This window comes from Lithobates pipiens, unplaced genomic scaffold, assembly GCF_037356315.1.
Source record: "Lithobates pipiens isolate NorthernLeopardFrog02 unplaced genomic scaffold, aLitPip1_a1.2 Scaffold_8, whole genome shotgun sequence".
Taxonomy (NCBI): Eukaryota; Metazoa; Chordata; class Amphibia; order Anura; family Ranidae; genus Lithobates; species Lithobates pipiens.
Window position 1 is genome coordinate 263,082,976 of NW_027507903.1, and position 144,179 is coordinate 263,227,154.

Below are 144,179 nucleotides of genomic sequence, written 5' to 3' on the forward strand. Positions count from 1 at the left end.
GTATCCTTGTTTTTTCTCTGTTGCAGATTGTACACTAGGGAGTTGACCAGAGCGCACCATTTTATATATATATATATATATATATATATATATATATATATATATATATATATATATATATTTGTAATCGGAGTCTTCAAGTGGGAAATGCAATATTACTTAAGAAACAAGGCCTGAGGTGTGCCATGGCCTGGATGGTCAGTATGCCTGAAAAGAGGGCATACCCTGAATGTAAGAATAAGAAAAATACTATGAGTATGAGTATGAGTGAATAACCTGGGGGAAACGGGTGGGTGGGCACCTAGAAAACCCCAACCCTGGCCCTGACAGAGGAGGAGGGTTATATAGTCTCCGACTCCTCCCACAAATACAGGCTGGCCTACGGCCAGCCTTCCCACTTGTAATCGGAGTCTTCAAGTGGGAAATGCAATATTACTTAAGAAACAAGGCCTAAGGTGTGCCATGGCCTGGATGGTCAGTATGCCTGAAAAGAGGGCAAAAAGACACAAGTTTAGGTGGGAAAGGGAAGGTAGAGATCCCATCCATAAAATGACGTATGCCCAAACGCCAACCGTAAGTAACCGTTAAGTATCCGCCGTGAGAGTAGAACCCACCGACTCCAGACCTGGAGATGAGAAGGAACCTCCTTAGAGCCTGCAAGCTACGCAAACCCAATTGAACGTCCCGTGAAGGATAGGATGAGCCTGATGCCCAAGATGACCCGGACATGAGAATGAACTGCTATGAATGAGAGGATACGTGGGGAAAAGAGAGCAAGGGCTGACCCGAAGAACCCCTACAACAAACACCAGAAGAAGCACCGTGAAAACACCCCTTCCCATAACTGGTAAGAGGAAGTGAGAGGGTGAGTGGCAAAAATACCAGTGATAGGAGAGGAAACCTGGCTGCCCGATGGATGTGATGGAGTAGGTGCCATGGCAATGAGCATCATCAACATGGCGACACCAAGACAAACTGGTCCCACCGGATGCGAGCAGGTCATGCTACTGCCCGAGACCTCCCAACCGAGACCGAATCCTGAACCGAAGAAGGAGAACCCAGGGGAATAAGTCCCATAGCATGATCCAGCCATGCCCGAAGTGACTAAAGCACCCCCCTCCCCACCTGGAACAAACCGGGGAGGAGCAAAGATGACTGGACTGACGTCCCTGAGCAGTACTCCAGGCAACCTCCTAGACAAGAGATCAGAGCTGAGAGGGAATCCAGAATGGTAATGATATCGCCCAACCTACCACCTAAGGACCATGGCTTGGACACACCCTGAGAGTATGAATCCCAAGGCGGTAACCAGGGCCTCTATGCAACAGGATGTCAACTAAGAAAATTGACGTCTGCTTCCAACCCGAGGGTGCGCCCAGTGGCGAAATGACATCTGTAAGTGAGTGCAGGCATGGTTGATATTGGTATGGATTGCCAAGACGACCCAACCTGAAAACGCAACTAGAAGGAAAGACAGACAACCAGACATGAGAACAACAACACCCCTCTGCCTACCTAAGAATGAGAACATGGCAGAAAAGTCAAGACCACGGCGCATGAATGAACCCCCCCCCCCGTGTGTGAGTTGTGAATAGTGCGTTAACCCGAGTAACCTGCAGCGCAGAGACAGGTAATTAACAGAAACTCAGGCCTAGAGTACCCACAGACCGTGGTGGGTAGACGTACAGGTGTGGTGAATGAACATGCATCGTATGACGTATGGTATACAGGCGAGAAGATTGTGGTCAACAATCATTAATAACGAAACCTCAGCCCGTATGGATCTGTAGACGTGACAGATCCCGATGTGCGAGCCCTAGCTAACTGACCCCGGTACAAACATGAACACAGATACGATGAGACATGACAATCAATGCAGACAAACCTAACCAGAATATGTCATAAGTGAACAACGCCCTTCTGAGAACTCTGAAGCCAAACAGAGGTTGAAACACCATGACAGAAACGCTATGACAGAAATACTGACAGAAAAATGTCACGACAATGCCATGACAGAAATGCTAAAAGTTAACCTGGGTAGAACGATGACTGAAATCCCGGGGCAGAACGCTATGACAGACATGCTGGCAGAACGCTATGACAGAACTCCAGGGGCAGAACACTGACAGATAACCTGGGGCGGAACGCTATGACAGACATGCCAGGGCAGAATGCTATGACAGGAACCCAGGGGCAAACCACTATGACCGCCATGCTGGACAGAGCGCTATGACGGAAATACTGGACCGAACGCTATGACGGAAATACTGGACCGAACGCTATGACGGAAAAGCTGGACTAAATGCTGTGACCGAACCTGGACAGAACGCTATGACAGGAAAGCTAGAAAGAATGCTATGACCGAGAATGCTGGACCAATCGCTATGACAGCATTGCTGGGCTGAACGTTATGACAGAAAATGCTGGGCCGAACGTAATGACAGAAAATGCTGGGCCGAACGTAATGACAGAAAATGCTGGGCCGAACGTAATGACAGAAAATGCTGGGCCGAACGTAATGACAGAAAATGCTGGACCGAACGTAATGACAGAAAATGCTGGGCCGAACGTAATGACAGAAAATGCTGGGCCGAACGTTGACAGATAATGCTGAACAGAACGCTGTGACAGAAAAACTGGACTAATGCTATAACCAAAACCTGGACAGAACGCTATGACAGGAAAGCTAGATCGAATGCTATGACAGAAATGCTGGACCGAACGCTGTGACAGAAATGCCGGACCGAACGCTGTGACAGAAATGCTGGACTGCACGCTGTGACAGAAATGCTGGCCCGAATGCTGTGACAGAAATGCTGGCCCGAACGCTGTGACAGAAATGCTGGCCCGAACGCTGTGACAGAAATACTGGACAGAACGCTATGACAGAAAATGCTGAACAGAACGCTGTGACAGAAAACTGGACTGAATGCTGACCGAAACCTGGACAGAACGCTGTGACAGAAATGCTGGACAGAACGCTATGACAGGAAAGCTAGATGGAACGCTATGACAGAAAATGCTGAACAGAACGCTGTGACAAAAAACTGGACTGAATGCTATGACCGAAACCTGGACAGAACGCTGTGACAGAAATGCTGGACAGAACGCTATGACAGGAAAGCTAGATAGAACGCTATGACAGAAAATGCTGGGCCGAATGTTGTGACAGAAAATGCTGGGCAGAACGCTGTGACAGAAAATGCTGGGCAGAACGCTGTGACAGAAAATGCTGGGCAGAACGCTGTGACAGAAAATGCTGGGCAGAACGCTGTGACAGAAAAGCTGGACAGAACGTTGTGACAGAAATGCTGGATAGAACGTTGTGACAGAAATGCTGGGCCGAACGCTGTGACAGAAAATCGCAGGCCGAACGCTGTGACAGAAAATTGCAGGCAGAACGCTGACAGAAAATCGCAGGCAGAACGCTGTGACAGAAATACGCTGGCAGAACGCTGTGACAGAAATACGCTGGCAGAACGCTGTGACAGAAATACGCTGGCAGAACGCTGTGACAGAAATACGCTGGCAGAACGCCATGACAGAAATACGCTGGCAGAACGCCATGACAGAAATACGCTGGCAGAACGCCATGACAGAAATACGCTGGCAGAACGCTATGACGGAAAACGCTGGCAGAACGCTATGACGGAAAACGCTGGCAGAACGCTATGACGGAAAAGAAAGCAATGACTAAAGCAGCGTCAATTAAAACATAATGCAGCTACTGGTATTTACCACACGCTTGTTGATAAAAATAATTGAAGGTTTAAAATCACTTCAGTCAGAGCCTGCACACAGTGCTAAAACTTACTACAGGAAAAACGCCTATGTGAGGGGGGGGGGGGGGGAGAGCCAGCGCAGCCGAATACCTCCCCCTCCCCCCCCCCCCAGGAGCACCGGCGGGCACCCTGCATATGTGAGGGGGGAAGGGGAGCGGTCGATTACCTCCCCCTCCCCCCCACGGGGAAAACCGGTGGGAAGGGCGGACTGCACGCAGGAGAGCTGAGGGAGGGGAGAATGTGGGCGAAGGACAGCTGATCACCTCCCCCCCCCCCCCCCCCGCAGGAACACCGAGCCGACTGCCTGCCGGAGAGCTGAGGGAGGGGAGAGTGAAGGACGGCCGAATGAGTGTATGGGGGGGAGGGGGGGGGGGCGGCCGACCACCTCCCCCTCCCCCCCGCCAGGAGAATCATCGGAACAGAGCATATGTGAGGGAGGGGGAGGCGGCGCAGTCGACCATCCTCCCCCCCCACGAGAAGAAACGGCGGGTGCTCCGTACCCGCGAGGGGAGAGGGGGAGGCCGACTCTCTCCACCTCCCCTTACCAGGCGTGTGGCTCCCCCGTGAAAAGATGCCTGGAGAGCAGAGCTGGCGGGTGGCTCCCTCGTGGAGCAGGTGAACATCCCCCCAACGAGAGGCGGAACATAACAGAAGGACGCCCCTCTTCCCCCGGCATGAGCACCAGGAGAAGGAGGCGGGCGGCACGTCAGCCAGAGCTGTGAGTGGCAAAGGGAGGAAGTAGGACGGACGGATGGATGAACCGTCCCGTCCTCCCCCGTACCCGAATGCCGGGAGAAGCAACCCCCCTCCCTGCTGGAACACGGCCGAACCAAAAAAGAGGGGGGGGGGGGGCGACGGCAGGGCGGCCACCACAAGCCAGTGGACCCAGGGACGAGGGAGAGAGGCGGCCGACCGCCGCTCTGCAAAGACAAGCTCACCCCCCCTCTCCCCACACTGGAAGAGGCCAGGGGAACGCACCCCCCTCTCCACCAGCATGACTGTAGAGAAGTGAGCGGTGGAGGATAGCTGGACAGCCCTTCCCCCATGAGCTGCCTCCACCTAGAAAACCCCAACCCTGGCCCTGACAGAGGAGGAGGGTTATATAGTCTCCGACTCCTCCCACAAATACAGGCTGGCCTACGGCCAGCCTTCCCACATATATATATATATATATATATATATAAATATATATATATATATATATTCATTTTTGGTGACAGAACACTGACATGGTTGCAGCTTAGTCATTTGGGTATTCCCTTTATATGTATGGCAACTCCACTTATTTATTAATATCAGCGCTAAGGTTCCCTGTATTAATATTCAATTCCAAGGATGCCTATGCTGTGTGTGAGAAAGATCTTTAAAGCAGAGTTCCACCCAAAAATGGAACTTCCACTTTAAGCACTCCTTGCCCCCTTATATGCCACATTTGGCATGCAATTTTTTTTTGGGGGGGGAGTGGGGGCTTCATTAGGAGGGGGTCTTCCTGTCCCACTTCCTTCTTCCACCCAGGGACCACCTAGGCGACTCTTCCTTTCACCTTAGGCGGCCCCTCCCTCCAGGCGATCTCCTGGGACATGTGACAGGTTCCAGGAGATCGCCTGTCCACTCAGGGAATGCAGCGCGACTCTTGCATGTGCCCTGCGTCCCCGGCCGTGAAGCCAAAAGCTGTCACAGCTGGGTGCCCAGAGTGGCAATGGAGGTGTCTGCGGAGAGGAGGGGGAGAGGAGCAGCGCTCCGTTCGGCCGCATCGCTGGCTTGTGGAACAGGTAAGTGTATGTTTATTAAAAGTCAGCAACTACACTTTTTGTAGCTGCTGACTTTTAATAAACATAAAAAGCCTGGAACTCCCCATTAAATTGCTGACTTTGTGCAAAGAAAAAAATGGATTTTTTTTCCATACTTTCCAAAAACTTGTGTCATGAAGTCTCAGCATGCCTCTTAAAAAGTACCTTTGGGTCGTTATGCTCCAAAATGGTGTCCCCACTGTCCTGGTGCTGCTACCTATCACAAAATAGGTAGTCAGGAAATTAGATGTGTCATTTATGCCCCTCCTGGGATTTTGCCCGCTTTATATGGCTATTCTGTGAAAAAGTCACTATGCCTTTCAGAAAATACATTTGGATGTTTGCTTTCCAAAATGTGGTAAGTTTGTGGGTTTTTCTCCTGTTCTGGCACTTCAAATACTCAAGAAATTTGATAGGTACTCTGGAAAATTAGATGTGTCATTTATTCTCCCTAAATGCCCTAGGCTGTGAAAAGCCTCATACATGGGGCCCATACTACCCATACAGGAGGAGTAGCATAATGTGTTTTGGGTTGTAATTGTAAGTATGCCTATGTTGTGTGTGAGAAATAACTACATTTACAACTCTGAGAAATAAAAAACACATTTTATTTAAAGCGTTTGTTACCCCCACATTTAATATTACTGATATGTACCATGTCATTGTATGAAAATTCAGTTCTCTTTGAATTGCTTCCTTTGTGTGAAATCATTGGTGTTCCTGCCAGTCCCTCTGCTTTCCTATCCTGACCACACTAAACAGGAGAACACACCATGGTCAGTTCTCTAGCTATGCTGGGAACTCTTCCAATGATCAGATTTGTCCTGACATGCCTCCATCGCACAGTCGTTCACTGGGAAGATCAGTGTGGGCTTCTCCTCCCCCCATCTTTAATGCAGCTGAGAACAAAGGGAATGTACTCACTTATAAAAAAGAGAAAAAGTATATTTATAATGCTTTTTTTATATCTATGGAAAATTGTTTTGCCCTGTATTTCTATTTTAAATCTAATGGGTTGTTTTGCAAGGTGATCGTTTACAATCACTTTCATTTCTTAATTTGCCCCTAAATATGAGAAAAAATACAACTTAAAAAAACTTACCATGCAACTTACTAAATACTTTGGACTGTCTATTTTCCAAAAGGGGTAATTTGGCGGGTATTTGTAGTGTCCTAACATTTTAGAACATCAAGAAATTAAATAGGCAATTGATATGTAGACAGGTGCAGTCTATTTTCTCCACTGCAGGTGGTGCTCATCTGCAGCGGCAATGTAGGGGGAGGAGAATGTTGAGAGGAACCTTGTGCCTCTATGATCTTATCGGTCACGGAGAGGCAGCATTTGATTAGATACTGCTGGCCTCCCATGTGACTTTGGAGGCACATGGGTCAGGCAGAGTCTATTTAAGATCCTGGGTTTTGCGCGCATTTCACGTGTGGATAGAGTAGAGACAGGTCACCCATTTGTAAGGGACAGTGCTTAGCAGCAGGGAGAGGTTCGGACACCTACTGTTAACTTGTCAATGCACATTCTGTGAGTGCGCCCAGTCGCGTTTTCTTCCTGCTGGGCTAGTTGTGCTTTTCTGAACTCCAAAAATACAGATCTGTTTCTGCAACTGGATTCTGACCACACTGCACCTCCCCACAAATGCATCTTGATTGATCAGTTTTTAAATACATATAACATCGTTTTTAGACTCTATAACTTTCATATAGGCTAAATGCAATACATTGATTTGTTTTTTGTTTTTTTTCCACCAATAAAAGTTGCAGAATTAATTTTGGCCCAAATTTATGATTAAAAAAAAAAAATTATTTTCAAAATCTTATAATAGAAACTATTATAAATGTTTTTTCTTTAAAAAGTGTTGTTTTTTTCCCTGTAATATTGTAAAAACGATAAAAAACAAAACAAAATATCATCAAAAGAATGCTCTGTCTCAAGTAATGTTACAAAAGTCATTTAGGTACAGTGTTGCATGACATATTTGTTCTAACACGTTTGCATCTGCTGAATATATAAACCGATCCTTATCAAGTCCAATAATGTTTCTATGGGTAGTTATAACATCTAATTGCACCTCTGTGTTATGTGTAGACCAGAACATAAAAATATATATATATATATAAAATAATATCTTCATTTAAAATAATAGCACAACCTCTTAGTAAGAGGAAAACATGTAAACTTGACCTTTCAAAGGGTCTGCTTCCAGTCATTTTTAACAAACCCAAGAGTTCAACTAGCCTCTGGTAGGTTAAGAGCATAAAAAAACAACATATTCTTTTTTCAAAGTTGTGATATTTCTATACTTTTTGTTGCCATAGGACCTTAACTTCTAAACATAGCATAAACATAGCATAAAACTGATACTTAAAATAAGTATATATTTTAGCTTAGGGCACAGTTACATCTACCTGTCGCAGTAACACACAGTAAAATGCATGTTTTATCATGCTTTACTGTTACATAAACATGCAAACCACGATGAAGTGCATTGCAGCATCTCAATGCACCATTATGATAGCGAGCAAACGCACTCACATGTTGTGCATTGTGGTGCCCTATATCAAAAAAAAAAAAAAAAAAAAGAAGGATCATGGACTTGGGATTAAACTTTTATTTATACTATCCAAAAAAAAAATTAATTTTTCCAAGCATTTCTATTTAAACTGGACTCCAGACAAACAGACAAATACACAAATAAAATACATACCATACTGTATATAAGCTGTTTTGCTTATATTAATGTAGCAATATATTCAATAATACATCCTTGAAGGTATTTTTCTAAACACAAGCAAACTAAGTTCACAAATTTAGTTTGGAGTCAGCCTCTTGCTGTCTCTGTACAGCAGACCTCAAACTGGGAGAGGAAAAAGCAGCACGAGGATCCAGTCAGTTGTGCCACGGTGCAAGGAGCATGTTTATAGGATAGAGAAGAGTGATGGAAATATTAACTTATTAGTTAGATGATTTTTAATTCACTGTCCACTCACAGGCTGGCGGAAGGGTAAGATCTGTTCGTTTTACCTAACTGCGGCAGGAACAAATCAAGGATCCTCCTCTGCCAGACAGGGCTGTTCTGTGTGGCAGAGCTGTGTTACTGTTATAGAAACATGCAAACCACGATGAAGTGCACTGCAGCATCCCAATGCATCATTATGATAGCAAGCAATGCACCTCATGCTATTGAAAAAAAAAAAGGATCCAAAGAAAAAATAACTTGTTTTTTTAAGCATTCCTATTAAAACTGGACTCCAGACAAACACACAAATAAAATGCATACATATAAGCTGTTTTGCTTACAAAATAGTTTGTATTTCAGTTAATCCAGCCCTAAGATTTACACAGCTCAGCCACACAGAACAGCCCTATCTGGCAGAGGAGGAGCCCTGATTTGTTTTTGCCGCAGTTAGGTAATACCAACAGATCTTGCCTTTCCACCCACCTGTGAGTGGACAGTGAATTGAAAATAATCCAACTAATACGTTCAACTTTCCATCACTTTGCTCTATCCTATAAGGCTACTTTCACACTGGGGGGGGGGGGGGGCCTTAGTGGTAAAGTTTTAGTTTTAGATGCGCTTAGCCAATGTTATAGTGGCACTTTTTGGCCACTGGCCAAGTGCTTTTTACCCCCAAGGAAAGGGTTAAAAGCACCTGAAAAGCATTGCTGCCGAATTACTTTGCAGGCGCTTCGGGCAGCGCTGCCCGTTGATTTCAATGGCAGGGGCAGTTTAGAAGCAGTGTATACAGCGCTCCTGCGCCACCCCAAAGGAGCTGCTTGCAGGACTTTTTTCCCATCCTGCAAGCGCACTGCCCCAGTGTGAAAACACTCTGGCTTTCACACTGGGCAGGCATGAGAGGTGCTTTTCAGGCGATTTACAGTGCCTGAAAAGCTCCCCAGTGTCAAAGAGGTCTAAACATGCTCATTGCAACGTGGCACAACTGACTGGCTCCTTGTGCTGTTTTTCCCTCTCCCAGTTTGAGGCCTGCTGTATAGGGACAGCAAGAGGCTGATTCCAAAATAAATTTGTGAACTTAAGCCTCATACACACAGTCGGATTTTCTGCAGACAAAACCTCAGACTTTTGTCCGAAGGGCGCTGGTCAGGAACTTGTCTTGCATACAAATGGCAAGGAATTGTTGGCCAACAAACACGAACATAGTGATGTACTAGACGTACTACAAGACGATAGAGGAAGTTCAAATGTCATGTGCAACCCTTTGGGCTTCTTCTGCTAATTTTGTGTTAGTGGAAGTTTGGTGAGTGTTGATTTGTGGTTTCATTTTGCGCTTTTCATTTAGCGCTTTTCAGCTAATTTCTGGAGTTATTGCTTAGACCCAAGTCCAGTCCAGGAAGAGAAGGAGGAGGATTTCTTGGACCAAAAATCGGTTGCTTTAATAATCATGACAATTATGTCATATGCCTTTGCTGTGGGAGCTCCAGGAGAATAATCCGGATGATTTTCGGCATCATCTCCGGATGATGGACCCCTGCTTTCACCAACTCTTGGCATTGCTGACCCCCTATATTAAGAAGCAGGGCACATGCATGAGGCTTTTGTTTTATTTTTTGGTTGAATAATGATTTGATTTGGTATATTTTCTGTATTTTTGGATGCATAGAATGCACTTTTTGGTTAAGTTCTTTTGGCAGATAATATGTCTAATTCTTTGTTTTCTTTTTTTAATGCACAATGAAAATAAATGTGTAGAATAATACTTGGCTACGTATTTTGCTTAAAATTACTATTTGGGAGTAGGCAGTTATATTTTAAAAAATACAATGTAACATTAACAAGGGACACCAACTTGTATCTTTGATATAAAAAAAAAACTACAGGATAATGGTGTTGTGGTAACATGACCAAGAAAATAAAAAAAACATAATAATGTTATTCTTGATATCACTAGAAAAAAAAAGCCTTTTAAAATACGTTCAGCAGAACTCTGTCAGTATCACCAGCAAAGCAGTTTCATTATTATCCCATTAAAGAAAAAGAGAATGTGTGCTGCATTTTCGGGATTTCAGAATTTACAGCATCACAAATGTGAATTCTCCATTATGAACGCTAGTTTTAAAGGACCTACCATTTCTGGCTCGTCCTTTCTTCCGAGCATGCGTGTTTGTACTTTGGAGGTTTGTCCGACGGACTTGCGTACACACGCTCTGAAAACCTGACAACAGACCGTTGTCCTCTGAAAATTTCTAAACCTACCATCCAACATTTGTCCACAGAAAGTTGGCCAACAATTGTCCGACGGAATGTACAAACGGTCGGATTTTCTGCCAACAGCCTGTCGTCACACAATTTCTGTCGGAAAATCCGATCGTGTGTACGAGGCTTTAGTTTGCTCGTGTTTAGAAAAATACATTCAAGGGTGAATTATTGAATATATCGCTACATTAATATGTGCCTATTAAATCTGCCCGAGGAAAAAAAAAAGGAAAGAAATTGCATGCTGCTGTAGTGACTACTTTATTTTGAATTCCATGATATTTTTGTTCAACTTTCTAGCTGGGAGCACCAGAAGTGCTGCACACAAAATGACACCTTGGTACTTATAAATTTCAGATGAGAACATTGCAGAGAAAGTACAGTCACCATTTGCATTCACAGCCTAATGACTCCTTGACTCTGCAGCTGGGCAGATTTCCAAAGGTGTAACAGGAACACTAGTTCAAAAGCAGTTGAAGTTGCTTAACTTCCTCCTATTCTGCTTAGTTAACTTTGTAACAGGGACAGTGATTTACATTAACTTCACTCAGCAAGATACAGCAGTGCGCTCTAATTCTGCTCACCTCATTATGGACCTCGATGGGAAGCAACTTTTGAAGTGGACGAGTCGCATAACTAGGTAATGAAATTCAAGCTACTTTTAATGAGAGAAAAGTACCATTAGATATACAGTGAAAAAACAAATCAGTGACTGTTCTGCTTCAGTGTCAGACGCTCTGCTCGTGTATTGAACTGAAGGTGTTATTCATCAGTTAAACAAATTTAGAATAGTATTGCAATTGTTAGACCAAGTACAAAATATTTCACTGGTAGCAATATATATTTATTATGCAAAAATGTATTATCTTCTAACACAGTGTTTAAAAACATAAATTGCAGCAAAAATTTACATTAATAGCTATTAGATACATACTAGTTACTGCACTGTGCACTAAATATTCAAGGACATCCCTGCCAGAAAATAAAATGGCTTATCATTTAATATGTACATAGAAAAGGGGCCTCTTTACCATAACTTTATATCTATTTTAATAGAGCGTTTTAATATACCAGCAAAACTATGCCTGCTTGCTTAACAGCAGAAATGTTGGAGTCGTCCTACAGTCCTGTGAGGACTCGTTCACACCACACATCGGGGTTTATTTACTAAAGGCAAATCCACTTTGCACTACAAGTGCACTTGGAAGTGAAGTCACTGTAGATCTGAGGGGGACATGCAAGGAAAATAAAAAACAGTATTCTTGCTTGTACATGATTGGATGATAAAATCAGCAGTGAACTGATAAAAAAAAGTCCAATAAATGAAAAATAGTCCAGTGAGAATTTAATAAATACCTAAATGAATAAAAAGTTAAAATTCATAAGAATTCATGAAAAAATAGAAAATATTAAGTTAATAGTAACAATAAAAATAACATTTACAAAAAATATGTATTAGTGATAATAATAAAGAAAATAGCCGTAATAATAAAAAAGAATAAATAAAAAAAACAGCAGAAATGTTGGAGTTGTCCTACAGTCCTGTGAGGGCACGTTCACACCACACATCGGGGTTTATTTACTAAAGGCAAATCCACGTTGCACTACAAGTGCACTTGGAAGTGAAGTTGCTGTAGATCTGAGGGGGACATGCAAGGAAAATAAAAAACAATATTTTTGATTGTACATGATTGGATAATAAAATCAGCAAAGCTTCCCCTCATTTCAGATCTTCCCCTCAGATCTAAAGCGACTGCACTTCCAAGTGCACTTGTAGTGCAAAGTGGATTTGCCTTTAGTAAATCAACCCCATTGTGTGTTACTGTGTGCTTAACACATGTGTGTTGGAGTGTGGTGTGATGTGCAGTGAGTATGTAGCAATAGATCAAAAAGAAAAATAAATACCGCGCTAAACCTATATCACACTAGTACAACTAAAAATCGCTGAAGCTCAGTTTTACAAGATACACATAAACACAATAAGATAACAAAAGGAAAAAGCCACGCACATACATAAATACTATAAATAAATTAAATATAAACACCTATGAGTGATTAGTTAATTGATTGCAATAATAGTGAGAAAAATTGATCTACCCCTCTAATAAATCAAACATAACAATTTTTAAAAAGAATTATAAATAACAAGTGTTAATAATGAAATTCGAAAAATCCCAGTGAAGTGATCAAAAAAGTCCAATAAATGAAAAATAGTCCCGTGAGAACTTAAATACCTAAATTAATAAAAAGTAAAAATTCATAAGAAATTCATGAGAAAATAGAAAATATTAAGTTAATAGTAACAATAAAAATTAAATGTAAAAAAATATGTATTAGTGATAATAATAAAAAAAATAGCGGTAATAATGAGTGTAATAATAAAAATAAATAAATAAAACTGCAGAAATGTTGGAATTGTCCTACAGTCCTGTGAGGGCTCGTTCACACCACACATCTGCGTTTATTTAAGAAAGGCAGCTCCACTTAGCACTACAAGTGCACTTGGAAGTGCAGTGGCTGTAGATCTGAGGGGGACATGCAAGGAAAATAAAAAACAGTATTTTTGATTGTACATGATTGGATGATAAAATCAGCAAAGCTTCCCCTCATTTCAGATCTTCCCCTCAGATCTACAGCGACTGCACTTCCAAGTTCACTTGTAGTGCAAGGTAGATTTGCCTTTAGTAGTGCAGTGAGTATGTAGCAATGCATTGTTAAAATGCATTGAAGCGCTATCTTTCTTCTTTTTAACCACTTGCCGACCGCCGCACGACGATGTACGTCGACAGAATGGCACGGGCAGGCATAAGGGCTTACATGTACGTCCTTGCCTGCCCGCCGGTCGGGGGCCCGATCGGGCCCCCGCCCGGTGCCTGCGGCAGTCGGTATTCGTTCGGGAGCGATCCCGGACGAGGGGACGGCCATTCATTCATGGCCACCCCCTCGCGATCGCTCCCGACGAATGAAAATGTCCCGTGACATCATTTCCTCTCCTGTAATGTAAACACAGGAGAGGAAGTGATGTATTCTCTCCTCCGTGTCGGTATTTTTCGTTCCGGCACCGAGGAGAGAGCATCGGTGAGTTGCACAAGCACTACACTACACAGTAGAACATGCCAGGCACACTCACACCCCCCCTTTACCCCCCGATCACCCCCCCAATTACCCCTGCCCCCCCAGTCACAGTGACACCAATTGCTTTTTTTTTTTTTTTTTGCATTGGTGTCATTTGTGACTGTAATAACTGTTAGGGCAGTTAGGGTTAGCCCCCTTTAGTTCTAATGTGCCCCCCTAACCCCCCCAATAAAGGTTTAACCCCGTGCTCACCCCCCGTCGCCAGTGTCACTAAGGCTGGGTTCACATTGCAGCGGTTTATGAGAACGAATGTGATTCGCACCGCACTGCAGTGCAAATCACATCCGATCTCTGTGCGATTCGAGTTCAGCCATACAGATAGTATGGCTGAATTCGTGTCGCACCCGCCGCACCCGCCGCAAATTCGCACGGGACCCTTTTTTTGGCCCGCAGCAGAATCGGATCGCATGGGTGTTCACACCATGCGATCCGAGTTTGCAGATCGCACTGCGATATGCGAACTGATCTGGGGGTGTCATTAACATTTCACTGACACTCCCAGCAGTTCGCATAGGGCAGTGTGAACTGCCGCCGGGAGGCATGCGATGCGGGAACCCGCCGCGGATTCATGGCGTTCCCGCATCGCTCCAGTGTGAACCCAGCCTAATAAGCGATAGTTTTTCTGATCGCTGTATTAGTGTCACAGGTGACGCTAGTTAGGCAGGTAGGTATTTAGGTTCGCCGCAGCTTTTTATAGCACCAGGGACCCCCATATACTACCGCATAAAGCCCCCTGATTGCCCCCTAGTTAACCCTTTCACCAGTGATCACCATATAACTGTTACAGGTGACGCTGGTTGGTTAGTTATTTTTTTATAGTTTCAGGGCACCCGCCATTTATTACCTAATAAAGGTTTAACCCCCTGATCACCCGGCGGGTGTCATTTGTGACTGTAATAACTGTTAGGGCAGTTAGGGTTAGCCCCCTTTAGTTCTAAGGTACCCCCCTAACCCCCCCAATAAAGGTTTAAACCCGTGATCACCCCCCGTCGCCAGTGTCACTAAGGCTGGGTTCACATTGCAGCGGTTTATGAGAACGGATGTGATTCGCACCGCACTGCAGTGCAAATCACATCCGATCTCTGTGCGATTCGAGTTCAGCCATACAGATAGTATGGCTGAATTCCTGTCGCACCCGCCGCACCAGCCGCAAACTCACACGGGACCCTTTTTTTGGTCCGCAGCAGAATTGGATCGCATGGGTGTTCACACCATGCGATCCGAGTTTGCAGATCGCACTGCGATATGCGAACTGATCTGGGGGTGTCATTAACATTTCACTGACACTCCCAGCAGTTCGCATAGGGCAGTGTGAACTGCCGCCGGGAGGCATGCGATGCGGGAACCCGCTGCGGATTCGTGGCGTTCCCGCATCGCTCCAGTGTGAACCCAGCCTAATAAGCGATCGTTTTTCTGATCACTGTATTAGTGTCACAGGTGACGCTAGTTAGGCAGGTAGGTATTTAGGTTCGCCGCAGCTTTTTATAGCGCCAGGGACCCCCATATACTACCGCATAAAGCCCCCTGATTGCCCCCTAGTTAACCCTTTCACCAGTGATCACCATATAACTGTTACAGGTGACGCTGGTTGGTTAGTTATTTTTTTTATAGTTTCAGGGCACCCGCCATTTATTACCTAGTCTCACTAGTGTACCCCTAAATTTAGGGGTGTCTACTTTCCAAAATTGGGTCATTTGGGGGGGGGTTTGTGCCATCTTGGCATTTTATGGCCTTCAAAACTGTAACGCCCTTAGAAAGCCTGAAGGCGGTGCTTGGTTTTCGGGGCCCCGTACGCGGCTAGGCTCCCAAAAAGTCCCACATATGTGGTATCCCCGTACTCAGGAGAAGCAGCAGGATTTATTTTGGGGTGTCATTTCACATATGCCCATGGCATGCGTGAGCAATATATCATTTAGTGACAACTTTGTGAAAAAAAAAAAAAAAGTTTGTAATTTTCCCGCAACTTGTGGCAAAATATAAAATATTCCATGGACTCAACATGCCTCTCAGCAAATAGCTTGGGGTGTCTACTTTCTAAAATGGGGTCATTTGTGGGGGTTTTGTGCCATCTTGGCATTTTATGGCCTTCAAAACTGTATTAGGTAGTGAGGAGTGAAGTCAAATATTTACGCCCTTAGAAAACCTGAAGGCGGTTCTTGGTTTTCGGGGCCCCGTACGTGGCTAGGCTCCCAAAAAGTCCCACATATGTGGTATCCCCGTACTCAGGAGAAGCAGCAGAATTTATTTTGGGGTGTCATTTCACATATGCCCATAGCATGTGTGAGCAATATATCATTTAGTGACAACTTTGTGAAAAAAAAATAAAAAAAAATTAAAGTTTGTAATTTTCCCGCAACTTGTGGCAAAATATAAAATATTCCATGGACTCAAAATGCCTCTCAGCAAATAGCTTGGGGTGTCTACTTTCTAAAATGGGGTCATTTGTGGGGGTTTTGTGCCATCTTGGCATTTTATGGCCTTCAAAACTGTAATAGGTAGTGAGAAGTGAAATCAAAAATTTACGCCCTTAGAAAGCCTGAAGGCGGTGCTTGGTTTTCGGGGCCCCGTACGCGGCTAGGCTCCCAAAAAGTCCCACATATGTGGTATCCCCGTACTCAGGAGAAGCAGCAGAATTTATTTTGGGGTGTCATTTCACATATGCCCATAGCATGTGTGAGCAATATATCATTTAGTGACAACTTTATGTAAAAAAAAAATAATAATTATTTTTTGTCATTATTCAATCGCTTGAGGCAAAAAAATAAAATATTCAATGGGCTCAACATGCCACTTATCAATTTCCTTAGGGTGTCTACTTTCCAAAATGGGGTCATTTGGGGGGGGTTTGTACTGCCCTGCCATTTTAGCACCTCAAGAAATGAGATAGGCAGTCGTAAACTAAAAGCTGCGTAAATTCCAGAAAACGTACCTTAGTTTGTAGATGTGACAACTTTTGCCCAAACCAATAAATATACAATTATTGACTTTTTTTTTTACCAAAGACATGTGGCTGAATACATTTTGGCCTAAATGTATGACTAAAATTGAGTTTATTGGATTTTTCTAATAACAAAAAGTAGAAAATATCATTTTTTTTCAAAATTTGTGGTCTTTTTACGTTTATATCGCAAAAAATAAAAATCGCAGAGGCAATCAAATACCATCAAAAGAAGGCTCTATTTGTGGGAAGAAAGGGACGCAAATTTTGTTTGGGTACAACATTGCATGACCGCGCAATTACCAGTTAAAGCAGCGCAGTACCAAATTGTAAAAAGACCTCTGGTCATTTACCAGCAAAATGGTCCGGTCTGAAGGTGGTTAAAAAAAATGCTTTTATGCTATGCATTTGTTTTTTGTTTTTTTATTCATTAAATTTTTTTTAGTATATTTAATATTAAATTTTCCAGATCAAGAAAATAAACAGAATTTATTAAATGTTTCCATCTAAAGCCCCATACACACTAAGATTTTCTGCTTATTTTGTCTTCAGATTAACCAAAACCATGTAGTGCAAGGGCCTGCCTGATTGCATACACATTGAAACTCCTAAGGTTTGACCTCATATTACATGGTTTTGGTAAATCTGAAGGAAACAAAAAAACAGCAGAAAATCTGATAGTGTGTATGGGGCTTGAATCCTAACATTGTAATTCTGCAATGAAAAACAAGACAATATTAAGAAATAAATTATGAACAAGAAAAAAAAAATGTGTGGGGGATGGGAATGACATACTTCTATGTAATTGTATGTGTTGCAGTGCATTGTGCTGCATTAATTAGCCCTAGAAAGAGCAACTAGTCCTATTTTTTTTTTTAGCACACACTGAATCCATATGATATGCATCAAATTGCTTTGTTCTTAGGTAATGTTGCCCAACACAACACATTGCTGCTTGTGTGAACAAAACCTAATAGTATCTTTCTCCATTGTCTGAAATGGACAGGAAACTGGCTTATGCCCTGTACACATGACCAGTTTTCCCGTCGGAATAAACTCTGAAGGTTTTTTCCGTCAGAATAAACTCTGAAGGGGGCGTAGCCGGAAGCCGAGGTGGACGGACGCACTGGAAGAGAGCTCCGTGCATTCCCGTTCTCATCCATCTCCATCCGCACCCAGGATCGACTGCCGAGGCTCCAAACCGGCTCATCCTGAGTGGGGAAGCCGCCCGGATCGTTTTGCGGGCGGAATTTACACCTTTCGGCGCTCTCGCCGTTCGCGGCCTAGTGCGCGGCCGGCGCCACGGTGAGAGTCCCGCCGCCGCCATCTTGCGGCCTACCTCCTCCGTCGGGCCTTGCGGGCTACGGGCTCCACCACACAGGCAGACACATCTGCCCACCGCTAGAACGTCGCACACACCGGAGGGTGAACCCGGACGGCGAGAGTATCCACAGCAGCATTCCCGGAGGTATCGAGGAGGAGCAGCAGCTCTACAGCCTCCTGAGGAGCTCCGGCGGCCATCTTGCTACACCCAGGGCCTAAGGTGAGGAGAAGCCCTGGGAGTTCATTAGTGTGGTTACCCTTGCTGGCTTGACTCTGCACACTGTGCCCGCTGACAGGGCAATAGTCTTCTGCCTCCCCCCCTACCACTACTCTCAGCTAAACACAGAGGCTCTGGCCTTCTCTGGCGGCCATATTGGGACTCCCGGGACATTGACATTTTCAGTGGGCACTGCTCCTCAGTTCTTTCCCCGGATCCCTCCACCTCACCAGCACAATTTACCCCCCTGGAATCCTCTTTCTCATCCAGGAGCCCCACGTTGCCCTTTCTACCTGTGTGGTCCCTATACCTCATGTGCTTCATTCTCTGCTGTGGGGGCCACACATATGGTCCCATGAGATGAGCACCATGTAACTATTAAATGACGCCCTAAGCCGTCTTCCTACTCCCCCTACGACGCATAACTAGCAACTTTACAAAGGGGGACAGCACGACTGTCTGACTTCTAGTCCAAACGCCTCATGGTGAAATACGGGCCAAAACATCCCACTCAGTCTCAATCTCCAGACCTGCGACCCTCGCATACACTTGATCGCTTTCTGAGCAAACCTACATCCCCTCCCCCGACCTCGACGGCCACCCTGTCCACGCAAACGCCTTCTCAAGGGGTGACACGGAACGCTTCTCAGCTTACCACAGCTGCCTCACCAGAATCAATGGCTGCCCCTGTCACGGTCGAAGTCCTTGATGACAAACTCAAGGCCCTGCTGCAAGACCTGACCAGCAACGTCTCTAAAGAAATGGGGAAGCTTGCACACGAACTACGGGGAGAGATAGCTCAAATTGGTGAACGCACCGATGTCTTGGAAACGAAGTTTGATGATATGATCCAATATGTCCACGTATTGGAAGAAGACAACGCCGGCCTGAAACAATCAATCGCTCAGCTTCAATCCCAGCAAGAGGACTTAGAGAATAGGGAACGCCGTCAAAATTTACGTATCAGGGGCGTGCCGGAGACCGTTGGCGAGGGAGAGATTAGACCATATCTTCTCAGCTTGTTCAATGTGGTGGCCCCTCGGATTCCGGATATTGACTGGAGACTGGATAGGGCGCACAGATCCCTGGCCCCCAAACCCCCAGCGGGCGCTAACCCCAGAGACATCATAGTACGTTTTCATTACTATGACAGTAAGGAGGCTTTAACAGTGGCTACCCGCAACAAATCCCGCCTGGAGTTTAAGGGGGCGAAGATACAGATTTTCAGCGACTTATCTCCGATCACACTTGCCAAACGCAGAAGCTTCCGACCGGTGACTACGCACCTACAGAATCTTCAAATCCCATACCGATGGGGTTTTCCCTTTCGCCTGTCTGCATCAAAAGACGGAATTCAATACTCCATGAGAGACTTACAGGAAAGTGAAGCATTTCTCCGCAGCCTTGGTCTACCACCGATTCCAGATGAAGACCCCACTCCTCTTCCCGTGACACCCAAACCCACGTCCATTCCAGGACGACTCTGGACCCCCGCTCGGCAGAGGTCGCAGAAGAACTTCTCTACCCCTCAACGCTCACCATTTGCCAGACATCCTCCTTGAGATGGACCCATTTCCCAACCCTGGTTGGGATTGTCTTCGGCCCCTAAGTCACCATGTTTCCCCTGTTATGGGGTTGGCCATGCCCGTAATTATGGGTCTTTCATTGCTCCTTTGGACTAGAGTCAAGCTAAGTTAAATTGTTCTGTTTATTTTTTTTTATTTTTTGGCTATTTTTGGGCGCTGTCGGAAGGTGGCGAGGGGAGCCACTCCCAATGAGATGGAACCCCTTGTGTGCCTCCGTTTGTTCCGCGGCCTTGGCCGTGGACTCCTGGGTGGTTTTTGCCCCCCAGGCTCTTTTTCTCCGTTTTTTCCTTTCTTTTTTTTTGTTATGGGCTTTTTTTTTGGCCTATTGGATGTTTTTGACCTACACTGCTTAAGGTATTATGTAGCTTTTTTCCTTATAGTCAATGTTGTATGCACACGTCTGCTTTTATCCCACAGGATACACCATGGTTTATACTGCCTAGTTAACTTTTACGGGTATTTTTGGTTAATACATGTTTGTTCTGCTTACATTGCATTAATGCTAATTCATGAAGATGGCTTTAAGGGTTCTTACTTATAATGTTAAAGGCTTGAACTCTATTCATAAACGCTGGTTGGCTCTGAAAGAGTTCAAATCTTCGGCTGCAGACATAGTCCTGGTCCAGGAGACCCATTTCCGCCCCGGGGGTTCTCTTAAATTTGCTGCTAAACACTTTCCAAATTCCTTTCTGGCTTCTGATCCCTCTGGCAAAGCAGGGGTTGCAATCCTGATTAGGAAATCTTGCCCGATCAGGGTGAAATCTGCATTTATAGACCCCCATGGTAGATATATCCTCCTGGACTGCGAGTATCTCTCACGCTCTCTCACTGTGATTAATGTGTATGCTCCTAACTCGGGCCAAATCCAATTTCTTTCTGACTTACTGGACAGCTTAGGTAAATACGCTCAACCCTTCATGATCATGGGGGGGGACTTCAACATGGTCATGTCTCCTAGGAGAGACAGACAGACGCTTTTTCCTTCCATTCCCTCATCTAGAGTGGAACGTCAGTCCACCACATTTCGTAAACTAATCAGAACCCATAACCTGTTGGACATATGGAGAATCAAGCACCCCACTAGCAGACAATTTTCATTTTTCTCCCCCCCACATAAGATGTACTCCAGACTTGACCACCTTTTTATATCAGCGCCCCTACTGACATCGGCGGTGGCATCAGAACTGAACCCCATAACATGGTCAGATCATGCCTCGGTTCAGCTTGACCTGGTTCTTGCCTACTCCATGCCGAGAACCTGCCATTGGAGACTCAATGACTTTCTCCTCCGCAATCCCATTGTCGAGGCTCAACTATCCCAAAATTTATCGGAATTTTTTCAACTGAACGACGGCTCAGTGGCAGGGGTGTCTACCCTATGGGAAGCCCACAAGGCATTTTTTAGAGGTGCATGTATCTCTGCCGGCGCCCGCTTAAAGCGGGACTCGGCAGCCCTGAGGCAAGACACCCTCTTACAGCTCCGTAAGGCTGAAGATCTGCTCCTGGCTTCCCCTACGGTGACTCGTCTGCGCACGGTCACAACCCTCCGTGAGCGTTTGAAATCGCTAGATATGCAAAAATGTTCTAAGGCCCTAATTTGGGCAAAGCAGAAATTTTATGAGTTCGCTAACAAACCCCACAGGATGCTAGTAAACAAGCTTAAACCGCGTCCCTTTCAATCTTATCCTGACCTCCTCCTTCAGGCTGACGGCTCCCCGACCCATTGTCCTTTGACGATGTCCAAAGTTTTTGGCTCGTTTTACGACAAATTGTACAACTGTTTAGCTTCTGACCCTAAATACTCCTTCACTCAAGAGGCTTTTGATTCTTTTTGCTCCCCTTTAAAGTTGCCTAAAATATCACCGTCACAGCTAGCCGCCCTTAATGCAGATATCTCGATAGAAGAGTTAGCAGCAGTAGTAAAAGAACTGCCCTTGCATAAGTCCCCTGGGCCTGACGGTCTTCCGTATCAATATTATAAAACTTTCCTTCCCATCCTCGGCCCTCACTTATTAAAGCTTTACTCCTCCTTACAAAAAGGGGTCACTCCACACTCGCAATTCCTACACGCCTATATCGCAGTCCTTCCGAAACCGGGCAAACCCCCATCCCTACCAGATAATTACAGGCCCATTGCCCTACTGAACTCAGATTATAAAATCTTTACAAAAATTTTAGCCAATAGACTTTCTTCCATAATCCCTGCCCTTGTTCACAATGACCAAGTGGGTTTTGTTTTAGGTAGACGAGCGGGCGATAACACCAGACGCACCATTGATCTAATTGACATGCTTGATAAAACCGCTCGCTCTGCTCTTATTCTCAGCCTAGACGCCCAAAAGGCTTTTGATAGGCTTGGATGGCCTTACATGTTTGCCACACTTGCACGTTACGGTTTTTCAGGCTCCTTTGTATCGGCTCTTCAAACCCTCTATTCACATCCCACCTCACAAGTTCAATTGGCATCCTTCAAATCCCCAACGTTTTCACATAGCAATGGTACTAGACAGGGCTGCCCCCTTTCCCCCTTGTTATTTATATTATGCCTTGAACCTCTAGCAGCACGCATTCGGGAGGACTCAGACATCAGGGGAGTCTCTTTACGACGGAAAGAATACAAGCTGTCCTTGTTTGCTGACGACATATTGCTTACTTTAACTACACCTCACACCTCACTCCCCTGCCTCCATGCCCTCCTAGAAACGTTCGGTAATATATCGGGATATAAAGTTAATACAGCTAAAACTGAAGCGCTTCCCATTCATATCCCTCCCCCACTTCTCGCTGCCTTACGCAACACCTTTCCCTACCAGTGGCGTTCTGACTCGCTCAAATATTTAGGCATTCATTTAACAGCATCCTATCACACACTATACCAGGCTAACTTTCTCTCTTTGATTTCAGAAACACACGGTCTACTCCGTAAGTGGATGGAATGTCCCCTATCCCTTTTAGGTAGGATAAACGTCCTTAAAATGGCAATACTCCCTAAATTTCTGTATCTTTTCGAAACTCTACCGGTGGCCCTTCCCATGCCCCAACTCCGCAGTATCCAGAGGGCCTTTACTAAATTCATATGGGGCGACAAAGCACATAGAATTGCCCATACGGTTGTCTTTGCACCGCGCTCACACGGGGGTCTGGGAGCACCAGATATTATACGATATTACTACGCGACCCACTTATCTACGACGGTCTCCTGGTCCTCCTATTTTGCGACGAGTCGTTGGGCGGAGATAGAAATGAGTATCACTGTCCCGGTCCATCCCTGTTCTATGCTCTGGTCTGACCTATCCTCCTCTATATCACAACTTAGACGTATTTGCCTTGCTCCTATGCTATTCACTTTGGATATTTGGAACAAATGCCACAAGAAGTTCTCTCTTTCCTCTCCCTGTCCACCCCTTTTAAATGTTACTCACAACCCAGACATACCTGACAGTCTGTCCACAATGGCTATGACCCCGTGGACTCAAGCAGGCATTTTCCAACTTCGCCACTTAGTTCACCCAGTGTCCCGCAAACTTTTATCTTTTCCAGACTTACAAGACAAATTTGACATTCCACAGCGGTCCTTTTTCACTTACCTTCAATTTAAGCACTACTTTTGCTCTGTATCTCCTGCCATGAGCCTGGAAAAACCTAATGCCTTTGAAATGTTATGCACCCAGGGTTCGCATTAGAAGGGCCTCATCTCCGCTATTTACAGGATTCTTCATGACTCACTACCCCCCACTTTAGACTCACACCTTTATATGCGGAAGTGGGCCAAAATCATACCCGCTACTATTTCTCTCTCTCAATGGCAGGAGATCTGGACTTCCATCTCCAAAGTTTCGAGATGTGTTGAGCAGAAGGAAACTGCTTATAAAGTATTAATGTTTTGGTATAGGACCCCTGAAGTTTTACATAAGTATGATCCCTCACTGTCTCGTTTATGCTGGAGGTGCCTACAGGATATTGGCACACACCTTCATATCTTTTGGGATTGTCCACGTATCACGTCTTTTTGGTCTGTGGTCCAATCCATTCTCCAATCAGTATTGAAAAGAGATATCCCACTGAATCCGATACATTACCTGTTAGGCTTTCCGATCCTAGATCTTCCTAAATATGCTAAGAAACTAATGGCGTTCATACTCCTAGCTGCCAAGAGAGTGATACCGGCTCATTGGCTATCTCCCATACCTCCCACACAAGCCCATGTAGTCTCGTCCATTGCTCACATACGTAGGATGGAACATTTGACGGCAATGGCTCATGATTCCTTGCCCAAATTTTCCAAGACATGGGACCCATGGGATGCCTCCGTATTCAACCCAGAATCTTTTATTGCCCCCTCTGCCAGTCCTTCCTTAAGTGACCATAGGGAGATTTGATATCCTGTTTACTGTATTATACCGTATCAGACCGAGAACACCCTTACGTCTGATTTCCAATGTCTTAGTTTGCTCTATCCTTCTTTTTCAGTTATGCCATCACCATTGTTTACAGCTTCATGGTGTATCCTATCACTTACCTCGTTTGTAATCTACAATATGATGCCCCTATTATGTTTACCCAATGTTATTGACTGCTGTACCGTTTGTATGACATTTTTGTACTGTTTACAAAAAATTTTTCAATAAATATACATTTAAAAAAAAGAATAAACTCTGAAGGTTTTTCCGTCTGAAAAATTTAGAAACATGCTCTCCATCTGAATTTTCGATGGAAAAAGTCAGATGGGGCATATACATGGTGGGATTATATGATGAAAATCTCTCATCAAACTTTTTCTGTCGGAAATTCCAACCATGTAGGTGGCATTAGAGGTTGATTAACAGCACAGTCTTGCATTGCTTAGGTCTTTTGTTCAATTTATAGTGGATACTCTGGCAGTATAGATTTATGTGGCATTCACCTATTCCACATTGTTGCTAAATTATTATTATTATCCTTATGAATCCTTTAAATAGTGTGCACTGCTATATAGGGGCACTAAAGTATTCATATCAACCACAAAACACTGTATTATTTATAAAATAATAAGGTCTTTTTTGGCTGATATGAATACTTTAGTGCCCTTATATAGCAGTGCACACCATTTAAAGGAATCATAAGGATAATAATTATTTATAAAATGGACTTAAAGTGGTTGTAAGGCTTTTTTTTTGGTATTAAAATAACAAAATTGTTATACTTACCTGTTCTGTGCAATGCTTTTGCACAGAGCAGCCCCGATCCTCTTTTTCTGGGGTCCCCCCCTGCTGGCGCTCCTGGCTCCTCCTCTTCATCAGGTGCCCCCTATGGAAAGCCGCTTTTCATAGGAACACCCATGTGGGCTCGCTCCTGAGTCCCACTGCTGCGTATATTGACACAGACAGCAGGACTCAGCTCCACCCCCGCTTCCGTGTAACAGGATTTGATTGACAGCAGCGGGAGCCAATGGCTTCGCTGCTATCAATCTGTCCAATGAGGAGCGAGACAGCGGCCAGAGCCGCTGCATTCGTGCACATCACTGGATCGGATCAGGCTCAGGTAAGAAAAAGGGAGGTTTGGTAGGCAGCTGCAGCACAGAAGGTTTTTCACCTTTAATACATAGAATGCGTTAAAGGTGAACAACCTTAAGCCCTTGTACACACAGTCGGGCATTCCGACAACCAAATCCATTGGATTTTGTCAGACGGATTTTTTCCGAAACTGGTGTTGCATACACACGGTCGGACAAAGTTGTCAGAAAATCCGATCGTTCTGAACGTGATGATGTTATTTCGTTATGACGGGACTACATTCAGGCTAGTAGCCAATAGCTTTGGTCTAGGAATTTGATCAGAATTCTCTACATGGTCGGATTATCCGACAACACGGTCTGATCGCACATTTTCCATCGGAATGTCCGACCGTGTGTACAAGGGCTAAGGCTTTCCAACCACTTCAAAGTAAAAAAAATTAAAAATATTTAAGATCCCTTACTCCCTAGTGATGTTGCCACTAAATAAAAGTAGGGAACATATTAATCATTAATTTGCTTGTCAGTTCTGTAGGATCTTGCTAAAGGAGATAATGTAAATATGTTTTCTGTAGTCTAGCTGCTATTTTTAAATGAAAGTGAACCTGTACTATATACACTAAAGTATTTACATATTCTGATCAAAGGACTACACAAATAGGCCCTCGTTCACCTTTTTAGCTATTGCCATTGTGGAAAAATGTGCCATTAAAGTCCACAACAGAGGCACTCCCATTATAGTTTTTACCTTTTTACCTTCTTTTGCACCAGATTCTTCACAGACTGCCAACCCGCTAATGAAAACACACAGCATGTGTTTCTAAGCTGTAAGAAACTGACTTTAGAGTCTTTATTGTGATCTTTGAAAACTATGTCACACTACAATTAGCAAAAAGAGGTCAGGCATGGCTTGTTTTAAAGCTTTATTTCTGTGTTTTAAAAATGTGTAAATACTTGTATGTCTGTTCTGAGAAAACATGCACAGAATGCTATACTGTAAGAGCAAATATATAGAAACTAGGGCAGTGGTGGATGATACACATCTATAAGAAATAATGACCAGTAACAGGGACATAGTGATGCAAACCAATTGAAAGTATACCTAGGGATAAGAAATGATCGTAGACAGTACTACTGAGAAGTGGATGGTACATATGAATAAGAAACTATGAACGACAGCCGTAAACAGTCATGATCCTATTAGGCCATTAAATAGTACATACAGATACACAATGAGAGACAGCAGGTACATGATGCTACTGAACTGTACATCTAATTAGGAGGTGATGAGAGCGGGCAGGGACAATATAGTACAGTGCTGAAAGAGACATAGGGCATGATCTACTAAAAGTAAACTGGTTGTTCTGGGCAAGGACATGTGCCCCAGAGCTTAGTGATTGGAACTAAATTTCACCTTGCTAATTTTTGCTTGCACATACCGGTAATTGGATGATGCAAGTCAGCAGAGCTTAATCACATTTACTAAGCTCTGTGGAAGATTTTCTTGCAAAGTGCCACTTCCCCTGAAAAGTGAACAGCCTTTTTGCCTTTAGCAAATCAACCATGTAGTGCTGTGACCAATGGGTGATATATATATATATATACAGTATCTCGCAAACGTGAGTACACCCCTCAGATTTTTGTAAATATTTTAATATCTCTTTTTATGTGACAACACTGAAGAAATGACACTTTGCTACTGTACAATGTAAAGTAGTGAGTGTACAGCTTGTATAACAGTGTAAATTAGCTGTTCCCTCAAATTAACTCAACACACAGCCATTAATGTCCAAACTGCTGGCAACAAAAGTGAATACACCCCTAAGTGAAAATGTCTAAATTGGGCCCAAAGTGTCAACATTTTGTGTGGCCACCATTATTTTACAGCACTGCCTTAACCCTCTTGGGCATGAAGTTCACCAGAGCTTCAATGGTTGCCATTGGAGTCCTCTTCCACTCCTTCATGACGACATCAAGAAGCTGGTGGATGTTAGAGACCTTGTACTCCTCCACCTTCTGTTTGAGGATGTCCCACAGATGGTCAATAGAGTTTAGGTCTGGAGATATGCTTAGCCAGTCCATCACCTTTACCCTCAGCTTCTTTAGCAAGGCAGTGGTTGTCTTGGAGGTGTTTTTGGGGTCGTTATCATGTTGGAATACTGCCCTGTGTCCCAGTCTCCGAAGGGAGGGGATCATGCTCGGCTTCAGTATGTCACAGTAGATGTTGTCATTCATGGTTCCCTCAATGAACTGTAGCTCCCCAGTGCTGGCAGCACTCATGCAGCCCCAGACCATGACACTCCCACCACAATGCTTGACTGTAGGCAAGACACACTTGTCTTTGTACTCCTCACCTGGTTGCCGCCACACTCTTGACACCATCTGAACCAAATAAGTTTATCTTGGTCTCATAAGACCGCAGGACATGGTTCCAGTAATCCATGTCCATGTCCTAAACTGTTTGTGGGCTTTCTTGTGAATCGTCTTTAGAAGAGGCTTCCTTCTGGGATGACAGTCATGCAGATCAATTTGATGCAGTTTTCGGCGTATGATTTGAGCACTGAGAGGCTGACCCCCCACCCCTTCAATTTCTGCAACAATGCTGGCATCACTCATGCATCTATTTCTGAAAGACAACCTCTGGATATGATGCTGGGCATGTGCACTCAACTTCTTTGGTCGACCATGGTGGGGCCTGTTCTGAGTGGACCCTGTCCTGTTAAACTGGTGTATGGTCACCATGCTGCAGTTCAGTTTCAGGGTCTTGGCAATCTTTCTATAGCCTAAGCCATCTTCATGTAGAGCAACAATTATTTTTTTCAGATCCTCAGAGAGTTCTTTGCCATGAGGTGCCTTGTTGAACTTCCAGTGACCAATATGAGAGAGTGAGAGCGAAAACACCAAATTTAACATACCTGCTCCCTATTCACACCTGAGACATTGTAACTCTAACAAGTCGCATGACACCTGGGAGGGAAATGGCTAATTGGGCCCAATAAGGTGTACACATTTTATTTTGAGGGGACAGCAAATATACACTGTTATACAAGTTGTACATTCACTACTTTACATTGTAGCAAAGTTTAATTTCTTAAGTGTTGTCACAGAAAAGATATAATAAAATATGTACAAAATGTGAGGGGTGTACTCACTTTTGTGAGATATGGGTATATAGGAGATAATGAGAGACAGCAACAATAGGGATATGGTGCAAAACTGGAAGAGACAGTGCATCTGAGCAGTGGATGAGTAGGAAGTAAGGAGACACAGCAGTGTTGCTGTGCAGTGAATAGTGCATATGATGAAAAAAGTCATGGAATACACCAACGACAGGGGCATGGTACCGCAAAGAGTTCATGCATGAGATTAGACTGTGACAAAAATCAGTCGTGAATGGTAAATGTAAATGTGAGATTATGAGAGATAATCATAAACATATCATGGTACCACTGAGCAGTAGATGTTACATTTAAAGGAAGCGATGAGAGACAGCAAAGATATGGGGATGGATCTGCTGAGCAATGGGTGTTATACACTACATATACAGAAATCAATTTATAAAAGCAGTGGGAGAGAGATTGTTCCAGTAAGTGGCGAATGTTATGAATAGCCAAGAGTGGTGTGGTTACCAGGGATGTATTGAACCTCCTATGAATGGATTATACAATGACAGAAATGTTAACCCCAAAACTGATTTTATTAAGACATTACTTTTGTCTATAACTAAAAGTAAGGTGACAGCCTTCATAAATATATCAAATGCAGACTTTTTAGAAAAATGTGTCCTTTTGTTAAAATATGAATTGAAAGATTTAACATGTATTGTGTGTAAAATATTTAAAGTATATAGAGGCATTAAGACACGCAACATGATACATGTCCCTGTGTCTCAAACTTGTCCAACCAGTATGGACAGCATTCTCTATAAGAAGAAAGGACTATTCTACAATATAAAGAATGTAAAATAAATATGCTGCTCACGATAACAAAAGCTTCTAGAACACAGAAAAGTTGTTTCAAGTATTACTACAATCACACATTAAAAGTTACATTTACAGTCTAACTACTGATAAGTGGGTAAAGTATTGATTGTGTAAACCTAAAGGGTGTGAAAATTTCATACAGAATAAATGACAAAAAAAATCTCTGCAACAGTTGAAAAAGAAAATCAGTATGCTACTTACCAGCAAGTTTATGTAATTTACATTGTTCTGAGTCTCCTGCTATTCACTGCAACAAGAATCCAGAGTGTATCTGTACATATTGTAGAAATGCCTCCATGGCCTCTTCCACATTGTACTGCCATATGAGCATTAGACATTCCTGGCAGAAGAAACATAAGGATGGGTTATATGTCACTTTCACATATTTGTGAGTACAAACCCAAGCAAAAAGCATAGCATTTGTGTGTATTTGGGAGTATTTGTGCACACAAAAATACTGATTGGCAACTCAGTTTAATGTTTTTTTTTTTTGTTTGTTTTTTCACTGATGAATATGGAACACATGTTTACACAACCCTGTGTTCAGGTACATTGAAAACATTGGGCTGCATTTAGATTAGTAAAAAAAAAACGCATGCCTGTTTTCAAACAGTAGTGGGCAAGAGGCCTTACCCAGGCTCCTGTTAAGTGCCAACTTTATTCATGTACAAAAATAGTTATTGAAAAGTGAACACAGTTCAATCTTCTAAAACAATACAACAATGAGTCAATTTGAAACATATAGTACATATCACCCAAAGCTAGCAATCCTAATTATAACCCCCAAAAAATGAGTTTAATTGTTGATTGGTAGCTAATATTTACATCCCAACATGTTTCGGATAATCAAAAAAAAACGTATCATTCCTTCTTCAGGGGAGTTTATAAGGTTGGGTGAATTATGCATTTATCTGAAATATATATATATATATATATATATATATATATATATATATATATATATATATATATATATATATAGCGTATAGTAACGACATTGACATAACATCACAAGAAAGACCTCAAAACACAGTCTATAACTTATTTATGCTGTTACATAAAGTACAAAATACTTGTATCTATATTTCAGATAAATGAATAATTCACCCAACCTTAAAAACACTATATATATATATATATATATATATATATATATATATATATATATATATATATATATCTTTGTTATTACATAAGAAATGTGTCTTTATGTTGCATGCCTTTGCTTTATGTTGCTAGAAGTGTTGCCTACTCGGTCACTGATTGGTGACTCAGAAAGACTTCTTAGTATTAAGGTGTACCTGCTTGGAGAAGCAAGGGGTTGATTTACTAAAACTGGAGAGTGCAAAATCTGCTGCAGCTGTGCATGTTAGCCAGTCAGCTTCTAACCTCAGCTTGTTCAGTTAAGCTTTGACAATAAAACCTGGAAACTGATTGGTTTCTATGCAGAACTGCACCAGATTTTGCACTCTTCAGCTTTAGTAAATCAACTCTACTGTGATTATTGCTACAAGATATAGTCGCTGGCAATAATCACAATGTAAAAATACTACATGCTACCAAATCACTCGATGGATCGCCTTGGGCACAATCAGTCTGCCCAAAGATGGTCATATCTGGCTGTGATTCCAAATATGTGTTTGTTAACAAGCAAGCAGAACAAAACTCTGGATAGCCGCACACTGGAAAAAGACTTTAAGTCCCGTCTTTTATTGAAACAACGTGGGTCACATCAAATCAAAGTCAAATAATCCACAGCAAGAAAATAACAGGGTACAGGGAAATTCTGATGCTTTTCGCACTGTGATCAGTGCTATGAGTAAGCACTGATCACGGTGCAAAACATGTCAGCATTTCCCTGTACCCTGTTATTTTTTTACTGTGGATTATTTGATTGTGATTTGATGTGACCCACGTTGTTTCAATAAAAGACATAACTTCAAGTATTTTCCAGTGTGCGGCTATCCAGAGTTTTGTTCTGCTTGCTTGCTCATGGTGTGTGTAACGGCCAGCACCTGGGGCTCATCAACAGGAGACAGAGCTTCAGCCCTGGAGGGTTACTTCGGAGTGGTGGTTTTTTTTTTCTATGTGTTTGTTAACCCTAACAATGAACCTATTTACTCAATTTTGTATCTATTTAAAAAATTTTTTTTTAAAACATTGAAAGCTTTTTGTTATCCGTTCAATAAGTGGAAAAGAAAACTCTTTTGGTGATCTCATGGAGTCCTCCTAGTTATTATCTTACACTACAGAACAATTAGCATGGGCGGGGGTTAATTTAACAACAACTTGTCAGGGCTAACACTAAGCAATTTTCATTTTACACAAATGAGGAGGAAATTAGAGGGTGAGTGCTTTTTTGGCAGATTAACAGTATTTTCCCTACTTGCAGCATCTTCCAAAGAAAAAAACACGGGAAATGTGTATGAATTACAGAGGTGTACTGCATGTGTATGCGTTTTTATACATTAAAGCTAAACTCCAGGCCTAAAGGCCCGTACACACGGTCGGACTTTTTGACAACAAACATGCAAATTAGCTGTTTTGGAGCAACATCCGACTGTGTGTACGCTCCATCGGACAAACTTTTTCCGTTTTCATCGGACTTTTGTTGGCTGTGCGAACGGACAAACTTTCTGGCAACAAAAGTCCGATGGAGCAAAGTCCGACCGTGTGTATGCAAAAGCATCGGACTTTTGTACAAGGTACAAACACGCATGCTCAGCACCAATGCAAACGATCGAACTACAATACAGAAGTTGACCAAAGGTGGCGCTGGAGTCATTGAACGTCCTCTTTTGAAGCGGCGTCAGTACGTTGTGACGTCATTACGTTCGTGTTTGTTGTCAAAAAGTCCGACCGTGTGTATGCAATACAAACTTGTGGACCACGCCCTTTGTACAAAAGTCCACGGAAAAGTTTGTACAAAGTCCGATCGTGTGTATGGGGCTTTAGACTAATTGCATACTTACATTGGTTCAGCTTGGACCAATATACATATGTTAATGTATAATACCGGTGATACTACTGAATGTTGACAATCACAGTGATTGCTGAGATCTTCTGGGTCCTGTGAGCACTGATCACAGTAAGTTGGTTGTTCAGCACTGCCGCAATCACAGAGCACCTTTTATTTATTTTTTCAGTGAATACAATTAATTATTTGGTTGGACAAGGTGGAAAGGATGGGTGATCCTGTCATAATCTCCTTCCCCTCCAATTAGAGTATATCTTGTTTTCAGTGAAAAAAATTAAAATTAATGTTGGTAGTGTCAAGTGAGCAACCTCCTTTAGTTGGTATGCAGTGGGGCAGGGGCTCAGCACGGGACCCAAAAGTTCTCTACCTTCACTGTAAAATTAGCAGTTACTACAGTGTCAATACTACTACTTATTAACTTCCACAGTGGCCCCTCAGGTATGAGATATAGATACTTACATTGGTTCAAATGGGACTAGTGTGATTATGCAATAAAAATAAGACCCAGAGTGCTGCTTTAAGCTTTTCACATTAACATTAACATTAACATTAACATACATCTAAAAATCACTTTAGAAAGGTTACAAAGTTATCCTTTAACTCTTTTACTGCTAGGTCCATATGGCATATGGACCTACAGCACTGGCCAGGTCCGTACACCATAAGGACTCCATTTTTCCTTCTGCTATAAGCTCATGGTTCAGACTATGCTGTACAATCCTATAACTCTGATCAGTGGATTACAATTCGCTCATCAGTGTTATTTAGCTCAAATGTGACCCCCCCCCCATGCTACCACTTCCCTGTCCCCAGCCTCTCCACCTTCCACGGCTCCCTTTCATCCAAAAACTCTCCCATCACTCTCCTTTTCTATTCTCTTCATCTACCCTTCCCCCAAGCACTGATTTCCTCCCCCTACATTGATCTGACCCGGCCCAGCAAACCCGATCTCCTGCAGCTACCCTCAGAGGCCGACTTCCCTCCTCTGCTGCTCCTGCCAGCTTCATGTGTTGCATGGGCTTAGAGTGTATCAAAAAATGTAGCCCAGTCACTCTGATCACCCCCCACACCTCCGATCTTCTGCTCCTAGACGACATCCCTTCTGCCCCCTGCAGCTGCTTCCCGACACTCAGCGGACAGGCTGGAGAGCATGGGGAGGGGGCACAGTGCAGGTGTAGGTGCGGGTGTGAGGTTGGGACTGAGGTGGCTTGGTAAACATGTGTTAAACAGCCCCCTCCCTGTACTACAGTGGACACAGGCAGTGATCATTACCGATCACTCCTGTGTCCACTGATAACTGAGCATAGTAAACCGAGTGTTACTATATGTCAGTTTATGAATGAAGTGACTCCTTATTCGTTCATGTAATGTACAGCTTAGACTGCAGAGAAAAGGACTTTCTTCAGTCCCTTTCTCCGTCTCAAAAAGATATTGGGGTCTAATATCTCACCAAAGACCCCCCTCCAAAAAAAAGTACAAAATATAAAAATAAAAAATTGTAAAAAAAAGACAAAAGCTTAATAAATATATAGTAAGGCCCCTTTCACATTTCTGCCAAGCAGATGCGCCTGCTCAGTGGGGGATCTGTCTGCTGAGCAGGCGGATGAAAGGTCTATGTAATGCATAGCGGACATGGACTCGGGCTTGTTCTCTATGGGGTGGTCAGATGGGAATGGACGGCCTGTCCGTTTCCCTCTAATTCTCATCCGATTCGAACTACTAGATAGATGGATGGGGAACAGTTTCCCATCCGTCTGCTTTTGGTGGACTGGATTGGAGCAAATGCAGGTGGGTGTAAATGGACACGTGTTCATTTACATCAGCCTCTCCATAGAGAACAATAAGTGGTCTGATCAGGTCCACCTGAAAGTTGGACAGGCGGACCCGATTGGTCTGCTCATGTGAAAGGGGCCGAAGGCCTTCTTCACATAGGGCATACACAGCTTACACCCCTGCAAGACCAAGTTTACCTGTACAGGCATGCGCAGGTGTTCCATGAATCTCTGTGCAGGCCTTCGTATTGATATCATTTGGGATGTGGCATCTGCACAAACAGAGCCATTGATCCCAATTTTACATCCATGTTGGTCTGGATGTCCCTAAACTCACGCTGTCTGCATTCGGGGTCGTGCACCCACACCCACATGAATGTCAGATTGAGAGCAGCAACTATGCCTGTGCAGACGTTGCATCCTCCCAATTGGCATAAATGAGACTGACTGTATGGAAAACCTGTGCATCCCTGTGTGGGTAAACATGGTCCTCCACAAGCGTACACTTTAGTACGCCACACGTGAATGATGCTTTAGTAGCAATTTAGCAGGGATTTTGTAAGTTATGTTGTGTTTATGTTCACCAATAATGATTTTAGTGTATTTTTTATGAAAATAGCAATTTGATGAACATTTGCGCAATTATTGCGGGGCCCAAAAAATCAGTAGCAAATTCTGAAAGCTGTAAGTGAAAAAAGGTAACCTCCTGATTTTTGTTAGTAAATTGTTTTTATTTACTGTTTTACGCACCTTCAATCTTCACCATTTCACAAAAAGGTGCAATTTAAAATGTACAAATATTTGTTATTTATTAACTCAATACGGTTTTACCATTTATATTTGGATCAAATCTAGCAGGGATTTTGTAAATTTTGCTGTGTTTTTATCTGTTAATAATGATTTTAGTGCATTTTTAGCAAAAAATACTGTTTTGGTAAACATTTGCACAAATATTGCAGAGCCGTAAAAATCAATAGCACCTTCCTTTTATTCTACTGGTGCTATGCTTTTAGAAAATGTATAGTTTGGGGGGTATTTTACAAACTCTGAAAGATGTAAGTAAAAAATTAAAACTTTGAGATGTTTAGAGACATTTGGTTAGTTTTGTGTATGTTCAATTTTCACAAATTTGCAAAAAGTTGCAATTTAAAATTTACAAATATTTGTTATTTATTAACTTAATATAGGGTAAACTTTTATATTTAGTAGGAATTTAGCAGGAATTTTGCAAAATGTGCTGTGTTTGTATCTGCTAATAATGTTTCTAGTGTATTTTTAGCAAAAATATTGTTTGATAAACATTTGCGAAAATATCATTGTGCCCTAAAAATCAGTAGAACCTTATTTCTATTCTATGGGTCATATACTTTCAGAAAAATATATCGTTTTCAAGGTCTTTTACATACTCCAAAAGCTGTATGGGAAAAATAAAGAAGCAATGGAAAAATTGCAAAAATGGTCTGGCCAGCTAAGTTGTGGAGTGCAGGGCCTGGCAGCAAAAAAGGTTAACCAATGCTATTGAACCATATTTGCATCTATACTGGCCCCTTAACATAAATTCATAGCAGATTTTTAAAAATAACTCCAACCCTTCTGTGCTAAACATTGAGTACCCTTGCTTGGTTATTCAAACACAAGGACCTGTTTGTGACCACATCTGTTCCTCTTTATAGCATATCACAGCAGGCTTCAACCAAGAAAAAAGAGCTTTGCTCTCATAATACAATATAAGCACCCCTTATAGCTGTGTTGTCAATCAATGTGATTTACTGTAAGGGTGAGAACAGACAAATTTGTTCATGTTATCAGGGTTCGGACTATATATTGATTTTTTTGTTAATGGAAGAAACAAAGGAATACCTTATAATTGGCTCTATTCATGGATTTCATCACCTGCTTGCTTTTAAACAATATTTTGCTTTTCCATTGTAACAGAGTTGTTCTTGAAGATAAATCAGTTTTTTTTTCCCTTTGACCTGTTTAAATTTAATTCAAAATAAAACTCTGGCATTATATTTTCTAAGGCAAGCAATATACATTAGACCACTAGAGAATCCGTTTCTTTTCCAAATGTTGCAGCTGGCCTGTGAACTTCTTCTTCTTTAAATAGCGAGGTCTTTACAAGAAACAATTTCTGGGTAAAAAAGGAATAACTGATTTTCTTTATCACGGTGTCAGGGAAAATGACATCAGCGGTTTGTGATGCCTGTTTAAAATGTAACACTACCAAAGTGATAGCTAGTAAGAAAATGATATGCCTTTCATACAGAGCTGAACATGCTTCGTGATCCTGGCAACAAAGGAAAAAGCATTATGAAAGTATGAGGAAGTACAATAATAAATGAAGAAAGTAAATAAACTTAAATTCCTTCGCACACTTTTCTCCCAAGTTAAAATACACAAAATAAAAATGATTTATTCATAGTTTTCATTAGATGCAGTTAGAAAAATTGGTTCCTGCCTTAAGCAAATTTATTCAGTTTCTTTTCTTCTATTCTTCTATGGATCGAATATTTTCCTGCGCAATAAATTGATTTAATGAAAAGGCAAAGTGTCCAATGGTATAAAACGATTCTCAATGCATTAACATATTGTTAAAAACTCCAGACTTTTATATTTCAGTTTAGGTTAAAGTGGAGCTAGGCTAAAATAAAAAAATTACATGTATGATGCAATCTGTCAATAACATTAAAGTGGTTGTAAAGACAGAAGTTTTTTGTTATCTTAATGCATTCTAATTGAGACTTTAGTATTACCTTAAAGCAGAGCTTCAGCTCCTCCCCCCCTCCAAAAATGTAAAGTCAGTAGCAGTAGCAAGGTCTCTTGAAAGTGGGGATGGGTACCTGTCAGAAACAGGTACCTGCTCCCCCCTGAAACCTATTTAGGGACCTATGGGAAAGAGAAACTGTATTCTTAAACCAACCAGAGGAATTAAAGATATATCTCACTTTATTGATGACATGTTTCTGATCTGGGAAGGTGACATGACTAGCCTTGAACACTTCATGAATCTTTTAAATGCCAACACTATCACGATGTGGCATGTCAACCAAATACATTTCTTGATCTGGAGTTGTTAACAAGGGAAAATAGGCTGCACACAAAGACTCGTCTTCAAACCCACTGACAAGTATGAATATATTCCAGTAAAGAGTTGCCATCACCCCCCGTGGTTAGAAAATATCCCCAGAGGACAGTTTCTCTATTTGAGAAGAAACTGTACAGAGATACAAACCTTCAAGGAGCAGGCACAGAAAATTGGCAAATGATTCATGGATAAAGGCTATGCAGAAGCTAATATTTAGGGACAAATCTGCAGTATAGCAGAAATAGATCATAATGTACTCATTAAAGTTCAGGGACCAGGAGAAAGACCTCACTGGAGCAATTGTTCTAGATTACAGTAAAAAGATAGCACAAATTATATCTAGACATTGGTCCATTCTGTGCAAAAATAAAGAATTACACAAAATCCTTCCAGAAAAACCTAAATGTATGTATAAAAGAGCTTCAACCCTCAGAAATTGGATTGTGAAATACATTACTGACCAAACTAAAAGTCATATCCCTACCTTTCTGGACCATAAAGGATTTTTATGGTTGTTGGAAATGCCAAGGATGTACTAAGACATTAGGCAATATGAGAAGGAGGAAGTATTTCCAATCGACAGTGACACAGAAAGAATATACTATAAGAGATATGATAAATTGTAATACAGAGGGGGTTGTGTACTGTATTCAATGTCCGTGTAAATGACAGTACATAGGCAGGATGAAACACAAAGTAGTTAAAAGAATCAATGAACATATTCAAAACATAATGATATGATTCAAGAGCCACCATCTCTCGAGATACTTCAAAGATTTCCATAACAAAGGCCCTATAGACTTAGCTTCTGGGGGATAGAAAAATATCACAAACACTGGAGGAGGTCGGATAAAATCAAGACCCTCAGTCAACGTGAGTCCTGGTGGATTTTTTTAATGAAATCTCTTACCCCCAAAGGACTCAATGTTTACATTGACCTGCATGTATTATCACTTCATATGTAGAATCCCTTCTGAGCAGTTTAGCATTGTGATTTTCTATTATTACTTTAGTCTTGAAAATTTATATTCACAAGATGGCGTTTAGGTACACATAGATACATATTCGCTGGAATAGGCACATTATGCATATAGGTTTTTTGCACATACGATTATTTATGTTAATTTTAGGGGATTGCAATATATTTCTGTTCATTTCAGGGGATTGTAATATAAGTTGGAAACACAAGATGGCATAGTCATACATAATGTAATTGACACTTGCTGTTCCAGGCACCTTAATGATACTTGGATGGGTTTTTATTGGAAAATATTTATTGAAATTTTTACACTACAAAGTAAAAACAATTACAAAGGGGAAAATATAGAGTTGAGGAGCTCTGAATCACAGTAATTAACCAATACATGGGATAAACAGGGGTAAATAATGGATAGGAGGGGGAGAAGGAAGGAGGGAGAGGGACAGGAGAGGGAGTATATTTACATATTAACCACTTTCAGACCGGACCAATTTGCTGGTCAAAGACCAGACCACTTTTTGCGATTCGGCACTGCGTCGCTTTAACTGACAATTGCGCGGTCGTGCGACGTGGCTCCCAAACAAAATTGACGTCCTTTTTTTCCCACAAATAGAGCTTTCTTTTGGTGGTATTTGATCACCCCTGCGGTTTTTATTTTTTGCGCTATAAACAAAAATAGAGCGACAATTTTGAAAAAAAACGCATTATTTTTTACTTTTTGTTATAATAAATATCCCCCAAAAATATATAAAAAAACATTTTTTTCCCTCAGTTTAGGCCGATACGTATTCTTCTACATATTTTTGGTAAAAAAAATCGCAATAAGGGATTATTGATTGGTTTGCGCAAAAGTTATAGCGTTTACAAAATAGGGATAGTTTTATAGCATTTTTATTAATAATTTTTTTTTTTTTTTTTTTTACTAGTAATGGCGGCGATCTGCGATTTTTATTGTGACTGCGACATTGTCGGGGACCCATCGGACATTTTTGACACATTTTTGGGACCATTGTCATTTATACAGTAATCACTGCTATATAAATGCAGTGATTCCTGTGTAAATGACACTGGCAGTGAAAGGGTTAACCAGTGGGTGGCAGTGTAGGGGTTAAGTGTTCCTAGTGGTGTGTTACTAACTGTGGGGGGGTTGGGCTTTCATTTAGTGTACACTGATCTCTGCTCCAATCACATGGAGCAGAGATCAGCGTCACTAGTTGCTAGGCAGAATGGAAAAATGTTGTTTATACAGCATTTCCTCCATTCGGCCGCTCCGTGAGACGATCGCGGGGATGCCCGCGGCGATCGAGTCCGCGGGTCCCGCGACCGGACTCACGGGGGTCCCGACCAGCGCGAGAGCGCGCCGCCGGCGGCGCGCTCCCGATGGCAGGGCGGCATCGAATATTGGACGTACATGTACGCCAATATGCCTGCCCGTGCCATTCTGTCGACGTACATCGTCGTGCGCTGGTCGGGAAGTGGTTAACAGTACAACAGTAAAATATTTTGTATCAAGGAATTCACGATAACAACATAACGAACTATGAAACCCTCAGGAGTGGAAGCAATGTTCAATGTAATAAGGTGAGTACTGCCATAAGTGATATAATACTAATATTGTTAGACAGGGTTGCCCATTAGGGGCAATAGGGTTGAGGCCAGTTACTAATCCTAGAGCGATAGGAAGGGTGTAAAGCATCAGGGAGTTGGAAGGATTGGACAGATCAGATATTTTGCGTTTGCCTAAGGTATTAACAATGGATGTATGATAGATGATAGTTCTTCCATAGTGAACATAGACACCATATATTTCCACTACCTGTCAAGAAAATGAGTAGTAGAACGAAAGTTTAAGACAATGGTGTCCAGTCTTTCAATATGGAAAAGCGACAGTAATGCTCGTTTCACAGCCCATATGGAAAGTGGACATAGTTTCATCCAGTGGCACATGATTGTTCTGCGAGCCACTAATAGACATATATGAGACCATTGTGTGGGAATGGATGTTCCTGTTGATGAGGAAGCGGAGGCTGGAGAATCGCATCCAAATAAGCAAAAGAATGGCTCTTTGAGTAGCCATATCTTGCTAACATTAAAGATATAGACAAGCACAGAGTCCCAGTATGTAGATATTGCAGAGTATTCCCATAGACGGTGCAGCAGTGTAGATCTGGGTAAAGAGCACCAAGGGCATTGAGCTTGGGTAGGTTCTGCAATGGTGGCACAAAATGCATAGTATGCTCTATGGATGATTTTAAAGGGGGTTTCCCGCCAGGTCTCTGAGATAGTGAGTTTGTGAATGTGGCAATAACTTTGTAGGATTCTTTCTGGAAGCTCAGTATCATTGAAGATGGAGGACCACTTCTGGAATGGAGTAAGATGATATTTATTTGATTGATGCATAATAAGGTGGGTGTAAAGACTGGAAATAGAGTAATCATCTTTCTGGAGCACTACATCAATAAAGCATTTTTGAAGGGGTTCTGTTTGAGGTCCATGACAAGTTCGTAGGTAGCTGAGCAATTGATGGTGGTGAAAACCATGGGATGGTGGCAACGAGAATTCCTGTGAGAGATTTGATTTCACCGGTTTGCCACAATATAAGGGAGTAACAGTAATGAGGCCATATGTGCGCCAATAGTGGAAGGCTGTGCAGATAGTGGAAGGGAGGAACACAGGGTTACCTCAGAAGGACGCATGATGGAATTAAAGTCTCCTCGGACCAGGTGGAGAGCCTCGGGAGCGTTCAAGATCCAAGACACCATTTCCTGAAAGAAGAGATTATCAGGGGAGTTGGGAGTATATATGTTTGTGATAGCAATGTCACTAGAGGCTAATGATAAATGTAGTGTCATTTTGAGGCCAGTCGAGACAGCTCAGATATCTCGGATAGCGTGTCTCAGATTTTTATGTAGCAGGACAGCCACCCCAGCTTTGTGGCATACTGCCAGAGACCCATAGACATCACCAACGCATAATTTACAAAGGTGTGGTAAATCATCTGATCTCTTGAAGGATCACCACATCAGCCCAGAGATTCTTTAGATGTCTAAGAACTTGCATACGCATGTTAGGGGTGCAAAGTCCCTTGACATTCTAGGAGATAATCTATAGATATTCCCTATCACTTTGAGGGGCCATTTCTATTGAACAAGAGATTGAAAAAATGTGAACATGTAATAAGGCCTCCAGTCAGTCATCTTTCCATCAAAGTAAGGGGCATCAGTACATTGGAAATCCTCTGAGGGTAGAGTTGCATAACAGCTAAATAACTCAAACAAATAAAAAGATAAAGGAATCAAAAATAACAAAGTCAAGTGGAAAAATCCACCTGGTGCACACTACTGACTTCTTTTTTTTTCCACATGGGGACCATTTCCCATGCAGTGCTCCCACTAACAGCTTGCTCCTCTCTCGGGATGAAAATGATGCCTCGTCAATGGAGGGGGGTGTGGAATAAACCCCACAGGGGGAGAGAGGGGGATGAAGAAATAGGGGGGATGGGTACAAGAGGGAAGGGGACACTATGACAGCAGGCAAGAGTAGATAGTAGAGGAGTATCTGAATAGAACTTCAGAGTTTTAATCCATTGAGGGTGCAAGAGTTCGCCTGAAAATAAAGGTGTATAGAAAGCTATACATAAACCAATTTCTGTAAATAAAATACATAATTAACTATAACAAATGTAGTGCTTATATTGTATATAACAGGCTAAGAGGTGTAAAGGGAGTAGAGATTAAAGTTACCAGTTCCCAACAGGACTCTAGAAGCTGTATAGTATTAAGGATAATTCAGCGATTTTCTGAGCCTTTAGCTTGGTTGGCAAAATTACTACATTTGTACTGCAGCTTCTCAGGACTATGTTGACTCCTAGATGAGGCCCGGGAGGCTTTAACAGCAGTTGAGGGAGAGTCGTCAGCAGGATTATTGTGTTGTGTGCCCACGTCAGAAGGATTATTGATGTAGTACTTAATGTGAGCTGGATATAAGAAGGCGAGATGTTCCCCTGTAGGAGATTGGATGTGAAGAACAGCCAGGTAGGTAAGGGTGAACTTGATATGATTGCTGTACAAGGTCGAGCAGATTGCAAGAATGCTTTACGTTGTTTAACCACTTAAGGACCGCCGTATTGCCATTATACGTCATCAGAATGGCACAGGCAGGCACAAGCACGTAGATGTGCGTGCCTGCCTTCCAGCGGGTGAGGGGTCCGATCGGACCCCCTCCCGCTGAATACGGCGGTCCGTTTCCCTCCAGCAGCGATCCGTGATGAGGGGATGGCCGTTGGTTTCTGGCCACCCCCTCTGGATCGCCAATGACGAACTTCCTCCCACTGTGTATTGTTTACACAGGAAGGAGGAAGTGATGTCATTCTCCTCAGGGCGGTCTTTTTGACCGGACTACGAGGAGAAGACTAATAGTAAGTGTGCACCAACACTACACTGACATGTAGGTACACACAGGTACACAAACCCCCCCCGATCCCCCCCGATCGCCCCCCCCCCCGTCACAGTGTCACTGATTGCATTGATCATTTCTTTACTGATCAATGCATTCAGTGTCAGTTGTAAAAGTAAAAACTGTCAGGGCAGTTAGTGTTAGGTCCAGGGTAGCCCCCTATCACCCCCCAATAAAGATTTAACCCCCTGATTGCCCCTAGAGTTAACCCTTTCACCCCCTTTTGCCAGTGTCACTAAGCGATAATTTTTCTGATCGCTGCATCAGTGTCGCTAGTGTCGCTAGGTAGCTAGTTATTTTTTTAGGTTCACCGCCAGGTTTTTATAGTGCTAGGTACCCCGATATACTACCCAATAATGGTTTTAACATCCTGATTGCCGCTAGTTAACCCTTTCACCCCCTTTTGCCACTGTCACTAAGCGATCATTTTTCTGATCGCTGCATTAGTGTCGCTACTGTCGCTAGGTAGCTAGTTATTTTTTTAGGTTCACCGCCAGGTTTTTATATCGCTAGGTACCCCGATATACTACCCAATAATGGTTTTAACATCCTGATTGCCCCTAGTTAACCCTTTCACCCCCTTTTGCCAGTGTCACTAAGCGATCATTTTTCTGATCGCTGCATCAGTGTCGCTACTGTCGCTAGGTAGCTAGTTATTTTTTTAGGTTCACCGCCAGGTTTTTATAGCGCTAGGTACCCCGATATACTACCCAATAATGGTTTTAACATCCTGATTGCCCCTAGTTAACCCTTTCACCCCCTTTTGCCAGTGTCACTAAGCGATCATTTTTCTGATCGCTGCATCAGTGTCGCTACTGTCGCTAGGTAGCTAGTTATTTTTTTAGGTTCACCGCCAGGTTTTTATAGCGCTAGGTACCCCGATATACTACCCAATAATGGTTTTAACATCCTGATTGCCCCTAGAGTTAACCCTTTCACCCCCTTTTGCCAGTGTCACTAAGCGATAATTTTTCTGATCGCTGCATCAGTGTCGCTAGTGTCGCTAGGTAGCTAGTTATTTTTTTAGGTTCACCGCCAGGTTTTTATAGTGCTAGGTACCCCGATATACTACCCAATAATGGTTTTAACATCCTGATTGCCCCTAGTTAACCCTTTCACCCCCTTTTGCCACTGTCACTAAGCGATCATTTTTCTGATCGCTGCATTAGTGTCGCTACTGTCGCTAGGTAGCTAGTTATTTTTTTAGGTTCACCGCCAGGTTTTTATATCGCTAGGTACCCCGATATACTACCCAATAATGGCTTTAACATCCTGATTGCCCCTAGTTAACCCTTTCACCCCCTTTTGCCAGTGTCACTAAGCGATCATTTTTCTGATCGCTGCATCAGTGTCGCTACTGTTGCTAGGTAGCTAGTTATTTTTTTAGGTTCACCGCCAGGTTTTTATAGCGCTAGGTACCCCGATATACTACCCAATAATGGTTTTAACATCCTGATTGCCCCTAGTTAACCCTTTCACCCCCTTTTGCCAGTGTCACTAAGCGATCATTTTTCTGATCGCTGCATCAGTGTCGCTACTGTCGCTAGGTAGCTAGTTATTTTTTTAGGTTCACCGCCAGGTTTTTATAGCGCTAGGTACCCCGATATACTACCCAATAATGGTTTTAACATCCTGATTGCCCCTAGTTAACCCTTTCACCCCCTTTTGCCAGTGTCACTAAGCGATCATTTTTCTGATCGCTGCATCAGTGTCGCTACTGTCGCTAGGTAGCTAGTTATTTTTTTAGGTTCACCGCCAGGTTTTTATAGCGCTAGGTACCCCGATATACTACCCAATAATGGTTTTAACCCCCTGATTGCCCCTAGTTAACCCTTTCACCAGCGATCACAGTATAAGTGTCACTGGTGACGCTGGTTAGCCAGTTAGTTATTTAGGTTCCCCGTCAGGTTTTTATATAGCGCCAGGGACCCCCATATACTACCTAATAAAAATTTGAACCCCCTGATTGCCCCTAGTTAACCCTTTCACCACTGATCACCGTATAAGTGTTACGGTTGACTCTGGTTAGTTTGCTTTTTATAGCATCAGGGCACCCACCATTTATTACCCAATAAAGGTTTAACCCCCTGATCACCCGGCGGGTGATATCAATTAGGTTTTAGGGTCAGGGTCTGCGTCGCCCCAGGCAGCGCTAGGTTAGTGCCAGTACAGCTAACACCCACGCGCAAAGCATACACCTCCCGTAGTGGTATAGAATCTGCACAGATCAATATCTGATCTGATCAGATCTATACTAGCGTCCCCAGCAGTTCAGGGTTCCAAAAAAACGCATTGTTAGCGGGATCAGCCCAGATACCTGCTAGCACCTGCGTTTTGCCCCTCTGCCCAGCCCACCCAAGTGCAGTATCGATCGATCACTGTCACTTACAAAACACTAAACACATAACTGCAGCGATCGCAGAGTCAGGCCTGATCCCTGCGATCGCTAACAGTTTTTTTGGTAGCATTTTATATTTAAATCCGGAAGGCAGTGCTTAGTTTTTGGGGTCCCATACGTGGCTAGGCTCCCAAAAAGTCCCCCACATGTGGTATCCCCGTACTCGAGAGAAGCAGCAGAATTTATTTTGGGGTGTAATTTGACTTCTGCCCATAGCATGTGTGAGCAATATATCATTTAGTGACAACTTTGTGCAAAAAAAAAAAAAGTTTGTAATATTCCCGCAACTTGTGGCAAAATATAAAATATTCCATGGACTCAACATGCCTCTCAGTAAATAGCTTGGGGTGTCTTCTTTCCAAAATGGGGTCATTGTGAGCAATATATCATTTAGTGACAACTTTTTGTAAAAAAAAAATTTTATTTTTATTTTTTGTCATTATTCAATCCCTTGGGACAAAAAAAAAAATATTCAATGGTCTCAACATGGCCCTCAGCAAATAGCTTGGGGTGTCTACTTTCCAAAATGGGGTCATTTGGGGGGTTTTGTGCCATCTTGGCATTTTATGGCCTTCAAAACTGTGATAGGTAGTGATAGGTAGTGAGGAGTAAAATAAAAAATGTATGCCCTTAGAAATCCTGAAAGCGGTGCTTGGATTTCGGGGTCCCGTACGCGGCTAGGCTCCCAAAAAGTCCCACACATGTGGTATCCCCGTACTCAGGAGAAGCAGCAGAATGTATTTTGGGGTGTCATTTCACATATGCCCATAGCATGTGTGAGCAATATATCATTTAGTGACAACTTTGTGCAAAAAAAAAAAAAGTTTGTAATATTCCCGCAACTTGTGGCAAAATATAAAATATTCCATGGACTCAACATGCCTCTCAGTAAATAGCTTGGGGTGTCTTCTTTCCAAAATGGGGTCATTTTGGGGGGTTTTGTGCTATTTTGGCATTTTATGGCCTTCGAAACTGTGATAGGTAGTGAGGAGTTAAATCAAAAATTTGCACCCTTAGAAATCCTGAAGGTGGTGATTGGTTTTCGGGGTGCCGTGCACGACTAGACTCCCAAAAAGTCCCACACATGTGGTATCCCCATACTCGGGAGAAGTAGCGGAATATATTTTGGGGTGCAATTCCACATATAACCATGGCATGTGTGAGCAATATGTAATTTAGTGACAACTTTTTGTAAAAATATATATAGATTTTTTTTGTCATTATTCAATCCCTTAGGACAAAAAAAATAAATATTCAATGGGCTCAACATACCCATCAGCAATTTCCTTGGGGTGTCTACTTTCCAAAATGGGGTCATTTGGGGGGGGGGGGTTGTACTGCCCTGCCATTTTAGCACCTCAAGAAATGAGATAGGCAGTCATAAATTAAAAGCTGTGTAAATTCCAGAAAATGTACTCTAGTTTGTAGACGCTATAACTTTTGCGCAAACCAAAAAATATACGCTTATTGACATTTTTTTTACTAAAGAAATGTGGCTGAATAAATTTTGCCCTCAATGTATGACTAAAATTTAGTTTATTCGATTTTTCTTATAACAAAAAGAAGAAAATATCTTTTTTTTTCAAAATGTTCGCTCTTTTTCCATTTATATCGCAAAAAAAAAATCGCAGAGGCAATCAAATACCATAAAAAGAAAGCTCTATTTGTGGGAAGAAAAGGACGCAAATTTCGTTTGGGTGCAATATTGCATGACCGCGCAATTACCAGTTAAAGCAGCGCAGTGCGAAATTGGAAAAAGACCTCTGGTCCTTAAGGTGTTTATTGGTCCGGAGCTGAAGTGGTTAATCACCTCTATTGAGTAGTCAGCGAACAACAGCAGGTATGTGCCTTTCAATAGAGAGGGTGCTTGAGTGTCGGAATGTCTGTAAAATAGCATTCTTGTAAGCACAGTTGAGGTATCTGACAATGACAGGTCTAGGTTTAGCATGGTGCTCTGTGTGCTGGCCGATGCGATGAACACGTTCAATGACACATGGGATGCGAAGGCCAAGTTGCTCAGGAATGATTTTGGCACAGAGGTCTGTGAGTTGTGTGTTAGAGATTGATTCTGGCAGGCCAATATTCCGCAGGTTATTTCGCCGTGAGCAATTTTCTAAATTGCCCAGTTTGTCCCATAGATCTCTATTGGAGTGTGAGAGGCGAGCAAGAACAGCAGAGCTGGCTGTATTGTCATCCTCTAGTGAAGAGATCCACTCCTCTGTATGAGCAATCCTTTGAGCCTGGGGTTTGATTTCCAATTGCAGCTGCTCCAGTCCCCTTTTTCCCCACAATATCCACTGTGGCAGCCAAGGTGGGTGTGAACAGGGCCAGAACTGTTTGCGCTATACCAATGGGAGAGGTAGGATCACCAGCCACCCTGCCTGTGTGGGACTGCACTAGCTGAGCATTGCTGGGAACAGCCAATATCTTGGCCGCGGTCGCCGATGTATCAGCTGAGTGCTGTAGTGTGGAGGAGAGTAATCGGCTATTGGATCGCTCCACAAATTGATCCATGAGGGTTCCGCCGGTGAGCTGAGGCTGTGGGGGGGGGGGGTCTCCCAAGGTAATTGCTGGTGTATTAGCAGGCTTTTGAGAGGAGTGCAGTGGGAGTGCAGTGCAGTCTGATTACCTCCTCCTCATGTGGCGCCAGAACCGAAAGTGTGATACTTGGATGTTTTTATTAGTATGGAGTTATTTTCTGTATTTTTTTGTACTTATTCCTGATCCATATTTTATAAGTGTTTTCAATTTAGCCTCCTGTTCTTATTCAATTGGCTGCCACTAGTCCTCATTCATTCCTGCATATGGAATATCAGGTATACTATGTGGGAGGACTATAACAAAATTACGCTTGTATCTTAGTTCAAGGTAATATGCGGCCCACTACAACAAAATGGCGGCTGCATGAAGTCAAGTGCCAGTCATTATACAGTATCTGTATGAGGGCACTTTACTACACAAATATACCTTTAACACTGTCGGCTAATCCCCCTGTACTCATTCCTTGTTTCTATTCCAATGCTTAGCTATTTACACCCAAATTGCTGCCACTAGCCTCCCCCTTGTACCTACATAGAGAGACAGCTTATATGGGTAATGGGAAGCCAACAAAATGGTGACAAAATGGCGCCTGCAATCTAGTATATGGCAACATGCAGCAGGATACAACAAAATGCCAATTGCGGGCTACAACAATTCAATTGCCATTACTATATAAAGCCCTGTGATGTCACTGGGAGTTTTTTCCTTTGAAAAAGTCAAGTGGCAGGTGACAAAACGTGTTGAGGCAGGGCCTAGTGATGACAGTGCGCACTTCTAGCAAGTTTTCACCCTGTTTGTTTGTTGCTACCAAAAAACAGACAAGCGATCCTTGAGGGGGCTGCACACCTGGAATGTGCCATGTCTGTGATCTGAGTACACCAGATTCAGTGCACTAATAAATGTGAGTTTTATACTTTTAAAGAGTTTTTATTAAAGTTTCTTAAAAGATTCAGCACTATGTTAGCCATCCACCAGAGGATTTATATACCCCTTAAAGGGGAAGGCGCATGGTGCCCTGTATTAGGTCCAGAGTGAGCACATATGGGTGAAGGTGGAGGGACACTGGAGGTGTTTTGCGTTTTAGCACAGTACCCACAAATTCCCTTGTACTCTTAGGATTGCACTTGGTTTTGCCATATATATTCATCTGATACCGACTTATACGCATGACATTCTCTACTTATGGACACTGTTATCACAATGGTGCTTTATTGCATTTGATTATCACTAGTATGTTTATTTATTTATTTATTTTGTTTAATCTTTGTTTATTAAACCAACAGTAACGTTTACAAGAATGTGTGACAAAACATATGCATGTAATTATAACAATTATATTGACCAGAGACACACAGGGCTGATAACATTAATGGTATACAACAAAAAGTTTTGTATAAAGACCTGGGTCTAGGCATGAGTATTTTAGACAAATGCATATTAGGAGACCAGTATCTGGACAGGTGATAGGTTATTTGGGGGGGGGGGGGTAGGGGGAGGAGGATAGGGGAGGGGAGAAAGGGTTAAAAGAGAGATAATAGCATAGGAGAGAGAATTATAGAGGAAGAGGAGGGTTGAGATTGAGAAGCACTGGTAGGCGGTGAATCACATCAGACAGCTTAACACAAGTTATGGGTGACTGGGTGACTTGGCTTGAGCAGCAATTATGTACCCTTGCATATTTAATTAGTTAAATATTTATAGGAGGTGAGGTATGAATGGGTGGGTCCATGAGACACATACATAATGCTTTTGTAGGTAGTTGAAGTTTTGAATTCTAACCATTGGGTCCAGATTGCAGTACGGCAGCTGAGTTTGTCTCTGGCTATATAGGTAAGTTCTTCCAAAAGTCATATGTTCTCAACCACCTGTATCCAAGATTCCAGGGAAGGTGCACCAGGTTGACCCCAGATGGCTGGGATAAGCGCTTTGGCAGTGTTCAGCAGGTGAGGAGTAAGAGACCATTTGTAGGAGCCAACTGTTTCCTTGTGCAATGGAAAAGAACAGTCCATGGGTCCAAGGGTAGAGATGAGCTCGTTATTTGGTTTAAAAGACGTATTATGGAAGCCCAGTATGGTTGAATTACTGGGCACGACCACCAGATATGTGCATGAGATGCTGTGTTCCCACAGTTCCTCCAACACAGCAGGGAATTGGAGGGGAACATGCAATGTAATTTAGCTGGGGTGTAGTGCCACCTTGTTAGCAGCTTGTAGTTCATTTCGGCTGTTCTAGAGGAGATGGAAGAGACGTGAGCCAGCTGTAGGATTTTGTCTCTCTGATCGTCATCGATATAGGAATGTAAATCGGGCTCCCACTTTCTAAGAAATTCCAGATAAGCAGGATTATGCAGTTGTATGATGGCTTTATAGAATTGTGAAATACAGTGAAGGGGTGTGTCCTTACGCAAGAACATGTATTCAATTGGCGTAAGCTCCTGCAGGTTCCGTATTGGGTGGGGGAGGGAGTGAACAAATTGGTGATCTTCTCAGGATTCAGTATATCTGTTAGGGGTCTGAGGTTGTCCGAATGCATAAGATGGTGAAGGAGTAGAGGGCCTTCTGCTGACCAGGATTTAAAACCGCTGTCCATACGACCAGGGAGGAAGGAGTCCTGGTTTAGGATTGGTAGTAGAGGGGAATTATAACCCCACAATTAATGTTTATGCATAGCATCCTATACTGCAAGCGTAGAGGTAGTTAATGGTGAGGTATTGGGTGAAAGGGCTCTAGAGGAACGGGGGATCCATGGTGTAATAGACAGATCTGAATCACTTAGATCGCATTCTAGTTGAACCCAGAGTTTAGTGTTAACTGCGTACTTCCAATTGACTCTCTAAGAAAGTATAATGGCTTGATAATATGCCTTGAAGTTTGGTAGGGCAAGGCCACCCCTATTTTTGGAATGGAAAAGGGTCGTTTGGGCAGTGGAGAAGAACCCTATAGGGACACCCAGCGGCAACATCTGAAAGGTGAAGAGCACCCAAGGAAGGATATTCATCTTAAAGATATGAATCCACCCCCCCTTATGAGTGTAGGAGGGAGGACCAATGTCTCAAGTCAGACCTAATATTGTTGAGAAGAGGAATGTAATTGTTCCAAACAGGGATTGGAGATTGGGCGTGAGATGAATACTCAGGTATTTTAAGGTGTTCGATTTCCATTGGAAAGGGAACAGTAGTTTTAATCACTTGGTGGTAGAGTTAGGTGTGTTAATATTTAGAATTTCAGATTTGGATAGATTTATCTTGAAGTTAGATAGTGTTTGGAAAGTTTGGAAGGCTGACGTAATGTTTGGTAGGGAAATATGTGGTTGTTGGATAAAAAAAAAGAATATCGTTCGCATATGCTGCATGCTTGTGTATTTTTGTACCCACTATAATTCCATAAATGCTACCATTGTGCCTGATATGTGCTAGGAAAGGTTCAAGGGAAATGTCAAACAGTAGGGGGAATAAGGGGCATCCCTGACTGGTACCGTTGTGGAGTGTTAAGGTGTCACTCAGCGTGCCGTTAATTCGGATTTGGGCCATTGGGTGGGAATAAAGGGGGTAGATGCGGTGAAACATTTTAGGACCAAGGCCAAAGAATCGGAGCATTGTCTTAAGTAAGTTTCAGTCAAGCCTATCAAAAGCTTTTTCAGCATACGTAGGTAGGAGAAGGGTGGACTGGGAATGCCACCGGACATGGTGAATGCGGGAGAGGGTATGTAGAGAGTTGTCCCTGGCCTCTCTGGTTGGGATGAATCCGGTTTGATCTGTTGAGATCCAGCTAGGGAGAAGGGGTAGGAGTCTGGTGGCCATGGCTTTAGTGATTAGCTTGATGTCCAGATTCAGTAGGGATATCAGGCGATAGCTGCTACAGAGAGTAGGATCTTTACCGGGTTTGGGAATAATAGTGATGTGGGCTGACAGCGATTCTGGGCAATATCCTGAGGTTTTGGAAATGGAGTTAGCATATGATGTAAGTCTGGGTAGTAGGATGTCACTAAAGGTCCTGTAATATTTTGCAGTATTTCCATCTGTGCCGGGTGCTTTACCCGGTGGGGTATTTTTTGAACACGGCTTGAAACTCTTCCATTGTGAAGTCAGACTCCAACTGTTGAAGAGTTTCATGGGACAGTTTAGGTAAGTTAGCCTGTTTCAGGTATGTTGGGATACATGACTATTTCTCTGACGGAGGGAGGGTATCCAAAGCCCCCTTAAAATTATAGAGGTCAGTGTAAAATTCCTGAAATGCTTTGGTGATTTGGGGGGATGAGTGAACTATTTCTCCCGTGGAGGATTAGATTTTAGGGATAAAGGAAGCCACTTTCTTTGCTCGAATGGAGCGTGCTAGTTGTTTTCCTGGTTTGTCCCCCCATTCATAGAGTTTTCGGGAGAAAACTTGGAAATGTTTTTTAGTTTGGGAGTCTAGTAAGGTTTTAAGTTCTGCTCTTTTCTGCATTAGGGCTTCCAGGTGTGATTTATATAAGGACAATTTGTGTCGTCTGTCGAGGTCTGCTATTTGCCGTATCAAATCCTTAAGTTGCTGTCCCTGCTCTCTCTTCCTTCTAGCTCCCAGCTCAATACCTTTACCTCTCATTGTGGCTTAACGAGCCTCCCAGAGCAGAGATGGAGATGTGTTTGCTGACTCATTCTCTATAAAGTACTGTTTCATGGCAATGGCCAAAGTGGATGCATCAATCGGGTTAGACAGAAGAGAGTCATTAAGCTTCCAATTAGTGGAGCGTTTAAGTAAGAAGGGGATAGATATCTGAATAGAGACCGGGGCATGATCAGACAGTGAGGCCATACCTATTGATGCTGATTTCAAGAGGGGGAGGTGGAAGTGGTCTAGGAAGATGTTAATAATTTGAGAATAGGAATGGTGTGTTTTAGAGTATAGGGAATAGTCCTTGTCTTGGGGGTTGAGTATACGCCATGCATCAATTAGCTGAAGTTCGTGCAATCTCTTCTTAATAAAAGCTAGATGTTTATAGGGTATGTTGGAGTCACCTTGTGGCGTGTGTAAGATAGGGTCTAGTGCAGGGGTAGTGAATTAAACTTCACGTGGGTCCGGTCAGAAAATTCTTCTTCTAGCGGGGGTCCGAGTCTCATATTCATGCTATGAATCCACAGGATATGCTCCACATCACAGGCCCCTTATTCACAAACCCCCCATCAAAGACTGACCCCCATCAAAGACTGGCCCCATCACAGACTTATCCCATCATTCATCGGCTGACCCGCCTTTACAGACAGGCCCCCCATCACAGACTGACCCCCATCACAGACTGGCCTCCCATCAAAGACTGACAACCCATCACAGACTGGCCCCATCACAGACTGACCCCCATCAAAGACTGACAACCCATCACAGACTGGCCCCATCACAGACTGACCCCCATCACAGACTGACCCCCATTACAGACTGACCCCCATTACAGACTGACCCCCGTAATAGACTGACCCCCGTAACAGACTGGCCCCCATCACAGACTGACCCCCATCACAGACTGACCCCCATCACAGACTGGCCCCCCATCACAGACTGGCCTCCATCACAAACTGACCAACCATCGCAGACTGGCCCCCCATCAAATACTGACACCCCATCACAGACTGACACCACATCACAGACTGGCCCCCAATCACAGACTGACCCCCCAATCACAGGCTGACCCCCCAATCACAGACTGACCCCCCATCACAGACTGACCCCCCATCACAGACCGACCAACCATCACAGACTGGCTCCCCATCAAATACTGACCCCCCATCACAGACTGACCCCCCATTACATCCCAATCACAGACTTACTCCCCATCATAGACTGACCCCCCATCACAGACTGACCCCCATCACAGACTGACCCCATCACAGACTTATCCCATCATTCATCGGCTGACCCACCTTTACAGACAGGCCCCCCATCACAGACTGACCCCATCACAGACTCACCTCCCATCAAAGACTGACACCCCATCACAGACTGACCCCATCACAGACTGACCCCCCATCAAAGACTGACCCCATCACAGACTGGCCCCCATCAAAGACTGACCCCCATCAAAGACTGCCCCCCCAATCACAGACTGACCCCCCATCACAGACTGGACCCCCATCACAGACTAACCCCCATTACAGACTAACCCCCATCACAGACTGGCCCCCCATCAAAGACTGACCCCATCACAGACTGACACCACATCACAGATTGGCCCCCAATCACAGACTGACCCCCCAATCACAGACTGACCCCCATCACAGACTGACCCCCCATCACAGACCGACCAACCATCACAGACTGGCTCCCCATCAAATACTGACACCCCATCACAGACTGACCCCCCATTACATCCCAATCACAGACTTACTCCCCATCATAGACTGACCCCCCCCATCACAGACTGACCCCCATCACAGACTGACCCCATCACAGACTTATCCCATCATTCATCGGCTGACCCACCTTTACAGACAGGCCCCCTATCACAGACTGACCCCCATCACAGACTCACCTCCCATCAAAGACTGACACCCCATCACAGACTGACCCCATCACAGACTGACCCCCCATCAAAGACTGACCCCCATCACAGACTGGCCCCCATCAAAGACTGACCCCCATCAAAGACTGACCCCCATCACAGACTGACCCCCCCAATCACAGACTGACCCCCCATCACAGACTGGACCCCCATCACAGACTAACCCCCATTACAGACTAACCTCCATCACAGACTGGCCCCCCCATCAAAGACTGACCCCATCACAGACTGATCCCCATCACAGACTCACATCACAGACTGACCCCCCATCACACACTGACCCCCCATCACAGACTGGACCCCATCACAGACTAACCCCCATTACAGACTAACCCCCATCAAAGACTGACCCCCATCAAAGACTGACCCCCATCACAGACTGGCCCCCCATCAAAGACTGACCCCCATCAAAAACTGACCCCCATCACAGACTGACCCCCAATCACAGACTGACCCCCATCACAGACTCACATCACAGACTGGCCCCCAATCACAGACTGACCTCCCATTACAGGCTGACCCCCCAATCACAGACTGACCCCCATCACAGACTGACCCCCCAATCACAGACGGACCCCATCACAGACTGACCAACCATCACAGACTGACACCCCATCACAGACTGACCCCCATTACAGACCCCCATCGATAGCAGACTCCTGTCCTGCACAGCACTCTCCCCTCCCCACAGAGCCCTACCTTATTAACACAAGACAGAAAGCATGGCGGCCATGGACAATGGGTGGGACTTTTCACATTATAGGTGAGTGATTGATTGCTGAGACCTCCCCGCTCAGTAGCAACCAATCACCCGCTTTTTAACTTAAAAAGTCCCACACTTTGCAGAGCCGCTGCGCTTCTCATCTTGTGTGAATAAGACAGGCAGTGTGAGGAGGGGGGCAAGGCAGCGATCTGATACTGAAGGAACAGACCCGTGCACGCTGCACCTGCCATGCTGTGAACATAGGAGCACAAGACAGGCAGGCAAGTCGGCGGCGGGGAGAGGACACACAGGCAACTATTTGGTGAGGCTGCGTTCTGGGAAATATGGCTGCTGGGGCCGGAACCGGACCACCGTCCGCCATTTAGTGATGCCTGGTCTAGTGGCATGTTAATGTCTCCTGCGGGGATAGAGATTCCCTTTGCGAAGGTTGCCAATTTGGACAGGACTTGAGACATAAAGATGGTTTATTATAATTCAGAAGTAAATATTTACCAATGTGCACTGGGTGTTGCCTATAGAGCCCCTCAAGAACAAAAACCTACCATGGGTATCTGACATCATCTCCCCAAGCTGAAAGGGCACATTTCCATTAAACCCAGTGGCCACTCCTTTGGCTTTATTTGTGTCCGAAAGGTTATAATACCATTTTGGGAAATATGGAGAGAAAAGATTCACTGGAGTAGTATGTGTAAGGTGCGTTTCTTGAAGAAAGGCAATGGAGCCAGAGGCTAGTTTTAACTCTCTTAACACTTGATGTCATTTGGTTACGTGGTTTAGACCCCTTACATTGTAGGAGATAATGTTTAAAGTAGCCATTGAGAGTTTGGACCATGCCTCTCTAGCCTGTTGTGCCACCTGTACCAGCAGGAGTTAGGAGAGAATAGAGAAGGAGAGAACAAAGAGAGGGAAGATTAGAGAGGTGAAGAGGGGACATTTAGATAACACACTGAACATAAGACATTGCCATAATTGGGAAACAATTTAGAATCACACAGAAGATCGTGGTGTTCCCGAACGGGTCTGCTGTGGCAGGCGACCCAGGTGCCCCCAACAAGGGGGTCACCCGTAGAATTTCAGGGGCCACCCACCTCCGCTCACCCCAGAAGGAGCAGGAGGGGGACGTTGGTTTTGTAATGTAGGTATACACCCCTTATGAAAATGATGATGATTGGGGGGCCTCATCCAGGCATGGCCATAAAAATGAATACAGTTGAAACGTAAACCTTTACATATAAACCTCTAGGGTCAGATAGACTATGCAGATAATTAGTAAGAACATGAAGACATCATGGCAGACGGACATGAATAGGTGTCTGCGGTCCAAGAATAGTTGGACAACTGCATCCAGGCTTCGGCATCAATATGTTAGAAATAACACAACCAACAAGTAACAGAAGATCTCATCCATTTTTTTGAGAGGAGCCCGGGGTGCTGGTGCGCTTCTTTTTAGAAGGTGTGCTTTTCCACGCAGAGTCCATTGGGGTCGAGAAATCCAGAAGCATATCGTGCCATCCTGGGAGATCAACCGGGGATCCCAATTTCATGAGAGATGGCCGGGAGATCCTCCAGGAATCTCAAGGTGGATAAGCAGCCGTTTTTGGTGACTATGAGGCAGGCAAGGAAGCCCTATCTATATGTGGCTCCATCCCCTCTCAAGTGATCCAGGAGTGGCTTGAGGGCTCTGCGACGCTCAAATGTCTCTTTGGAGAGATCAGGGAACACTCTGAGGGAAGCGCCATCAAAATCAATGCTGGGAGTGCCTTGTAGCTTCAGCATGATGGCGTTCTTTTCCTCAAAGTAGTGTAGACGACAGACCACGTCCCTAGGTAGGCTAAGTTGCGAGGATGGAGCGCTCTGTGAACTCGGTCAAAGTATAAGGGATCAGTGACAGGCTTCCCCAGGACAGTATTTAGAATGCCACGAATCATAGGTTTGAGGTCAGAGTCTTTAGTTCCTTCAGGCAGATACGCAGGTTATTCCTGCAGTTACTGTTTTATAAATCTTCTAATTTGTAGCGTGAGGAGCGAAGAGCCAGAGTGAGTCTCTTTACAGCAGTCTGCAGCTCCTTAATGGTGGCTGCTTGCGAGTCTTGCCGTCTCTCAGTTTCCTCCACTTTCTCTAGCAGGTGGGACATATCAGAGCGCACTGCTGCTATGTCTTTTTTAATTGATTTCCTGAGATTTCCTGATTTTCTGAACATCCCATCCATCTCCCGTTTTAATCTGCTTACCAGCCTGGGTCCTCCATGAGCTCTGATCCATAGGAGGATGCCAGTGAGCTCTCTTGCAGTGATGCAGTGTGTTCTGAGCGAGAGCCACAGGACCTTGGGGCTCTAGATTGTATAGCCTATACGCCAGGTCAGTGTTTCTCCCCGGCCAGGAACCTCTTAATAGAGCCCGAGGGCGTGATTAATATTGCGGGTCCTCTCCCAATCCTTTTACACATGTTAGATTGGGATTTAGTCACTTTTGTAGGGCTAGGCTAGGATGGAGCTCTGTTCAGACACTTCCGACCAGCACCATGGGTAAACCCCGCCCCTATTACGTTTATTTTTAAAGTGCCACTGTTGTAGTGATTTCACAGTTTTATTTCTTTATATTGTGTTGTTGTCCTTATTAGAGGATACACAAAGAGTACTGAGATCATTTACTTTCACAATTATTAGGGGAACGTTGTGCCATTACTGGCACTAGTTTTACCTTTCGGGAACACTTTGGGTATTCAGCAGCAAACTCTCATGCCGCGTACACACGATCAGACTATCCGCCCGTATGTGGGCTCCGGCAGACTTTTTTTCCCCAAAAGTCCGGCAGACTTAGAAAGTAGTTTTGACTCAAAAATTGTCCAGCGGACAATCTGGCCATCTGTGTGCTAGTCCGCCGGACTTTTGAAATGAACGGACTTACCCGCACATGGAGGAAATCTGTTCATTTTGAACGCGGCTCCAGGTAGCTGGGACTAGAGAACGAAGTCAATGTCGCCGCCTTGAGCGGCAAGATTGACATGTCACTGGCCCCTTCACCTGGTATGGACTTAAAGGGGAAGCCCTACGCCAAAAAAAGTCATGGGTTCATATAAGACCCTTAGCCGAGCACACAACCTGGCTAGTCAGGAAAGGGGGTGGGGACGAGCGAACACCCCCCCTCCTGAGCCGTACCAGGCCGCATGCCCTGGCGGTGCTTTGGGCAAGGGGGGCCCTGCGGCCCCCCACCCCAAAGCACCTTGTCCCCATGTTAATGAGGACAAGGGCCTCTTCCCGACAACCCTGGCTATTGGTTGTCGGGGTCTGCAGGCGGGGGGGCTTATCGGAATCCGGGAGCCCCCTTTAATAAGTGAATGAGAATGAGTATGGGGTACAGTGTACCCCTACCCATTCAGCTGGTGAAAAGAATGTAAAAAAAAAAAACAAGGGTTTAAAATAATTTATTGCACAGCTCCGGGGGTCTTCTTCAGTCTTGGGGGTCTTCTCGCTGGACTCCTCCGCTATCTTCTGCTAGCTCTTTCACTATCGGAGGAGCCCGGCTTTCTTCTTCTGACTTCGGGGGTCTTGTCCCCCTCTTCGTTTCTTCTTTCTGGGCCTCCGCTTCATTCCTTTAGCTCTTTTACTAGCGGGGGCCCGGTCTTCTGTCGCTGCCGCCTCTTCTTCCGACTTCGGGGGTCTTGCCCCCCTCTTCGGTTCTTCTTGCCGGGCCTCCGCTCCTTCTTCCAGCTCTTTTACTAGCGATGGCCTGGTCTTCTGTCGCCGCAGTCGTCGCCGCGGCCTTCTCTTCTTCCTTGAGATGTTGACTCAACACTCTCTCTGGCCGCAATGACAGGGACGTGTTGCGTGGTGACTTATATAGGGGCAATGGGTGGGGTCACCGGGTGATGTCCCCACCCCTTATGATGTCACAGTCCCAGAGGATGCTGGGGCTGTGACATCATAATGGGCGGGGACATCGCCCATTGTCCCTATATAAGTCACCGCACACCGCGTCCCTGTCATTGTGGCCAGAGAGAGCATCAAGTCAACAGCTCAAGGAAGAAGAAGAGAAGGCGGCGAAGATGACGCCGACGGTGGCAACAGAAGACCGGGCCACCGCTAGTAAAAGAGCTGGAAGAAGGAGCGGAGGCCCGGCAAGAAGAACCGAAGAGGGGGACAAGACCCCCGAAGTCGGAAGAAGAGGCGGCGGTGACAGAAGACCGAGCCACCACTAGTAAAAGTGCTAAGGGAAGAAAGCGGAGGCCCGGCAAGAGGAACCGAAGAGGGGGACCAGACCCCCGAAGTCAGAAGAAGATCCCTGGGTGGCGATGAAGAAGAAAGCCGGGCTCTTCTGCTAGTAAAAGAGCTAGCAGAAGATAGCGGAGGAGTCTGGCGAGAAGACCCCCCAAGACGGAGCTGTGAAATAAATTATTTTAAACCATTGTGTGGTGGGGGTTTTTTTTTCCACCGGGGAATGGGTACAATGTAGTACCCCATACTCATTCACATAGGGTGGGGGGCCAGTATCTGGGGGTCCCCTTATTAAAGGGGCTCCCAGATTGCGATAAGCCCCCCGCCCACAGACCCTGACAACCAATGGCCAGGGTTGTCGGGAAGAGGCCCTTGTCCTCATCAACATGGGGACAAGGTGCTTTGGGGTGGGGGGGCCGCGGGGAGCCCCCCCTCCCCAAAGCACCCCCCATGTTGAGGGCACGAGACCTGGTACGGCTCAGGAGGGGGGTGCTCGCTCATCCCCACCACCTTTCCTGACTGGCCGGGTTGTGTGCTCGGCTAAGGGTCTTATATGGACCTTGGGGGGGAACCCCCATGCAGTTTTTTCGGTGTAGGGCTTCCCCTTTAAGTCCATATCAGGTGACGGGACCAGCGACGTGTCAATCTCGCCGCCCAAGGTGGCAACATTGACTTCCTTCGCTAGTCCCAGCTACTTGGAGCCGCGTTCAAAATGAACGGACTTTCCTCCGTGTGTGGGCAAGTCCGTTCATTTCAAAAGTACGGCAGACTCCCGATTGTGTGTGGGCAGGTCCGCTCATTCGGAAAGTCTGATCGTGTGTACGCGGCATCACACACATCATCAACCCATCATACAATTGATTATTTTGTTAAAGATTTTAGCACACATAGTAGCGCAGGGGATTAGGCACTTTTTACATATATAATAATTTGTCACAGGACAATGTAATATGTGACATCATTTGAAAAAAGATGGGAATGTGTTGTAACAAAGGAAAGATGTAGAAATGCTAACATTTAGATATTTACTCCAATTCTCTCTTTTCTTTTTGCTAAAAGAGATTTGTTCTATTAACTGAGCCAAATTTATGAAAATTGTAATTACGTTGCCTGGCCTAGAATATGTGACAAATTTCGGGATTATTGCAACCCTTCTGCCCAAAGGGATAATGTCATTAACACATAACCAACCCAGAAGCAGCATATGAACCAAAAGTTGGCACTACGAGGAATCATAAATCTGTGTACATTACAGATAAGCTCTAAGCTGACAGGTTCTTTGTAATAATAACTATCCAGCCCTCTGGAAATGGAGATGCCTATATTATTCTACACTATGTTATTGATGCTCACTTGAAATTACTTCTATTAATTACTGTTATAATGTACAATTAGATATTAATAGATCTATTACATTAGTATACTGTGCATAAGCTACACATGCTATATTTTTAATTATATGCTTATAAGGCAAAGAATCATTTTCAAAAGAGTAACCCATAACACATCATTAACTTTTTTCAGTGGCCTATATGCCCTTTCATATATATTGGAACCTTAACCTTTTCGCTGGCAGAGCCATTTTTGTGTTTTATGCACACATGTTTAAAAAATAATTTTTGGCCTGAACACAAATTCCCCAAAAATTATATATTTTCTGAAAGCAGACACCCTAGAAAATCAAATGGTGATAGTTGCAATTTTCTATGTCAAATTTTATTACCACAAGGGTCTAGGGCAGTGATGGCGAACCTTGGCATCCCAGATGTTTTGGAAATACATTTCCCATGATGCTCAATTACACTGCAGAGTGTATGAGCATCATGGGAAATGTAGTTCCAAAACATCTGGAGTGCCAAGGTTCGCCATCACTGGTCTAGGGAATGCAAAATGTCAGTTAAAAACACACTAAAGTGAATTTTAAGGAAAAGAAACGCAATAAACTACCTACATTTTTCATAAAATATAAAAAACAAGGTTATGCCGAGTAAATAGATACCCAACATGTACAACCTTAAATTTGTGTGCGCTGTGAAATGGCGAAAACTTCAGTACTCTATATTTTCTATAGGCGACACTTCAAAAGCTAACTATAGGTACCAAATTAGTGTTAAAGAGGAGGTCTTGTGTGCATTATTGCTTTCCCTCTGGCGTCTGCAGCGATATGTAACATGTATATTACAATCAAAGTTTTCATAGGTGCTCCGGCGCAAGCGTTTACGTTCCTATGTGCATATATGTGGGAGATTTTATGTGCTTGGGTGTAACTTGATTTTTTTGCAAAAAAAATAAAAACTTTTTTTACTTAACTTTTGTTTTCATTACATAGGGGACAAAAAGTCCCAAAAAAGTAAAAAAGTCCCCTATGTCATGATTTTAAGGTGAAACATTTTCATTAATGAGGCATGTAGGGTCTAAAAGACCCTGCATGTTTCCCCTGTGCTTCACTGAATGTTTTGCAATGCAGATCGCATTGCAAAACATCTTTTCCTGGATAAGCTAGCCGGGGACAACGAGAGATTGACCCGGAAGTGATGTCAGAGACGTAATTTTCCAGGTCACAACAAAAAGGGGAGGAGAGCGGACATGTGTCCACTCTTCTCCTTCCCCTCCAGCTACCAACACCCATCATCTCGCTCTCAGGTCTGCAGATGGGTAAGCAGAGCCCAGAAAGCAGAGAGCGGCTCGCAGGGGGCGCCAGTACCAGGGGCATGTTTGAGCAATCAGGCGGCAGCGCTGCTGTCCGAATGCTTTCACCTGACAGGCAAGAGTGTGGCTGTCATTCACACGCAGTCCCAGTGGCTGCAGCCACCCGGTTGTGTGCGATATTCCCTGCTGTCAGGTCCATACGACATACGGACCTGGCAGCGAAAGTGTTAAACTACATTTCCACCATTGCAGTCAAATTTAAGAAACCTCCACCATATGTTTGTTATGTGTTCACATTCACACAGCATACCTAAAAATAATTTAAAAAAATACATATTTCTTACATTTCTCGTTATTGCTTCAGAGCAAGTTTATACATCGGACTCTATAGGCAGTTTAAAATTATTAGAATGAGTGAGAGATTTTCCTAAATGTATTAAAATGCAATATACCACCTAAGTCTTGAGATCCTCAACCATTTGTTAAAGTATTACTAAACCCACAACAGTAAAATCAGTCTGTATATGCAGTAAAGCATGCTTGTTATATTCACTATGGAACCTAAGGGTTTAATTCTCTGCATTGTGTAAAAAGACTGTTTGATCCTGTCTTTTCTAATCCTCCCATTCTTACACAGTCCCCAATCCCTCTGCTGATAGTACAGAGTCTCGGGGGCACTCTGCACATGCTCAGTTTGGTGTGTAGCGCTATTTTTTTTTTTTGAATGGTGCATGAGATTGTCACATGGCCAATAAGCACTCTCCCAATAGAGGGGCAAGGGTCACACAGCCTTATAGAACAGTCAGAGGAGAATGAAAACTCCTCCTACAAGCTTTAACCAGTGCTCGGCCAGAAACTGATAGAAGTCACAAGACTGCTCTATACTGCTGATGAGAAAAGGTATTTATCTGTTGATATTTACTAAAATAATTGCATTTCCATGTTCTGTGCAGGGCTGTCTATAAGGCAGGGCAAAACGGGCAACTGCCCTGGGCCCCATCATTGTTGTGGGGCCCAAAGCAGTTGCCTCATACTTGTCAACTATCCCAGTTTAAATTCCCTTGTCTCATGAAGTTTTAGTCCCGTGCTACATCCTGATATGTCTTTGTGAAGTTCTGTTACTAATGCTGAACAGCTCTGCCATATTGCCATGTACAGATGACTCACCTGCAGTCCATGTGTTTACATGTAAATAACCTGCATTTATATGTAAACAGTGGCAGCATTAATATGTAAATAGCGGCGGACCAGCAGCATTGATATGTAATTAGAGGCAGCATTCCTATGTATATCATGCCCCCCTGAGGTCATATCCACCATCACTTCAGCTGAATGCTGCCCACTAAAGAGGTAAAGGGGCAGGCTTAAAAGTCCTGCCTACATCTGTGTTCATTAAAGCGGTTTGGTACCTAAAAATGAAACTTCATATTATTAAAATCACCAGATTGAATACTTACCTAAATGAACCCTGAAAAAAAAAATTATTCTTTACTTACCTTTTATTTCAGATGTTTCTGCTGACTTCTGGGTTGTCCTCCCGTGGGAGTAGCCGTGGTTATCGTCCTCGCAATGGTCCCTGGGAAATTTCTAAGCTATTTCCCAAGAATCCAAGGGGGACAATGAAATTGCGAAATCTCGCGAGATTTCGTTAGGACGCCGGTCACGTGACGAGGGCGTGTCCGAATTTGCCATTTTTAAAGTGGGCAGGCAGCTGTATCTGCCATTACCACTGCTATCACTGAGCATGCGCGAGATGGAGCGGAGCATGCTGGGAGCCGAGCGTCATCGATATACAGGAAGTAAATGCCTGTGGGCTTCAGACGCCCACACTTAAAATGGAAAACGCCAGACCACTTTTTTAAAAGTCATCCCGAGGAAAAGAATCGTCGCGCCGGGGGTCAAAAAAACGCCGGACGTGGATGCTAAGCGAAGGTAGCAGTCGCCCACCTGTGACACAGGTAAGAAAAAGAAAAAAAAGAGCGGAATCCCGCTTTAAGCCTAATATCAGCCTGTTCTGCAAAGGTAAGTAAATTGGAGATGGAACCCTTTTTTAAAATAACATAGTGCCGCAGCACCGTGATTTTTGGTGCTCAGTGTAAATCTTCTCATTACATTGGGTCTCGGTGTACAATTCTTTCATTCACACTAGTGGTATGTGTGAAGGCCCCCTTACATTGGCGGTCAATGTAGATCCCTTCTTACATTGGTGGTTACTGTGAATGCTCCTATTGCATTAGTGGTCAGTGTAAATCCCATTTCATTAGTGGTCAGTGTAAACCCCCATTACATTAGTGGTCAGTGTAAATCCCCATTACATTGGTGGACAGTGTAGAAACTCCTCTTTATATTGGTAATCGGTAAAAAAAATCTAAACTTGCATTTGTGGTCAAATCCTCCCTTAAGCCTCGTGCACATGATTGGATTTTCGGCAGGGAATTGTGTGATGACAGACTGTTTGCCTAAAATTCGACCATTAGTACGATCCATCAGACAATTGTTGGTCAAATTCCTATTGTGTGTACACAAGTACGTCACACAAAAGTCCAAAGTACAAACACATATGCTAATAATCAATGCTCACCAAACACGACATTAGCCGAAGGTGCCCAAATGGTGGCGCTCAAGTGCTGAAATTCCACGTAGTGCGTGACTACATTTGTGTTTGTTGGCCGCCAATTGTGTAACATTTGTATGCAAGACAAGTCCACCGCACTTTGGACAAAAGTCTGGCGCTTTGTTTGCCAACAATCTGATCCATGTGTACGAGGCTGTACACTGGTTGTTGTCAGCAACACAGCAAACACAGCACACAGCACACAGTAAATGTGAACATAAACAAACCCCAAACGACAGATAACAAAGGAACCTAACTACTAACTATATACAAAAACGATCTAAAGGACAAAGGTACAGGGAATGCAAGGTTGCAAGGAAGGGGGCTCTAAACAGGGTACTCGAATAGAAGCAATGCAGGAACAAGGCAGCGCGATACAGACTGGATCAAGCTAGGCCCAGCCAGCAAGGAAGGGACCAGAATCTTTACACACCAGGGGAAGGGAGGAGAAGCCTTAAGTAGCCCCCAGGCAGCTGAACATTAATTAGATTGATTACACCAGCCTGCTGGCTCCTGGGTGACACCTGCTGGTAGACACTGGAACTGCAGAAAACAGCCCAGAGCAGGGTAGTGCCACCAGCAGGCAAACTTAATCCTAACAGATTCCCCCCCCCCCTTAAGGAGCGGCCTCTGGATGCTCCATAGGGCCCCACCACCAGGGCCTGCAAGCTGAATGAGCACTCCACTGTCCATGTCTGAAGGCCTGGTGAGAACCCCGCTGCCGGGTCCTAATACTGGCTGGGTTTTCTGCTGGTCAGATCCCCAAGGAGGCGCAACACCAAAGGCTTATTCTTAAAAGCAGCCTGTGTCCCAATTCTGGGACACCAAAGGACACCCGACCGCCCAATGCCAGAGTCCCTGGTCCATGCAGGTACCCTGATACCAGGGCATTCCTTCATGACTGGACCTTCTCTCTTGCTAGTGGCCGGTCTGCCCAGTGCATAGGTTACCCCACTCAGGTCCCCAAATGCACCAGAGATCACAGAGATGACTCCTGGGTCAGGACAAAGCTCAAACGGAGCACTGTCCTTTCCCATGGGACCTCTACTACCGGGGCTGTAACAGAAGATGTGGCTCTCAAGTTCAAAGTGGAGATATGGACCTCCTGGTCTTGGCACAACAGGATCCTCTGGCTGCAAAAAGAACTCAGGATGAGCAAATGTAGGGATCTTGATCCACCCAGACAACCCCTTTAGGCCATATAACACTGGATTTTTAGAAGCCTCAGACACATCGTAAGTGGGAGTTTAACCCAGTCAGAGTCCAGCTTAACATCAAGTAGGGATTTGGAATAGTCCAGAGGGGCGGCAGCCCCAGAATCAGCATAGTCCAGAGGGGCGGCAGCCCCGGAATCAGCATAGTCCAGAGGGGCAGCAGCAGCCTGGGAAGCCGCCGTGGCAAGCTGGGCAACAGACGGCAGCATGGAGAAGGAATGTACACCATCGGCAAGTGGCAGCATGGAAGAGGAATGGACCCCATCAGCAGGCGACATCAGCATGGAGGAGCCATGGACCCCATCGGCAGGTGACATCAGCATGGAGGTGTGGACCCCATCGGCAGGTGACATCAGCATGGAGGAGGCGTGGACCCCATCGGCAGGCAACATCAGCATGGAGGAGGCGTGGACCCCATGAGCAGGCGACATCAGCATGAAGGAGGAGTGGACCCCATCGCCAGGTGACATCAGCATGGAGGAGGCGTGGACCCCATCAGCAGGCGACATCAGCATGGAGGAGGCATGGAACCCATTGGTAGGCGACATCAGCATGTAGGAGGTGTGGACCCCATTGGCAGGTTACATCAGCATGGAGGAGGCATGGACCCCATCAGCAGGCAACATCAGCATGGAGGAGGCATGGACCCCATCGGCAGGTGGCAACATGGAGGAGGCATGGACCCCATCGGCAGACGGCAACATGGAGGAGGCATGGACATAAGCAGCAGGTGGCAACATGGAGGAGGACTGGATCACATCAGCAGCAGTCTGCATGGAGGAGGACTGGATTGCATCAGCAGCAGTCATCTGCATGGAGGAGGACTGGATCGCATCAGCAGCAGTCGTCTGCATGGAGGAGGACTGGATCGCATCAGCAGCAGTCGTCTGCATAGAGGAGGACTGGATCGCATCAGCAGTCTGCAAGGAGGAAGACTGGATTGCATCAGCAGCAGTCGTCTGCATGGAGGAGGACTGGGTCGCATCTGCAGTCTGCATTGAGGAGGACTGGATCGCATCAGGCACTGGATCAGTGAGAACAGGATCAGCAGATAACATGGATAGTGGCACAGGTATAAGAGCAGTAGACAAGTTTTGTTTCTTTTTCTTTGGCTTAGATATTGGAGTCCTGTATGTAGTTGCCTTGTGCTGACCAGACTGAACTGCTGATAGGAAGGTAGTAACAGTACTAGGAAGTATAGAGGGAAGAATATTAGAAATGCAGGAAGGGGCCTGAGATGTTTCTATGGGTAATGGCACTGCAGGGGGAGCTTTCGATGGATTGCATACAGGGGAAGTGTGCCTACTGGTGGCAGGGTATGTGACTTATGTGACTCATCTTGCACTGGGTATTAGACATGTGCAGAGTAAAATATTTTGTTTCGGAATTTCGTTTTCGTCCGAAAAATTAATTAATTTAGTTACTCCCGAAATTCGTTTTTATTTATTTTGTTTTTCGTTTAAAAATTGCATTCGTCCGAAAATCCACATGAATTACGGTCGAATCTGTCTTTGAAGGCTTATGGTGTCTGTTGAATGTATAAAGAAGATTCGACGGAGCTAGTATATATCATACTTCGTGTGAACTTTAGAACCCTATGGGACTCCAACGTTCAAAATCTAAAGTGCTAATTTTAAAGGCTAATTTGCAAGTTACTGTCCTAAAAAGTGTTTGGGGACCCGGGTCCTGCCCCAGGGGACATGGATCAATGCTAAAAAAAGTTTTAAAAATGGCCGTTTTTTCGGGAGCAGTGATTTTAATAATGATTAAAGTGAAACAATAAAAGTGTAATATTCCTTTAAATTTTCGTAGCTGGGGGGTGTGTATAGTATGCCTGTGAAGGGGCGCATGTTTCTGGTGCTTAGAACTGTCCCTGCACAAAGTGTCATTTATGCAGGAAAGAAAGTCCTTTAAAATCACTCTCAGCTATTATGAATTGTCGGCTCCGTAATACAGAGAACACTCATTGAAAGTCATTGATAAAAAATAAATAAATAAATAAATAAAAAAGCGTGGGGGTCCCCCAAATTCAATTACCAGGCCCTTCAGGTCTGGTATGAATATTAAGGGGAACCCTGGGTCAAATTTAAATTTTTTTTTACGTGGGGTTCCCCCTAAATATCCATACCAGACCCTTCAGGTCTGGTATGGATATTAAGGGGAACTTCGCATCAAATTAAAAGAAATTGACATGGGGTCCCCCTAAAAATCCATACCAGACCCTTTATCCGAGCACGCAACCTGGCAGGCCGCCGGAAAAGACGAGAGAGCGCCCCCCCCCCCTCCCTCCTGAACCGTACCAGGCCACATGCCCTCTAAATTGGGAGGATGCTTTGGGGGTCTGTGACCCCTCAAAGCACCTTGTCCCCATGTTGATGCAGAGAAGGGCCTCATCCCCACAACCCTGACCGGTGGTTGTGGGGATCTGCGGGCGGGGGGATTATCAGAATCTGGAAGCCCCCTTTAACAAGGGGACCCCCAGATCCCGACCCCCCTGTTTGAAATGGTAAGGGGGTACAAAAGTACCCCTACCATTTCACAAAGAAAGTGTAAAAATGACCAGTTACACTTACCGGTAACGGCTTTTCTAGGAAATCTTCCAGGACGGCACACCTGAGAGATGACTGGTCCACCTGACAGGAAACACAATCAACAACAAGTTTAAAAGTTCCCACCCCTCCCTCAGACCCTCAGTTATGGTAAAGAAAAACCCACACCGGTGTCAGAGGGAACATTCTGTGAGGAATAAATATACCACACCAATAAAACAAGGGTAGGGAAGTAGGCCCGCCGTCCTGGAAAAGCCATTACCGGTAAGTGTAAAGCCGCGTACACACGGGCGGACTGTCTGGCCAACTTAGTCCGTCGAAACACATTTCAGCAGACAGTCCGCTCGTGTGTGGGCTTCAGCGGACTTTTTCAGCGTGCAGTCTGGCGGACTAAGTATTTCGGAATTTCCGTAATATTGTCCGTCGTACTTTGGTTTCAGCAGACAATCCGCTCGTGAGTAGGCTAGTTCGACGGACTAAGTATGGCGCATGCTCAGAAAGGATTTACACGGCGAAAGGTTACATTGCTGTGTATTGGACTTCCTATTTCTAGTCCCGTCGTACGTGCTGTACACGTCATCGCGCAAACTTTCGACGGACTGTTTTGCATCCGTGTGTGGTCAAGTCCGTTCATTCGAAAGTAGGACGGACTGTCCGTCGGATTGTCTGACGGACTAAGTTGGCCATACAGTCCGTCCGTGTGTACGCGGCTTAACTGGTCATTTTCTCCAGTCATCTTCCAGGACGGCACACCTGAGACGATAAGCAAGAAGTTCAGGCCTACCTTTAGGGCGGGACAACCGCTTGTAGGACCTTCCTGCCAAATGCCAAATCCTGAGGGGACAACAGCTCCACTCTGTAGTGCCTCAGAAATGTTCTATGGCTCGTCCATGTTGCTGCTCTGCAGATCTGGTCGATTGAGGCCCCTGCCCTTTCTGCCCAGGAGGTTGCCAGGGATCTGGTTGAATGCGCCTTAAGGTGGGTTGGCACTGGTTTACCTGCCTGCCTATAAGCAATAGATATGGTTTGTCTGACCCATCTAGCTATCGTTGCCTTAGAAGCTTGTAGACCCTTTCTCTTCCCTGAGAAGGTGATCAATAAGTGACTGGATCTCCTAAAGTCTTTCACTCTTTCCAAATAGACTAGGAGACAGCGCCTGACATCTAAGAAATTGAATCTTTCCTCTTCCTTATTCTTGGGATTCTGGCAAAAAGACGGGAGAATAATCTCCTGTGTTCTGTGAAATAGTGAAGCCACCTTTGGCAAATAAAGAGGATCCTGAGTGAGGATTACCCTATCCTCTAGGATACGTAAAAACGGCTCTTTAATCGAAAGGGCCTGTATATCACCCACCCTTCTGGCCATAGTGATAGCCAGAAGGAAGGCCAAAATTGGGCCACCGGCTCAAAAGGCCCCTTTGTTAGGGCATCTAATACCAGGGACAGGTCCCATGGAGGGCAACTGGCCGACCTGACTGGAACTACCCTTTCCCTGGCCAACAAAAATCTTTTTATCAGTGGTTCTTGTCCTAGCTTCCTGTCAAAAAACATGGACAGGGCTGCCACTTGGACTTTGAGGGTGCTGACTGCCAAACCTTGGTCCACCCCCTCTTGAAGAAAGTCTAGGATGGTAGGTATCATCTGGAGAGTCCCCTCCTTAGACTGCAGCCAATGGGAGAAAACTTTCCAGACCTTTGCATACATTTTTCTGGTGACGCCTTTCCTACTGAGGAGAAGAGTGTCTATCACTCTCTCCGAACAGCCCCTGTCACGGAGTATTTCCCTCTCAATAGCCATGCTGTCAGAGAGACGTCCCGGGTCGGGGTGAAAGACTGGACCCTGACTGAGCAGGTCTCGTTGCACCGCTACATGCAGTGGGGGAGCTACCGAGAGACTCTGAATGGTGGGAAACCAAACCCTCTTGGGCCACCAGGGTGCTATCAGCACCAGGTCTGTCCTTGAGTAGGTTAACTTCAGTAGAACTCTGGGAAGGAGTACCAGTGGGGGAAAGGCATAGGCCAGCCTAAATCCCACACCTGTACAAGAGCGTCTATCCCTTCTGCTTCTTGATCCTTGTAAAGGGAGAAAAATCTGCGGACCTTCGCATTCCTCCGGGAAGCGAATAAATCTATTTCTGGCTTGCCAAAATGTCTGCAAATCAGGAAGATTTCCTTGCTCAATCCCCACTCCCCTTGAAGGATGGGCTGTCTGCTTAGGAAATGTGCCTGCAGATTGAGCGAGCCTTTTATGTGAATCGCTGCCAGTGAAAGGACACTCCTTTCTGCTTCCCCAAGGATCTGCTGTGCTAACTCCCTCAGTTTGCCAGACCTTGTCCCCCCTTGGTGGTTTAGGTATGCAACCGTGACCCAGTTGTCTGAGAGGACCTGAACCTCTCTGTCCTGCAGCTGCTGTTGGAAATACTCTTTGCCTACTGCCAGGAGCTCCCTGAAATTGGAAGATTCCCTGGCTTGGCTGCGGTTCCAGGACCCTTGGGTAAATCGGTCTCTCAGATGAGCCCCCCAACCCCAAGCGCTGGCGTCTGTGGTCAAGACCAAATGGGTTTACCTGGGACCAGGGGCGACCTTTCAACAAATTGTGTGGGTCGAGCCACCACCGCAGAGAGAGAGAGACTTCCTCTGTGAGGGACACTCGCCTCTCCAATGTTTCTCTCTTTCCTCCCCATGAGGCAAGTAGGAAAGTCTGAAGTCGTCGAGAATGAAGTTGTGCCCAGGTTACTGCCGGTATGCAGGTTGTCATGAGACCCAGCAGTCTCATTATATATCTCAGAGAGGCTTCTCCTCTTTCGAGAAGGGTGACAACCGCATTCTGGACCTTCACTACCTTTTCTGTTGGTAAGAATACCTTCTGTGCCTGTGAGTCTAACAGGTAGCCTAGGTATAGTTTGAACTGAGATGGTGTCAGTGAGGACTTCTCCCGACTGACCATCCAGCCCAAGGTCTCCAGAGTCTCTAACACGATGTCTCTGTCTATCACTGCTTGCCTCTGATCCACACTGTAGATCAGCAAGTCGTCCAGGTAGGGTATTAACCTTATCCCCTGCAGGTGTAGGTATGCTACGACCTCGGCCATCACTTTTGTGAATACCCTTGGGCTTGCCGCCAGCCCAAAGGGAAGAGCTCTGAACTGCCAGTGTTGTACCTTCTGCTGTATGTGAACTGCGAAGCATAAGTACTTCTGGTGTTCGGGAGCAATGGGTACGTGAAGGTATGCGCCTTTCAGGTCCAGAGTGACCATAAAAACTCCTGCCTGAAGATGTTTTCTTACTGAGTAAATACTCTCCATCCTGAACCTCTTCTGAAGTAAGTAACGGTTTAGTCCTCTCAGATTTATTATTAACCGAAATTTGCCTGAGGGTTTTGGAACCACAAATACGTGTGAGTAAAAACCCTGGGCTAACTGACTGGCTGGTACTGGAGCAATAACCCCTTGCTCTGCCAGCTCCTTTAAATTTCTCAGTAACCCCGCTGCCTTGGCTGGGTCCCTGGGAGGAAAGGTAATCAGAAATTTCTGTGGGGGAAGACTTTGGAATTCCAGTCTGTACCCCTCTTCTAAGAGATTTAAAATATATGGACTCTGCGAAATCCTTTCCCAATGGGGAAGGAAGTTGCTGAGTCTTGCGCCCACCCTTACGGTGGCGTCATTTGCCTTCCTTCTGAGAGGGTCCGGAACTGGAGAAAAGAATTGCACTCTTATCTTTTCCTTTTCCAAGGTTCCACCTCTTCCTCTGTTCAACTTTCCCTTTATGATTAGTCTTTGAGTGGGGGCCTCGAAAAAATGTCTTACCCCTTTCCCTCTTGGGCCTCACCGGGAACTTCTTTCCCTTTTCAGTAGATCGGGACAGAACCTGATCTAGGCCTGACCCAAACAGCAGGGAACCTTCAAAGGGAATGCCGCATAAGCGAGACTTGGAAGTGAAATCTCCATCCCAGGTCTTTACCCATAGGGCCCTCCTGGCGGAGTTTAAAAGTGCTGCTGCCTTAGCTGTGGTCCTAACAGTCTCCACCGCTGCATCTGCCACATATGCTACCGCTCGACTGATTACCTCCAACGAGTCTACAATTTCTTTAGTCTCCTCACCCCGGGAGACGTGATCCATTAATTTGCCAAGCCAGGTGTCTGCATTTCTGGCTACACAGGCGGAAGCTAGAGCCGGTGCTCTTCCTCTGTTCAACTTTCTATCCATCTGATCCTGGATATTTCCAGAATCTTCGAAGGATAAATCAGACCTCTTAGACACCTGCGCTAGGGCTGCATCCAAACGAGGAGTTTTAAAAAATTTCTCCTCCTCCTCATCCTTAAAGGGCACCTTCTCTTCCAAGCTTTCAGTCTGAGGAGCTTACGTTCAGGTTCCTTCCATTCTCTGAGGACTATCTCCTTCAGAGACTGGTGGATGGGAAAGGTTCTGGCCTGCAACCTTCCTAGGCCCCTTTACACCCTGTTCTGTGCTGAAAACTGAGCAGAGGGGACCTGGATATCTTCCGAGGTGTAAATGGCCTTTAATAGACCTTCCATGTCCTCACTCGAGAACAAAAGTCCCCCAGGTTTTGCCTCCCCCTGGCTATCCTGGTCTGAATCTTCCTCCCCAGAACTATATTCTGGGACCTGACCTTCCTCCACCTCAGACAATAGGGAGACCTGGCCCTGGGAACTCTCCGTATAGGATGTGGAAAAATTCTCTTGTGAATGAGGAGTCTCTCTCCCAGAAGGACCCTCATCCTGACTCTTCACTAGAGTAGTTTGAAAAGATTGAAGGGTGGCTAACATTTCTGACTGTAAAGCCCTACATTCCTTCACGACCTCCTTGCCTGCGAGCTTAAAGATACATCTATCACAGAAAGGCTTGCTGTGGTCTTGTGCTAACTTAGAATTACAATAACCACAACGCCTGGACTTTGAAGTAGCCTTTCCTTTAGACCTACAGGCTGACCCCTGGGCAGAGCCTTCAGTCCCTGGAAATAGTAAAAAAAAAAAAAAATAGCTACTCATGTCCAAAAAGGGCCAAGGGGGGTCTGCCTCAGAGTACCCTGCTCCTAAAACACAGCTGGATCACTCACCCCCTGTGGCGACCTCAATGGCTGTCTGCTCAGACGGACCTTCCAGTTCCATGGCGATTTAGCTGCCCTGCAGGATCGCTGGATCAAGGTGTAGTCTTGAGCGTTCCCCTGTTTGCCTTGGAGATGCTGCAATGCACAAGGCGCTTCACCAGAATGTAGCCTGGGTGCTTTCCACTGCACCCTCTGCTGTTTAAATAAACCGCCGATCTGCGCCATCTTTGGGAGGTCCGTCGCCCGGAAATGACGTACGGCCCTCTTCCGGTCCTGCGCCGTGATGCTGGAACGCACGCCGGTGCGTCCAGACATCACAGTACCAACAAGGTCTCCATCCGGAAACTCGATGCCCAGAAGTGACTCGTCCGAACTTCCGGACATGCGCCGTAGTGCTGGAACGCACGCCATCCGCGTTCAGCACTCCTGGAAGGATGCAGCTCACCTCACCACCAACGAACCAAGTTCAAGGTAGGCACCAGCATAAATGGGGAGCAGCATGTTTAGGACAACTCCCCTGTCCCACGTGGCTGAGAACAAGGCTCTCTAAAGAGACCTTGAGTGAGGACTATCACCCCCAGGTATCTCTGGGGGTTACAAGGGAGTATCGCAGACCCTGTCTGCTGAGTCTCAGGGAAAGATAATCCTCTCTAGGAAAAAAACGAGGTCCCAGACCTCTCAACCAAAATAAAAAAGGAGAAACTTGGTTTCGCTGCCATCCTGTGGGAAACACGATCAAGAACTGAGGGTCTGAGGGAGGGGTGGGAACTTTTAAACTTGTTGTTGATTGTGTTTCCTGTCAGGTGGACCAGTCATCTCTCAGGTGTGCCGTCCTGGAAGATGACTGGAGAAAAATAGTTAAATAAGACAAACACACTTTTGAAAAATTCCTTTATTAAAATAAAAAAAAATAAAAAAAAGATTACAGCGGTGGGAATCTACTCTTGCTATCCAGCGACGGACGATCATCTCTCCGGGGTCCAGCGATGGCTCATCTGAATCAGCACAGCGAATCCATCCATCTTCTGTCTCCACGGAGGAGACACTGCGGGGATTCCGGCGGCCTGACATTTGTTATATGCGGAGGGCGGGGCCACTCGTCACCTGACCCCACCCCCCTCTGATGCAAGGGGAAACCTGGGGTTCCCCGTGACGTAAGGGTGACCCCACACACCTCTGATGTAACACAGGCAGGTTGACGTTACCATACCAGACCTGAAGGGCCTGGTTATTGAATTTGGGGGACCCCCACGCTTTTTTTTTATTTTATTTTTTTATTTTTTATCAATGACTTTCAATTAGTGTTTTCTGTATTACGGAGCCAACAATTCATAATAGCTGCGAGTGATTTTAAAGGACTTTTTTTCCTGCATAAATGACACTTTGTGCAGGGACAGTTCTAAGCACCAGAAACATGCGCCCCTTCACAGGCATACTATACACACCCCCCAGCTACGAAATTTAAAGGAATATTACACTTTTATTGTTTCACTTTAATCATTATTAAAGTCACTGCTCCCGAAAAAACGACCGTTTTTAAAACTTTTTTTTGCATTGATACATGTCCCCTGGGGCAGGACCCGGGTCCCCAAACACTTTTTAGGACAGTATCTTGCAGAATCTTTTCTCTCTGTCAAATCTTTTTTCTCTGTCGAATATTTTCTCTATATAATCTTGGACTAATAGAGCTAAGGTTAGGCACATTCGACCACAGGTTCTATAGACACAGATTGTTATTGTCAGAGTCACGTCAAATCTCCTATTCTATATCAAACTGTTGTAACAATGAAAACGAAAATAAAGCATTTATTTATGTCGGATCTTTCGTTTTTCGGATTCTGTGCTTTCGTTATCGTTTGTCAAAACGAAAGTGAAAATAGCTGAAATTCGGACGAAAATGCATTCGGACGAAAACGAATGCACATGTCTACTGGGTATATGATCTCTGACCAAGCTTGTAGTAAAGGTTGAACTAAAGTTAGTTTGTCTCTCCCTTGCTCACATTGCTCAATTAAACAGGAGCAATACATTCCAACACCACCAGGCTGAATACTGCTGGAGAAACAAACCTGCACAATGTTTTAGCAACCATCCCAAAAATCCAGCCTGGTACAAAGTGAATGGAGGAGTGAAAATATCATGGCCCTGAGGGGTAACCTCAAATAGTAGCTCAGAACAGACCTGAATGAAAGGTTGTACTTCACAAAGTGAAAATCTGCCTTCAACGGCTAAGGCATGTGCAGTCAAAATCCCTCCAAGCAGCTCTTCCTCTGTGAGATCCTGCCAAAGTGAATGACACAAATCCTTATTCTCTACTGCAAGTTGTACATGGCAAATAATCTGCACTCTCAGCATTGTGAAAGCAAAAGCAAAAATCCAAAGCAACTGGCTCCCAGTTCCCAAGTGTAGCTGATCTGGTCGTTGGTGGGCGTCACGATTATGTCAGGATCAGCGGTTAGGGAGACCAGAAACATACCTTCACAAGGGAACTGAGACCAAACAAAGGATATATATAGATATATATATATATATATATATATATATATATATATATATATATATATATATATATATATATATATCTATCTATATATTAAAGTGATATTTATTTATAGTGAAACACAGCAAACCATTAACACAGCAAACACAGCACACAGTAAATGTGAACATAAACAAACCCCAAAAGACAGATAACAAAGGAACCTAACTACTAACTATATACAAAAAACATCTAAAGGATAAGGGTACAGGGAATGCAAGGTTGCAAGAAAGGGGGCTCTAAACAGGGTACTCGAATAGAAGCAATGCAGGAACAAGGCAGAGCGGTACAGACCGGATGAAGCTAGGCAAAGCCAGCAAGGAAGGGACCAGGATTGTGACGCACCAGGGGAAGGGAAGAGAAGCCTTAAGTAGCCCATAGGCAGCTGAACATTAATTAGCTTGATTACACCAGCCTGCTGGCTCTGGGTGACACCTGCTGGTGGACACTGGAACTGCAGCAAATAGCCCAGAGCAGGATAGTGCCACCAGCAGGCAAACTTATTTCTAAACCCTTGTACACACGATCGGATATTCCGATGGAAAACGTCTGATCGGACCGTGTTGTCGGATAATCCGACAGTGTGTGGGCTTCATCGGACCAAGTTTTAGAGCTGGGCTATAAAATTTTCCGACAACATGATCCGATCAGACTTTGTCTGATTGGTTGTAGAGAATTCCGATCGGACAAAGTGCCCATGCATGCTCAGATCAAATTCCTAGACCAAAGCTATTGGCTACTAGCCTGAACGTAGTCCCGTCGTAACTAAATTACGTCATCACGTTACGAACTTTGTCCGACCGTGTGTATGCAACACCAGTTTTGGACAAAATTTGACGGATTTTGTTGTCGGAATGTCCGACCGTGTGTACAAGGGCTAAGAGTTGTCCATGTAGAAGCCCGCTTTAAATTGGTGGTGAGTGTATATCCCCTTTATTGGCTGTTGATGTAAAATACCCCATTATATTGGTGATCAGTGTACATTTCCCTTTACATTGGTGGTAAGTGCAGAATTGCCCTTACAATGGTGGTTAGTGAAAAATCCCTCCACCCTAACATTGGTGGTCAGTGTAGAAGTGTTACCTTACATTGGTGGTCAGTACAAATCTCCTTGACAATGGTTGTCTGTGTAAATGCTCCCTTAAATGGAGGTCATTGTATATTTCCCCTTACACTGGTGGTTGGTGTAATTGCTCGTATTACATTGGTTTCAGTGTATAAATTTCTCTTTATATTAGTGGATGGTGTAAAATCCCCTGTTACATGGTGGACAGTGCAAATTCCACCTCACATTGCTGGCCAGTGTAAATCCCCCCTCGCATTGGTGGTAATTGTAAATTCCCAATTACATTGGTGGTCAGTGTAGAATCCCCCACTATATACTTGCCCAAGATTTCCAGCTTTGCTCTACAAGATTCAGAATTTGCCACAGTATGCTGCCTCCTAACTAATCCCATCAACCCACTACTGCCACTGATACCATCAACCCCTCGGCTTTGCTACTGATCACCCCCCGCAGCATTGCTACTGATCCCAGGAGTCATAGGATTCCTAGCAGTTTTATGTCTATTGATGGACCCCCTCACCTCTCCAGTCCATGGTTTGCAGGCAGTGAGAAGATTATGTGCTATAACCTGTAGCGACCAATCAGTGAGCAGTAATGATGTGCACTAACCTCTTGCAACCAATCATTGAATGGTAAGGATATGCAGTAACCTCTAGCAACCAATTAGGGAGCAGTCATAGTGTGCAGTAAGCTCTAGCAATCTATTAGTGAGTGGTAAGGATGTCCAGTATCCTCTAGCAACCAATCAGTGAGCAGTATTGTTGAACAGTAATCTCCAGCAACCAATTAACAAGCAGAAGTCATGTCCGCTATTAAATACTCAGTGAGCCATAATGTGTGCTGTAAGCTCTAGCAGCCAATCAGTGAGTGGTAATGATACACTGTAACCTCTGGCAACCAATCTCAATTGTTACCTGATCTGATTCATTAAACTGATTTTGAGTCTAGCTGCTATTTATTGTATGGCTCAGAGGTCAGACAAGGTGGATAGCGAACTTTCATGGAGGGGGAAAGAAAATCAGTATTAACGACGACCCTAGTTCTGTGTACTGTGGAAGACCAGATATAGTGAATGCAGGGTCCTGGGTTTAGTAACATTTTATTACCGTGGTAAAGCCACCTGAGTGATTTTTTTACCTACATGTAAGCTTACAATTTAATAAGGCTTGCCTGTAGGTACAGTAATGTTGCCAGCACATGCACACTGAGCTCTCAATAGACGGTGCCATCCATTCAGGGCTGTGTGCCATGACTCCCGTGTGCATGCACCGAGCTTGGCCATTCAAACAGCCAGAGTCTAAAAAACGGGAAGAAAGACCAGGTAAAGATGGAAGCCCTGTCAGCGGTGAAGGACTTTGTTTTAAGGTAAGTCAGTCAAAATGTGCTAGTATGCGATCCATACTAGCACATTATGACATTATCCTTTAAAAAAGTTATGATATGTGAATGGGGACATGTAACAAATATAAAGTAGGTGTTATACCAATTTGCCTGCAAAAAGCTAAATACAATTTCAGTTTAAAGAAGAAGTCCAGTCTGATCTCCTTTGGCTGGGCTTCTCCTATGGGTTACAGGAGTGCAATTCGTTTTGCACTCCTGTGACCCGTTTTCAGCAGTGAGCAGTCTGTAGCCCGCTCTCTGCTGACGTCACACAGATCGGACCAGGTACCGTGTCATCACGACTCTGAGATTCTGGATCTGCCAGGTGCATGGACTGATAGCCGTCTCAGCCTATCAGCGAGCCGATGACACGGCCGTTCCCCACCTGTCCACAGCTCATCGTTCCAGTGACCGTGGAGGAGCAAAGCAGGAAAGCTGCTAATTGACAGGCAGCAGCTCTCTGCTTGGGGAGCCGAGAGAACCGAGCCATCGGCGGTGTTCAATGACCTTGTTCTCAGTGCAGAGATGCTGGAGGACACATGCAGCATCAGACCGATGCTGCATCCACCTAGGTAAGTATAAAACTGCAATAATTCCCATGCAAACGATTCCCATACTTCTCCTTTAATTACTTCACAATCCTATTTTCCATTTCACTGCTTTACTTTTAGATGGATTTGCAACAAATGATTGACTGCTGCTTTCACTGTAGAAAAATATATTTTTATCTGATTGCTATATCTATCACGTTCACCAGTTCAAAGTTTAAAAGTTTTGCTAGAGTTGAATACAAGACAAACCTTGGCATTAGTAGCTTATAAAACATTTCAGGTGACCTATTTTTCTCACACCCAGAACATGTCTGTAGTTGTCAGATTTAAATGTATACTATATTTGTTCTGAGGTTTCATTGTGCTTTTCTAGGACATGGATATAAGGACAACTACTACAAAGAACATGTAGCGCTACTCCCGCAGGAGCCACTTGGTAGATTGGGTTCTCTGTTCTTTTGCTTCAATTCTGTGATCAACCTTGGCCCCTCTGACACATCTGGTTGAAGGAAAATTACTGCAAAGCCTTATAGAAACTCCAGTATGCATACAATGCACCCAGGGGAAATTCAGAACTCAGTGTATTGTAACAAGTTGAAGTAAATGGCAATATGTACATAAATTAGTTCATTAAACAATAGGAGGAATCAGCTTCCCCTGCTGTGCGCTCATATGGTGGCCTCCATTGGACTCACTCCCCGACTCAATGGATAAAAATAAGGTGGATTTGGATTCAATCTATCACTGCAAAGCACCTTCCAAGTCCTTCCTACCTCTCCCTCTCTACTCCCCTCTTTTTTCGAGGCACACTGTATTTGCCTGTTTTCTACCATTTCTCTGAGAATTGCAGCAATTTATCAGCCTCCTGGACCAGTATTGTGCTTTTTTGATGACTTAGCTGCCTGGCTACCCTTCTTTCTCACCTCTGAAATACCTACTATCATTCTTGGTGACTTCATCATCCCTGTTAATGTTAACAGCCCAGCTACAGCTCAACTTCTCAACTTAACCTCATCTTTTGACCTAACACAATGGAGACACAGTCCTACTCAGTCCAATGGTAATACACTTGACCTTGTATTCTCCCATCTCTACACTCCTGGCAACCTCACCAACACTCCCTTTTCTCTCTGATCACAACCTCATCAGTTTCACATTATCCTTGTCTCCAACCACCTATCCCTCCAAGCAGCAAACGATTACTTGCAGAGAACTTTGCCACTTTAACCCTTCTCTTCTCTGTTCTGCTACTTACCACCTTTATGACAACATCCCACCCCTGTCCTGTCCTGACCTTTGCCATCTCTGTCTACAATAATTCACTCTCATCCTCACTAGATGGACTTGCTTCTCTAGTTACACACAGAATCAGGCCACGACCGTTACAACCCTGGAAAACCGACAACACCAGAAATATCAAAAAAACGACTGTGGCGTAAAACCAAATTCCTACAGGTCTTCAACCTATATGAATCTGCCCTCCTAAAACACAGTTAATGTCTCCATGCTGCTCAACAAACCTACTTTGTCTCTCTAATTAATACCTTGTCACTCAGTCCCCCTCAGCTCTTCTTTACGTTCAACTCTCTGCTTTGTCCCCCACCCACTCTACCCACTAATTCATTCACTGCTCAAGAGATTGGCAATCACTTCAAAGACAAGGTTGATGTAATATGTGAGGACACCGCCACTGTACATACATCTTCTCCACTCAACATACCTTGTCTAACAGCACAATAAACACTTTCATCTTTTGAACTAGCTACTGCTGTAGAGGTTAAAAAACTTTTCTTAGATGCCCACCTAACCAGTTGGTCCCCTGGATCCTGTTCCCTTGCAACTACTACCCTCCTATTCTATCCTTTGCTCCCTCACTCACATCTTTAAACTCTCCCTCTCTACTGGCACATTTCCCTCCCCTCTAAAACATGCACATATCACTCCCATACGTAAAAAGGCTTCACTGGACCCCACCAACCTGAATAACTTAAGGCCCATCTTTTTGCTCCCATTCACCTATAAACTTCTAGAACTCTAATGCCCCATACACACAGTCGGATTTTCCTATGAGAAATGTTCATGTGAGCTTGTTGTCGGAAAATCTGTGTATGCTCCATCGAACATTTGCTGTTGGAATTTCTGCACGCAAATGTTTGAGAGCAGGTTCTCAAATTTTCCGCCAACAAAACTTTGTTGTCGGAAAGTCCGATCATGTGTACACAAGTCCATACACAAAAGTTCACGCATGCTCAGCATTGGAAGCGCTTGGTCTTGTAAAACTAGCATTCGTAATGGAGATAGCACATTCGCCACACTGCACATTTTTAAATCTGTCAATGCAGAGCATTCTCTTCTTCTTTATAATGCTAGAATAATGAAGTTGCTTTGCTGCTGATATTCACAGAGTTCTGACAAACTGATTTTTTATTATTTCTCGTGATCTCATGAATAATCTTTGTTTTTGTTGTTTTTTTGTTTTTTTATCAAGATCTCTAGAATAATCTTTTTTTTAAAGTGATCTCCTTTTTTTATTTTAATTCTTCAGATCTGCAGAATGATTTTTTTTTAATAGTGATCTCCATAATATTTTCTGTCGTTTTGTGTGTCAAGTTACCACAACACCATTATTATCTTGGTCGGTTGGTGCGTGGAATGAAATGTTGAGAACGATAGCCTGGGTTTGGTGTGGTCTGGCAAAAGATGCAGGCTGTTGTAATTAAAAACCCTCTGGTCTGGGGGTGAGGGTTCTCATAGGGAATGGCTGCCTAAAATGGTCCCCTAGGGCAAATGCTTCATCTGCGACAAATACGAATGGGAGGCCCGCCACGTTGACCTCTGGTTGGTGGCAAGCCCAAGCTGCCATTCTGGAGCCATCTGAAGAACTCCATCTGGGCAAGGACTCCCTCATCCGACATCTGGCCATTCTTCCATTCTTCCACAAGTTCACATACAGGAATTCATAAGTCGCTGACACCACCACCAGCAACACTATACTACTATATTCCTTATAGTTATAATAGTACGACCCCGAGTTGGGGTGTGGGAAGATGTGGACATGTTTCCCATCTATTGCCCCACCACAGTTGGGAAAGTCCCATTGCTGGGCAAATTGGGAGGCCACAGTCTGCCATTCTTGTGGGTTTGAAGGAAACTGTGGAGTCAAAGAAAAAAAAAAGAGTACTTTTGCACATAACATTGCAGGCAGATTAGACACAAACATTCTTGGCCAACATAAGTAGAACATTTATTGAAATGAGTATTTAAAGTCAAAAGTATAAGGTACACTTATCAGATTCCTCGCAGTCTCTATTGACCCATTGTAAAAAATTTATGGTGGGGGAGATGTTTTGGACAGGTAAATATCTCCACTTCATTGAGAGCTGAATGCATAAATAATGTGTATTACTTTGGCCAGCCCTTCCTTACTTACACTATTGGCACCCCACTGGACAGGTAAGAAGTGTCATAATCCAGAAATATGAATACACACTGTCCAAATTGAATTCTGCAATTACCTATCAAGATAATAGAACAGAACTTTAAACAGTACCATTTGAAAGTATTCAGGCAGGCACTTGCACTACATACTTTGATGAATTCATCTATAAATATGAACACAAAAGAGGTAGGTATAGTGTGTATGGGTTTGGCAAAGTCAGATAGAGTATTGGTATTGGTTGACTTAGCGGTGGCTAAGTGGCTTAGTGGGGGGAGAGAGGGTTCAAAATGAGTTTTGGCCCCCAAAAAAAGCCTCTTGCACTCTGCCTGAATTTGACAACAAAAATAAAATTTGGCCAAATGTTAGGGGGTGTTTAGGGTAAGCACTACAATGGAGCAGACAAAATACATTGGCTAGATAGTGAAGGCAAATATGCATGAAGGACAAAAAAGGAGCATTAAAAGCTTACAGCATGCATGAGGACAAAGAGGACATTCACAGAATATTACAATCATTGTAATTATGGAATGATGAAAGAAATACAATACATTAGCAAACATTAAATATATAGATTGTGATGTTAAAGGATAAAACTTACCTTAATATAGTCCGTTTGCAGAACCTGAATTATGGCAGAACAAGTCTTTGGAATAATGATTCCCAGAGCCTGGGGGGATCCCAGTCATGAACTTAATATCATGGAGACTTCTACCCATTGGCAAGTACCGCAAGGTGGCGACAAGCCTCTACTCGGGAGTGATAGTTTGTCGCATGCAGGTGTCCTGCATGCGAAGCAAAGCAAACAGATGGTGAAAAATGGGCTCCATCATCCGGAGATAATTCCTGAAATCCTCAGGATTATTCTCCTGGATCTCCCACAACAAAGGCATGTGACAGAATTGGTCACTCTGGAGTAACCATTTTTTGGTCCATGAACTCCTCCTTGCCTTGTTCATGGACTGGACTGGGGTCAAAGGAAGAACTCCAACACCAAGCCCAACAATGGCATGAGCTCTCCGACAAGAACGTAACTGTAACATGGCTATAAAATAGTCGGATGGTCAAAATGAACTAACAGAACGCATTGAAAATCTGAAAGGACCTGAGAAGAACGTGCTAAAAATCATAAATGAGCGGACAAGAATGCTCTGAAAAACAGAAGCGAACTATAAATAAAACACACTGAAAGACAGGAACGAACTGACAACATGCACTAAAGAACAGATACAAACCCACAAGCACAAATTGACAAACAGAAACTAACTGAAAGCACGAGGCTGAAAAGTGCAAATCATCTCTCACCAAACTTCTACTAATACAAGATCTACACAAGATCAGCAGAAGGAGCCCAAAGGGTGGCGCGCTGGCTTTTGAACTTCCTTTTTATAGTCCCGTCGTACGTGTTGTACGTCACCGCATTCTCACGTTCAGAATTTTGGGCCATCATTTGTGTGACTGTGTGTATGCAACACAATTTTGAGCCAGCATCCTTCGGAAAAAAAATTTGTTGTCAAAATCCGACCGTGTGTACGCGGCATTAGTCTACAGCCGTCTTAGCTCCTACCTCTCTAAATATAACCTAGTTAACACCTTACAGTCTAGCTTTCGCTCACAGCATTCCACAGAAACTGCCTTACTCTAACTCACTAAGAATTTACTAACTGCTAAAACCAATGACCACTACTTCATACTCCTACTACTTGACCTCTCTGTAGCCTTTGATACTGTTGATTCTGCTTTATCCTGGTTCTAAGCCTATATATCACAGCACTCTTTCAGTATTAGATACAACTCTGTCTCCTCCTGTACATTTCTGCGTTCTGTAAGGGTACCCCAAGGCTTTGTTCTTGGACCCCTGCTCTTCTCTATCTACACCTCCTCCCTTAGTCACTTCATAACCTCCCATGGCTTCCACTATCATCTCTTCATTCAGAATCTGGTGCAGCTGTGTATCATAGCCAATCAGCTTATAACTTCAGCTTGTTCAATTAAGCTTTGGCAATAAAACCTGGAAGCTGATTGGTTTCTATGCTGAACTGCACCAGATTTTGCATTACCAATTTTAATAAATAGTCCCCAGTGTCGCAAACAATTTTTTACAGTTCTGAAGGTATTTAGGGTATTTGGGAAGTGTCACGTTAAACCCAGCCTCAAGTAGTAACTACATTATTCATATAGACCCCACCACCACCTACTGCCATGTTAAGAGGAATGCATAGTTGTTTTTCTTGACTATCGGAAGTTCTTAAATATGAAATATTACTCATAATTATTTATTTTCCTGGGTAGTGTGCTCTAAAAGCATTCCTGTAGCCAGATATCACATAACAAATGCTAGACTTACTCCTGTGATTTAATGGCATTGCTACATTCCTTTATATAACCACCTCCATCACCATCTGGAAGAAAACCAGAAGTTCCACTCAACTGTACTACACAGACTGAGTGTGTGTAGAGCAAGAGGGGGTACAGCACAATGCAATTACATCTTGTGAAATCTGCATAGCAAAATAAGGTTATCCCAGGGCTTAAAAAACGGAATCCCTGGTGGCTCTCTCTATTTGCATCAAAGCAAGCATTAATGTAATACTATGTTGGCTGTCCCGGTTGCCCCCTTTTGTGTACATTTTAAATAATCCAATATACTGTAATGCTGTTGGCCCATGGTCTACTTATTTTACCTTTTGTGTGGTTGAAACATAAAAATGCTAAGTAATCAAATTCAAACAATGTTTGCATGTTTGCTATGTGCTTGTAAATATCAGTTTTACCTACTGCTTTTTTGACAGCTCATTTATTATTTCAAGCACAATTTTATGACCTTGTCTTGACTAGCTAGAATACATAGCTCTGATTGCACAAGTAATAGTATTAGGTTTTCCTGTATGAACAAATTTGATGAAATATACTACGCTACACTCACACAATCATGTAATTCATTTTGTTATACTGAACAAAGTATGAATCAGAATCGTCTTAAAAGCAATCCCACAATTGGGTATTATGCTGTTTTTAGTAGCTAATGAGAGCAATTTGACAATTTAAAAAAAAAAAGTACTTGCAAATTGCAACTGTTTCCTGCTAAATAAGTCATTATATGGCTAAACAGTACAGCAAATCTGCTACTTCAGGCTAGATTCAACCAAAACATGGAGTGGCACTTTTGCTAAAGTACCTAGCGTACAGGAACAGTGAGTGAGTAAATATAAACCAGTCACATCAATCTTTATCTGGCTTAAGTCTACCTTCACAAACAAAAAGCGCCTGTTAAAATTCTATGGCAAAAGTCTATGGCATGTCTGTCATTATAATCTGGTAGATATACAGGAACTCCCTTTTAATTCAGAAGGGGATGATCCAATTTAATTGTGATCATACAATAGAACTATATGAGTCATGTTTTCTCTTTCTGTATATTGTGGATGTTGTGCCATGTGAAACAAGCACTGCACTGCCCAGCAGTATAGCGTCTGTGGTATGAACTTTTGTGAGTTGTGTGCTTCATTTAATTCATAGATTGCATGCATAAAATACATCCTAAGTTTCTCTTTCTTCATGATTGAATACCTCAATTCAATATGACTCAATAACTGTGGTGCAAATAAATATGTCTTTTAAAATGTCAACCTTAATGAAAAGTATATTAAACAGAAAGAAAAGAAAGACAGATATAGATAATATTTTTTAAAGCGGCGCTCCAGGCTACTTCAGAAAAAAATAAAAGTCAGCAGCTACAAATACTTTAGCTGCTGACTTTTAATATTAGGACACTTACCTGTCCATGAACCCAGCGGTGTCTTCACCCGAGCTGATTTTTCAATCGGCTCTGGGGTGCTGCCGCTGCCATCTTGCCTAAGGTTAACCAGCCTTATGGCTTCACAGCCAGTTCCCTACTGAGCATGCACGAAGTGTGCTGCGCTTTGTGAATGGCCCGGGAGTGAGGGAAGGAAGAGGGGGGCTGAATTTCCAGATGAGTTCAAAGTCAGCCGGAAGTGGGAGTGGTTACCTGTCAAAACCAGTTACCTGCTCCCCCCCCCTCGAAAAGTGCCAAATGTGGCAGCAGAAGAGGCAAATAAGCGGAGCTACCTCTTTTGGGTGGAGACCACTTTAAAGTGTACTCTGTAGTTTTCACGTTAAAGGGCTTCCATGATGGGAGACACAGCCTTGTCCAATCTTCATAGGTTCTTTTTAAATAGGTAAACGATAGACCTGGTAGCCTTACAATTTAAATTGACACAACACTACTTCTGTAAACTCAATATACAAGTGTATTTACATATGCTCTGTATAATATTTTTATCACCATTTTACTTATAGTTTGACTAATGGACACCTCTACATGGGTTCATTGTACAGTGGGATTGATTTACTAAACCTGGAGAGTACAAAATTGGGTGCAGTTCTGCATAGAAATCAATCAGCTTCCAATTTTTTTTTTGTCAAAGCTTAGAGTATTTATAAAGTCAGGATAATAAATAAATTGCATCCCCTCTCTTTTATCAAGAACTAAAGTACTGTTTGTATGCTTTTTTACAATTTGAATCCTAAATACCTTCTCTAACAGCACTGTTGTGAGGTCACATGACCTTCCTCTTTTCTCCTTCCCTGATCTAAGGAATGCAGAGGGAGGGGCCCAGATAACCCTCTAATGCCAGTTGGCCAGTAAAGGAAGGTCATGCGACCTTGCATCAGTGCTGTGAGAGAAGGTATTTAGGATTCCAAATGTAAAAAAAAACAGACACACAGTACTATAGATCTTGATAAAACAGAGGGGATACAAGTTATTTATATATGTTATTTTCAAGCCACAGGGAAGAGCAGCAGGAGGGGAGAGATGGGGAGGAGATTGCTCTCACACACGGGCTTTGAAACTGACAGGCAGGGAGGGAGGGGGAGAGGGAGAGACTCATAGCAGAGAGCAGACAGCGGGATGACAGAGGCATTTAAACTGACCACGGTATAATGGATCAGCAGCCATGACTACCATGGTCAGTACACACAGGGGAACACAGGAACAGGCAGGATCAACCAGGTATTTTACATCATACAATGGGACAAATTACACAGCACAAGCACTGTGCTGTTAAACATGCTTTAAAGGAAGAGGATCTTTTATTTAATTTTTTTAGGGCTACAAACGCTTTTTTGAACAAGCTGAAGTTATAAGCTGATCTGCTACCATGCACAGCTGCATCAGATTTTGCACTCTCCAGTTTAGTAAATCAACCCCAGTGTGACAATTGTGAAATTATTTCATCCTACGACACAGAGACTTTTTTAGCCTAAAATGGTGACTCAGCATAATATAACTTATGTTTATGTAAGTATTTCTTCTGAGTGGAATTAACTATTACAATTTTACCTTTCCAGATAATCAAATGAAAACATGGAACCTGGAACTGGGCATATTTCAGTATGGGTCGGCCAAGAAGAAAAAATTATTTATGGATTAACAAAGCATACAAGCAGCATGGATGTTGTGCAAGCTCTTCTTGAGGAACAGCGATCTGCAATGGGCAAAAGACAGGTGCCACTGGGTAATTCCAAAGAGTATTATATCATGGAAAAATGGAGAGGATTCCAATACACATTGCCACCTACCACAAAAATGTTAAAGCTTTGGAAGGCATGGGGTGCAGAGCAAGTTAATGTAAGCTTTTATCTGGTAAAATCAGAGCTCATGCAGCTTTGTTTATTATGGAATACTGCTGAATATCTAAAGCACACAAACCATCCCCATCATAGTACGGCATTTGCTATTAAATCTTTGCCATTGCATAAACAGAAGAGCATTGTAAGAAAGGCATTTAGAAAATTAGCAGAGATGAAAAAGGGCACGGATTCTCAGGAAAAAAACAGCATAAAAAAACGTATACAACTAATTGCTTCTCAGGATCTCACAATTAAAAAACAAATAGACAGAATGCGAGAGTTGGATGAACAGATTGAGGAATGCATAACATACCTACATCAGGACAAGGAAGGCAAGGGTGAACATACCGATCACTGTAGCCAGTTGAATGAAGTTGAATTTAAACAGCAGAGGTGCAAATTTTTAGAAGACACAGATAGCCTTGGAGAATTCTTATCTATTACAGATGAAGCACATTGTCCTTATATGCATACTGATACATTATCTAATGAAATTAAAGAAAAACCTCACTCTATGCCCACATGTGAAGACTTGCTTTCTGATCAGGAAAACTTAAAGGACAATTGGGAAATGTGTATGCTGCAATGTCTTAGGCAAACAGTTGGTGAAAGCCTACAGCTGGAGGTAAAATTACATTCTCTCATTAGCTGTATACAAAAGGAAATCCACTATCAAGATTCTGTTCTACTCAGCCAGAAAAGAGAATATGATGTTTTAAAACAAGAGCTGAGATTGTTAAATGAACCGAACAATTTAGTGACTTATGAATTTGCACAACCATACAGCATATCTTCAAGTGCCGGCAGTAAAGAGCTAGATAATATTACTGTAGCTTTGTCTATTACAAGTATGCAACTTGATTCCGATTCTGATACAGGAATTAGTTCTATTCATAGCCTAAACTCTGATCCTGTTCCTTGACATACAACATGGATACCTGCATAACATAACCAAAATGCTTTGTTAAGAAAGTCACACGTTAACCAAATAATAATTAACAGTAGATGATAGTAGTAAGAAGACTGAAGAAGTTTTTTTTTTTTGTTGTTTTTTTTTTTGGAAGTACAAAATTTGATGTTCACTGTTGTTTTTCCCTTTCCATTCCTGTTGTGGTGATACCAAAGAAAATAAGAAACCACTGCGAAAAACACTAAAACAATATGAACACACTGTGCTCTTATTTATTTAGTAAAACTGCCATACACTAATGTACTGTATTTCAAATGAGCATTCATACAAACATTGATACAAAAATTTGTATCAAAATTCTCTTTGCATTTGTTCAAACGTACTTTAAATTTCTGTTTGCTTTTGACATTTGATTTTGGAGCAAATGGACTTTTCCCAACAGTTAGAAATTAATTTGTTTGAGAAAAATATTCCATCCTGCTCCTTTTCCCATCACTGTGGTAAAAAAAAAGTAGATTTGACCCCACTAATGATTAGAAAATTGATTCTAATTTAGTCATCTGTTTTATCAGACTTGGTGGCTCCAGATAACTTATGATGGTATTTAACACGATGGAAACAATAAGGCAGATTTAATTTGTGCATAGGTAGCATGCACTTATGCTAACAGTATTTGCAAATTAAGATACTTATAGACATTAGATAACAGGTAGATGATCTCATTTAGAGAAACTACCGGAACTACCAAAAATGTCATTACCTGTGGAAGACGGTTTGGAAAACCTTCCCTAATTATTAGTCTTACCAATGAAATAAGTGATACCAGCAATGTCTGTCAGTGCTATTAATTCTTCTCAAAGTTGCCAAGCATACCTGTTTATAAAGTACTCAAGCTTTACAGGTAAAGGGCAACCAGTTCCCTATGTCTTTTGCACAAAATGTCCTTTCTGGAATGCAGTTTCCACTATTTCCTTCCATGTACCCAGATGGACTTGTGTCTTTTTTCAACCTGATGATCTAACTAGGTAACTATGTCATCATTACAAATGGCTAATGGATAAACTAGATGGTTTTCCAAACTTTTATTTACCACATTTAGGGGTTGATTTATTAAAACCGGAGGGTGCAAAATCTGGTTCACACTGAACGCGGTTTTGAAATTGTGCGAGTTCAGTTGAACTCACATGATTTCAAACCTGCATTTCAGTGTGAGTGTGGGGGTGATTCGAAAGACATCTGTGTGGGCTCATGCACAGATGTCTATTAAAATCACCCCCAAAGTCGCCAAAAGTAATGCAGTAACTACTTTTGGAAATTGGTCCAGCGCCACAAAGTTGGGACAGTACAATTGCTAACAATAGGCTGCGATTTGACATGCGATTTAATATGTCAACTCGCATTTCAAATCATGCCAATGTGAATGGGGGCTAATTGTCAAAGCTTAATTGGAAGAGCTGAAGTTAGAAGTTGATTGGCTATGATACACAGCTGCACAAGATTCTGTGCGCACCAGTTTTAGTAACCCCCCCCCAGTTTTAGTTTTTTTTCCAGTCTGTTAAAGTTGAGTTCAATTAGCTAAAGAAACAGATTAAATTATACCTGGGAGCTGTTTACATGCATTTGTATTTCTTTATCATGGATTTGTATCTCTATCCATCCAGTTGTGCCACACAGCAAAGCCAAGCGGCACAACTATGTCTGGTAGGGATAAACAACAGATTGCTGATCTCTGATGCTCTGCTTTTCCCTCCTAACAGCATGCTTTTGGCAGTGCAGCATAAATTATTATTTCCTTGTGCCACTTCTCCCTCCCACAGTCTGAGATCTACTGCACACTGGACTACCGGAAGTTGATACCACCTCAAGTCATATTGTACTTGAATGCTATTAAACATTACCTTTCCTTTTCAATCTGCAGCTCTGTTATTTTCTGTAAAATGAAATGCAATATGCCTACCTGGAGGTGTTTTGTACACAGAATGTGTACTGACTGCCCCCAGAAGCATGATTTCCTGCTTGTGTGATTAGCTCACTGATTTTCCCAGTAGTCTACGCTAAGATACGAGCCAGATTTCAGGCACCCCCTGCAACAAAATTTTTATTTTTGGTGAGATACTCCTGAAAGGAAATAACATCTAAAGAGATACAGGCCCTGCAACTTTCCTCATTAAACCCCGCAGGTGCAGCAGCTGGCTGATAATTAAGAAACCAGTCCCATTAGATTAATTTACCACATGGACACAGACAAATGCCCGGGATATCTTCAGAATAACAAAGGGTAGGAATCTGCAACAAAGTGTTAAAATCTTTGCAATTTGTATATTGCATTTCCCAACAAAAGAGGGGTTACTCTTTAAGGATGTGTCTTTACATCTGTTGAGTTAAGTTTTAAATCAAGCCAAAAATTACAAGATCAAAATGAATAGCTCTTTATAAGATAAAATATAAAAAATATTAATGTAGAATTATCCCCCATATTACTTATTTCCTGACAGACTCCATGGCAGCAATGTGTGGGTTAAGTCCCGCCTCCACTACCCATAGGACACTACTCCCATAAATCTTTGCTCCCTGCCCCTGGCCGTGTTCTTTTTTTGTCCTCCTCCGAAGGACCCAGAGGTGGTCTTTCTACCTGAAGATTTTTCATCCCCACGATCGAGGTCGGCCGGTCTGCGACTCTGGGTCTGGAAAGTCGCATTACTCCGCTAAGCCCTAGCTATTAGCAGGGTATGGAGTGGGCAGTGGAAGAGGCGCTGTGAAGAAGCCCATGTCCTGGCCACTGGCAGGCAGGCTGCGCATTGGTCGGATATCCAGCTATTAGCAGGTGACCTGTTTTGCCCCCTGGAAAGTCCGGTGTCATCTTACCTTATCTTCGGCCGAGTGATCGATCGTGGTGGGAGTGGTGAGAGGTTCTAAAAGTTCTTTATGGCAGCAGTTTTTGTATTTTATTATCTGTCTTCGTTTGTTTCTGTTTGTTTGTATGTGCAGGCATGGCGGCTGGTTCTTCCGCGTTCCAGCCGCCGTTCTACTTCCGGGTTTGCGTTTTCGGCCGTACTGCGCATGCGCGAACGCGGTTGAGATCGAGGCTTGGTTTCGCGCATGCGCAATAGCGGCAAATTGCCGCTGTTTCGCGCATGCGCACAGGCACGGCGGTGACGTCACATGGGCGGGCTATTTAAATGTGGAATTAGTCTGCAAGCTTTGGGAATGCTTGCGGGCTGTTGCGGTGACTTCCCCCTGCCTCTGTGTTGCATCCACTGGTAAGTGGCATTCTGGGATAGGGAGGCTATCCCTTCCCTGTCCCTTGCACTGATCCCTTGTCATCTTTTCAGCGCGTATGGATATCGCTGAGGACATGGATTCCTTACCGCCTGTTTGTGGCCAGCCCTCTCATAAAAGGTATTTCTAATGATCTCCTGAAGGTCTGGTGGGGGAGGGGTATTTATCTGTTAGCTCTGTCCTGATGTCTTGTCTCTGTGGTTTCTTGTCTTGTTCCTTTTTCAGCCCTTCCAGGTCAGAACAGCATCGCAGCTCTCATAGAGGGAGCGACTCCTCCAAGTCGCATCACCGGCACTCCTCTTCCAAATCTAAACATTATGGTTCCTCCTCAAGATCAGGACACCGTAATGAAGAAAGATCGCACTCCTCGAGGACTCAATCTAGTCACTCAGCTAGTGCCTGTTGGGGGTGCAGAGCTCTTGTACCGGCAGGAAAATCTTTATGCGACCCTTGCTACGCCAAGGCTTCCAATGAAAGGGGTGACGCGGATCAACAACTTAAAACCCTGGTGGAAAAAGTTGTTAAGGAGTCCCTCAGAAATATTGAGGGCCAGTCCTATGCTCCCCCGGCAGAGCCGCCACTTTCTCCAGGAAGGGAGACTCAGCTGCAGGATACTTGGGAATCCTCTGCGCATAGCCACCCCTCAGCTGCCATATCTGACAGTGACTCTGATGAAAGTGATCCCTGTGTGGGCTTTGATTTCGCTCTACTGCCTCCTCTGGTCAGAGCTGTTAGAGAGACACTGAACTGGGAAGATTCTGTGGCTGCTCCTTCCAAACAAAGAAAATTCTTTAAGCAATTAAAGAAGGAACGGATTAATTTTCCTTTTATCTCTGAGCTAGGTGAGATTATCACAGATGAATGGGGCAAGGTGGAGAAGAAAAATTCCATGCTATCAAAGGTTTCGAAACTCTATCCTTTCAATGAAGAAGAGGTGAAGCATTTGGAGTCAGCGCCATTGGTAGACGCAGCAGTCAGGAGGCTGGTGAAACATGTCACTCTTCCCTTAGAGGATACCGTGTCTTTTAAGGACGTTCTGGACAGACGAATTGATGCTGATTTGAAGAGAGTGTATCTCACAGCAGGAATGGCCTGTAAGCCAGCGCTAGCTCTGGCCGCTATGTCCAAAGCAATGGAGATATGGACAGATAGTGTAGATGAGACACTTAGAAATATCTCTGAAGATACAGCTAAGAGCTCGCCTATCCAAGAGCTTAGGCTGGCCTCCGCCTTTCTTGGGGAGGCCTCTAACGACATTATACGCATGGTGGCTCGGGTGATGCTTTCTTCCGTTACGGCTAAACGGGCTCTTTGGCTCCGCCCCTGGCTGGCAGACCCAACCTCAAAACAAGTATGGTGCCGCATCCCCTTTGAAGGGTCCTCCCTTTTCGGCAATAAGTTGGATGAGGCTATTACCCGAGCCACTGGTGGGAAGTCGGGGTTCCTCCCCCAGGACCGGCGTTTGCAAGCCCAGAGAACGTCTTTTCCAAAGAGACAGTACCAGGAACGAGCCAGGGAAGCTCGCAGTTACAGACCAGGCCGTGAATTTTCCAGGTCCTGGAAATCAAGACAATCCTCTTTTAAAAAATCTACAAAAAGTGATTTGAAGGGAGAGAGGGAACCAACTAAATCCTTTTGAGGTTGGGCCCGCTCAGACAGGGCAGGTGGGGGCTCGTCTTTTCCACTTTCGCCATGTCTGGGCGGCCTCGATCCAAGACTTCTGGACCATCAAGACCGTCTCCTCAGGTCATGTTTGGACCTTCAAGGAATCTCCCAGACTCAGATGGGTCCCCACCTCTCTCCCGGCTTCAGACGAAAAAAGGCTAATTCTTCTAGCCTACGTGGAATCTTTGTTGGCTCAAGGCGCCATTATCCATGTTCCAGTCATTCAGCGAGGCATGGGAATCTACTCTCCTTTGTTTATGGTCCGGAAAAAGAGCGGGGCCTGGAGGCCGGTCATAGATCTAACCCACTTGAACAGTTTTATCAAAAAAGAAAAATTCAAGATGGAGTCTTTATCCACAATTCAACAATCTGTCCAAGCAGGGGACTGGATGGTCTCCATAGACCTCAAGGACGCCTATTTTCATGTCCCAGTTGCAGAAAATTACCAACAGTATCTCCGCTTCTCCGTGGGCGAAAGCCATTTTCAATTTACTTGCCTTCCCTTCGGGCTATCAACTTCTCCTCGTGTATTTTCAAAAGTACTGTTGGCAGTGGTAGCTCTTCTGAGAACCAAAGGGATTCGTCTACATCACTACCTAGACGACCTTCTGTTGTTGGCTCAAGACAAGGATCAACTTCTGGTACACAGAAAGCAGGTCATCTCCACCCTACAGGAATTCGGGTGGATCTTGAACTTGGAGAAGAGCCAGCTGGTCCCATCTCAGCGGCTGGTGTTCTTAGGGGCCCTATTCAACACTGTCAGAGGCACCATCTCATTACCAGAAGAGAATTTGTCAGTGGTCAGGGACAGAATCCGTCCAGCCCTCTCTGCCTCTCATCTCCAGGCTCTCCAGTGCCTGAAAATTATAGGCACTATGGTAGCGACAATCCCGATGGTGAGGTGGTCACAGTGGAGGATGAGGCCCTTTCAGAAGGGTTTCCTTCATCAATGGTCAGGCAGCAAAACCCAGCTGATTCGGATCACCTTATCCATGAGGAATTCCCTTCTGTGATGGCTCCAACGGGAAAATCTCTGCAACTGCCATTCCATTCTCCCCATCTCATGGGTCACCATAACAACAGATGCCAGCAACAGGGGTTGGGGCGCCCACTGTCTGGCGGAAGTGGCTCAGGGCACCTGGATTCTCCCCTCCAGAGGGACGGTGTCGAACATCCTGGAGTTAAGGGCAGCCTTTCAAGCTCTGCTAGCCTTTCGGCATCTGGTTTCAGGAGCCTCGGTCTCACTCAGGCTAGACAATACCACAGCAGTGGCGTACATAAGAAGGCAAGGGGGTACCCGAAGTCTATCCCTTCTCCAGGAGGTGGAACCGATCATGACCTGGGCTCAGAGGAACCTGAAGGATCTGACAGCATCTTATGTCCCAGGGATTCAGAACGTTCAGGCGGACTTTCTTTCCCGGATACTTCTGGACAACAACGAGTGGTCTCTCCACGAGGAAGTGTTCAACTGGATCCTGACAATGGGGCTCTCCCCAGAAGTCGACCTGTTTGCCTCCCCTTGCAACAAAAAGCTGGAGAAGTATTATTCAAGGTACAGGGATCCTCAAGCCTACGGGGTGGATGCCTTGACAGAGAAATGGTGGTTCCACAAGGCCTATGACTTTCCCCCAACTCCTATTATTCATCAGTTCCTGAGGAGACTCAGGTCAGAGACAGTAGAAGTGATAGCCATAATTCCCTATTGGCCCAACAGACCCTGGTTTCCGCTTCTGATGCTCCTCAGTGTCAGGGATCCAATTCCTTTACCATCCAGGCCAGACCTTCTGTCTCAAGGGTCGAGATTACATCCTTGCCCGGATCACCTGCGCCTAAAGGCTTGGTTTTTGAAAGGGGACGGTTGAAGGCTTTAGGCTGTCCTGAAGATGTCATTCCCACTCTTCTTAGTGCTCGAAGAAGCAGTACTAACCGGGTATATGAGAGAATTTGGGCGAAGTTTGCAGATCACTTGTCTTCAAGGTCCAGTTCCTGTAATACCCTGACAGTCCGGGACGTCTTAAGCTTCTTGCAATCAGGATTGGATATCTCCCTTTCGGTTAGTTCTCTCCGGGTCCAGGTTTCAGCAATTTCAGCTTTTTCTGGAGTCGCATGGGCCAATCATCCCTTGGTCCAACAATTCTTCAAAGGAGCAGTCAGGCTTAGGCCACAAAGGAAGCCTAGATTCCCCAAATGGGACCTTCCATTGGTTCTAGATTTCTTCTCTCAACTTGACAGAACACTCTCAATCAGAGAATTAACCCTTAAAACATCTTTTCTGGTAGCCATAACTTCGGCGAAGAGAATCTCCGAAATTCAGTCTCTAGGTACAAAGGAGCCTTTTCTCACCTTCTTTCCAGATAGGGTAGTCCTAATTCCGATGTTGGGGACAAACCCCAAGGTGACCTCTGTTTTCCATGAAAACCAGGAAATCACTCTTCCTACCTTCAATTCTGCTGGAAGTCAAGATCCACATCCACTCGATTTGGGAGTTACTCTAAAACAATATCTGGATATTACAGCTTCTTTTCATCAATCTGACTTCCTCTTTGTACTATTTAACGGGAAAAGTAAAAGGCCTAGGCCTCCGTTAGATCCATCGCTGCTTGGGTGGTTCAGGCAATTCAATGGGCTTATAGAGAGAAGGGCTTGGCTCCTCCTGAGGCGGTTACAGCTCACTCTACCAGAAGTCTCTCAACCTCATGGGCAGCTTCGCGCCACGTTGCACCTGATGTAATCTGCAGAGCGGCCTCCTGGTCTTCTATTCATACTTTCATGTCTCACTATTGTGTTGAGCCAGCTTCTTTATCCTCTGTTGATTTTGGTTTGAAAGTCCTGTCGGCCGACAGTGTTAAATAAATCTTTTGTTCAGCATTTTTGCCCACCCGGGTGTGTTTGGTGAGTTATTTCCCACACGTTGCTGCCATGGAGTCTGTCAGGAAAATGGAAAATTCCTATCAAAATACTTACCGTAATTTTCCTTTCCTGATGGACTCCATGGCAGCAGGAGTTCCCTCCCAAATGGCTGGAGTAGGCTAGTTACCGAACACGGCCAGGGGCAGGGAGCAAAGATTTATGGGAGTAGTGTCCTATGGGTAGTGGAGGCGGGACTTAACCCACACGTTGCTGCCATGGAGTCCATCAGGAAAGGAAAATTACGGTAAGTATTTTGATAGGAATTTTCCATTTTTCTACCATTAGGTGTCCTCATGATAGCCAAACTTCATTTGAGCCTAAGCTATCCTGGACCCACCACAGCCTGTGACTGGACAGTGAAAGTAAAAGCAGCAGAGTAATGAGCTCATAAATCTGTCCCTCGCTATCGACATGCTAGGAGGAGACTATGAGTAAGTAGAGGCAATGTTAATAACTGTGTAACTTTTTTTTTCATCCCATTGTAGTATAGGCAGGCAAAGGGGGTTGATTTACCAAAGCTGGAGAGTGCAAAATCTGTGCATGGTAGCCAATCAGCATCTAACTTTAGCTAGTTCATTCGAACTTTGACAAAAAACCTGGAAGTTGATTGGTTTCTATGCAGAGCTGCAACAGATTTTGTACTCTCCAGTTTTAATATATCAACCCCATAGTCTACATAAGAGTGGCAACTCTACTTTTAATTCATGGGCAGTGCGTCAACACAGGAAGTTGCATTAGGTGGACTTCACTGGCAGGCTCTAAATATATCTGTGAGACTTTGCAGGGGGACTTTGCAGATGCACTTATAATTAAGTGCCATAACACATATTTCTAAAAGGAGGCCATAGGTCTGCTTTAACTGATTTCTTCTTTGAAGTGAGCCTTTGCTCAGTCTATGCACATTAAAGTGTTTACATATTTTGTACAAGCAGGGAAGTGCTTTAAAACCAATCCTCATTCACATTTCTAGCTGCTTGTACTGTAAAGTAATTCAGCTATAAGATTTGGCTATAGGCATTTTGGAGTAAATCATTTTGTGGAGTAGTTCACCACAGAGGCACAAGAATTGTAACTTGTTTTCTATGAGAGCAGATCGTAGCAGCCTACCAGCCTTTTAAAGTAATACTAAAGTCGCGTTTTCCTTTTCCTTTATTTAAAAATAACAAACATGTCATACTTACCTGCTCTATGAATTGGTTTTGCACAGAGCAGCCCCAATCCTCTTCTTCTCAGGTCCCTCTTCGGTGCTCCTGGCTCCTCCCTCCTGTCAAGTGCCCCCACAGCAAGCAGCTTGCTATGGGGGCACCTGAGCATGCAGCTCTGTGTGTCCATTCCAACACTGAGCCACAGTGTGGCTCCACTCCCTCTCTCCTGATTGGTTAACTGACTTTGACTGACAGCAGCAGGAGCCAATAGCGCCGTTGCTGTGTCTCAAGCAATCAGGAGGGAGAGTTCCGGATGGATGAGGTATCCTTACACATCACTGGATAAAGAGGGGGCCCAGATAAGTATAGGGCTGAGGGGGTCTGCTGTGCACAGAAGGTTTTTTTTCTTCATCTTAATGCACAGAATGCATTGAAGTATAAGTTCACCTTTACAGAAAAATCTGGAAGGTGAACTTACACAGGACTCCCTCCTCACACCCAACCCAGTCCCGCTGACCTGTATCGTGGCAATCTCCCATTCTGAGCCTCGGTATAGCCATGTCAGGGGTATGGGGCTTAGAAATCCCTGCAGCTGAATCTCCCAAATGTACCCCATCAGGAGGGATGTTTCAGAGCATTCTAATTGTTTGGCGCTGTTACATGAGTGGCGCTGACCAATCAGAACCCGTGTAGCCCATCCTGTCATTTGGGAAGAAGACGTGTAAATGGCAAGGGGATTTATAAGCCCCAGACCCCTGACGCGGCTATACCGGTGCTCAGAACAGAATATTGCCGCGCAACAGGTCAGCGAGTCTGGTGTGGGGGGGGGGGGGGGGGGGGGTTGAGGAGGGATTCCTGTGTAAGGTCACCTTACAGATTTTTCTGTAAAGATGAATTTACGCTTTAGGTTAAAAAAAAATTCTGCCTTTGCAACCACTTTAATGTAAAAAAAATCATCAGATGTTTCCAAGCTGTTAGAAACTGCATTAAACCTATGTCAGAGTCTTTGTTTTGATCTTTAAAAATTCTCAATAAAAGCAGCTAAAGATGTGAGTAAGGGTTTGTTTTAGAGCTCCTTTTATGCTTGCTAAAAAAAAAACCATTTATTACGATAGTCTGGACACATGTCCACTTTAATCGAACATTGCAACATTTCAAGACACTAGACTTGAAATAAAGAAGAATGTGTTTTTAAAAAAATAGCAAATGTAACCCATCCATTGGGCATTTCTCTTCTTTATTAAGACTCACTGCATTTGTGGTGCATTTTACTTTTTTTATTCATAGTAACAAAAGCATTCAATTAATAAACACACAGTGATAAAAAAATTTGGTGCTTATAAAAGAAAATTCTTGATCTTAAATGTTTATTTATATAGTCAAAGGTCTACATACAAAGGTTTTAAACATTAAAATAATCGTTTATTGAAGAAACCTATGCAACCTTTAATCATGTTTTAAATTAAATGCATTCAATACATCAGAAAGGAATCTTCTTTTATCAAGGTCACTTATGAACGACATTCTTCTGTATCATATTTAACAATGCTTGTAATTGTTATTAAGATGAGCTGCTTCAGTTATGCACCAATTACTAGCTGCCCTTTGTTGCCTACAGCTTGTTATTTTGTCACAATAACCATAGTTTTTTCAACTTTTTCCTTTCTTCGTTTTCTTGTAAATGTTAATGATAATACTGTGTTTATAAATAAATGCTTACTGCAACTCAGCTTTTAATTGTCCTCATTTAATTTTATTATGTGATATATAAAAAGAAAACAAAACATAAAAAACAATCTGAAAGCACTTAAGCTAAATGAATCTGGTATGTTTGTATGCCATTGTACTTGAAATCTAGTTACAGCCAAAAATTTTGCAGTAGTTTGGGGAAAAGCACCTCAACTCTCATTTTAGGAATGAGCTGAATTCTGTATTCTCAAACAGGTTCTTGGGTTACCATTACTTTACCATTCTGTCTCTACCCTGTCATTTAAAATGTCATTGCTAAGTTTTGCTTCTCTGTGAACAATTTCCCTTTGAGTTTTCATCATAATTTTCATCTTGATAACCATAGAACATTTTTGTCTCTTACACCCATATGAAATGTTTTACAGATTAAAGATGAAGGAAGACTATCATAAAAAAATATTGTGATTGTATGCCAGTATGTGAATAATTCATGTAATGATAATATTTAGTGATGAACAAATCTCCCTAGGTCAAATTTGCTGCAAGTTCAAACTCCCGTTTCTAGCCATTTTAGGTCTTGTAGGCAAGCTATTTAAAAAAAAAAAAAAAAAAAAAAAATGCATGGAAAGATGGACACTGCCATGAGGAGTTGTACTAGTGCAAAATAAATAAAAAATACATAAATAAAAATTCCAGTGGAGAGGATTCATGCAACTTCAGGGGAAACATCTAAGAAACAAACTAGAGACAGAGAACAGGCAGTTATTTTAACAATTAACCACTGTAATACAGGGCCCTTCCCGTCCAAGCCAATTTTCAGCTTTCAGTGCTGTCGCTGTTTAAATGACAATAGCGCAGTCATGCTACGCTGTACCCAAACAAAATTGTTAGAATTTTCTTCCCACAAATAGATCTTTCTTTTGGTGGTATTTGATCAGAATTTGAGACATAAAATTTTGAAAAAAAAAGTTTTTCTTTGTTTCTGTTATAAAATTTTGTAAATAAGTATGTTTTCTCCTTCACTGATGGGCACTGATGAGGCTGCACTGCCGGGCACTGATAAGGTGGCACTGATGAGCACAGATGAGGTGGCATTGATATGCGACACTGATGGGCACTGATATGCATCACTAATGGGCACTCATTGGCAGCACAGATGGGCATTCATAGGTGACACAGATGGGAACTCATAGGTGGCCCAGATAGGTATTTAAAGGCAATACCGATGGGTATTTATGGCTGGCACATGATGGGCACTGATAGGTGGACACTGATGTGCATAGATGGGCACTGATAGGTGGCACTGATGGACACTGAGTGACACTGATTGACACTGATAGATGTCACTGATTGGCATCACCGATTATGAGGCACTGGCAGGTATTGCTGATGGGCACTGATTGGCATCATGTGTGAGCACACATTGCCACCCATGGCCACCAGAGATTCTATTCCTGGTGGTCATCAGTGGTGGCCATCCCTGGTTGTCCTAGTGTCATCCCTGATGGTCTTGGGTGGGTATCCAAGGGGGGCTGTGCTGATAAACAATCAGCACAGACCCCCCTGTCAGGAAAGCCGCCGAATGGCTCTCCTCTACTCACGTCTGCCAGACGCGAGTGAGGAAAAACCAATAAACGGCTCTTCCTTTTTACATCGTGATTGGACATGGCTGATCACGTGGTAAAGAGTCTTCGTCGGAGAATCTTTACCTAGATTGGAGTTGCGGTGTTTCAGACTGACACGGTCAGGATATCGCAACCAATTTTCCAACGTCATTTTGGTATATGGCGGGCGACAAGTGGTTAAAGAATTAAGAGACTGCATTTGATAAAGTAGCACAAAATTGTCTAGCACCAAGACAGTTTTAATCAAACATAATAGGCCTAACTGTTGTATGCCTAACAAATTTGTGCTGTAGGAATGAGATGGGGGGAGGAGTGAATGTGAGTAATATAATGTGAGGTGCTTTAAAGTTACTGCTTTTACACCTAGCTGTTTTCTTTTTTTCTTTGTTTAACCTCCCTGGCGGTATTCTTGAGTGTGGCTCGGGGTTAAATTTCAGTACCATTAGCGGTAACCCCAAGTGACACAGGATTGCATTGCAGAATCCTGGTATAGTGTACTTAATTTGTCACCAGGATCCTGTGATGTGTCCTCGCTGTGTCCTCCGCCTGATCATCCACCCGATGCTCTGTGTTCCAGGCTCCATTGCCTGTGAGCGTTGCGGCGTATGGGAGCGGAGCCCAGATGCAAATTCAAAAAGTACAAAAACATAACACATATGCCGCGTACACACTATCAGGCTATCCGGCGGACTTAGTCCGGCAGACTAAAGTCCGCCGGACAATTTGATCATGTGTGGGCTCCAGCAGACTTTTTATTCCCAAAAGTCCGGCGGACTTAGAAAGAAGACTTGACTCAAAATTGTCCACCGGACTCAGCTTTTGAGCGGACAATCCACTCGTCTGTGTGCTAGTCCACCGGACTTTCCAAATGAACGGACTTGCCCACACACGGACTAAAGTCCGTTCATTTTCAACGTGACTTGAGGTACGCCTCCATGGGTGAGATTGGCACCTTGCGAGCCCCGTCGCCTGGTATGGGTTTTAAGGGTAACCCCTATGCCGAAAAACAGGGTGGGGGTCCACCAGACCCTTATCCAAGCACGCAGCCCGGCCGGTCAGGAAAAGGGGTGGAGACAAGTGAGTGCCCCCCTTCCAGAACCATACCAGGCCGAATGCCCTCAACATGGGGGGGTGGGCGCTTTGGGGAAGGAGGGCGCCCTGGGCCCCCCACCCCAAAACACCTTGTTGATGAGGACAAGGGCCTCTTCCTGACAACCCTGGCCATTGGTTGTCGGGGTCTGCAGGCAGGGAGCTTATGGGAATCCAGGAGCCCCCTTTAATAAGGGGGCCCCCAGATACCGACCCCCACCCTATGCGGATTGTCCGCCGGACCTATTACACTGAAAAGTCCAATCGTGTGTACATGTCAATAAAGTACACTGTAATCTTACAGATTACATTTATGTATCAAATCATTTCACCTCCCTTTTGTCCCTAGTGCTTTGTCCAGTGCCCTGCCTGCACTTTTATATTATATACAGTTGTGCTCATAAGTTTACATACCCTGCAGAATTTATGATTTCTTGGCCATTTTTCAGAGAATATGAATGATAACACAAAAACTTTTCTTTGATTAGTGTTTGGCTGAAGCCATGTATTATCAATCAACTGTGTTTACTCTTTTTAAATCATAATCACAACAGTAACTACCCAAATGACCCTGACCAAAAGTTTACATACCCCAGTTCTTAATATCATGTATTGCCCCCTTTAACATCAATGACACCTTGAAGTCTTTTGTGGTATTTGTGGATGAGGCTCTTTATCTTCTCAAATGGTAAAACTGCCCATTCCTCTTGGGAAAAAGCCTCCAGTTCCTGTAAATTATTGGGCTGTATTGCATGAACTGCATGTTTGAGATCTCCCAAGAGTGGCTCAATGATATTGAGGTCAGGAGACTGAGATGACCACTCCAGAACCTTCACTTTATTCTGGTGTATTCGATGACAGGTTGACTTGGCCTTGTGTTTTGGATCATTGTCATGTTGGAATGTCCAATCCCATGCGCAGCTTCCTGGCTGATGAATGTAAATGTTCCTCCAGTATTTTTTGATAACATAATGCATTCATCTTGCCATCAATTTTGAACACATTTCCTGCTCCTTTGCAGCTCACACATCCCCAAAACATCAGCGATCCACCTCTGTGTTTTACAGTAGGAATGGTGTACTCTTCATCATAGGCCTTGTTGACTCCTCTTCAAATGTAGTGTTTATGGTTGTGGCCAAAAAGCGACATTTTGGTCTCATCACTTGAAATAGCTTTGTACCAGAAAGTTTGAGGCTTGTCTCTGTGCTGTTTCGCGTATTGTAAGAGGGATACTTTGTGGCATTGCATAGTAATGGCTTTCTTCTGGCGACTCGACCATGCAGCCCATCTTTCTTCAAGTGCCTCCTTATTGTGCATTTTGAAACAGTCACACCATATATTTTCAGAGTCCTGTATTTGAAATTGTAATCTTGTTTTGGGCATACAATGGTTATAGGGGTCTGAGTCCTGCCCTGGGGGACATGTGATTTTTTTCTATTTTTAAAGTGAAAGCATAGACATGAAATATAGTGCCGGGGGGGGGGGGGGCTTACTCTACCTGTAAAGTGGCAGATCTGTTCCATGTCTAGAATCTGCTGCAGAAATAGATGCATTTATAAAGCCCAAATAAATAAGTTTTCCCTGCAAGCTGCCTTTATTTTGCTCAACAATAGCTGGGGAACCAGTGTGTATGATGAGGCCACAATGTAGTGCACTGGGAACAAGATTAGAGATTTTTTGGATACATTCTGGTGTCACTTTGACTTTGAATAAAAGTAATGGGTGCGTAAAAATTGGTCTTTGGGTATCGGTGGAACCTTCCCCACCATAACCCTATAGAGGTAATCTTGATGAAAGCAAGAATTGGCCTTGCTGTAAAAAATTGCAATGATATGCACCTGTCAAACAGGTACAGAAAAAATTACTAAATTTGGGTGTCGGGGGCGCCTTCCCACCTTAACCATATAGAGGTCCTCTTTTTTTTTTTTCTCTTTTTTTTTAAATATGCATCAGTATGCAGCACGCCATTTCCTCTCGTCGACATGTTTGTGGCATACCTTACGCCCTCGTCAACCGAGTCCCGTCTGCTTATTGCCACCATTTACCTATTGGCAGTGCTGCTTTCTCATCACATGCATTCCTTTTTCCATTTTCTTCTTCATTATTCTTTATTCATTTAATTAATCCTTTGTATCACAAATAATCACATTTTAAAATATCATATTTTTCCATTTACCCATTCTTAATCTCTGTTATTCCACTCCTGCCCCCTCTCCCCCCTCTCACTCTCTCCCCCTCTCTCTCCCCCCCAATCCCTCCCCCTAAGTCTCACTCATTATAAGATATTCCCTTGTCTTCTTAAATTCCAGCCATTTTCCCCAGATACTATAATACATTTCCAATTGATCCTCACTTCTATATATTGATTCCTCCATTGATCTCAGCCACTCAATTTTTCCTAACCAGTCCCTCATAGATGGTGGTTCGGGGGCTTTCCATCTCTTTGAAATTAAACTTTTGGCTGCATTCAGTAGGTGAGGAACTCATTTTCTTTTGTATTCCCCTAACATTTTATCAGTATCATGAAACAAACATGTCCACGGCTCCTTCCTTACTTGTTCACCCTTTATCTGGAAAATATTATCTATTATTCTCTCCCAATAAGTCCTGGAGGATGCTGGGACTGTGAAATCATAAGGGGCGGGGTCACCATGTGACATCAACTGGTGACCCCGCCCCTTTGTCCCTATATAAGTCGCTGCATACCGCGTCCCTGGCATTGCGGCCTGAGAGAGCGTCAAGTCAACATCTCCAGAAGAAGAAGAAGAACGGAAGGCGGCAGCGGCGACAGAAGACTGGGCCACCGCTAGCAAAAGAGCTGGAAGAAGAAGCGGTGGCCCGGCAAGAAGAACCGAAGAGGGGGACAAGACCTCCGAAGAGGGGGACAAGACCCCCGAAATCGGAAGAAGACCCCCGGGCGGCAGCGAAGAAGAAAGCTGGGCTCCTCTGCTAGTAAAAGAGCTAGCAAAAGAGCAGAAGATAGGAGTCCAGCGAGAAGAACCCCAAGACGGAAGACCCCCGGAGCAGTGCAATAAATTATTTTCAAACCTTGTGTGTTGTGTTTTTTTTTTTACATTTTTTTTCACAGGTGAATGGGTAGGGGTACATTGTACCCCATACTCATTCACATAGGGTGAGGAGCCGGTATCTGGGGGCCCCCTTATTAAAGGGGACTCCAAGATTCCGATAAGCCCCCCGCCCGCAGACCCCGACAACTAATGTCCAGGGTTGTCGGGAAGAGGCCCTTGTCCTCATCAACATGGGGACAAGGTTCTTTGGGGTGGGGGGACCCCAGGACGCCCCCCTTCTCCCAAAGCACCCACCCCCCATGTGGAGGGCACACGGCCTGGTACGGCTCAGGGGGGGCGCTCGCTCGTCCCCACCCCCTTTCCTGACCGGCCAGGCTGTGTGCTCGGATAGGGGTCTGGTATGGATTTTGGGGGGCCCCACGCCGTTTTTTTCGGCGTAGGGGATTCCCCTTAAAATCCCTACCGGACCTAAGGGCCTGGTATGCCCCCGAGAAGGCATGCAGGCTTCATTAGTGTGGCGACATTATCGCCGCTCTCTCGCTCGCTCGCTAGTATAGGAAAATTACATTTTCCTATTGCAGCCAGCGCGAGAACCAGCGCGACAGGATCGCACTGGTTAGAGAAGCCTGTCGCCGGGAACCAGCGCGACAGGATTGGCGGCACCTACAATATCGGCAGCACCTACTGTAGGGAAAAAACTGATATTTTGCATTGTTTCCTGCATATCTGCATGTGTGAGATACACACTTTAGATACTGTTCTTCTATTCTGCTAATCCCAAAAAAATTATTTAGGGCAAAATTATTATTTTTGAATAGCATTTTCTTCATATCTGTACATGTGAGATACACCCTTTAAATACTGTTCTTCTATTCTGCTATTTAAAAAAATTGCAAATCAGCCAAGCAGTCTTAGCCCCAAATCATGCAGCAGTCTCTTCTGCTTTTTGATGACTCTGTTAGCAGGGTTTGCCAGGGCCATCCACCTAGCCCTGCCCCAGAAGTGGAAGAGATTGAGTGCACTGATGCCCAACCACTTATGTTTGAAGATGAGTACATGGGAGGACCATTGCAGCACATCTTGGATGATGACGAAACCAAGGTGCCAACTGCTGCTGCTTTCGCAAGGAAGGCAGGGGTGAAGACTGGGTGAAAGATGATGTGGAGGACGATGAGGTCCTCGACCCCACATGGAATCAACATCATGCAGGTGACCTGTGCAGTTCAGAGGAAGAGCCCGTGGTCGCACAGAGCCACCAGCACAGTAGAAGAGGGAGCAGGGTGCAAAAGCAGAATGTCCGTCCATTAGACAGTACGCCTGCTACTGCCCAATGCAGCAAAGGACCGAGCACACCAAAGCCAGGTCCAAGGAGTTCCCTAGCATGGCAGTTCTTCAGACAATGTGCTGATGATAAGACACGAGTGGTTTGCACATTGTGCAACCAGAGCCTGAAGAGAGGCATAAACGTTATCAACCTGAGCACAACCTGCATGACTAGGCATATAAGTGCAAAGCACAAGCTGCAGTGGAGTAGACACCTCAAAAACCAAGAAAGGTCTCTGGCTCCTCCTGCTTCCTCTTCTGCTGCAGCCTCAGCCTCTTTATCCACCTCTGCAGTGACAGTGGCACCTGCCAACCCGCAAACAGAGGATCTACGAGCAACACTACCACCTGGGTCACCAACCATCTCCACAATGTCCCATGGAAATGTTCAGCTCTCTATCTTCCAAACACTGGGCAGAAGAGGAAGTACCCCACTACCCACGTGCTATCCCTGGCCCTGAATGCCAGCATTTCAAAATTCCTGGCCTTTGAAATGCTGTCATTCCGTCTGGTGGAGACGCAGAGTTTTAAAAACCTGATGACATTGGCTGTCCCACAGTACATCATACACAGCCACCACTATTTTTCCAGGTGAGCCATCCCTTCCCCGCACAACCAAGTGGGGGACAAAATCAGGTGTGCGCTGAGCAACACCATCTGTGGCAAGGTCCACTTAACTACGGATTTGTGGACCAGTAAGCACGGTCAGGGACGTTATATCTCTCTAACAGCACACTGGGTAAATGCAGTGGCGGCTGGGCCACCACCGAGGATTGCAGGGCGCTTCAGTTTGCCTCCTGTTGCAAACTCCTCCTACTCTGCTTCCTCATCCTCTACCGCCTCCCCATCCGGTCAGCGTAACACCTTCACCACCAACTTCAGCACAGCCAGGGGTAAACGACAGCAGGCAGTTTTAAAACTTTCCTGTTTGGTGGAAAAACCCCACACCGCGCAGGAGTTGTGGAGGGACATGGAACAACAGACCGATGAGTGGTTGGTGGCAGTGAGCCTCAAGCCCGGCCTGGTGGTGTGCGATAATGGGCAAAATCTCGCAGCAGCTCTGGGCCTATCCGGTTTGATGCACATCCCTTGCCTGGCGCATGTGCTGAACTTGGTGGTCCAGAGGTTCCTTAAAAATTACCCCCATATGCCAGAGCTGTTGCAGAAAGTGCGGGCTGTCTGTGCACACTTTCGGCGTTCTCACCCTGCTGCTGCTTGCCTGTCGGCGCTGCAACGTAACTTCAGCCTTCCCGCTCACCGCCTCATATGTGACGTGCCCACAAGGTGGGACAAGGTCACAGCACCACTTCACCACCAATAACTGGGCCTCCATGTGAGACCTGTGTGCCTTGTTGCGCTGTTTTGAGTACTCCACCAACATGGCCAGTGCCGATGATGCGTTCTCAGCATTACTATCCCAGTTCTATGCCTCTTTGAAAAAACTCTTCGGGCGATGATGGAAGAGGATGTGACACAGGAGGGAAGAGGGATCATTTCAAAGACTTTTAGGGCAGTCATTCACAAGTGGCTTCCAGGGTGGGTTCCTGAACCGACAAACGCCAGGTACACAATTGTCCAACAAGGGCACAGTTCTGGAGGATGACGAGGTGGAGGATGAGCAGGAGGAGATGGAGGAGTAGGAACCATGTTCACAGCAGGGTGGCACCCAGACCAGCTCATGGCCATCACTGGTGCATGGCTGGGAGGATACAGACGACACAGACGATACACCTCACAGAGGGCAGCTTTTCGTGGCCTCTGGGCAGCCTGGCACACATGAATGATTACATGCGGCAGTGTCTCCACAATGACCGCCGAATTGCCTACATTATAATTGGTGCTGATTACTGGGTGGCCACGCTGCTGGATCCCCGTTACAAGGACAATATACCGTCCTTAATTCCCTCACTGGAATGTGATCGTAAGATGCGCGAGTACAAGCGAACGCTGGTAGACGCACTGCTGGTGGCATTCCCACCTGACAGCGGGGGCACAGTGGAAGCACAACGTGAAGGCAGAGGAGGAGGAAGAGGTCGCCAATGCATCTAGGGCACCGCCAGCACCTCAGAAGGCAGGGTTAGCAGGGCTCTATGTGGCCGAAATGTGGAAAAGCTTTATCAGCACACCACAAGAACCAGCACCACCAGCTGATATGGAATGTGTTAGCAGGAGGCAGCATTTCATCAACATGGTGGTGCAGTATGTGTGCACACGCCTACACGTACTGAATGACGGGTCTGCCCCCGCCAACTTCTGGGTCTCCAAATTGGGCACGTGGCCTAAGCTTGTCCTTTACGCCTTGGAGGTGCTGGCCTGCCCTGCTGCCAGTGTATTATCTGAACGTGTATTTAGCATGGCAGGGGGCGTTATCACAGACAAGTGCAGCCGCCTGTCCAGAGCCAATGTGGACAAGCTCATGTTCATTAAAATGAACCAGGCATGGATCCCACAGGACTTGTCTGTACCTTGTGCAGAATAGACATGTATACGGGCCTTAAACAGCTATTGTTGTATTTATTTGATATTTCTCACTTTTTTGGGGTGTACCCTAATTTAAAACAAATAAAATTAAAAACAAAAACCAGTGTTGGCTACCTCGTCGTCCTCCACCGCTGCTTCCACCTACACTGCCACATCCACCACCATCTCAAACTCCTAATCCATATGGACCTCATCCTCCTCGGTCAAGATTATTATTTTGTATTTTTTTCATTTCAAAATATTTTATGTTGTATCACAACAAGAATAATACATTTGAAAGTGACATTCAGAATATCGATTTAGTCAAAACATAGAAAGGTTACAGGCAGCGCAACAAGATGAATCGAGTGTAACACGTCAGAGATATAAAATGTAAAATTATTTTAGACAGACATGGTAGAGTGAAGGCTTGTACGCCTGGTGTGAATGTAAGGAGAGGGAGGGAAATGACCATGTGTCTTTTTCCCTAAGATAGGAATCCGTGACTAGGCATCAGTGTTTTTCATCTGCAAAAAGGCCACATTTGTGAACCTGAGAGCCACATTGAATGCCTTGTATGTTGGGGTCCCGGCGAATGGAGATGGCGAGTGTCTCAATTGCTATTGCAAAGATTAGTGGAGATAAAGGACAGCCTTGTCTGGTGCCTTTGGCTATATGTATTGGTCTGGGGTAGTGGCCTTGAAGCCTAATATAGGCTTTAGGATTTGAATAAAGAGCTCAGATCAAGCCCATAAACTTGTCGCCAAAGCCCCAACATTCAAGGATTGTAAAGATGTATGGACAGGAGACTGAATCGAAGGCCTTTTGAAGGTCCAGTGATAAAAGCATGCCTGATTGTTTTGGACCTCCTGGCCAGTTTGTCTGGAGGATGGAGACTATGTCTATGGCTCTTCTGATCTGACCAGGGCCCTATCTGCCTGGGATGAACCCCACTTGATCCTTATGAACATATCGGTTAATGAACGAAGCTAGACGATTTGCAAGGAGTTTGGTAAGGATTTTTAAGTTGCTATTGATGAGGGAGATGGGTCCATTATTACTGACTTCTTCCAGGTTTTTATCCGGTTTCGTTATTACTGCAATGTAGGCTGTGTTTAGGTGAGGATCAAATGGGGTTCCCTGTGCCTTTGTGTTAAAAAATTGTGTCAAATATGGAGTCCGAGTGGTGGTAAATGTCTTGTAAAAGGGGTTAGGGAGACCATCAGGGCCTGGAGCAGAACCTGATTTGAGGTTCTTAATGACTTCCTGTACCTCTTCTTCTGAGAAGGGGGCCTCCAGCATATTATTTTTTATTTTTATGTATTTTATGTTATTTTAAGTTATTTCCCTATCCACATTTGTTTTCAGAACACTTGTCATTGCCATGCTCTTAACAACATTTTGTTGACATTTGCAGCCCTCTAGCCCTTTCCATTACTTTTTTAGAGCCATTTTAGTCCTCAAAAGTTCGGGCCCCCATTGACTTCAATGGGATTCGGGGTCAAGTTCGGGTCAAGTTCAGTTCCCGAATTCGAACTTTTTTGCGAAGTTTGGCCGAACCCATCGAACCTGAACATCCAGGTGTCCTCTCAACCCTAGTCACATCCCTTCAAGACTGCCTATGCTGATGCTGAATGACTATCCTGTTATGTTAACTGACTATCCTCTTCCTCCTCAATGATCCTGCTTATAGCTCGGAAGAACATTTTTGGTTCTGGGCACCGCCACCAGAGGCTAAGGCCCAATTTTTCAGTCCCTGTTTAACTGGGGCATGCAATTACAATTTTTGATGCAATACTTTGCAGCAGGGCTCATTCCTGCACTCCAACTAGAGTATCTAGGAGAGGTTGCAGTGTTGTGGCACCAGCACCAGTGCCTAAGGCCCAATTTTTCAGCCTCTGTTTAACAGGGGCGTGTAATTACAATTTTTGATGCAATATTTTGCAGGAGGGTCCGTTGCTGCTCTCAACTACAATATTTGTGAGTGGTTGCAGTGTCGTGGCACCAGCACCAGTGGCTAAGGCCCAATTTTTCAGCCAATGTTTAACAGGGGTGTGTAATTACAATTTCTGACCCAATACTTTGCAGCGGGGCTCATTCCTGCTCTCCAACTAGAGTTTCTGTGAGGTGTTGCAGTGTTGCGGCACCAGTGCCTAAGGCCCAATTATTCAGCCCCTGTTTAACAGGTGCATGTAATTACATTTCTTGATATAATATTTCACAGCAGGGCCCGTTCCAGCGCCCACTGAGAGTAACTGCGAGGATAATATTTCCATCTGTATACAGTATATTTTTGCCTTAATAATTACAACTGTAAATTATCTTGGCAAGTAAATGGTCTGCGCTTAGAACACAAACGTTCTAAATTGTTATTGTTATTATTTTTCAGAATTGATATACCTCCAACAATTTATGTAGCCTTCCTAGCTTTCATTGTTAAGGCCCACTTAAATGTAATTTTCTTAATAAGTTTTCCAAAAGCAAAGAACAGATGACAGCTGAAACACATTTAGTATTAGCCCTTGTACACACGGTCAGACATTTCGACAACCAAATTCGTCAGATTTTGTCCGATGGATTTTGTCCGACGGATTTTGTCCAAAACTGTTGCATACACACAGTCGGACAAAGTTGTCAGAAAATCCGATCGTACTTAACGTGATGACGTTATTTCGTTAGGACTACGTTCAGGCTAGTAGCCAATAGCTTTGGTCTAGGAATTTGATTTGAGCATGCGTGGCACTTTGTCCGATCTGAATTCTCTACACATGATTGGACAAAGTCAGATCGGAGCATGTTGTCAGAAAATTTTATAGACAAGTTGGAAAACTTGGTCCGTCGGATACTCCGATGGAAACAGTCCGATGGAGCTCACACACTGTCGGATTATCTGACAACACAGTCCTATCGAACATTGTCCATCGGAATATCCGACCGTGTGTACAAGGGCTTACACATTCCTGGAGGATAATACTTGCTCACCACCACTCATGGGTGAAGAAAACCATATGCTGAGGTTTTAGTAGCTCTCCAATTTTCAGCATTTGTAGGGCTTCCAGCAAGGTATCAGCTCCAGGCCCCCAGCTGTGGCACTCACTGACAGCATTGTTCCAGTGAGAGAGCATCAAGCTGCTGCGTCTGTTTGTGCTACTAACGTAAGTTCGACTCGCACATTGGATGTTTGCCCGTTTGCCAAATTCAGAACATTATGGGGCATTCATGGGAAATCCAAGCGCCGCAGAATGCCCCATAATGCACTGCATTGCTGTATGTTAATTGGCCAAAGCATGCACCTGACCTGCATGCTTTGGCCAATCACAGCACGCTCTGCTGAGTAGACATGTACAGTTCATTTCATTCCAAATTAATATTCGGACAAATTGTTTGTTATTCAAAGATTCAGATATATCTGAATACCCAAATTACAATATAAGTGAATTTTACCAAATGCTCTGAATAACGTAACGAATATCTTTCAAATTTTGGAAATTCAGACTGCAATTGGAATTGAATTTCACTTTGAACTCCAGTCAAATTCTAACTACACATATTGCTGAACACAAAGACTGTGTGCGTTATTAGAATGCCATTTGGAAATAATGCTGTTTTTGTTAAGCCAAAGGTGATTTAACCACTTGTCGGCCGGCTCAGACCGATATACATTGGCAGAAGGGCACGTACAGGCATATTAATGTACCTGTACATTGCCATTTAAGACGCAAGCTTCGTGAGTGTGATCGCAGGTACCGCAGACTCGATGTCCGCGAGGATACCCGTGATCATCTAACGGAGAGAAAGAATGGGTAAATGCTGATATAAACAAGCATTTACCCATTCTTCCTAGTGACAGGACACTGATCACAGCTCCCTGTGACCGGGAGCGGTGATCAGTGTCATATCACACGTAGCCCATCCTCCCACAGTTAAAATCACTCCCTAGGACACACTTAAAAATTGCAGATCGCTGCCATTATTAGAAGACATGTGCACACTGAAATATTTTGTTTCAGAATTTCGTTTTCGCCTGAAAAATATAATTATTTAGTTACTTCCAAAAAAAATTTTTATTTATTTTGTTTCATTAAAAATGCATTCGTCCGACAATCTGAATTAATTAAGGTCAAATCTGTCATTGAAGACTTATGGGGGTTTGTTAACTGAAGGAAAAACCACTTTGCACTGCAAGTACACTTGAAAGCGCACTGAAAGTGCCCTTGGAAGTAAACTCACTGTAGATCCGAGGGGGACATGCAAGGAAAATAAAAAAAAAGCATTTTAGCTTGCAAATTGGATGATAAAATCAGCAGAGCTTCCACTCATTTCAAATCTACCCCTTAGATTTAGAGCAACTGCACCTCGAAGTGCACTTTCAGTGCACTTTAAGTGCACTTTCAAGTGCACTTGCAGTGAAAAGTGGATTTGCCTTTCGTAAATAACCCCCATGGTGTCTGTGGAATGTTCTAAGAAGATTCGACGGAGCAGCTAAACTGTACGACACCGCAAACATACATTTCCAGTTGAATGCTCCACCCACAAGCTATAGTAGAATTCTAATGTTGTATGACAAGTTGATTGAAAATGTATACTTTATTTTGCCAGAGAATATACAAAAAACAAATACTTTAAACAGGGTACATTCCACTCTGTACTGCAACGCAGTGCATAAATACACTACATAACAATACAGTTCCAAGCATACAAATAAATTACATTCATCCTGCGGTATGATGCCTGATGTGTTGCGAGTAATGGTACTCCGAAACATCACATCATGCACGACGCTGCATTACCCTGAAAACATTACTTCAAAAACATGTCACAAAAAGTCAAGTCATGCTGTCAAATCAAATGGCATTTCAATGAGCAACAGGTGTGATTGGGGGGGGGGGGGTGGAGAAGGAGGGATAGGGAGAGGAAAAAGAGTTCACAGGCCTGAAGCTTTATTGAACTGCCAAAGGATACATAGCGGGGGGAGAGGGTGGGGGGAAGGGGAAATCTTCAGACCCCCTCTTCCTTCTTAAAGTCCATCAAGTGATAGTCTCTGAGCAGACTGTGGACCAGTCTGCGACAGCCCCCGATGGACATCCTCTCTCGATGGACATCCTCTCCCTCTGGTGGATGAGGCACTTTCTGGCGCACCAGACAGCATCCTTATAGCAGCACAGCACTCTCCAGGCACTGTCAATGTCTTCCTGTGAATGAGTTCCACAGAAGAGTCCATTCAACACACCAAAGTGTGTGATAGCAGTCTGTGGTACAATGTCTTTGAGATCAGGTTCCAGAGCCCTTAACAGGCCCCGTGCAAAGGGCTACTCCCAGAAAACATGCAAAGCAGTTTCCTCATGGATGATGCAAAAGGGGCAGTGTCTGTATCTGCACAGGTTTCTGGCATGCATGAATGTCCTGAGTGGCAACCCCCCTTGTATTGCCATTCATGCCAGATCTTTATGCCTGTTGGTGAGTCTCTTTGAAGAAACATTCCTCCAGACCACTTTGCAGGTGGCTGAAGGGAAGCCTGGAACAGTCTCAACAATGTCTGATGCTCTAATCAACTTGTGGATAGTTTTTGGCTTCCACAAGTCGGGCTTCACTCCATGTAGCCCCAGCTCCCTAATGAACTTGAAAGTGTCCAAGTAGTACCAAGGAGTGTCCAGTTGTAGGGGATGGAGCTGTCCCATTTGTCCCATCCAGGGACCTCCAAAGAGGCAGGAGGAAAAACGCCACATGGAGTTACCACCAGAGTCTACAGTTCTGTCAACCAAAGTTCTGTGGATGCAGTTACAAGCAAAGAACACCCTCAGTAGGCGATGTCAGGCATGCCCTTACCGCCCACCCTTGAGCATCCTCTGGGACTGTGACATCATAAGGGGTGGGGTCGCCATGTGACATCACCTGGTGGCCCCCGTCCCTTATCCCTATATAAGTCGCCGCACAACGTGTCCCTGCTATTGTGGCTGGAGAGATCGTTGTGTCAACATCGGAACGAAGAAGAAGAAGAAGAGGAGAAGGAGAAGAAAAAGAAAAAGGCGGCGGCGTCAGCTACAGCGTCAAGACCGGTCCAACGCTAGTAAAAGAGCTGTAAGAAGATAGCGGAGACCTGGCAAGAAGAACCAAAGAACGAGACAAGACCCTGAAGTCGGAAGAAGACCCCTAAAGTCGGAAGAAGACCCCCGGACGGCGGTGACGACGAAGAAGAAAGCCGAGCTCCTCCACTAGTAAAAGAGCTAGCAAAAGTGCAGAAGACAGTGGAGGAGCCTGGCAAGAAGATCCCCAAAGATGGAAGAAGACCCCTGGAGCTGTCTAATAAAGTCCTTTAAAAACCTGTGTTTTTTTATGCACACTTTTTTCCCCAGGTGAATGGGTAGGGGTACATCGTACCCCATACTCATTCACATAGGGTGGGGAGCCAGAATATGGGGGACCCCATATTAAAGGGGGCTCCCAGATTCCGATAAGCCCCCCGCTTGCAGACCCTGACAACCAACGGCCAGGGTTGTCAGGAAGAGGCCCTTGTCCTCGTCAACATGGGGACAAGGTGCTTTGGGGTGGGGGGCCCCCCTTCCCCAAAGCACTCCCCATGTTGAGGGCACGCCTGGTATGGCTCAGGAAGGGGGGCACTCTCTCGTCCCCACCCATTTTCCTGACAGGCCGGGCTGCTATGGACTTTGGGGGGACCTCCATACCATTTTTTCGGTGTAGGGGTTCCCCTTTAAATCACAACCAGATGATGGGGCTCGCGAGGTGTCAATCTAACCGATAAAGGTGGCGACATTGACTTTCTTTGCTAGTTCTGAATACCTTCAAAATGAACTGACTTTTCTCCGTGTGTGGGCAAGTCCATTCATTTCAAAAGTCTGTCGGACTAGCACACAGATGGGCGGATTGCAATTTTGAGTCAAGACTTCTTTCAAAGTCCCCTGGACTTTTGGGAAGAAAAAGTCCACCGGAGCCCACACACGGGCGGATTGTCAGACCGGACCAAGTCTGCCGGATAGTCCGATCGTGTGTACGTGGCATTACTCTATTTATCATGCCAGCATATGATGAGGAAAATAGGCAAAGAACAAGAGATAATTAAAACTTAGCCAGATAGTGCTCTTTCACATGTAGCACTACTCTGTAGGAGCTTCTGGATAGAATAGACCCCCTGTTCTTTGCCTCAACCTTCTCAAACCGCCCCTGCTAGGAGAATACAATAATTAATGGTAGCGGCTATAGCCGCTGGCAATAATTGAATGCTAAAAAACTGACATGCTGGTTGTACCCAAGTTGATCGTTGGATCAACTTGGGTACAATCAGCCCGTCCGTAGATGGATCAAATCTTGGCTGAACCCCTGCTGCGCCAGGCGAGATCCGAACCATCTATGGCTGGCTTTAGTCATTTTAGCACACCCACAGAGCTACGTGCTGCAAATACTATCAATCTGTATCATGTACATCTACCCTCAATCTCCTATCCCTTTGTGTGCTTATCTCTAGGGGAGTCCTGAGCTATTATTAAGCTACTTTTCAGTGTGAGAGATAGGCTTTCTGAGTGCTCTTACTGTCTAGCATTTAGAGAAATGACTAAAAAGCTTTTGTCTAGACAATAACAGAACAAAGGGACACGTTGGAGTTTTCCCATGATATAACAGCTCTCATTGTGTCACTTTTTTTCCCTAGAGGTGAACATTTAGTTGGCAACAGTCCAGAAAATAGAAGCCTAGAGGTGTCCACAACCTCACTGATTTCAATAAATGTTTTTTTTTTTTTTAAGTCAGTCAAAAGTTCATCATTTATTTAAAAGTCCATACTGTATAATACATACCGTGAACTAAAATATGCTTTCCTTCCTCTGACAATTCTGTGGTACTATGGAATTTGGACTTATCAAATTTCTTGATTTTGTTGTGTCTCTACTTTCCCCTTTTAACTTTTTTTTTAATAAGTTCCTTCTTTTGTCACTTTCATTTCTGATCTCGGGAGCTCTGCTGAACATTTAATTAATTAATGTTTTATAAATGACTTTGTGTAGCTTGCTTTCATAAGAAACAAGACTTCTTTCTTTCCTAAACAGAGCAGCAGGGTCACATATTCTTTACTCTGTTGTTCAAAATTGGCTCAATAATCTAAAGAGAATCTAAGAATGAAAGACCTGAAACAGGAACAGACACTGAAAGAGATTTGAAGAGGCACAATTGATCAGCAGGATAGAAAGGAATCTTCATCACCATAGGGAGAAGACATGTACTGAACATTTCCTAGGTAAAAACGCATTTTGTTCCATCTGTTTTCTCCATGGAAGTTAATGGCTACAGTAGCTGTAAAATCTGAGACTATAAGCAACAAACATAAGAGAGACATGCAGACTTTTTTTCTATTTCCAAACTAAATATGGCTAAGCTGACATTTCCTGAACTCCTGTAGCAATATGAAATGATAGTGTTTTATTCCTGCGCTACCACTGGTGATCTATCAAATGTCAAGGGCTGCTGCTACTACCGGAATGGATCACACCGTATCCACTTAATATGAAACTTAAGATATGTTGGTATTGCGCTGCCCCTATATTAAATAACCCTCCGAGGGTGATAAGTATAATGCCTAGTTACATAAATCAATAGTGTGATAAAAAATATATATATAAATGTCTACTGAATAATATCAAAAAGTGCAAAGTGCTACATTAAATAAAATGAACACACCACAGAGGTGATAGAATCCAAATAAATGAAAATCAAGTGAACAAAGGTAAGTAGCTAAAAACAGTCTCTTAAAAAATTACTATTTTGATAAAGTGCAGAGAAAATGCAAAAAAAAAATAAAAATAAAAAGTAAATGCACTACAGAGTCAATTGAAAACCTCCACGAAAACACAACTGCTTCAATTGAGTGCAAAGCCAAAAAACAGTGAATTGATCAGGTGCCAAGTGCGTCTTAAAAATGTGCAAATAAGTAAACACTCTCCAGAGGTGATATAAGTGAACCACCCTAATAATAAACAAATGATATACAAGAAAATATGAAAGAGTATACCTAGACCAAAAAGAGGGTACCCTCTTCTGATCACATGGAAATAAACTTTAGAATTTAACAAAATATATATATAGTAGTAAACGCACTACAGAGCCAGCTATAACATACGCTATATCAGAATGAATCCGGCCTCTATAGATTAAATATACATATTGAAATCCATCAAAAATAAAAAAAATAAAAAGATATAAATATTCAAGTCCATAAATAAACAACAGTCTCCTTTAAGTGCAAGTGCTTTGTGCAAACTTGTGCAAATTCAACTGAGGTGTGGATCTCCCAGTGCTTAATCCCGCTGTGATCACACTTTAGTGGACAGTGGCCCCTTACCTATAGCAAGGAGGGATTCGCATAGAGGTATATAGATTTCTTTATATGTCTTCTCTCCTGGTAAATTCGGTCACCTTCTCCTTTAAATTTTATTCTTATTGCTCCATAGGACCCAATAGATTAATAGGAATACCATAGTGTAGTATTTCACAAATAGCATTTATTAAAAATTTTCATACACAGGGTACTCACACATTAATAGATAGAAAAAAGCCTTTTTCTAGTAATCAGCAGAAAGTACATCCACAGTCAGCTTCCTTCCCATCCCTACGCGTGACATCACATCACGTGACATCCCCCGATGAAGTCACGTGATGTGATGTCACGACGATTGGATTAGTTTTAGAACTGACCAGTCTCCAGGGCCAGACCAATGGTTTCTGGACCTGCTGATCAGTCCTGACGAATGAGATTCTTCCCATGCATGTGTAAGTGTAAACACAGCAGGGGAAGTGATGTTATCTCTCCTCGTGGGACTCTTTTGCATTCCAGAGAGAGGAGAAGAGACATCTCACAGTAAGTTGCACCAACACTACACTGACACAGTTCACATAGGTACACTTGTCACCCCCCGATCTCCCCCTCAGTTAACTGCTTCACTCCCTGTCACTGTGTAACCCAGTACAGTGTTCATTTTTTTTAATCACTTTACTAGTGTCATTTGTGACACTAATCAGCATTAGGGTACTTAGTGGTAGGCCCAGATAGGTCTAGGGACTCCCTAATCCCCTCCAATAAAATTTTAACCCCTTGATCACCCCCTGTCACCAGTGATCACTGTATTAGTGTCACGGGTGACGCTGGTCAGTTAGATATTTTTTTTTAGCGTCAGGGCACACACCATATATTGCCTAAATAAAGGTTTAACCCCTTGATCATCGGTGAGGGCATATCAGTTAGGTTTTAGCAGCAGTCAGGGTCTGCGTCGCTCCAGGAAGCGTCAGATTAATCAGATTAGGCACGCACTATATGCCTCCCTTAGCAGTATAGTGTCTTAACGGATCGATATCTGATCTGATCAGAGCTATACTAGCATCCCAGGTAGTTTAGGGGTGCCAAAGCACAGTGTTAGCTGGATCCGCTGGATCAGCCCAGATACCTGCTATATACCTGCTAGTACCTGTGTTTAGCCCCTCTGCCTGGCCCAGCCACCCAAGTGCAATATCAATCCATCACTGTCACTTAAAAAACACAACACACATAACTGCAGCATACATAGTGTCAGGCCTGATCCCTGCAAATGCTAAATTTTTTTTGGTAGCGTTGGAAGCAGTCGCTGACAGTCAGGTGCTTTTTTTTCATTTGAGTCTCACTAGTGTACCAGTAAATTTAGAAGCCAAAATGTCAAATCGAAGGTACACTAGTGAAGAGGCCTACACATTTCTTAGCCTGACAGATGAAAGTAAAGAGGAAATCACCCATCTGTCCAATTCTGGCTCAGAATACCAACCAGTAGACAGCAGCGGCACCCTCATGGGCATATTTAAAAAGTGTAAGTTGCGGTCATATAGGTGCACTGACCCAATTCACCATATACCCATGTTCTCTGCCTCCATGACTAGGACACGATATGAGCAGATCTTCCAGTTCATGCATTTCAAAGACAATGAGAACTGTAATGTTTATTTTTTGACAATTTTTTTGTGTTTGCTTTGCAGGTATGGTATGGCTTACTGTTATACTGTAATGTTACTTTGTTTTATTGTTAACCATCATTTGCTTAGCAGGTATGCCATTCAGCTGCACTGATTTATTTATTTTGACAGCAACAGCATTTGCTCCCACAATATGTAAATCAGTAACTCCAGTGCTGTAGGAGGTGATTTCACCACCACAGTTAAAAAAAAAAAATGGTGCATGTATACCCATCATTACAAGTGGGTGGATGAAGGGAGGTATTATAATGGTGGGCATATCTACCGATCAATCTCTTTTTCTCATTTATTTGTCATACAGCATGGGACACAGAGCCATAGTAGTTACTATGTGCTTTATATAGGCCACCTTTAGGTGATGAACACTGGCACACACTAAGACAGGAAGTTCACTCCTTTTATAACCCCTGCCATTACTGGGCATACCTCAGTTTTTTTTTCGCCAGTGTGTAAGGTGTTGGTCATGAGTAAAGACGTGCTGTGCTGAGCTCCGCTGGAGAAATCTTTGTTAGGGCAGGCCATGCAACCAGATCCATTCAAAGTGTCTTTTCCAAGCCGAATTGAAAGGTACCCGGGCCTTGTGTCTGAAGAAATGAGGTTCTGCCTCCAGTGTTTGTTTTTTTCAGCCATATTTTCCTGGTGCAGTGCTTTACAGGCCCAGGAGTGTGGATCCCTCGACAACAAGGAGCCCTGGTTCCTGAAGGTTTTTTTTAACAGAGCCCACCATCAGTGGTGAAGATTGGGTCTGATAAGGTAAAGGAGATTCCTAAGGAATTTTTCTAATTCTTGTGGGTTTTCTCCTTTAAGCAAATGTTGCTATGCCTAAAGTTACCACCGGAGCGCTGTCAAGAGCACGTACCTGTTCCATGCTTGTCAGTCTTGCTCAGCATCACAAGTTGCACGCAGAGCCCCCACACGCGTGGGAAAACGGTCTTTTTTGAGAAAAGGTGAGGGGGCGGAAGGGGTGGTCGGAGGTGGGGGGGGCAGATCATCATCGTGGCGTCAGCGTGGTTCAATGCCCACAATGCACACTATTCATAGCTATAATGGTGCACTTTTTTCAGGTGCACACAGCTAAAGGAGGGACACAGAGCAGATCGATGGCATGTAAATGTGGGTGACACAGGCCTTCCCAGGCATATTTACTTAGCATCAGACTGAGCCTTGATAGCAGCAGCAGTTGCTGAACTATTTTGCTCAGCATGTGGGTGCATTTCTGGTAGTACCTCTGCATTTGTGCTTAGCACTATGGGCAGAAGGGGAGGTACAAATACCCTGAAAAATAGGGGCTCAAGGGGATCTCCCTCAGGCTCTGAGGACCCCCCTCTGCAATGTCATCTCCCCCTGAAAGAACTAGGGAGGCTGGTCAGAGTGAGCCATCAGGGTTAGGGGCTGCAACTGCTTCTGGCATTTCAGCCCCTGTATATATTACTCAGGAGGTTTTTTGCTCAGCCATGAGTGGTTTGGAGGAAAGATTAGTGGCCTTAATCGCATCTTTGCAAAGTGAAAAAAACACATTAGATCACCTTCTACCACCCAGGACCCTCAGACAGAGATACTCTGGGGAAGGGAAGACAAATCCCCCTCAGGGGATCGGTAAGAGATTAATGACTTCTCTTCTGAGGAATTAAGTGAGGAAGAACCCTCTTCAGCTTTGCAGGCTGAGAAATTGCTGGTGCATTCTCTTACAGAAATGGTCTGCTTCACATTTAAGTTAACCATAACTGAGTCGGTTGAAAACCCCATTTCTTGTCTCCTTAGAACTCTGCTCTAGGGACGGACACACCGGAGAGCCATGAGCTTCAGCGGTCAAATGAATGACACTCGATTGTGTCCTTCACATCACAGGACCCTTCGGTACCAATATCATGGTCCTTGAAGGCCAGAAAATCGATTTTAAAGCCATTTCTAAAAAGGAAACCTCATCTGGGCCGTTATCCAAGATGGCATCAGCTGCCCCTGCCACCTCAAGCCTCTGTCACACAGCTTAAAGTCACATTAATCTGCTGGTGAGTCTGACTCTGACACAGGGAGCTCAAAATCAGTAGTTCAATCGACTAGGTTTAAACAATTTCAACGTATGCTGCAAAAAGCTCTTAAACAAACATCTGACCACATAATTGACAAGCTAACAAAAGAAATTAGAGAGCTGGGACCGAGAACAGCTGAATTAGAAGTGCGGGTAGATGAGATTGAAAATCATACTCAACATTATACTTCCGAAATAGATAATCTTAAAGATTAGAATTGGTTGTTACAATCCCATTTAGAGGACAAGGAAAACAGGGGCCGTCATTCTAATTTGAGATTCAAGGGGATTCCTGAGTCCATTGTAGACTTACAGGCTATTATGATAGCCCTCTTCCAGGAACTGCAACCTGACATTCCTGTTGAAAGGCTAGAGATGGACAGAGTACATAGAGCTCTAGCCCCACGCAAGACAAACGGTCCTCCCAGGGACATAATTGCTAAATTTCACTTCTTCCACACTAAAGAGCAATTACTTTCAGCAGCCAGAAGTAATCATCTCAATTTTCAAGGACACCAATGTCAGCTCTTTGCAGACCTTTCTCCACTCACTGTTGCCAAGAGACACGTGCTCAAACCCCAATTGCAAGTACTTACTAACAATCAAATTACATACAGTTGTGGATTCCTGTTTTCACTACGCTTCGCTCATCTTGAACACAAATATGTGTGTCGCTCTTCTGAGCAATTGCAAACAGCATTGCTTAAAATGGGCCTTGTGGATCAAATTTAATCTTGGAACCACCCTCCCAGATGCTCTGCTTATAGATCCCCACAGCAACAACAATCATCAGCTGGATTTGAAACACCTGCTTCATCACATCAAAATCTTCACAAACATGGTAGATGTGATAATCCAATATTGATTGCTAGTGATTCTATGGACTCTTAGTGGAGTGTATTTTACTTATATAGTAAATAGTGTATTTACTTATTTCTACAGGAAACTCATTTCATCGATAAGGCCTCTCCTAAATTTTTATCTGCCACATACCCACAATTCTATACAGCTTCAGCTACTGTTAAGCAACGTGGTTCACTTATCGGGTTTCATAGGACAATGCCATTTACTCTTGTATTCCAACTAAACGACCCTGAGGGTAGATATCTTCTACTTACAGGATATATTTCGGATACACCAGTAGCAATTGTAACGTACTATGCCACCAATAAACTCCTGGAGGCTTTTCTATCACATCTTTTCCAAATTATCGATACTCACAAGTTTGGGACAACCATTTTATGTGGGGACTCGAATACTACTGTTTTTTCATATTTGGATAAATCTCCGCCATCAGTTATTACAAATTCTAACAAATTATCCCTCCAATGCTTGCTAAATATCCATTGTTTGGTAGACTCTTGGAGAGAATTTAACCCCATTAGTAGGCGCTTTACTCATTACTCATATCCACACAATTCTTTTTCACGTATAGACCACATCTTGATCCTAGCTAGTATGCTCCCAGAGATTATTTCCTCTATAATTATTCCCTTTTCTTGGACTGATCATTGTACGATTGTCACCACCATAGCTTCTCTGATACCCAGGTCACAAGATACAACTTGGTGTATCAGTGATTCGACAATAAACCACCCAAACCATCGCTTAGAGATCAAGGCAGCACTCACAGATTACATTTAATTTAATGATAATGCAGATATATCAGCCCTTACTCTACGGGAAGCCCATAAAACTGTCATTCGTGGCAAACTTATACAACAGGCCACATCTCTTAAAAGAGAACGTAAGATTTTGTTTGCAAAGTTGGAAGCTAATTTTAATGCTAGTCATATGGCTTTTCAGCCTAATTCTAACACTACTACAAATGCAAATTTAGATAAAGCACGTCTTGATTTAGACCTATTTCTAACTGACTCAAAGTCTTACGCAAAAAATATCACATTCAATATCTTAAGGCTAACAAACCTGACACCTTAATGCCACGTATTCTTCGAAAAATACAACATACACAGACATCTATAAGACTGAAAACTTCTCGTGACACTTACATGAGTAATCCAGTTAAAATATTGGAGATTTTTCATTCTAACCTGGCTAAATTGTATTCCTCTAACATTGACTTTGACAAAACGAAGGCAGACAACCCGTTTTCTGGTATTAATCTCCCTACTTTAGAACGAACGCAATGTGATCTTCTTGAAAAACCTATTACAACTTTAGAAGTTCAAAACGCCATCAAATACTTAAAACTCCATAAGAGACCAGGTCCAGACAGATTTTCAGCAACTTATTTTAAACAATTCGTGTCTATTCTATCTCCAATTTTAACTAGAGCTTTCAACTCTTTGTTGTCCAGAAGTTGTTTAGAACCGAAACCCTGACCTCTATAATAACCATGCTTCCCAAATATTGTTCTGATCTCACCTCCTGGACGAATTATTGCCCCATTTCCCTCCTAAATTTAGATATCAAATTATTAGTCAAGATCATAGCGACACGATTGAATGTAATTATAGGTCAATTAATACATTGTGATCAAACAGATTTCATGCCCATGTGACAGGTGGGCGACAATATTAAGACAAGCTCTCTTGCTTATCCATGTCTCGGCCCCTAACTTAATAGACTTATTAGACAAATTTGCGGTAGTCTCTGGACTTTTTGTTAACCATTATAATAAACATTTCTTTAACACAAGCTAAATCCTCATTACCATTTAACTGGGTATCACATCATCTTCCATATTTGGGAAGACAAATCACAAACTCATTAACAGATGTTTTTCCAACTAACTACTTACAACTTCTAAAATCAATTACCAGTTTATTGAAGCAATGGTCTTCTCCTTCCTTGCCTTGGATTGGGCGGATTAATGCCATTAAGATGTCAATTTTACCAAAATTCCTTTACCTATTTAGGGTACTCTCCATTCCAATACCTTCATACTTCTTACGTCTTACACAGCACAGATTTATGTCATTTATTTGGGGCACCAATAAACCCCGTATCCCTAAATCGACATTGTTCCTTACTAATTTGAAGGGCGGATTAGGGTTACCAAATTTTTCTTCCTATTATTACGCAGCACAATTATCCCAATTGCCTAAATACCATTCCACTATGGAAACTCCTCTATGGGTTGCTGCCAAATCTGTTGATATTAACCCCATCTCTGTGGCTAACATGTTATGGCTCCAGTCTAAAGATAGAGTGCATATATCGAATCCTATTACCAAGCATTTTTTAGCTATTTGGGACAAATTTAAAAGTTTGCACAATCTTCAGTCCTCACATAATTTCCTTCATTAAAAACCCAGCTTTCTACCCAGCTTGGAAATTCCCAATGTCATTCACAGCTTGGTCCTCTACTAACCAAATCAGATTGCATAATTTAATTTCCTGTTTCAAAATTTTTATTATCAGTTAACAGACAGATTACACAGTACGTTGCAAACAGGATTCGGATATAACAATGGATAGAGGACATTAGAACACTAAACTTGCGACTCATGCGCAATATCGCAGTTACATGAAAAGCAGAAGGATATGTCGCATAGAACTACATGGAGAGTAATTGCTTAGGTATACAATCAGGAACCTAGACATTCCGGTGTTACCGGGGTCGGAGAGTTAAGTTACTCCCAATAGCAAAAAAGATAATAGTTAGGAGAGTATTAGTACTGCGTGGGCAAAATTTTCAAATATGAGAAAGAGAAAGGAGAAAAAGAACAGTTGGGTTAGGAACAAAAATAAAAGTAGCAAGATAAGGGAGAAAGGGGAGAAGAGGTGAAGAGCAAAAGAAAAAGAGAGAAGAACTGGTCGATCGGCCCGCACAGACCCAGGCCACCAAAAGCTGGAGACAATCTCAAATAAGTGGGTATTTCAGGGCTCCAAGAGATAGGGATCCAAATCAGGGAGCAAAAAGTGTTGTATCCAAGGCTGCCAGACCTTGTAAAATTGAGGCATATGATCTAAAAGTTTCGCCTCAATTTTGCAATGAATCATGGCCTGTGTAACCCTATTTTTCATTTCTGCCACCGGGAGTGTCGGGGTTTTCCAGGCTCTGGCTATAGTTTGTTTAGCTGCTGTGGTTAGCTGAAGGAACAGGGATAGTTGATTACGGGTATAATTGTGGGGTGTTAAGTTGAGTAAAGCTAGAGATGGGTCCGGTGAGAGAGAGTTTCCCATAAGGGTTGATGCTATCTGGAAAGCCGCTATCCAAAAACGTTGCGCCACCGGACACGACCACCAGATATGAATATTTGTGCCTGCAGTATTACAGCCTCTGAAGCATGTGGCGGGATATCCCGGGACAAACTTGGCTATTCTGGCTGGGACCAGGTACCAGCGCATAAGAACTTTAAAGTTAGCCTCAGAGGCGATAACATTTTGCGAAGCTCTACTGGTGTTGGTCCAGATCGTGGTCCATGCGTCGATATCTAGATCTAAGTTGAGGTCTGTGGACCAACTAATGGTATAGGGTGGAAGGGGTGTAGGGGGAGAGGAGAAATGGGTGTATAATTGGGAGATAATGCCTGGAGCATGTGGGTCAGTATCACATATTTGTTCATAAATTGACATACTATCATGTACGCTGATGGGTTTGGGTATCGAATTGAGAAAATGGGCAATTTGTAGGTAACGGAAACATTCACCATTGGGGATATGGGATTGGGCCTGGAGTATAGGGAAAGCTTTGATGCGTCCATTGTTTGTTAGGGTGCAAATTCAGTCTAGTCCTACCCTAGACCAAGCCGCAAATAAGCCGGGCTCGGAAAAGGCTGGACCAAACAATGGGTGGCCAATAATGGAAAGTAAAGGTAAGTGTTGGGATTTAAGCCGAAAGGACTTGTGAGTCTTGTCCCAGATTTTAAGGGAATGAAGTGTGACCGGGTTATTAGGTTTGTTTCTCTGCGTGGGGGAAAGCCACAGGAGATTGGATATATTTACCGGGAAAGTGTCTACGGCCTCGAGAATGACCCATATCGGTACTTCCGTTTTTGCGTGGTACAGGGTGAGTTGTGCAAGCTGGGCTGCATAGTAGTAATTGCGAAAATTGGGTACTCCTAGCCCGCCTTGTGATTTGTGGCGATAAAGGGTGGATTTAGAGACTCTGGGTCTAACAGCTCCCCAAATGTATTTAAATACTTTGCCTTGAACTAGGCGGTGGTAATAGAGTGGGACTCGGATCGGGAGGACCCGGTATAGGTAAAGTAATTTAGGCAGCAGCGACATTTTGACTGCCACGATTCGACCCAACCACGAAACACAAAGCGGTTGCCAGGTGGCCAGGAGATTGGTCAGTCTCCTTAATAGTGGAAGATAATTATACTGGAACAGGTGCGACGGGTCTCTCGTTATGTGAATACCAAGATATGGGATAGAGGATGTGGACCATTGGAAAGAGAAATTGTTACGGAGGAGGTTAAGCTCATCCCTCGGCAGAGACACGTCCAGGGCTCTAGACTTGGCCTGATTGACCTCTAAGCCTGAAATACTAGTGAACCTCTCCAGTAACTTACATAGGTTAGGTAAGGTCGTATGGGGTGCCGTAATAAACAGCAGAGCGTCGTCCCCAAACATGCATATCTTATGAGTTGTGCTTGCTATTTCCAATCCTTTAATGTTTGGGTCCGCTCTAATTAATGCAGCCAAGGGCTGCATTAACAACAAGGGGGAGAGGGGACAACCTTGTCTCGTTCCTCGCTGTATGGGGAAGTATTCTGACCTATAACCTGCATATCGCACATAAGCACGAGGTTGGGTATATAGGGCTCCTATCCAATTAAGGAAGTGAGGACCAAATCCCCAATACTGAAGTATATATTGAAGGTACGACCAAGACACTGTATCAAATGCTTTGCGTATATCCAACGAGAGCAAGTGCATGGGGATTTTACGGGTTCTAGCAATATGTTGCAATAAAATGACCCTCCGGACATTATCACTGGCTTGTCTCTTGGGGATGAACCCCACCTGGTCCTTATGTATCAACTTCCCTATGATTGGGTTTAGGCGTAGTGCCAGAACCTTGGCCAGAATTTTGACATCAATGTTAAGTAATGATATCGGCCTAAAGTTGGACCATAAAGTGGGATCTGTATTTGGCTTAGGGATCATCGAAATAATAGCCGTTAACGCATCTCTGCCGAAGGATTGCTGCCGGAGAAGGTAATTAAAGGAGCTAGTAAGGAGGGGAGAGAGTGTATGGGCAAATTTTTTATAGTAAGTCGCCGGTAGGCCGTCTGGGCCGGGCCTTTTATGAGGTTTGAGGGATTTAATAGCTGCTAGGACTTCTATATTGGAAATAGGTGTTTCGATCGACTCACGGTCAGTGGCTGAAAGGTGAGGGAAGGGTATCGTGTGAAGAAGAGAGTCAGCCTGAGTGCTAGAGAAGGGGATACCGGGTTCGTATAACTTAGACAGTCGGGTACTAAATTCTGATAAAATTTTTACGGGATTGCTAGTCAGACCACCTTGTGCCAGCCGAAGCTTAATAGGTTTGAAGGATCTATCAGGTTGCCGCAGGCGCATTGCTAGAAAGGTATCTGGCTTATTTGCTTTTGTATAAAGTGTATGCGCCGATTTGCGAATTAACTTATCTGCTTCCTCAGCAAGCACAAGATCCAAGGCTAGCTTAGCTTTATCTAAAGCAAGTCTGTTGGTCTCTGTGGGGTCAGACTGGAAGAGAAGAAAGTAGTGCTGATGATCGTCCTCCAATTGCTGTAGTTGAGCTCGTCTATTTCTTTTAAGGTGGGAAGATACCGATATGCAAGTGCCCCGTATAACTGGTTTATGGGCTTCCCAGAGGAGAGTAGGGGATATACCTGGGGTGTCATTATGAGATATATAATCATTTAAAGCCGTTTGGATGTCTAGGCAGTAGGATTGGTTTGAAAGCAGGGTTTCGTTCAAAGACCATGTTCTCTCTGAGTTCTGTGGGATTATTGATGAAACAGTCGTGATCAGTGCGCTATGATCAGACCAGGTTATCGGATGAATGTGGGAATGCAAAAGAGTGGGTGCAGCAGTTAGTGGGATAAAGATGTGATCGATCCTTGAGAAGGATTTATGTGGGTTCGAATAAAAAGTGTAATTTTTCTTGAGGGGATTACATTCTCTCCATGTATCAATGAGCGCTGCATGTGCGAGTTGTGTGCTTAGTCGTTTAGAGAGGGAAAAGTGCTCTGACGTGTATGGGGATCTGTCTAAATGTGGATGTAAAACTAGATTAGTATCGCCGCATACAAACAACGCTCCTCTGGCATGTGTTTTGATTATCTGCAATAAGTGCGAAAAGAAAGGGTTGGGATTTGTATTGGGGGCGTAATATGATACAAAAGTAACCTCCGTGTCCTGAATATGTCCCAAGACTAATAAGTAGCGGCCTTCAGGGTCTCTAATTTCAGACGATAAAGAGAATAAAAGGGAGTGATGAAAGGCTAAGAGGACTCCCCTGTGCTTTGTGGCGGAAGAAGCTGTATAAACTAGGGGGAATTTGGTATTGAAAAATTTGGGTGTGGTATTAGCGGCAAAATGTGTTTCTTGAAGAGCAACTACCTGGGCTTTCAGGGAGATAAAGGTTCTAAAGGCCTTGACCCGTTTATTGGGGGAGTTGAGTCCCTTCACATTTAGCGATAAAATATTCAAGGGGGCCATAGGGATTGGTGAGGGAGAGCGAACGTTGGCAGTTCCTGGGCCGCACGTGCCGACCGACCATAGGAATAGAGAAAAAAAGAAGACAAAAGACAAAAAAAGACTAGGGATAGAATAGGGAACAGAAGTGAGAGGAAGAGAAAAAAAAGACGAAAAACTTTGTACGGAACGGAGCAATCCGAACCGTCCAATCAGGGGGTACGACAAACAACCCGTCAACTAGCCAGTCAACAGGAGGTCGCACCATCAACGGGGGGAGCAGTGACAGCTCACCGCTGCGAACCGGTGAAGTATACACAAACATTTGCAATCAGAAAACAATTTCTATAACATAACACGATTCTAACATAAACTAGATTGAGTATGTCCAAAGAAACGGACAGTAGAACATTGAGATTACCAAGTAGTGGAGAACAAGTTAACCCTGCTATAGGTAAGCTGGGTTTTGAGGGGTAATAAAGCATCAGATGAAGAGGAAGGGTGGAAAGGAATGGGGACATGAATAGGGGTAGGGGTGAAAATAGGGGAGGGAAAAGGAGACGGGATGGGGATGGGAATGGGGATGAATTATTCAGGGGGATAGGTTTAATTATAGGCAACAAAAGCATCGTATGTAACTGTCATATTAAAAATAGTTAACTCGCGAGGGAACGATCCGGCCCCCGAGTCGTCGACTCGCAAGTCTGGGCCAGATCATCAGCACGCGAGAAAATATCTAGGATGTTTAGAAAGCATAACTTTATCTGTTTCAGCGGGGACGTTATCTAGCATATAGGGAAAGTACAAAATGCTTCAAAATCAACATATAGCATAGTAGGACTATGTGATAGAAAGGAAAGGGGTTCAAGGGGGAAGAGAGATAAAGGGTATCAAAGCAATAAAACAGGATGAAATACATCATAGTTAACAGCGTTAACAAGTAACTTATGGTAGGGCATGTCTTTAAAAAAAATATCTGACGTCAGATAAAAAACATGCCCACTTATGAGAGAGAAAAAAAAAAAGAAAAAAAAAGGGGAGGGGGGAAAGGGGGACAGATAGCATTAAAAATGGGAAAAATGGTCAATGTTCTCTGAGAAAAATGGAAGCATCCGGGTTGAGATACACTCAGCGTCCAACAGGGACAGTTACGTGGGTATATTCTTGTCGCCAGTCATTTTAGATCTTGTGGTAAGTTCAGGATACGGCTCGAAAAGCGAGGGGAACAAAAATACAAGCAACTGAATAAAAGGGTTCAGCGAGGTACGAATACCTTAGGGCTAGGAAAGCCCAAACCAGATGAGCGTTTGGATGTGCCTCGCCGGAGTACGGATGAACCCAAAAGGTCTTGTTGATTCCTCCTTGGAGTGGCCATGTAGGGATGGGGGGCAGCCCGTGCCGGAGTTCGAGGTATCACAGCATCGGCTGGAATAGGCGGGGCTGACGGAGCAAGTTGAAGGTTCTCCAAAAGGGTTTGGAGAGTCGCTGGTGTAGAGCAGGTATGCTGTTGTCCCTGGTATGAGAAGTAGAGAGCGAACGGGAACCGCCAAGCATATTTAATTTGATGTTGTTGAAGGATTTGCAACTGTGGCTTCATAGCACGCCTTTTCGCAATGGTCAGTGGGGCTAAATCTGTGAATAGCTGGTATGCATGGCCTTGAAACTGAAGGTTGTTCTTATTGCGGGCTGCGGCTATAAGTTGTTCCTTCGTTCGGAAATAATGCAAATTAATGATTATATCTCGAGGTGGACCATCTGCTTGGCGTCTGGTAAGTGCTCTGTGGATTCGATCGAATTCCAATCTTTCGATCGGTATGGAAGGGGATAACTCTTGAAACAAGGCTGTCGAGAAGGACTGAAGATCATCTATCGATTCAGGGATTCCCCTCAGGCGAAGATTCAATCTCCGTGAACGATTCTCGGCGTCCTCTAGTCGGGAGAGCAGAGCGGCGTTCTCTTCCCTGAGAGCCTCCTGCTCTTGTGCTAGTTCCCGCAAACTGAGTTCGGTGTCGTCGGCCCTAGTTTCTAGGTCCGCCGTACGTTGGCCCAGTTCGCGTATTTCACGGGAAAGTCTATCAGTTATCTGATCCGACGTGGTTTTCAATGCTTTTTTGAGCATTAAGTCCATATGTGCCAGAAAATTGGCCTGTGACATACCTGAGACTGGTAGCGTAGGGGAAGCTGGTGGTTCAGGTCCCTCTTCGTCTTCCTCGCCACTGCTTTCATGGTCTCGAGGGAGGCTGTGTTGCTGTGAGGCAGCGAGGGCCTTCGCCGCCATTTTGGTAGAAGCACGTGCCAAGGCTTCTTTGATGGGTTTCGTCTTCTGTTTCCCTCTTTGTCCCGTAAGAACCATCCCGGGTGAGGGGCGGTGGGATGCCCAAGGATCACAGCAAATTGTTGAACCGGTTGTAGCGGAATAGGGCTATATAGGTCCCGGAATCGCAGCGGTGAGTACGGAGCTCTAGTGGATTGCGTCCGCCATGATGAGCTCCGCGCATGCTCCCCGCATAATTTGATTTCCAACAACACATTAAACACATTTTCCGAATTATTTCAAACCTTTGGACTTCCCAGAACTGAAATTTTTCCATACCTACAAATTAAAGACTTTAATACACCCTTCATTAGGACAGGTTCTCCACTCAACCAGATGTTGCAGTTTGAGCGCATTTGTAAGAGCGACCCACACATTAGAGGCCTGATATCAACATTAATATGCCCTCCAATGAAACATTACCCTCATATACTGTGAAATGGTCACAAGATATTGATTGCACTTTTGACATAGAAGAGTGGTCTATTATCTAGTTAGCTACTAAAACTTCTTCCCAAATTGCTTTGCGTTAGAAACCAACTAGAAAATTTTGGCACGATGGTATTTAGTATTTAGTATTTAGAATAGCAAACTTTGTTTCTGTCAGAAACCATGAAACAGACTGAGACAGAAGTACAATCAATATATACAGAAAAAACAAAAAGTGGGGCTTCTGGACTTTTTAGGCACCATATGCAAAATAATAATCATGGAATAAAGATAAAAATCAACATTTTATTAAAAATAGAGCTTTCTCCTCCTCAAGCAGTATACCTAATACCGCGAGTAGAATAATCATATTTTGAAGATTATGTATTAAATGTTTATTATCTATTTTCAAAAGTGAAAATGAGGAATGGCGGTTTATATTGTATATTATGGAGTACACAAGTTCTGTTGTGATTAGATGATTTTTTAGAATCTCTGTTGTTTAATACAATGGAAAATATGTGCTTAATAAAATGTTGATTTTTATCTTTATTCCATGATTATTATTTTGCATATGGTGCCTAAAAAGTCCAGAAGCCCCACTTTTTGTTTTTTCTGTATATACTAATTTGGGACGTGGCACGTAATATACCCCAATGTATCCACAGCACCACTCTGTGTGAGATACATACTTTGATTAGAAGTACAATCAAAACACACTTGTTTATTAATAAAAATAAAAATGTAAATAGAAAAAAGCGTAGTCAAGCAAAGCCAAAGTCCAGTAGCCAGATCTGGTAGTCAGCCAGTCCAAAGTTCATTAACCAGATCAGGTAATAAGCCAGGCCAGAGGTCAGGGATCCAAGGAGAGCAACTGCAAGCGGCATACGAAGCCAGGAGGGATGTCAGCAATCCAGTCTTGAAACAAACAGCAGGAGATGGTTCCTTGTGATGTGACCAGCGTAAAGGCAAAGGAAAAAGTGAGCTGGAAGGCTTTTAATAATTGAAATAGGCTGACCGAAATAGGTTGACCGAAATAGGCATTTTGGTCAGACGAGCATTATCGGGAACAGCTGGTAACTGTGGAAAGAGAAGATAGCTGGCAATTAGCCGACAGCTGAGTGGCCAGTCCAGAGGAGGAAGGGCTAAGCCAGCCTTGACAGTTTCTTCCTATTCAGACTCCTGTTTTCAGGGATGTCCAATGCCTGGTACACACTTTCATATCTATGCCCGATAGCCCAAGAATTTTGGAAGAAAAAATTTGAGATAGCTTCCAAAGCTCTGGGCACCTCTATTCTTCCTGACCCTGTAATGGTCATCTCAAACCATCTGACCTAATGCAAACTCAATTCAAATTATTCATTCACCCTGCCACTGCAGCTAAACAGACTATAGCCAAAGCATGGAAATCTCAAACTTTGGTAGTGGCTGAAGCTAAACATAAGATGAACAGAGCCCTTACTTTTGCCAAAATGATAAATAGAAAATAATAATATAAATACATTTTGCAAGATTTGGCAACCTTGGGTCAAACATTACTTACCGACTGACTTTGACCAATTGTTATTATTACCTTGCTAAGTTTACTCTTCTTCCTTCCACTCCCTGTCATTAAACATATTTACTGCCCGGGTGGAGGCCGCACCACCACCACAAGAGACTTTCTTTCTTTCTTACATTCTTCTTCCTCCACATATTGACTTACTAACATTAAGTTAGAGGTGAATGATACTTTACATTTTTTTCTCATATGTAGTTTAGAGCTTGTGTTGTTCACTTCTAGTTCTATTAATAGTATCTTGTTTCTCCTATCCTTTTTTCTTCTTTTTTCCTTTTTATTTCCATCTTATTATATTCATACATGAGATCATTTAACAGTATTGAAACTTCAGTCATACATCGTTTATTTTTCTTATAATATCACCTTTTTTTTAAAAAAATTCCGACGGATTTAGTCCGATAGTGGTCCGGAAGTGGTGTTGCATATACATGGTTGGACTCAGTTGTCGGAATTTCCGGTTTCCAAGAACGCGGTGACGTAATTCGCGTACAACGGCACTAGAAAAGGGAAGTTTAGCACCACGTCCGTCACCCTTTGGGCTCCTCTGCTGATCTCGTGTTTATCACGTGTTAGTAGAAGTTTGGTAAGAGACGATTCACGCTTTTCAGATTTGTGCTTCAGTTCGTTACTGCTCTTCAGTTTGTGCTTGTCGGTGATTATCAGTGCGTGTAGTCAGTAAGCATTTGCTGCTCATTGTGGACTATATCTTGGTATAGTACGCTTTGATTTGCATTGCTTATTGTCTGCTCGTTTCTGCTTTTCAGGTCGTTCTTTCAGGCACGTTTTCAAGCCATGTTTCGGGTACGTACTGGTCGTAGAGTTTGTGCAGTGCAGGGGCTTGGTGTTGGGCTTTTAGCTTTGACACAACCCGCCCATGAATAGGGCGAGGAGGAGTTTGTGGACCAAGAATTGGTTGCGCCAGCATGACCAGTTCTCGCACATGCCTTTGCTTCGTGAGATCCGGGAGAATAATCCTGATGATTTCAGGAATTATCTCCGGATGACTCAGTTTTTCACCGTCTGCTGGCTTTGCTGTCCCCTTATATCACCAGGCAGGATACCTGCATGCGGCAAGCCATCACTTCGGAGCAGAGGCTCATCGCCACATTGCGCTACTTGGCGACAGGGAGAAGCCTTCAGGACCTGAAGTTCTCCACAGGCATCTCCCCCCAGGCTCTTTTTGTTTGGTATTATGACACTTCTTACCTGTCCGTTGGGCTGCCAATAGTGTAAGTAAGGTGGGGCTGGCCAAATTATCACACATTATTTCTGCATTCAGCTCTCAATGAAGTGTAGAGGGTTTCCTATACAAAACACCCCACCCCTCATTTTTTGCAAGGGTTCATCAGATGGGGATGGGGGGGTGATGACTCTGATAAGGGGACCTTATACTTTAGGCTTTAAATACTAATTTCCCAAAATGTTATACTGATCTTGGCCAAAAATGTTTGTGTCTAATCTGCTTGCAATGTTGATGTGCAAAATTAGTAATTTTTTTTCTTGTTTCACTCCACAGTTTCCATCAACGCCACAGGAATGGCAGACTGTGGCCCCCCACTTTGCCAGCCGTTGGGACTTTCCCAATTGTGGAGGTGCAATTGATGGGGAACACATCCGCATCGTCCCACCCCCCAACTCGGGGTCGTACTATTATAATTACAAGGGGTTTAATAGTATCGTGATGTTGGCCGTTGTGTCAGTGACCTATGATTTCCTTTATGTGGACGTGGGGCAAAATGGCCGGATGTCGGATGGTGGAGTGTTCGGACGGAATTCCACTGACGTCTCCAAAGTGGCAGTCTGGGCTTGCCACCCCCAGAGGAGAATGTAGAAGAACTCCCGTTCGTTTTCGTTGCGGATGAGGCGTTTGCCCTGGCAAACCACCTGATGCGGCCTTTCCCGATGAGGACCCTCACCCCGGATCAAAGGATCTTTAATTTCCGCCTATTTTTGATGTCAATCCACATGGCGGAATATTAACTAAATCACATAGTGCTTGCCTGCTGTGTTCTGCACAATTTTTTGAAAAAACATTCAGCTAACTATGTGGTCTCAGTTGGCCCAGATGCAGACTTGCCTAAAAATGACAATCTCACGGCCCTTGAAGCTGCTCATCCTGGCTTGCCCCCCCCCCCCCCCCAAAGCGCCCGTGAGGTCAGAACCCAATACATGGAGTACTTTGTGGGTAGGGGGGCCATTGATATGCCAGACAGTGTCTGAGAGGCATTTTTTAATAAATTTTTTCTTTGAAACTACAATAATCTTTGTTTTCATTTATTGCTTGGCTTTATTTTAGGTGTCTCCTAGGTATTTTTGCTTTTTTCTTTTGGGCCTTTTTCTACAACAATGTATACCCAAGTTCTGAGCAAGATGAGGTGACAGTCTCTTCTTCAGATAATCTTATTATGTTGTGGGTCTGCTACACACACACCTTGTTTTTGTTGCTAATGTATGTAGTGCATTACTGACAAAAATATTGGTCATTTTCAGCACCGTGGCAGAAATATGTGGGGTCAGGAAAATGGCGTGATTGGGGAAATGTAAACATCACTGTGGGTGTTATTTACTAAAGGCTCATCCACTATGCACTACAAGTGCACTGCAAAAGTGCACCTGAAACTGCACTTGGAGTGCAAAGTGTATTGGCCTTTAGTAAATAACACCCATTGCCACAGAAACCAACAACTTTACTCCAAAGCCTGCTTTTGCGCATTGAAAAGGAAGCCACACATTGTTGATAATTTCACTTTTTACTCAAAGCACATTCACATTTGCGTTTAGAAAAGGGTTTTAGAACAAACCAACTTATTTGGTGTATAGAAAACATTATTTTGGGTAACATTTTTATAACTTTCAGTTTTTATGTAAACAGGCATGTATCAAAGCATAACATACAGTACACAGGAACTTACAAAGTTCAACTTTGAAAAGCGAAGACAATATCAGACATGAGTATGTACAAACTGTGCTGATATTGCCTTCATCGGATGGGGTTTCACCCCTGGATAAGCCAAATTTGGAAGATGCACACACTGAAAATACAAAAGTGGCCATTTTCCTCCTGATCCCATGCCTAATGTCAACATGTGCTATCTCCCATCATAGGTTATCAATGTACATGTTTTGGGGGTGCAACCCATTCATCTCAGCCACTTGCCACAAAACACGTACATTGATCCCCCATGATGGGAGATAGTACATGTTGACACACTGTGTGCATCCTCCAAATTTGGCTTTTGGAAAAATATAAACGTTTTTTGAAAAAATAAAAAACTATGCTAGCTAGTTTGGGGTGTTTCAGACTCTCCCCAAAACATCAATGATGTTCTTTATTTTCTGTTGAACATCATTGATGTTTTTCTGTATATTTTCTAAATCACGATTGCATTATCTCTCTAATGAGGATCTGGGCACTTTCACTGGTAAAATGTGATTCTCCTTCCACATCACCTAAAAAACAAAAATAAACACACCATGTATTATAAATAGGCAGACATACATTGATTAGCTTACCGGAAGCTGAGGTCTCTGACACTCACCTGTTGTGGTGACAATTTGTCCAACTTCAACAATCTCTCCTTCCTCCTCCTCCTCTGCTTCTGGTGTTGAAATTTCCCCTTCTTTGGGAGGTGTGGGGTCCCTGGTGTCCTCAGACGTCCCGAGTCTTCTCTCCCCTATGAGAATGTAAAAAAGGAATAGTTAGCACACAGAGGGCAGAAATAGGAATATGAAACATTGCTTGGAAGTGTCGTACAATTGTGTTTTTTGGCCGAGTTCAAAGGTGAGAACATTATTTTGGGCACTTTCTAAAGCAAGAATACTTACCTGCAGTGTGAACAAATGTAGTGAAGAGTAATTTGGGAAAACATTGTTTTGGGAGTGGGCTAACGAACGATGTTTATTACGAACGATTGAACCCATGAACTTGAAAGTGGCCATTTTAAACTGTACAACATTAACCACTTTCAGACCGGACCATTTTGCTGGTCAATGACCAGAGGTCTTTTTACAATTTGGCACTGCGCTGCTTTAACTGGTAATTGCGCGGTCATGCAATGTTGTACCCAAACAAAATTTGCGTCCTTTTTTTCCCACAAATAGAGCTTTCTTTTAAAGGTATTTGACTGACTCTGCGATTTTTATTTTTTGCGATATAAACGTAAAAAGACCGCAAATTTTGAAAATAAATGATATTTTCTACTTTTTGTTATTAGAAAAATCCAATAAACTCAATTTTAGTCATACATTTAGGCCAAAATGTATTCAGCCACATGTCTTTGGTAAAAAAAGTCAATAACTGTATATTTATTGGTTTGCGCAAAAGTTGTCACATCTACAAACTAAGGTACATTTTCTGGAATTTACGCAGCTTTTAGTTTATGACTGCCTATCTCATTTCTTGAGGTGCTAAAATGGCAGGGCAGTACAAAACCTCCCCAAATGACCCCATTTTGGAAAGTAGATACCCTAAGGAAATTGATAAGAGGCATGTTGAGCCCATTGAATATTTTATTTTTTTGCCTCAAGCGATTGAATAATGACAAAATTTTTTTTTTTTTTTTTTTACACAAAGTTGTCACTAAATGATATATTGCTCACACATGCCATGGTTATATGTGGAATTGTACCCCAAAATACATTCTGCTGCTTCTCCTGAGTATGGGGATACCACATGTGGTCGACTTTTTGGAAGCCTAGCAGCGTACGGGGCCCCCGAAAGCCAAGCACCGCCTTCAGGATTTCTAAGGGCATACATTTGTAATTTCACTCCTCACTACCTATCACAGTTTTGAAGGCCATAAAATGCCAAGATGGCACAAAACACCCACAAATGACCCCATTTTAGAAAGTAGACACCCCAAGCTATTTGCTGAGAGTCATGTTGAGTCCATGGAATATTTTATATTTGGCACAAGTTGCGGGAAATTTACAAACTTTTATTTATTTATTTATTTTTTTCACAAAGTTGTCACTAAATGATATATTGCTCACACATGCTATGGGCATATGTGAAATGACACCCCAAAATAAGTTCTGCTGCTTCTCCTGAGTACGGGCATACCACATATGTGGGACTTTTTGGGAGCCTAGCCGCGTACGGGGCCCCGAAAACCAAGCACCGCCTTCAGGCTTTCTAAGGGCGTAAATTTTTGACTTCACTCCTCACTACCTATTACAGTTTTGAAGGCCATAAAATGCCAAGATGGCACAAAACCCCCACAAATGACCCCATTTTAGAAAGTAGACACCCCAAGCTATTTGCTAAGAGGCATGTTGAGTCCATGGAATATTTTATATTTTGCCACAAGTTGCGGGAAAATTACAAACTTTTTTTTTTTTTTTCACAAAGTTGTCACTAAATGATATATTGCTCACACATGCTATGGGCATATGTGAAATGATACCCCAAAATAAATTTTGCTGCTTCTCCTGAGTACGGGGATACCACATGTGTGGGATTTTTTGGGAGCCTAGCCGTGTACGGGGCCCTGAAAACCAAGCACTGCCTTCAGGATTTCTAAGGGTGTAAATTTTAGATTTTACTCCTCACTACCTATCGCAGTTTTGAAGGCCATAAAATGCCAAGATGGCACAACCCCCCCCCCCCCAAATGACCCCATTTTGGAAAGTAGACACCCCTAAATTTAGGGGTACACTAGTGAGACTCACAGGTAAAAAAGCACCTAGGCTGTCAGCGACTGTATCAAAACGCTACAAAAAAAACTGTTAGCGATCGCAGGGATCAGGCCTGACTCTGCGAACGCTGCAGTTATGTGTGTTGTGTTTTGTAAGTGACAGTGATCGATCGATACTGCACTTGGGTGGGCTGGTCTGGGCTTGACGGAGGGGCTAAACGCAGGTGCTAGCAGGTATCTGGGCTGATCCCGCTAACAATGCGTTTTGGGAAACCTAAACTGCTGGCGACGCTAATATAGATCTGATCAGATACTATATTACTAAGGGAGGTGTATGCTTTGCGCGTGGGTGTTAGCGGTACTGGCACTAACTTGACGCTGCCTGGGGCGACGCAGACCTTATCTGACCCTCAAACTTATATCACCCGCCGGGTGATCAGGGGGTCAAACCTTTATTAGGTAATAAATGGCGGGTGCCCTGAAACTATAAAAAAATAACTAACCAACCAGCGTCACCTGTAACAGTTATATGGTGATCACTGGTGAAAGGGTTAACTAGGGGGCAATCAGGGGCTTTATGCGGTAGTATATGGGGGTCCCTGGTGCTATAAAAAGCTGCGGCGAACCTAAATACCTACCTGCCTAACTAGCGTCACCTGTGACACTAATACAGCGATCAGAAAAACGATCGCTTATTAGGCTGGGTTCACACTGGAGCGATGCGGGAACGCCACGAATCCGCGGCGGGTTCCCGCATCGCATGCATCCCGGCGGCAGTTCACACTGCCCTATGCGAACTGCTGGGAGTGTCAGTGAAATGTTAATAACACCCCCAGATCAGTTCGCATATCACAGTGCGATCTGCAAACTCGGATCGCATGGTGTGAACACCCATGCGATCCGATTCTGCTGCGGACCAAAAAAAGGGTCCCGTGCGAGCTTGCGGCGGGTGCGGCGGGTGCGACGCAAATTTAGCCATACTATCTGTATGGCTGAACTCGAATCGCACAGAGATCGGATGTGATTTGCACTGCAGTGCGGTGTGAATCACATCCGTTCTCATAAACCGCTGCAATGTGAACCCAGCCTTAGTGACACTGGCGACGGGGGGTGATCACGGGGTTAAACCTTTATTGGGGGGGTTAGGGGGGTACCTTAGAACTAAAGGGGGCTAACCCTAACTGCCCTAACAGTTATTACAGTCACAAATGACACCAATGCAAAAAAAATAAAAAAATACAATTGGTGTCACTGTGACTGGGGGGCAGGGGTGATTGGGGGGGTGATCGGGGGGTGAAGGGGGGGTGAGAGTGTGCCTGGCATGTTCTACTGTGTAGTGTAGTGTTGGTGCAACTCACCGATCCTCTCTCCTCGGTGCCGGAACGAAAAATACCGACACGGAGGAGAGATTACATCACTTCCTCTGCCTGTGTTTACATTACAGGAGAGGAAGTGATGTCATGCTTCACTTCCAATCGTCAGGAGCGATCGCGAGGGGGTGGCCATGAATGAATGGCCACCCCATCATCCCGGATCGCTCCTGAACGGATACCGACCGCCGCTGGCACTGGGGGGGGGCCCGATCGGGCCCCCCAACCGCGGGAAGGCAGGGACGTACAGGTACGCCCATATGCCTGCCCGTGCCATTCTGTCAACGTACATTGTCGTGCGGCGGTCGGCAACTGGTTAAATCAAAGCACATGGAGCAGTATGCAAGCAATAATAATCATATGAACACACGACAAATACTTACTTTTTTGAAGAACTCGCTTGATCCTTCTGTACTGATCGTGCTCCATCAGTTTCAGGTCTGACCAGCGTTTTCTCAGTTGATCCTTGGATCGTCGTACCCCAAAATTCTTCTGAAGACTCTTCACAACTTTAGTCATGATCTTTGCCTTTCTGATATTTGGGTTTGGGTAAGGTCCATACTTCCCATCATAGTTGATCCTCTTCAATATGTCCACCATCTCTCCAAAAGACATATTTAAGGCCTTAAATCTTCTCCCCCAGGATCGGGACGTTTCAGGCTCCGGGTTTCCCTCACCCTCCTCCTTGTTAGTGGAACTATGATTATGCACCTGTGTTGCCTCCGCCATGTGCTCTCCCCACTGCGCCAAAAGAGAAGGGACGGGGAATAGTCTAGAAAGAACATCGGGGCAGGCAGAGTTTCACGCATGCGCGCTGTATATAAAATGCAACACACGTGTGTCGTACGTTTCGATCTGTGAACAGAGGGAGAAGCTGACGCGCCAATCCTGCAAACGAAGGTACCATTTTTAACTTTGTACATCACTAGCCTATACTGCTTCTAGGTTGAGGCCTGCATTGGGACAAGATTTAGTCGAGCTTAGCCTGACATTAGGGTTTGTCTTGTGTTGTGTCTTGCAGAGATTATGGACGGGTTTAATGACCACAGTTTCCTCCCTCTGTTCATCGATAAGTACAGGGAGCTGCCCTGCCTCTGGCAATCTACGCATCCACATTACAGTAACAGACTAAAGAGGCAGGCAACGATGGAGAAACTGGTTGAGTTTGTGAAGCCGGTGGTCCCCAGGGCAGACATCAACTATTTAAAAGTGAAAATTGGTGGCCTCAGGAGTACATATCTGAGGGAGCGCAGGAAGGTGCTGGAGTCCATGCAAACTGGAGCTGAAGCAGATGAAGTTTATGTCCCCAGGCTGTGGTATTATGACAGGATGCAGTTTCTGTCAGACCAGGCTGATGTCAGGGAATCACTCTCTACCCTTCCTTCCACGCGTCCTTCTATGCTGAATTCCACACCTGCTGAGTCTTCCAACGCCCAACCTGGGCCTTCCACTCAGGAAGAACTGGGGGAGCCCAGCTTGAGCCAGGTATAGTATTGTTCTACATATTTTGGGAGTAAAAATGAATGATGTTAACTTGATTTTTGCTCTCTAATTGCTGATTTTAGAAAGTGTTTCACATATAAATAGACAGTAGTGGCCAAAACCTTTGGGCCAAGAATGAAAAATGCTGGGCTCAGAATGATAGTCTTTTCTATTTGTTAACAATTTGCAACAGTCTTGAGCTGAAAATTGTGTGTATGTTTGATGAACCAAAAACTAAAACTATGTCCCTTTTTCATACACAGGAAGACATCAGCCAGGAGGAGGGTGTGGAATGCAGCAGCCAGGAGGTGGCCTGACTCAATCACAGGTCCCTCCCCTCCGCCTTCCACGCAAAAGGGCCATAAAGGGGGGGAATGTGAAGGAGTCAGCTCTGAAGCTGATCGGGGAGGCTTCAGCAGCCCTCAAAGCCATCCCCACCTATCAAGAGGCCTTTGCCGCCTTGGCTGCCTGCAAACTCCAGCAAATGGAGGAGGGCCAACAGATCTTGTGTGAGGAGCTAATTATCCACACCCTCAAAAAGGGGCTGTTGGGCCAAATCACACAAGCAACACACTTGTGTGATTTGGCCCATGCCCCTCCTCCTCCTCCTCCTTCTGCCACACCTCCAGCACCACAGCCACAGCCTGGAAGGAAGCGTGGAAGGAAGACCAGAGTATGGACCAGACTTCTCTCCCTCAGACATGTACTCCTCAGGCCACCAATATTTGCATTTAAATAGTTGATGTGTGCAACGGGGGGCCAAAGGCTTCGCTAATCTCCCCAGTTTCTCCAGTGCTGCCTCACTCTTTATTTGTTACTGACACCTAAATAAAGGTTTTTTTTGGTTGAAGAAATACTTGCGTATGTGTTTTACTTCAAAAAGGACAGTTTATTTGTGAGTAGGCAGGTACATTTCAAAAATACAAAGTCAAATGAATAACAAGGGGCACTAAAACCAAACAACCTCCTGTAGATTAAAAAAAGAAAACAATAAATTAAAAAGATAATAATGGTGTTGTGGTAAGTTGACACACAAAACACATAAAAAAAATGCAAAGAAGAGCAAACTGACAAAAAAGGAGATGCTGATTAAAAAAAACAACCACAAAATAAAAAAAATAAAAAAAGATTGGGTAGATGTGACGAATTAAAATATTGTATTGCAGAAATGAGTAAAAAGAATAAAGAAATACGTTTGGGAGAAATGTGTGTGAATATGAGCATCAAAACAACTTCATTCTTGCAGCATTGTAAAGAAAAAGAGAATGCGCTGCATGAAAGAATTTTTAACATTGCAGCGTGATAAATGTGCTATATTGATTACGAGCGGTAGTTTTACCTGAGCGAGCGCTTCCGTCTCAGAATTTTATTTTGAGGATGCGTGGCACCTTGTCCATCAGACTAGGCTACACACGATCGGAACTGACGTGATCGGATCATGTTGTCGGAAAATTTTATAGCCAAGCTGTAAAACTTGGTCTGTCGGATATTCCGACGGAAACAGTCCGATGGAGCCCACACACTGTCAGATTATCCGACAACACGGTCCTATCGGACATTGTCCATCGGAATATCCGACTGTGTATACAAGGGCTTAGATTCATCAAACATTCCCTCTATTCTGTAGATGAATAATTCATTCTCTTAAGATCATGCCCCCATTCGTCCACAGTTTGATCCCATTTGGGGTGGTCGGGTGGTCTGGAGGCATGACTCAATTGATGTACAGATAACTGAGGGAATTTTATTTTTGTTTCCATTTTTTTTTCTT

General features: G+C 44.0%; 1 protein-coding gene across 1 annotated transcript; it reads left to right on the plus strand.

Moving 5' to 3' along the window:
* The first annotated feature begins 11,280 nt into the window (after positions 1 to 11,280).
* Positions 11,281 to 89,034, plus strand: RASSF9 (Ras association domain family member 9). The gene is made up of 2 exons (XM_077471732.1): positions 11,281 to 11,437; positions 87,582 to 89,034. Exon 2 carries the CDS (start codon positions 87,598 to 87,600, stop codon positions 88,783 to 88,785), a length of 1,188 nt encoding a protein of 395 aa, XP_077327858.1. The 5' UTR covers positions 11,281 to 11,437; positions 87,582 to 87,597; the 3' UTR covers positions 88,786 to 89,034.
* The last annotated feature ends 55,145 nt before the right edge of the window (positions 89,035 to 144,179 follow it).

Bases quoted from the DNA above. Each gene is read 5' to 3' on its own strand.
- RASSF9 (XM_077471732.1), top strand. From the start codon at position 87,598: ATGGAACCTGGAACTGGGCATATTTCAGTATGGGTCGGCCAAGAAGAA.